This window comes from Argentina anserina, chromosome 4 (genome assembly GCF_933775445.1).
Source record: "Argentina anserina chromosome 4, drPotAnse1.1, whole genome shotgun sequence".
Taxonomy (NCBI): domain Eukaryota; kingdom Viridiplantae; phylum Streptophyta; class Magnoliopsida; order Rosales; family Rosaceae; genus Argentina; species Argentina anserina.
The window spans coordinates 23,440,863-23,547,566 of NC_065875.1; the positions used below are offsets into that span (position 1 = coordinate 23,440,863).

A 106,704-nucleotide genomic window follows, 5' to 3' on the forward strand; every position below is an offset into this window, starting at 1 on the left:
TGCCACCTGTTTAACGAAACACTAGACGGGGATGCTATGAACTGCTTCTTCGAGCAGCCGGCGAACTCTATGGATTTTTTCGCGCAGTTGACAATGACATTCCTCAATCGGTTCATCCTCATGGCCGGGGCCGCACACACAATTGACAGTATATTTCAAGTAAAGCAAGAAAGCATGGAAACATTGGGCGCCTTTGTTATGCGATGGCAGACAGTAGCATCCAAATGTCGGAACATGAACAAAAGACTCGCCTTGGCTGCATTCAAGGAAGGATTGCGGTCAGAAAACTTCATATTCCATATCAACGTGGACCTTCGAATGCGCGGCGCCACCCACGATGATATCATGACTGAGGCAGTGCGATACGCTCAAGCAGAATATGTTACATACGGAGAAAAGCGAACTCTGGTACCATCAGACAAAAGCACTGCGCCGCAAACATCCGTACACACAAATACCATCCCCTACAACGCGAGCTCTTCCCTGGCACAGAAAACTGCAGCAAAGGAAGGAAAAGAGAGTGGCATCAGTCAAACCACCATGACGCACGGAACCACTATCGGCACAGAGGCCGGGATAAGAACAAGAGACTCGGCGGCGAGCGTCGCGACAACATAGATCCCCGCCAAGTTAACGCGATGGGTTGCCGCAGTTATCATACACCACTGAGGGAGGAAACCCTAGAAGACTTATTTCACAAACATCAGGGGACATTGAAGAAGCCTGCAAGGCCACTACAACCGCAAACCAAAGCGGAAACTGGTAAGCGGTGCAGGTTTCATGAAAATGGAAGCCACAACACGAATAATTGCCGAACCCTCTGCACACTAAGAGCCAATGGCGACACAGGGGTCCGAGCAGCGCAGCTAAGGGCGCAGCAGAACGTGGTTGCCGTAGTAGAAAACCTGTGCCACATCAATGTAATTGAGGGCGGATCCCCAATGACAAACATGTCCAACCGTGCCAAAAAGCGCTTCAGCCGCAGCAATTACCCAAGGCAAGTGTACGCTATCACAGGAAATGCCAAGAGGCAGAAGGAAGGATGGAAGCAGATCACCTTCACTGAGGAGGAGGAAATCGACATTTCCTTACCCAATAACGACGCCTTCCTCATTGACGCAGTCTTGGGTGGACAGTGGGACGTAGGAAAAATGATGATCGATACGGGATCCGCAGTCAACGTCTTATTAAAGGGATGATACGAGAAGATGGAGCGTAGTGGGAAAAAGTTAGTGCAGGACCACGAACCGTTGATTAGGTTCTCTGGCGACGTATCCCAACCTTTAGGCTCAGACTACATGACGCCTACAATTCCTACAATGGGATCATCGGTCGGCCTATCCTCAACCGGATGCGAACCTTCATTGTCGAATACATGATGCTCATCAAATTTCCAACTCCAAACGGGACAGGATAGGTTCGGGTTCATAGTCCGTAGCAAAAGATTGCTAAACACGGGCGGTTAGGCGCCCGCGCAACTGACACGAAATCTTGGCGATACATGCTGCAACAAACTTGACCGACAAGGTTGTCGACGCGCGAGACAGCGAAGTACCAAAAAGTAAGAACAAGCAAAAGGCTACGTCTTACGAAGCCAAAACTCCGGCGAGTCCCGAATCTTCCTTGAAAAGCATCACACCGTTCCCGCATCACCCGGAGTGAAAGATCAAGGTCGGCGCAACTCTTAGCCCCATAGTTGAGAGGACTTAACAAGCTTCTTAGGAGACAACATGGAAATCTTTGCATGGTCCTACGAGGATATGCCCGGAATTTCGCCTGACATCATCATGCACGAGTTGCACATCAAACCTTCTGCATACCCATTTAAATAAAAGCGTTGGAGTTTCGACGATGAAAAAAGCACAGCAATACGCCAGGAAGTCAACAAATTGAAAGGCATGAAGTTCATTAGGGAAGTCCAGTACCTGAGTGGATTTCAAACTGCGTCATGGTCCGTAAAGCCAATGGCAAATGGCGGATGTGTGTGGATTACAAGAAGGTAAATAAGGCATACCCTAGATATAGTTTCCCTTTACCCAGAATTGACCAATTAATCGACGCAACAGCAGGTCATGAGTTGCTAAGCATCATGGATGCCTACTCCGGGTACAATCAGAAATGCATGAACCCTGCGGATCAGGAAGCTACAACCTTCATTACTAACAGAGGCTTTTACCGTTATAATGTCATGCCTTTCGGGTTAAAAAATGCAAGGGCTACGTATGTGCGTAGTTTCACCCAAATGTTTGATAAACACATCGGTCACGAGATTGAGGTATACGTGGATGACATGTTGGCCAAGAGTGTCAAGGTCGAAGACCATGTAGCCAATCTCCGAACCATCTTCAATGTGCTAAAAAAATACAAGATGCGATTTAACCCGGATTTTTTTTTTCGGCGTGACAACAAGTAAGTTCTTGGGCTACATCGTCAATCAACGTGACATAAAGGCAAACCCAGAAAAAGTACAAGCCATTCTGGACATGGCGCAGCCGGTACATAAGTAGGATGTGGAAGCCCTTGAAGGCAGACTTGTGGCATTATCTCGATTTATCTCAAGGCTGACCGACAAATGTGAACCATTCTTCAAACTGTTAAGATGTTTCAAGAGAAAGCTGATCGAATGGACACCTGACTGCCAAGAAGCCTTTCAGGGGTTTAAAGATTACCTAGCCGCGGTGCCATTATTGTCAACTCCACAGCCAGGAGAACCCTTGTACCTTTACCTCGAAGTATCTACAACTGCAGTTAGCAATGCTTTAGTTCGCCGAGATGAAACTAAGGAATTGCCGCTCTTCTACGCGCGCAGAGCCATGAACAGTCCGGAAACAAGATACCCAATATTGGAACAGTTAGCCCTTGCGCTTATCGTGGTAGCCAGACGACTACGCCACTACTTTCAAGCCCACAGTATCCACGTACTTACAAACCAACCCTTAAAATAAGTATTGCAGAATCCAAAACACTCTGGGAGACTCAGTAAGTGGGCTATCGAACTGACAGAATTTGACATCGAATAAAAGCCACGACCCACGATAAAGGGCCAGGCCGTAGCTGATTTTATTGCATAAATGATTCCCCGGGATACGGCGGAACTAGCCCCAAACGATGTCACAACCCCCACCACAATTTCCCCATGGAACTTACATGTAGATGGTTCTAGATGCGCTAAGTCTAGTTGCGTGGGCATCATCTTGAGCGGACCGGGGGGACACGAACTGGAGTACGCTCTCAAATTCAACTTTGCTGCCACCAACAATGTGGCGGAGTACGAAGCATTACTTGCAGGACTACAGTTGGCCCTTAGCACTGGCGCAACTAGTATCAATGACTCTCAGCTAGTAGTCAATCAAGTTACCAGATCTTTCACTGCCAAAGATGAGCAATTAGCAGCCTACCTGGCATACGTCACGGCGTTGTTCAAACGATTTAAATTCTACTACATCACCCAAATCCCGATGGCCAGTAACGCACAGGCAGACTCCTTAGTAAGACTGGCACGACGCAACCACATCAATGCCATAAGTATACCAGGGTCGAAGTTCTCAACCATCCTTCCATCTCCCAGACTTTACAGCAAATATGCGAGATAGAGCGACACCAAGTCTCGTGGATGGATGAGATCATAGCACTTAAGCGTGATAGCAAGCTACCCGAAGACAAGGATACCGCAAGACAGCTAAAGAGGCGCGCGGTGAGATACCACTTGCGAAACAACACAATCTATCGCTAAGGCCTGCTGAACGCCAATTTAAGATGCGTTACAACCGAATAAGGCAAGCAGATCTTGCACGAAATCTACAGCGGCGACTACGGGAACCACTACGGCAGCCGCGCACTAGCTGGAAAAATACTGCGAAGGGGATATTATTGGCCCACACTTGCCACCGACGCACATGAGCTAGCTAGATCTTGCCATAAATGTCAAATACACGGGCCTATACCACGCCAACCCTCAGAACCACTATCATACATAGTCAGCCCATGGATCAACTTCCTCTGGGAATGGATACGATAGGCCCGCTTTCCGTCGGGAATTGCCAATTTAAGTGGATCATCGTGTGCATCGATTATCACTCCAAATGGATCGAAGTCGCGCCCCTGACCGCCATAACAACCGAGATTTTCTAAAACTTTCTACAGCGCAACATCTTCTACCGCCACGGTACGCCAGAGTCTATCATCACAGACAATGACACACAATTCAATAACGACCACCTCATCACATGGTGTAAAGCAAGAGGAACGGACCATATAAAGTCGTCGAGATCGTGGCACCAAACACGTACTGCCTGGAGGACAAGTACGGAGAGAGACTAGCTCACCCTTGGAACATGGAACAACTTAAGTACTACTACAAGTAAAGGTTCGCGTGTAGCGCAACACAGGGACTTAGACTGTTTTAAGTACTTACAGCACACTGCCAAAGCTATCTTTGTACAAAACGGCTACGACCATGCTATCAATGAAATGAGGAATTTTTCAAACCATTGATCCTTACTACGCCAGTACACTAGCGTACCATGGCAATTAATTTCCTTCGACAGACTATTTCATTGTGCGCGCAACAAAGATAGTATTAAGCATGTAGCCAAAAGTATAAAACAACAATCACATAATGTTGCTACGACAATAACATAGAAGACATTACTTGAAAGGCCTAAAGGGCTTCAGTTCATTAAAGATAACTAGTACGACACAATGGCCATTACAAACAAAAAAGTAAACCGGAAAAATACAACAAACTGAAAAGAAAAAGATGATAAAGCACTTCGGGGACGATGGATTCTCTTCAAAATACGCCAAGTCTTTATAACCCCCATCCTACTCCTCTCCCGCAGCTTACTACGCAGGCATCGCTCAGGCCGAATCAATGGTTCGCGCAACATCTAAGTCCGTCGCTTGCCCCGGTTCGCCTTGTGGCAGTTGTGCATTCTGATGCTCTGTTAAGGAGGAGTAGGAGAAGGAGTCTCCGGATTAGAATCATACATGTCATTATGATAAGATAAACCAGAAGAAGAAGAGTCAGAAATTTTCTTACCATCTTCTCCCTGCACTTCGGCCTCCGCAACATAAGAGGGTTGCGAGAAAGGCGGGAACACCTCATACGGCATTGGCAGCGCTTCTAAGCCATTGTCCCTTAGCCGAATTTCGTAGCTCCTGGAACTGTGCGATCATATCACCCACGGCTGTGACATAGTACCCTTCTAGGTACTCAGTCATCTCCGAGAATGCTTTAAATGCAGCCACTGCGCTGGCCACAGCCTCCTCCGCCACGCGTGCCTTCTCCACTTGTACTTCCTCTTCCGCCTATCTAGCAAGCTCCTCGGCCTCAACAAGGGCTGACTGCGCCACATCTCTCTCCGTAACCATTTGCTTCGCCAACGACTCAGCCACCTCCCGACGGGCGACCTCTTGACAGAGATCTTCCTGCAAGTTCACCGCGTTCTCTAACTTGGCCTTGGCGTTTCCCAAGTCATTTTCCAGAAGCAACACCTTTGTGGCGTAGTTGCTATCCCGCTCAGTCACTTCAGCGAGAACATGCCGCTCTTCTAGGGCATCCCGCTCCGCGTCGAGCAGGTTGAAAACCATCTTGGATGCTCTTGTCGCAGCTAGACCAAGCGGGCTACGCAATTCAAGGCCGGACCCCTCAGGCCATCGCAGTCCCCCGAGCCCGGCACACTGGCTTAGCAAGCACAGTTTCTCCAACTCTGCGGCTCCCAGCTGGCACAATGGACCACGGTCCGGGGCTGACAGATCTTCATAAACCCGGGAGTCGGTGAACGTGATGGGCCCCTTTCTGCGTAGTCTTCTGCCTTTTGGGAAGCGAAGCTTCGACATGAGCGGCATAGGACTTCGCTTATCGCGACGAGGTACCCGTTTTTTGCACCTTCTTCCTCTTCCCGGCCTCTAGGGACTTCGCAGGAGTAGCCAACCGCGGATCGGCATCGATACGACCTACACCTTCTGCATCACTCCGACGAGACAAACCCTGCTCATTCGGCAAGCTTGTGTGGGAGGGTACGGGCATATCCACGACCTGCGCCGAATCCTCAACCCGCCTCGTGGTCGCATTCACCGTCTTAGTGGACGCCGCCACCTTCTTTGTCAATACACGCTGCATCATGGTTACAACTAGACCTTTGGTGTCCGGAGTTACGTCAGGGTCTTCTTGCTGCAAGAACCTCGCGTAGCAGACACGCTCCGATTTCTCGAAGTTCCTGTTCACCGAGAGTGTCGTAGCTACACATGCAATCACATATCAGTACGCTATAAAAGAGAATAAAGACGAAAAATGAGAGCGTAGCGCTGTCACTCACAATGACGGCACAATAGTCCTTGCTCGAATAGAAGATACGGGTTCGTCAACACCTTCAAATCGTGGACTAAATCTTCACCTTGACACCTCCAAAGGTACGTTACACGATTGACATGATCAATCTGCTGCTCCGACAGCACCAATCTCTTTCTCACTAGGCAACAAAAGAACAAAGTCAGCAAGCAATTATTCCGCAACAAATCTTTGGTAAGACATTAAGACCTACAGTTAATGGCTTGAAATCGCGAGGGGATACGCTTCTCCGGGAGATACTCTTCCCCGTTAATACGCCCGTATTCCCACCCCCTCTCTACAATGAAGCTATTCTTCCTCCAGTTAGCTTCTGAGGATGGCCAATTCTCCAAGACTTGGAACTCACTACGTTTATTTCGCCTAACGAACCGCGCAGTTCCTCTGTTGCCATTATGTTGGTCATAGTCTATTTTGAAGAAATGGAGTACGTCTGCCGCAGTGGGAAACCAACATCCCGACAGGTGGAAGAGCGAGCAGAGGCTGAGAATAACTCACCACATGTTGTAGCTGACTTGACCAAAGGTCAAGCCAAACTCCGCCACCAAACATTGCAGACGCGGATCCAATAGCAATTCCACCCCGAGCCGTAATATGGAGGGACTGACCAACACGTATCCCTCGGGTAATATTGAACCATACTCATCCAGCTCAATTGGCCGGGCAACGATCGTAGTAGGCAGCTTGAACTCCTCCACATAACCAAGCACTGCGGCGGGGTCCGCTCCCTGCGGTTCCTCCACCTCCGACCTTTGCACTCCGCCATTTAACCAGCGCCTCACTGGCACTAACTCAGTGTCGGGCCCGAGGTGTTAGTCCCCGAAGCGCTCGCAATACGCTCGCGCACGCCTTGGTCTTGGCTCGGAGCAGGACTCATCTCACTTTCTCCAACCTCCTCGTGCCTTGACTCCATGGTGCCTGATGATTCGCTCCTCTCCCAATTCGCTAGCACCCTCGCAAAGACAGATACGCGATCTTCACAACGCGAGTCATTACCAATGCTTCGCCGCACCAAATTGAAGTAGTTGACCTCCAATTCACTCGTCCACGACTCAGAGGATGATGATGCGAACCAACTTCCCTCTGCAGGCGCGGAATCGCTGTCAGTTAGTATATTTATCTTAGGCATTACGCCGCAGCAAGCAACACCGCAGTCAAAGACGAACAACCTAAACCTAGAAGTTAGAAAATTAATTAGATCTAGCCTAAGAACCTCGCAAGAAAGAGCTTGAAGAACATGAAGAACACGAAGAATACGAAACCCAGTTAAACCAACCAAACTCATCGACAACCGCCCGCACAAACACCCCACCTAGCAAAAAAACACTTATCCAAAGATCAAACAAACCCAAGCCCTATCACTTTTGATGGAAAAATCCAAACCCAAAACCACTGCTTTACCCTATAACCATAAAATCACCAGCAAACAACCAAAAGCAGAAAACAATATAGGAGATTCCGATCAAAACATACCTTAAAAGCCGATTCGCACAAAAAATCCCGGGAAGCTTTCGTCCAAGCTTGAAGAATATGGGAGAAAGCAAAAGAGGGAGCGAGAGAGTTTTCGGAATTCAAAATGCTTGGAACTGTCGTTAGTGACAATTCTTCTCTCTCCTTCACCCTTTTATACTAACCCCGCACTTCATCGCGCCCGTTGATCTGTTAAAGATACCTCCCAGCCATCGATACAAAAAGACGTTACTCGCATCTCAGTCGTTGACCCAAAAGACATCGCCCCAGATCCCGCCACGTGGCATGAGTTACTGAGACAACGCTTCGGTTACACACGCACTAACTGCATGCAATAACTGCCTCCTCGGATAACGTCACCTCCCACGAAATTGAACCTTCCACGACATGTCCACCCAATGTATGCACGACACGTGCTGCCCACAACGCCAATCACGTTACTCTCTGCCCACGATACGACGCTCAAAGATAGCGAGCAAAGACGTTTTATGCGTAAAAATTTACTACGCTATGACGGACGCACTACGCTCAAAGATAGCGATCAAAGACGTCCTACGCGTAAAGATTTATTACGCTATGACGGACGCACTACGCTCAAAGATAGCGTTCAGACGTCCTACGCGTAAATATTTACTACGCTATGACGGCCGCACTACGGTCAAAGATAGCGCCCAAAGATGTCTTACGCGTAAAGATCTACTACGCTATGACAGACGCACTACGCTCAAACATAGCGTCCAAAGACGTCTTACGCGTAAAGATTTACTACGCTATGACAGACGCACTACGCTCAAAGATAGCGCCCAAAGATGTCTTATGCGTAAAGATTTACTACGCTATGACAGACGCACTACGCTCAAAGATAGCGCTCAAAGACGTCTTACGTGTAAATATTTACTACGCTATGACAGACGCACTACGCTCAAAGATAGTGCTCAAAGACGTCTTACGCGTAAAGATTTACTACGCTATGACAGACGCACTACGCTCAAAGATAGCGTTCAAAGACGTCCTATGCATAAAGATGTACTACGCCATGACGGACATTAAGACCAACCAACACCCAAAGAAACTCAACACAGTCCATTACACTATCAGCAACTCGGCATTCCTTAACCAGGGAGTGGGGGGGACTCCGATGGGCTCTGTGGGACCCACCGCTGATTATGGTGAAATGCTTAATTATTAACTCCCTAGTCAAGAAATTGCCTCCCTAGACTGGGAACTTGGGGGGACTTGTTGGCATAGGCTTATGCCTGTCATAATCAGCACAACTATCAGCGCACTAAGGCTAGTAGATAGCACAGCTTCGCAATACCAACAGTGAGCCAGCCACATTAGCTGTGCAATGGGCCGCCCCGCGGCCCAAACCAACTACGGACGTGCCCTCACGCGCATCCTAAATAAGACTTCAGAGAACACCTTAATCGGACCTTGTCCCACACCGGAAGATAAGTAAATGATCTACCTCAACTCAACAATAAAAGGTCAACCCTTGACCTCATAAGGTAAGTACAATGAACCCTTTACTGTTACTTTGCATAAATTACCATCAACCTAACTTGAGCATCGGAGAGTTGAAGACCACGCCATCGTGGTCTCCACTTTGACGACTCGTGCTACTTGTGACAGGAAATGGACAAGGAGTACGGCGTACTACATTGACAAAGAGTATAGTGTGTTACATCAGTATAATTCACTACGTTAACAGATACAATTTATCGCTAGACGCACTAAGACTCTAGGGTTAATTATATTGGAAATAACCGTGGTCGCGATCGCTCGTGTATGTTGTGTTCACCTAGCTAGCTAGCTCGTAGCTCATCTTCTTTATAAGGACCTTATCGAACAGGTGGTCGTTTAAATTGATCGACCATCCTTTGACATGTGTGTTTTGCATTATGGCATCGATCCCTTCTCATTCTGATCAGCTACACGTACCTCATTATAATGATGTATGTATCCATATCTGGTACGACGGTACGTATCATTATATATAAAATAATGGCTTATAGGCTGTTCTCCACTCATAGTCATAGCTCCCGGTCCTCGATAACTTCCTCAGCTCCACACAGTAGCAGATTGTAAAATATGGTAGGGCTTGTTCGATTTTTTTTTTGCATATAATTTTACTCGTTCTTTATGACTCGTTCTTTGAGAATCATAAGGAATTTTTTTTCCAACACTTTTCACATAATTTGGCCTAAATCATATATTGGTAAACACTAATTACCAACCGAAAATCTTGGTATACTGATAAATCGGTACACGAGTTTTAGTGGCTGGTAATGGTAATAATTTACTCTTTACCGATTAGAATTAGTTGGTAGATACTATAGACAAAAACAAGTCAGTATTATACCATACCCACCCCTACCTATTGGCGGACTCATTAGGACGTTACCTTAGTCGAAGTCTAAAGATAGAGACACAAAATAGAAATGAAAAGCTAGGTCCGAGTGAGGAGATAAGGCCCGTACATCAAAATGCTTTGCCAAGTGCTTAACAACTCATGAACACACGTGCAGATCTTATCAACTCATATTTTATACATAATCATACTGAAAACAGAAATATCTTATACATAATCCTGGATTATTGATGCATTATTGTGTTTAAAATACGGAAAGCCGTCATATACAGACACATTCCTATTAAGAAATCTCAGGCAACTTCCAACCCACTCCTCCTCCCTCCAACTGGTCCCTTCAAACTTGGTTTAATTATAGACGAAAGAAACTGATAAAGCACTACCACCCCTGGTTAGTGAGATCTCAAGTCACGATGAACCAATATAGAGATTAGCCAAGAAGAGGATCAAGTCCATCATTTTAATGAATTCAAATACTTCATTATTGTCCAAGAATATGCTCCCAGTTGATTATGCTTTGCTGATGAAACCCATAAACCCTAATATACCAAGTCTTATCGAACTACATGGATTGTATGCCGGCCAGTAATTTACGGGGCAAATTATAAAAAGGTATCATTTCTTAACTTATATTATAAAAAAGTCATCACATTTAAGTGAAAATTATAAAAATGTCAATAAAATTAGAAAAAAGTTACTTTTAAAATATTTTATGGACTATTTTGTCATTTCTTACTCTTTTTCTTTTGTTTTTTCTATCTTTTTCTAATTTCGGCCATAACGTTCTCGTCCGGCGATATATTTTGACGAAATTGGTACCGTTAGAAAGATCTCGCTCCCCTCTTTCATTTGATATACTACCCATTCCGAATCAACCAACCGTACAAGGCGCAACAACCATCACAAAAGGTTGCCGCCATCAATGGCGGTGCTTTAAGCAATTCCGGCGAAATCGAAGCTCAAGGTTTCCTAATTCCTGATATTCTCTTCATTTTAAGCATACTTATACCAATCTCATTTAAATTTTTACAAAATTTCACATATTTCCACATTTCCTCTCGGCCTGTCACACTTATTGTCACAACCGCTATCACACTATCTATTTCCACCCACTATCACAACCTCTGTCACACTACCTGTCACAACCACTATCACACTACATATTACACTAACTGTCACACCTCCTATCACACCCACTGTCACAGAAGCTGTCACATTATCTATTTACACTAACAGTCACACCTACTATCATACCAATTTCATTTGAATTTTAACAAAATTTCACATATTTCCATATTTCTTCTCGACATGTCACAGACATTGTTACACCTACTGTCACAATCGCTATCACACTATCTATTTACACCCACTGTCACAACCTCTGTCACACTATTTGTCACAACCACTATCACACTATCTATTACACTAACTGTCACACCTCCTGTCACACCTCACATCACACCCACTGTCACAGAAGCTGTCACACTATCTATTTACACTAACGGTCACACCCACTGTCATACATACTGTCACAACCACTGTCACACACATTGCTCTCTCCAATCGACTCCGGCTGCTCTCTCCAAGAATCATGAGGACCTCGTCCTCCGATATTGAGCGCTTCCGATAGTGCCAGCGCCAAAGAAGTTGAGTTGTCATCGTTAATCCTGTGGAAGCAATTGCAGCGGTTCCGGCCATATTTCGTCGGTGATGGGTTTGAGATCAAGGCCTTGGGGCTCTGGGTTGTATTCGGATTAGATCGTCGATGAAGGAGACTTCCATGGTCGTCGTCGATGACTTTGTTGAAATTGAGATCGATTTGGACTCTCGACAACATCAACGAACTGCTAGGGAACAAGGCCGGAGGTATAAGAGATTGAGAACAAGGCTGAAGAAATGAATACATGCACGGGAACATGGACTTGAAAAAAATTGATGGCATTTTGTAAATATTTCAAACATCAATGGCAACGGTATAAGCTATTGAGAAAATTGATTTTTTTTATAATTTTCAAATCTTACTTGATCTTTTTATAAATACATGTATCAAAAGTGACTTTTTTATAAGCCCTAATTTATATACCCAATAAGATTAAGACGGACTCGCCTTACTCCTCTTAGACAAACGGCGTGTCTAGTGCCAGAGATAAGATAATGTTCTTAAATCTCGTCAGGGTCAGAGCCGGCCTTGAGAATTTGAAGGCTATAGGCGAAACGAAAAAAATAGGGTCTCCTTACAAAAAAATGTAGCTACAATTTTTTTCTTCTTCTAATTATCGAAATAAGCTGCAAAACATAATAGTTCATTGAAGTTATAGTTACTATACCCAATACTTTTGTAACCATGATGATGGTAGTGGGAGAAAAATAAAATTTTGCTCAAAGTAATTGCCAAATTGATGATGAACCGGATAAGAAAAGATTTCAACTAAGGAATAAGGATGATTTATACTATAACACAAGGACACAATCGACAAATCACTGATCAATCAACATCACACATACCACAAATTAAGAAAACCTAAAAACATATTTGATTCAAAAAAAATTAAAATTTGCAGACATGATCACTTACCCACAAGTTGAATTGGAATTGAGATTGTTCTCTCTATTTCCTAAATTTACTGAAAACTAAATCTAACATTTTACTCTATTACATCAAGATGAACACAATTATCTTTACATTTATAAAACCCATATTTTTTCTTTCTATTTCACCTATATATATAAATAATATTATTATATTAGAGGAACCTGTTTTTCTTTCGGGAGCCTCGTGGGTTGGGGGCTCTAGGCTGCTGGGCCTAGCCCCAGAATCTCCTTGACTTGATCGATATTTATATTTTATAGTTTGCTTTTCGGAAAAGAAAATGGTTTGGTTGTATGTTCTATACATTACAATATCTTCCGGAATCTATGCCAAGTTATCTGACTTGAGACCGGTGCTCAATTGGCCTCTGCATACAATCTTTTGACAAATGAGAAAAGGAATCCATTCGCCTGGAAATTTCGTCTTATTCCTTTTCTTCAATTGCTCTTTGCTTTCTTTTCTAGCTTAGCATTGATTCAATCACACGTTGATGATAGGCAAAATGTGGTGTATAATTTGGTATAATAGGTTTTATCTAGGACCGCAATATGTAATGGCTTCAAAACCTTGAGTTCGATCTAAAAATATCAGAAAATGTATGAACGCTGTGATCGATCATATCAATTTTTGATATCCGATTGTGCTTCTCATTTTTGATAACCAGTCAATAAGACATATATTGTTCATCTATTGTCACAATCCATTGAATGGTTGAGAAAAGAGAGCGAGAGAATCTAACACAACTTCACTAATTTATTTTCTTTCGTTCTTGTTATGTAGTTTATCTCTCAAAATAAGGCTTACAATATGAACACGACTGTCACTTGAGTCTACAAAAAGACCTAAATCATAGAAAACTTGGATCACTTTATATTAAGGTTATAAAATTGGATCGATTAAGGAACAGAAACCAAAATATTTTGTTTCTAACAGTATATCAAGTACTTCTAGTCTTCAGTCATCAATGTAAATCCGACTTACATTAAACTTATAATCAATTACATAGCTCAAGGCCATTTATAGGTTGATAAAAAAAACAGGTCCATTTATAGGTGAAATGAGCTTTCTAATTTTCACTAAATAAGATGAAGAGAAAACGTACGTGTTTAGAACACATGCGTGTTGGTGAATGGTGACCGTTGAGACGGTTGAGTCATGAGGAGAAAATGATTCAATCATTAAACAGGGAAAGGAGGTTGAAAAACACGCGCGCGACAAGAATGGCAGAGACGCGTGGCGGGCAAGTCAAAAGTACCAATTAACTAGAGAACATACTGGAAAAAGAAAAATTTACAGCCACACAGGTCGCTTACGTGGCAGAACATGTGGCTGCTTTGGGTTCCGAAATTCAAGACGATGCTGACCACGGAAATGAATCCTATCAAAAAAAAGTGATTGCCCCACTCAAATCTAAATCTGCAGCCTCCCAAAACGAATCTGATTCTACCCGTGCCATTATTCCATATTATTGTACTATATAACTCATGTATAAATAATTTTGATTCCAAAAATAAACTTTTCAAAATCATTTTCTGCTTAGAGTTTAACGAAAATTTAATCACAAATATGATGTGATCAATGTATTTTCTTCTAGAGAAGTTGGTGAGTTGCAAAAGCATGGCAACCAGCAAATGAATTGCCTTGTTAGCCTTGAGACTAGCATGAATTGGCTTACAATTTGGACGGGTCTCTAATGCATCATGTTAATCTTTATACAATTGTCAAAGCGACCACGAGTTTTGCACTCTCCCGTACAATGTCACTCATTTACAATATTTAGACAATGTTTTATTTTTCATGTTTAAATTTGAACACAATTGAGTTATTTAATTCTTATACACATATCAGCCGATAATCTACTTTTTTTGTCCTCATATTTTCTATAAATATGTAATACCAAAACTAGACTCGAAATCATTTATAGATCAATGTTTCTTCACATGTCTAAAAATGATTTCAAGTTTTATATTATAATTAAAAGTTTATACTATTCAAAATTAGGAAAATTCTGAGAGGAGGATTGAGGACCTCACATTTGAGCTCCAAGGCCAGCTACCTTTCTTTCCTGAAAATAAAAAGGTTCAGCTATTTCCCAGAAGGGCCCGAACCAACGTGGCAGCGTCATGGCCGTGTTCTCGACACCACCAGGGGCATAATCGGTAAACCACATCCTTCACCCACCCGCTTCCTCTATAAATAAAGCCTCCTTGCTATCTCCCATATCAACACAAACCTAAACACACCAGCCTCCCTCTTCTGTGCGATCGGAAAATTTCTAGGGTTTGGAATTTCCAATCTCGAATTGAAATCGGAAAACCAATTTCCCAATACAAGAGTTTTCCCGGAGGTCCAACCCCGTTGCTTTCTGGCCGTCTTTAGCCAAAATTTAACCTGTAAGTTTCATACTTCTTGGTTCCTCTAAATTGTTAAGATATGATCTTTATTGTTCAATTTTGCATGTTAATTTTGCATATTACGGTGATGATGATGATGATGTAATTATTGATTTAATTATTGAAATTTGGGGATCGGATTATGTTGGAACTTTGTGATTAGAATTGTTTAAAATTGAATCAGCAATTGAAATTAGGGTTTAATTTTTGAGTCTGAAGCTTAGAAATTGTGTCTTTAGGGTGAAATTATGTATTTGTACTGTTTTACTTGTCGAAATTGTTGTGTATGGTTTCTGATGATTGTGTTTTTTTTTGTGTGATTAGGCATAACTGAATGTACTAATGGAGTCTAAAGGTGGGAAAAAGTCTAGTAGTAGTAGTAGTAAATCCTTATTCTACGAAGCACCTCTCGGATACAGCATTGAAGACGTTCGACCTAACGGTGGCATCAAGAAGTTCAGATCTGCAGCTTACTCCAACGTAAGTCTTTGGTTTCATCTTTGTCCGTTCAGTTTTCCATTGTATTGTTCATCGCATATGTGAATTTGTTTGAGCTGTATATGATTGTTTTGTGGATTTTGAGTATTGTTCTTTTGTGCAGTGCGCTCGCAAGCCATCCTGATATTCCTCAAAGTCGAAACTTGACCACTGGACGTGGTTTGATTTAGCTTTTAGTTGATTTTTTTTTGTTTATGCTTGCTTTGGTCGACGTCTTCCTCGCTTCCTATTTTCGCGACTACAATCCTTCTCAACTGTGTTCTGTTTGCATCTTTGGTCTTTCTGGGACTGTAACCTTTCCTCTTAGCCACAATGTCGGTGGCGGGTTCGGCAATTGGATTTGAAGGGTACGAGAAGAGGCTGGAAATTGTGTTTTTTGAACCGAGTCTCTTTCGTGATCCAGAAGGAAGGGGTCTTCGAGCCCTTTCCAAAGCCCAGCTAGACGAGTTCCTTGGAAAGGCTGAGTGCACTATTGTCTCATCTCTGTCCAACAATGATGTTGACTCGTATGTTCTTTCGGAGTCGAGCCTCTTTGTCTACTCATACAAGATCATTATCAAAACTTGTGGGACGACCAAGTTGCTCCTAGCAATCCCACCTATTCTGAAGTTAGCTGAAAGCATCGGTCTCACCGTGAGATCTGTGAGGTATACTCGTGGGAGTTTCATTTTCCCAGGTGCTCAGTCATTCCCCCATCGAAGCTTCTCCGAAGAAGTTTCTACTCTTGATGCGTACTTTGGGAAGCTTGCGGGAGGCAGCAGAGCTTATATGATGGGTGGGTCAAGCGGACCTCAGAAATGGCATGTGTATTCTGCATCTGCTGAACCAGCAAACTTGGTTAATCCTGTATACACCCTGGAAATGTGCATGACTGGTTTGGACAGGGGAAAGGCTTCTGTTTTCTACAAAACCGAGTCAAGCTCAGCAACTGCAATGACCGATGATTCTGGCATCCGAAAGATCCTCCCAGATTCTGATATTTGTGATTTTGAGTTTGACCCCTGTGGTTATTCAATGAATGCTATTGAAGGAGCGGCGATATCAACCATCCATGTCACACCAGAAGATGGTTTCAGCTATGCTAGTTTTGAATCTGCAGGATATGACTTCAATGAGTTGAATCTTAACCAGTTGGCTGAGAGGGTATTGGCTTGTTTCACACCGAATGAGTTCTCAATTGCTGTGCATGCTGATGTTGCAGTCCGGTCACTCCAGAAAATTTGTTCATTGGACTTGAAGGGATACTGTCGCGAAGAGAGCAGCCAGGAGGAGCTTGGAATGGGTGGTTCCATTGTTCAGTACAGGTTCCTCAAGACTGAGGCCTGTGGTTCTCCCAGGTCAACACTTAAAGGCTGTTGGAAAGAGGAAGATGAGGACTACGAATCCTCTTGAGAGTTTAACTAAAAATTGGTTGGCATTTTACTATTTCGAGTATAAATAATTACCTGTCAGGCGTGATCTGATATTGGTAATCTAGTATGTGTAGAAGTTTTCAGTTATATGTTCCGAATCCTTTCTATTCTGAAGAGTCGCATTACCTTGTCATTTGATAGACGTTCGTTATTCAATCAAGACCGGAAAGATCTTTGTATCTTCAGTTAATACGTTCATGGTTATGTCAAATCTTGGTTCTGTTAATTCTATCCTTGGCTATGAATAAAAGAAATTCACAATTTATATTTATGGGTCATCTATTCGTCATGGAATCTCACGATCTTCAGGGTTTTTGTGCGAACACTTGATTGGATTTGTTGGGGCCAGAATGTGGATGCTAAGGCTCCTTGCCGTTTGTAACTTGACTAAGAACTCCAACCATCGCCAATTTCTCCGTTGGTATCTGCATGGATGTTGAAATGTTTGGATTTAAGCAGCTTAAAAGACCAGATATTTGATTGTTTGAAGCTTTCTATGATCAATGATATTTTTTTGGAGGGGAATTAGTTAACTTCATTAGGCATAAGTCTTTTCACGAATGTGTTCAAATATAAGAGATGACATGCAATCTCTCATACATGTTAAATTAAGAAAATAAATAATTACGCAAAACGCGCTTATTATACAAACCAAAGTCTGAAAAGAAACCGAAACAAAATTAGAAAACACTAAAGCAAAAACTAGAGCCTAGTAACTCCCTCAAGTCTAAACTAACGATGATAGACACTAACACATCGAGCCCATGTCATCAATTTGTGTACTCTCAATGGTAGTGAAATCGAAAGAAAAAACAAGGAGAAATATCTCTAGCTTTTGCTGGAATACTAAATGTAGACAAAATAAAACCTCACAATCCTAAAATTCCACAAATCGCTTCAGGTTAAGACTGCAGGTGGCTTAAGTCGTGCATAGCCCAAGAGAAGTAGAAACAACGAAAGAAAATGCCAAACTAAATGGACAAAAGCCCAATCGAATAGCCCACCTGTTAAGCCCACCCACCCACCAAGGACCAGTCGTATGGCCCAACAAGGAAATCATCCTCCAACTATCAACACCGTTGGTCGGCTTCCGGTGGTCTAACCCATACCCTCCACCATCGCAAAGAGCAATAACTAGATCAAATTGAAGCCGCCCTGAAAACCTACATCGTCGGCTTGGTTCTTAGTGGGACAGACAAAGACACGTCGTCCCCTAGAGAGGAGACTCACCGCGCCGCTACCACCGCCACTAAAGATTCCGCTGGGGAAGACGCCGCACTAGCACCTATCACCGGTACCTCGTCCCCAGATCAACACTAGCACCGCCTTCGTCCGACGATCTCTTAAAACTAGCCCTCATATCTGACAAAATGAGACTGCACCACTTTCCAAGCCGCATAACCGCTACCGAGCTCATAATAGAGGAGGAGTGCCGCCGCCCTAAACAGATCCACAAGCGACGCACTGCCAAAGCAACGCGCCGCTGCCTCCACCAAATCCTAGAAGGGCTTGGTATTTACTCCGAGAAAGAAGGAGCCTTTTTTTGGTTCTCCTCGCTTGATTACACAAGTAATTGACTCTTATGTATGATATATTATTTGTTCAACTTGTGTGTGCTATTGACAATTAACAGAGCTTGGTTCCAACTTGATCTGAGGTGTTTGTGAATATAATAACTTTATCGTTGAGAAGAACATGAATGTGGATCTATTCTGTCTATATTGTGGATTGATTATGTGAAAAATTACAACGAAATGGTTTGAGCAGCCTCAACTTTTGACTACATACATCTCTGCCTTTAAAATTTGGGAGCCTAGAAAACGAAAGGGGACTGTTGAAAGTTCATTTTCTCTCTAGGCCCATAGGGGAATTGAATGAACACCATTCTTTCCAATTTCCCTCACATACCTTGGTTATTGAATTACTCATCTGCTTACAGTTTTCAACTTTTCATCATTTCCATTTCCTAATGCTAGAGTACAGAACTACTATGATGATCAGTAGGAGTAAATTATACTTTTTTTTGTCATTTTCAGGAGTGTATATTATACTTTTTTTGGTCGAAGAAGTGTATACTATATTGTTGCTCCCATATGGCCATATTTACTTATTCTCGCTGGCAGCCTGATTTTTTTGTCTCTCTGTGTACCTTATCTGCTCTAGATAGGCAGTGGGTTCTTTAGTTTGTTAAATGGTCATTACCGCTAAGTGACATGATGAAACTACGACTAAATTTATTTTCTAGGTACAATATAGCTGGAGAATTGTTTTATTAGACATTAGGATATGTAATTGCTACTTTATCGTTAATTAAGTTACATATCTAGTGATTTATCTACCATGTCACCGATGTCCGAAAACAAATAGTCGACATTAGAGTAGTACTATTTACTAGTTGGTACTTGTTTGTAAAGATTTTTCTGATATTATTTCAAGTCTTTGTAATTAGAAGTTTATGCTTCACGTCCCTCTTGTATTCGACGGTTTCATTAATACAAGACATCGCCTCTTTGGGTATATATAGATGGTTTCTTCGTTATGCTACAATATACCCTAGTTAGATTAGTTTTTAGAAGGGTGACAAACTTTATAATAATTCAAGATTTTGGGGTTCAGTGATTGTCTAATTATTTGGTATCATAACATGAATAATTTGGATTAAACATTTGTATTCCTCATTTTGTCTAATTGTAAACGCAAACGCTTTTCGGCTCTTGATTTTTCAATAAGAGATAAGTATAATGATTTGAGGCTACTAACTAACTTCAGTCCTTAACTCTTCATTATTGCAAAGATGACATGTAATGCGTAAAAGAGTTTTGTCTGAATGTTGGCCTTCTTAATTCATCTGCATGTGGGTTAGTTCTTCATGAATCACAAATAGGGTTCTGATCGAATATGTAACTCACATAACCAATCCCATTGTTTCATATTCCGATAGAAAAACCTGTTTTCCAAAATTAAATCTATAATAACATACATCATAGGAGAGCATACATCATATGAGGGATTGAGGGTACAATACTAATTACGTCTTGTATTTTGGCAATTGCACATTTATCATAACATTGCATCTTCCTGCTCCTAGTCTCCTGAAAGGAGAAGGGGGCCAGCCAACCAGGCAAAGAAATCAACTGCTTTAGTCATATCCAAACATGGATCATATATAAAACTCTAGTTCAGCTCCTTTTCTGGCTTTTCAAAATATTTGAGATATCTCCGGGCCGAGGCTACTATTTTTACAGGCTTTAATCGGGACAAGCTGTCTGCTTCAAAAAAGAAAGAAAAAAGAAAAAAAAAGGCAATTGAAAGTTTGAAACATTGCAATGAGAGATATAGGAGGGACCAAAGGGAGAAGAATAATATTGAATTATTCTTCAAGGAAATGTCAAAAACTATAGGCATGTCTGTGAATGGTTAAAATGTCCTCCTCAATTATTGTATGAGCAAGATAACTATTGCACAAGGAGATGGATTGGCCTATATGGAATGGCTGTACAAGTCACCAGTCTCTGGAAATTCTGAATTCTTCAGGGCATCTAAAACTGTTTAATCTGTCATTTCATGATGATGCTTTTGAAGCTTTTGGCTTGTGAGGTTAGGTTGTATTTATCCCTCTTTTCCTTTACAGAAAGATGATTTACTTTTGGTTTAACATTTTCTTAGGGGGCAAAATCTTAGTTGGGATTGTTTTTAGTTGTCTAATTTCCACTTTATCTGATGCCCCTTGTCTTTATTGTAAATGATGCTGCTCCATCTTTGTGATCTTTCTGTTGAATCGAAATTATTGAGGAGTAGTGGGATTTACACACTAACTTTGGACACTTTGGTTGTATGAACCAGACAACCTTGAGTTTTGATGGCCAAACAAAGAGACACCCGGTACTTTGCATGGTTCATCTTAAGGCTTAAGAGGCAAAAGATTCTAATTCGATCGCCCCACTAAGACAATTTTGTTTAGAGGACATACTATATATGGTTTCTCAGCATCTTCATTTGAACGAGTGAGAATGAGAGGGGACTTTGATATTGATTTATTTTCTTCTAAGTTCCACCCCTTCTGGTTGCAATAAGGAATCTAGCAGGACGAGTATGAGAGGGTTTGTAAAGTAATGTGCACTATAAAGATAAAAGAAAAGAGAGAGAGAGAGAGAGAGAGAGAGAGAGAGAGAGAGAGAGAGAGAGAGAGAGAGAGAGAGAGAGAGAGAGAGAGAGAGAGAGGTATCCTAATCGATCTTTTGTTGTTTATATGCATGACACCAATTGAAACTGAATTTGTTCTATGTTTGCCATTCAAATAGAAGCTTCATGTCCTTTTGAATTTTGAACAACTATGATCAAGTGCACAACGCACGGAATTGATTCATTGAAGGTGCGTTTCATATAGACATATGCATGAATGATCGATAATTAAACAGCCTTATAACCAATGAGGGAATCATAGTACGTACAAGGTGGAACTGGAACAAAAATAGACTGATCGATATATATATTTAATGCACTGACCTTTCTGTTTTAGCCAGTTACAGACTATAGTGGGAGTGGGACTGTGTGGTACATATTCAGAAAACGAAAATAGGAAGAAGGTAGGGTTAGGCTACTCTTACAGAAATTGATCCAGAACAAAATGATGAATGTGGGGTGATATAATTGTCAAAAACAGTGGCCCTCAAACCAAGCCAACCCTAGTGGTACAAAAGAACAATAATTTCCTACTCATTTTTGGCTCCTTTTAGTACGAAGTGCATATAAATCTTGATTAGGGTTTATGGTCAGCTTCCCTTTAAACCCACTAGTTTGACTCCCTTTCCTTTGTATACAAATTGGACAAAGATTCCGCCAAGTAATAATCATGCAGGGAAGGAAAAAAATTGAGTGGTTATGTAGCAAGATGACATTGACAGGAACAGAGTTGCAGTCTTGCAGAGACAGAAGATCGATCTTTGTCCATTAAGGTCCGGCAGTAAGTGATCGATCAAACTAAGGGAGCTGCTTTCTTGCTTCCTGGTTCTGGTTTCTGTTTCAAGGACGAGCATACATGCCTCGGCTTCCTCCATCGTCACTGAAGCTTGGTTTGAGATCGGGGATGGCGTACGATTTAGCTACAAAAGGGCAGTGCGGTAGTCGACCAGCTACATGTTCCAATCACGAGGGAGATCAGATCGGAATAGACGAGTGGACGACATGAAGGGGCCACGAACTAAAGTCTATGCTTGGATTCCTCCTTGACAAGATCAGTTGGATTCATGATTGAGAATTATGTGCAAATTTTCTTTGAACATTTGAGAAATTTGAGCCATGATCATCTCCTATAAACAGTTCAGTATTCATGCATGCACGGATCCCTGTTTTGTGCATAGAACAAGATTCAACTGATATGCGTTTCATATGTTTATGCAAAATGGGACTGTAAGTTTCTGAATATTGTATTCAAACAGTGCCTAAGGGAACTTCCCAAATTGAACACAAATTTTTCTACAAAAAAACTTAATTGAATTTCGATAACCTAATAGAAAGAACGAGTAAACATCAAGTTTGTAATCGCTAGCTAACTAGCTACGTGCTCAGTTTTTCTTTTTTGTCTTTTTGGAAGTAGGCTACTTAGGTTCTTTGTGATTGGTAATTTGGCACCCTTTCGCCGTTTTGCACATCAAATGTTTCACAACGAGTTTATTTTCAGTTACTTCTCACTTGAGTGAATTATAAATGTCACTGGACTATATGATATTGAGCGTTTTCACTTATTATTAAGTAGCATACTTCATGTTTATAGTAGTATCAATAGTATGTGCCCTTCCACAGCTCAACCTCACCCTGAAGCTCATATCCTCCATCGTAATCCAAATCTAACGACACTTATTTGGTCCAGTTTTAGGTCAGAGCAACTTCTTTATTTTGTTGAATAATTATATGCCTTTAAAAAGGGGAGATTATAAAAAAGTCCATTTAGATAATGATAATTAGAAAACAGTCGATCAATGTTTGAAAATTATAAAAAAGTCAACAACCTAAATCCCTTAAACCGTAACCACTGAAGTTGATGATATTTACACGAATGTCACTGTCCAAATTACTCTCCCTAAAAAAATCAGGCCATTGGTAGAGGAAGTGGTTGTAGTCGAAGGAGGAGTTGGGGACTTCTTTGAGGCCGAAGAAGTGGCGGCCGATGAAGCCGTTGGAGGGGCCGCCGAAGGCGAAGCCGAAGCCGAAGCCGAAGAGATAATAGAAGAGGCCACCGGCGGCGGCGTTGAGGACGTTGGTGAGCATGATGTTCATGGTGTTTTTGGCGCGGACAGAGCCGGCGTAGAGCATGGCGAAGACGAGCTGCATGGAGAAGACGAAATAGGCGGAGAAGACGAGGTAAGTCGTGTCGATGGTGTACGACATAGTACAGTGGTCTCATGGTAGCGATATGGGCTTTTTTCTAATGGAGATCTTGCCGAGTAGATTTGGTTTCGACCGACGGGAGGTTGGAACTAAAGAGAAGACGACGTTGAGGACAACTTGGCTGGCTAATGCATGGCCGAGACTAGAATGGAGAAGATAATGATATGATAGATTCCCTCCCCTAGTTTCCCATATAAATCGTAGATGATCCTATACTCATTGATACCATAATGGCATGATTTATCTGTTTGTTTTCTTCCTTATCGTCGTTGCCCTACTATTGATGAGATATGGCCACCCTCAGTCAATTATACAATGAAAATATTTGTGTTTTACTCATTGTGATAGGTAGTGTGACATGGGCAATGTGTGTGACAGTGGTTGTGACAGGAGGTGTGACAGTTAGTGTAATAGGCAGTGTGATAGTGGTTGTGACAGATAGTGTGACAGAGGCTATGACAGTGTGTGTAAATTAGATAGTGTGATAGCGGTTGTGACAGTAGGTGTGACAGTGTCTGTGACAAGAGCTGTGACATGCCGAGAGGAAATGTGGAAATATGTGAAATTTTGTTAAAATTCAAATGAGATTGGTATAAGTATGCTCAGAATGAAGAGAATAGCAGGAATTAGGGAACCTTGAGCTTCGGTTTCGCCGGAATTGCTTGAAGCACCGCCATTGATGACGACAACCATTTTGTGGTGGTTGTTGCGCCTTGTACGGTTGGCCGATTAGGAGTGGGTAGTATATCAAATGAAAGAGGGGAGCGAGATTTTTCTAACGGTACCAATTTCGTCAAAATCTATCGCCGGACTAGAAAGTTATGTCCGAAATTAGAAAAAGAAGAGAAAAAAGAAGAAAAAGAATAAGAAATGATAAAATATTATATAAAATATTTTTAAAGTGATTTTTTTTCTAATTTTGTTGACATTTTTATAATTTCCACTTAAATATGATAACTTTTTTATAATTAATTTATAAACAATGATTTTTTTCTAATATAATTTAGAATATCATACATTTTTTTAATTTACCCTTAATTATAACCATTTAAGATTCCATCATTTCACGTGGCGTTATTTCTTGTAATTTATCTCTTCATTAGCTGATCGATCAAAATCATCAAATGCCAGATTTACAGTATCTCAAGATTGATCATGATCATCAGATGTCCATAGAAACATTTGAACAGCAATCAAGTCAGCGGCACTATAGGACCAGATTGCACGTGCATCTATATATGTACCACATATATCATTACTATTCGTATTATATTTTTTTTCTATAGTAGCACCAGCGTCGTGACCCCCATGATTTCCAGTCTCATATAGTTTTACTACTTTCAGGCTTTAGGCACACGTTAATTAATCACGTAATATTTTCTCTTAAGCTTCGGTATTTTACAATTTCAGAACCGAAAGACATTAAATTATAGTTACTATATGCTATATGATTCATATTATCAACTCCTCCGCTCTCAATTATTGAGTTCGACTTTGGAATTTCAAAACTCTGTCTTGAACAATACCGATACTACTTCAAACAGTTACCAGGATCCAGGGAGCTACTAATTAACTTACCAGTTATTTCTAACGAAGCCAGAGAGAAAGATAAAGTTAGCAGCTTTTACTTTAAAAAATCAATGCTTTTCATTGTTTATGTCATGGACTGTCTCTTGATTCAGGAGACGGTAATCTAGTGTATGATCACTTGAATTACTTGAATTCGAAGTTCACCGAGTCCTATTTTCGAATGTTGGACTGTTGGATGACCAACACAAATTTTATGCGTGTTTGATTTTCATATTGAAATCTTTCCACAATTCCACCATAAAGCTTATGAGTTATGACTTATGAGTAATTCTTATGACTAAATTAAGACTTGAGACTAGTTATTACGGTTCTACATAAGATCTCAAAGTTGGAACGTTCATGTTGGTTGATTTAAACATTAAGCAAAAATGGAGGATTTTTTTTGGGTTATGGAATTATGTCTAATTTATTAAACAGAATTTGACTTCTTGTGCGGTCGCAGTGACTCGAATCTAATATATTAGAGAAATATAATGGTGGGAATTCGATAAACTTCATGGAATGTTAGATTCCCAGGAGCTAGCCACTATGAAGGTCTGCAAGACTGCAATATGTACAGATCTCTCTCTCTCTCTCTCTCTCTCTCTCTCTCTCCCTCTCCCTCTCCCTCTCTAGTTATACTATTTGACCTCGCAGTATATTTTGATTGAGTTGTCCTAATTATACCTTTGGCAGTGCTTAACAGGTAATCCTTCACTTGCTTTACATATTATAATGAGGGAATAACAGTAAATAACAATAATCTTCCTAAAGCAAGTACCTTTTGTTTAACCCAATACATGATTGAAAGAATTTTCTTTTGCAATCATCTTTTGCAATTATCTATACTTGGTTATTGGTGTTGCTCATCAGCTTTTATATATTCCTCTCTATGTTGCTGCTTTTTCTTTGCTGAAACCAGTAGTGACAGAGCATGCTCGCTTCTCTTTAGTCTTTACTATCTATTTACAAATTACAACCAAACCAATATGGCAATATCTGCTTCTTTGGCTCTTGCCTCTGACACTAGGCCTTGACTATTAGCAAGTCAGTGCATTTCTGGTTTTGGATAGACCCAGTTGGATATTTCTTGTGTTGAAGCTTTTAAACTTCATAACTAAACTACCTCCCTGATCTTTATATCACATCTGGGTGCCTGTTCTTTAAGAACTTAAACTCAATGGAAGTTAGGAAGCAAGGTAAAGCTTTGTGCTTTTTGACTCTTTTGTGCTTGTGGAGTTGTGTAAGTGGCGCTCTTACCTCCAAAGGTGTCAACATGGAAGGTAATTGATCAAGTTCTGCAGACTCTGTGTGAGTTATTAAGTAGTCTTATATGACACTATTGAATAAATGTTTCAGTGTTAGCACTGGGGAGCATTAAGGACTCACTGGTTGATCCTCGCGGCGTTCTTCACAATTGGGATGGAACTTCTGTGGATCCCTGCAGCTGGAATATGGTCACGTGCTCTGATGGTGTAGTCACTGCCCTGTAAGTAGTACTGTGATTGTATTTTCAGTTTTTCCTAGTGAGAAGTTCCACAATGCACCATGCATGAAAAGCTAGTATCTTGGTTTAAGTAGCTGCAATGGTTTCTATGCAGAGGAACTCCAAGCCAGAACTTATCAGGCACCTTGTCACCAAGCATAGCCAACTTGACAAATCTCTTGCTTGTGTGAGTAAACATGATATTTTCATACCAAGTTTACTAAAAAGGGTGTTCCTGTTCTTGGTTCTTAATTTTTCTATTTCCTTTGGCAGGACATTTCAGGATAACAGTATAACAGGACCAATCCCAACTGAGATTGGGAGGCTCCAGAAGCTTAAAACACTGGATCTTTCCAACAATTTATTCAATGGACAAATTCCCACAGCTCTATCCCACCTGAAAAGCCTTCAATACTTGTGAGTATATATTTCAGAAGCTCCTGAGCTCAATTTTTTTACTGGCCATGTAGAAAAACATAGTCATAAATCTCAAGTCTGTTGCAAACAGGAGGCTAAACAATAACAGTCTTTCTGGGGAAATTCCTTCATCGTTTGCCAACATGACCCAGCTGGCCTTTCTGTAATAATCTTCAAACTTATCGCTGTGAATTATAGTTTTTCTGTTTGTTCTTTCTTACTGAGGTTGGATTTAAATAATCGTTTAGGGACATGTCTTACAATAACTTAAGTGGTCCAGTACCCAAGTTTCCTGCTAGAGCATTCAAGTGAGTCCTTTTAGTGTTCCTTTTGCCTTCAAAATTTTTTCCCTCCTTAATACAGAAGATGAAGAACTGAAAACTCATTTATCTTGTTTTTGAATTGACACAGTATCGTGGGAAACCCTCTGATTTGCACCGCTGGAATGGAGCAAGAGTGCTTTGGAACAACGCCTATGCCGCTATCTTTTTCCTTGAATAGTTCACAACGTAATGATGCTTTCCTTTCGTTTTTTCAAATTTTAAAGTTGAGTTTCAGAAGTTGTATTGTGTTTCTTTCTTAAAATATTAGAAACCTGCTTTAGTTTAGTTTCAAGTTGATGATTGATATTTGTCTGGAATTTATCCACTTTTCATGTTGTTCTCTTGAACATTATTATCTTCCCAATCATAAAACTGCTTGCAAACACCCTAAAGTTCTCTTCTTAAAATTTTCTGTAGCTTCTCAGCCTGCTGGGAAACTAAAGAACCATAAAATTGCCTTAGCCTTTGCATCAACCCTAGGCTGCATCTGCCTTCTAATCCTTGGTTTCGGTTTTCTTCTTTGGTGGAGGCACAAGTACAACCAGCAGATATTCTTAGACGTCAATGGTTAGTATTTAAAAAATAAATTTGATTAAGTCGGATGAAGATTAGGAAAAAGCTACTAACACCAATTAATATTTCAGAATCTCACCATGAAGAAGTTTCCCTTGGAAATTTGAAGTCATTTCACTTCAGAGAACTTCAGTCTGCAACACATAACTTCAGCAGCAAAAATTTGGTTGGCAAAGGTGGTTTTGGAAATGTCTACAAAGGATATCTGCATGATGGTACTGTGGTAGCTGTCAAAAGGCTCAAGGATGCAAATGCCATAGGTGGGGAAATCCAATTTCAGACAGAAGTTGAGATGATCAGCCTAGCAGTGCATCGCAACCTCCTCCGTCTTTATGGATTTTGCATGACAGCCAAAGAGAGGCTCCTGGTTTACCCCTACATGTCTAATGGAAGCGTGGCTTTGCGTCTGAAATGTAAAGACTCCTTTCTCGACCCAGTTGCGAATTTTACAGTAGTCACTACTTCTATTTTGTTATAATTCCTCTGTCCTTAGAACTAGTGAATGAACATAAATTGCTATATTTGCAGCCAAACCAGCCTTGGATTGGGGTACAAGGAAGAGGATTGCAATTGGAGCAGCAAGGGGACTGTTGTACTTGCATGAGCAGTGTGACCCCAAGATCATTCATAGGGATGTGAAAGCTGCAAATATACTGCTTGATGATGACTATGAGGCTGTGGTGGGAGATTTTGGTTTGGCAAAGCTTTTGGATCACCATGAATCACACATTACAACAGCTGTGAGGGGCACCGTGGGGCACATAGCACCGGAGTATCTCTCAACTGGTCAGTCCTCCGAGAAGACTGATGTTTTTGGATTTGGGATCCTGATACTTGAACTAATATCTGGCCAAAGAGCTTTGGAGTTTGGCAAAGCAGCAAACCAGAAAGGCGCTATACTTGACTGGGTGAGCTTATGGATTCTTGGTTTTTTTGAGAACTTTTAAGGCTACTATGCTTTGGTTGATGTACTTAGTTGACTCATGATTGTTCTTGCAGGTGAAGAAAGTTCAACAGGAAAAAAGGTTTGAAATGCTGGTTGACAAGGAACTGAAGAACGACTATGATGCTATTGAGCTTGAAGAAATGATTCAAGTGGCTCTCTTATGCACTCAAAATCTTCCTGGTCAGAGACCAAAGATGTCTGAAGTGGTAAGAATGCTGGAAGGAGATGGACTCGCAGAGAAATGGGAAGCTTCTCAGAGAGCTGAATCAAATAGGTGCAGAACCAATAATGATTTTTCGTCTTCTGACCGCTACTCTGATCTTACTGATGATTCTTCATTACTCGCACAAGCAATGGAGCTATCTGGACCAAGGTGAGAATACAAGCCTCAAAGTAGAGGAACTTCAAAAAAAAATTTATATCAACTCAAAGGCAAAGGACATAATACAAGTTGATACCATGAACATGAGTCGATCAACATTAAGTTTGTTGCATCATTGTATGATAGCCCCGTCATCATCATCATCATCACATTGAAGCTCACAAGAGTTGTGTTATATTTCGACCGTACAGTATCTGATATGAAAAATCTGACATGCCCTTTTTCGGTTTGGGGTGTTCAGATTGTAAGAATAAGAGAAAAGCATACATGGATTCAGGAACAATACTATCTTTTCAATGCACATTGTAACGCAAATAAGTATAGAATTGTTTCGAGTTATGAAGCCTACATCTGTTTCATACAATGCTCAACTTCTAATACAGAATGAAGAATCCTCAACATTACCTAGTAGTCTCTATCTCAGAGGCATCAACATTTCAACACACATCATCAAACTATGAACAAACTCTACAAACATCTCCATACAAGTTTACAAAGGACACTCTAAAACCAAAAGCCTAAATCATTATGCAAATGATTTAAGAGCAAAAGGTATATACCCCAAGATTATGAAGGCCTGTAAACAAAGAAGCGCCTGTGTGAAACGGCATCATCATCCTCGGTCATGTTAGCAAACAGCTCCGAATCGCCGCCATCGAATTCCTCCGAATAATCGCCGCTGTCAAATTCCGACGAAGAAGGCACCTTGATTACTTGATCTGCACCGGAGCTGCTGTTACCAACTGCCTCAGAGTCAGGTGAAGCAGCCACCACTACTTGCTCCGGTAGACTCTCAAGAACCTCACTGATTCCGTGAACCACAAGCCACTCGTTGCGATACATCTCCGGCAAGATCACCGGGACACCATTGAGCACCAAAACGCCGTCCGACCGGCTCACCTTGACCGTAAAACCTCTTAGAATAGTCCTCAACTCAGCTCCGCCGTCGAGGCTCACCAAGAAAGCCTGCAGGGCGCCACGTGGCGGCGGAGGATCGACGAGAACTGGCTCAGGTCTCCGGTTCGGTTCGCCATGGCTTGGTCAACGGGAGGAAGACGGTCAACATCGCCGGGAACGTTTGAAAGCCACGGAATTGCATTTCAAGAAGCGAAGCCATAACAGAGCAGCCGTTCAGTCTCATCGCTCTGCTCGCTTCGCCGAACGCCGTTCCGCCACCGCTAGGGTTTCGTGGCGGCGCCGAGCAGCCGAGAATCTCGGGGCTGCGGCTCCGAGTCGGGCCGGAGATCCAGAAATCGAGGCCGAAGAAGGCGTTGGTCCCGAAGATGACCAACGACGAGCCGTCGTCGAAGATCGGGGACGCCGTGACGGTGACGTTGTTGAGGGAGACGAGGCCGCCGTCGACGGCGGGGAGAGTGGTGACGGTGAGGTACTGGCCGGCGAGGAGAGTGGCGATCTTGGCGCCGAAGGGGAGGGACTTGAGGGAGCGGAGAGGGAAGGCGGCAGGGAGGAGGTGGAGGCGGAGGAGGTCGAGAGTGGGGTCGCCGGAGTCGGAGGAGGTGAAGGCGTCGTCGGGGGGAGCGAAGACGGTAAGAGACGGCGGAGGGGAGGGGAGGGAGTGGGAGACGAGGTCGAGGGAGAAGGATATGGAGTTGTAGCCGGCGTCGGAGAGGATCGCGGCGGCTTTGGTGGTGGTTTGGGCGGAGGAGAAGGAGAGGAGAGAGAAAAGGAGGAGGAGAGAGAAGAAGAGGAGTGAGGTTAGAGAAGAAGAAGCCATTTTTGGTTTTCTTCGAATTCTTGGAGAGATTGTGAGGCTGTACAGTTATAGTTTAGTAAAGGCTTTGCGGTTATTTTGGCGGGAAGATAAGAGACGTGGAATCTTCGCATTGGTGCGGTTTGGGGTGAGACCCGATGTTGGGCCGGCCTGTTAGCCTGGAACAGTGTGAATAGCTGAAACCCTTTTCAAACCCATTTGGCGATCTCATATCTATATTATGTCTTACTGGTTTTCATACAAATTGAAAATAATAAAAACATTGATAAATGTGATTAATTTACGAATTTGAACGGATCATGTTTAACGGATTTTCTTTGTCGATTGATGTTAACTAAAATGTGATTGAAAATTTTGTAGGATTGATTAAATCATGTCGACCTAAAATGTGAACCATATAATGCTAATATGTGATGGAAAATTGCGCCTCATTAACCATTAATCAAAGAGTCTTCAGCTAATCATTGGCTTAATAGTCCTCGTTGGACAGACTCCCAAGAATATGACATGAGAGATCTGATATGTGAATTTGGGTGTGATACATGTCCGTTTCAATTATTCTCAGTGAGAAACACAAAAAGTATTCAAAGACTTGCCAGTTTGGGGGCTTGTAGCCTTGTAGAAGTAGTGTTCTCCTTTTGAAGTACAAAAAAAAAAAAACCAAAATCAATGGCATTTGTTGAATATTCAAGAGGTTTATTGTTTAGATATCAATGGCATAACAAAACTAAGGAACTTTCATATATTCTTCTGTTCTTGGGTATACATGTCAACCAGTAGAACAGTACGAAACTGTTTGCCAAGGGCCTAATCTTTAACTATCATTGAACCTGTGATTGTGTAAACCATATCAAACATTGTCATTTCTCACAAGATGTTATATTGAACAGACACAACAGAAGCCTAGCTCTGACAAACATTATCAACCAGTCTTAATCTTGGATGAAAACAATTCCAGCTTTAGGAGAGGCTCTTGTAAAACTCAGCAACTCGGTGACTATTATTAAACGCGCCTCCATAGTAACAAAAACACAAGGCATTATACTCATTACTTCAAGCACTGGTGATTTTCTCAACAAAAATTTGATAAATTCCATCTCATGCGGCAGTCCAGATATATCAGTCATCTTCACGACTTTCAATTTGTGGAATGTGCAATCTGAAGGGCCTTCTTTCTCCCAGAAATCCAAATCGGGTGATTCTGTTGACGTTAGAGACGATCCCTATATTTGGCAGTAATCTTTACTATTAAATGAGGGGTAAAGCTGAAGTTCCTTACCGAGAGTAAAGCAGATAAAGAAACAGAAAACACATTCAATATCTTACCGAGAGTTGAAGTTCCTTCAAATTAGGAGAGTTTGTAATCAAGCGAAGAACAACTAGTATCTCTTTCATATCTTCAAAACTCACTTGATATAATTCAATGATCTTCAGATGGTTATATGTAATTGGAAGGACGCCCGGGTCTTTACCTATACTCAAATACTAGAAAGAAAAAAAGAACAGTATCAGTGTTGTGAAACATAAATACAGGTTATACAGCTATGGTGCCACACTGGATTATGAAATGCAAGTGAGAATAAATAAACAAAAGCATCAATTTTACCTTAGTAAAGTAGATATGCCCAATAAGCTTCTCAAGGCGTGGTAAGCTGCCAAGAAACTTGATAAACTTGCAATTTGAACTATGCTCGGGGTACTCAGCATTTTCATCAGTCATGTACAAAGCAACAGATAAATCAACCAAAAGAGGAGTATTTTCTAGAGTTATGTCCTTAAATTCACCTTCGAGACACAAGTACTTGAGATTCGGAGCACGGATAGTTAAAGCTAGGCTATCAAAGTATGACAGAGATAGACTCTCAAGTAGCGGGCAACTAGAAATAAGACTTTCAATTGCCTCAGGAGCAACCAAAACTTGATGAAGATTGAGGCTCTTCAAGTTCAAGAATCCTTTAAAGCTAGGAGGTGGATCCAACTCGCAGCGAAATAGGTCCAGACGGGTCAGCTTTTCACAATAAAAAAGACACCAAGGCACCCTAAACCACTCGCCATCTTCTCCCAATTCAAGAAGCAATTCTTTGATGCCATTCCTTGAAAGGAAAAGTATCCATTGATCTATATCCGGGCAGCTCTGCAAGTACGAAGTAGAGACCTGGAACTTGTGAATAGGGCCTTGGTGAAGAAAGAGCGCTCGAGTTATAAAATTGACAAGGCTTTTCTCCACAACTACTTGATCGCCAGATAGAGCAACACATTTTTCGTCGAACACAAGATGAGTGAGTGTAGTCCATTTGTATCTCCATTTCCTTGACAAGCAGCTCGTTCTTATAGCATCTCCTATCGGCAAACACGTGAGAATGCTCTCTATAATGCTCTGAGGCAGATTGCTTATCAAATCAAGATCCGGTTTATCGCCCATTAGCATAAACTGCCACAAAGAAAACAATCAGTTTTGGATTCTTTCTTCAATAAACTAAAGTGCTCACAAACTTTGAGGATGAATATGAATTCCCAAATTGTACATTTTTCACCCTCAGAATCTGAAACAAAAAGTAACAGAGCTCAGTGCTCTGACTTCAATCTAAAATCTTTACTCTTAAGTTTCACCAATAACCTTGTTTCCGTATCTCTCTTTACATTGAACCATGGCGCATCAATCAAAAACCCGTATGAAATTCCATTGAATCGAAGCAAACCCAAGTCATTATATATCAGATCTTCAAGAAATTAAAGAATGGAAGCAACAGAATCAAAATAAAATATACTAACAGCAGTTTAAACCAGATGGATAGACAAACAGAGATCTCAGAATTGCTGTCTTCTCCAAAATGCAATCTTTACCTTAATACTGTCGACTCAAGAGGTGTTCGCAGCGATCGGAGGTTCGGTGCGGCGGTGTGATCAGATAAAACTCAGTTTAACACCTTCTATGACGGTCCCGTCCGGTCGGGTCATTTTTTACGTGCGATGTACGAGGTTCGAGGATGACACCGTAGACACTTATTGACATCTCCAACCGTATAACGGTATAAGTTATTTTCGTAGCGAGAATTAATTATAATTAGCTTATTAATGAGTTATAATCTAACATACACTCATATTTAAATTGAGTTATAAATGTAACATTAAAAAATTTAAAGAAATACTAACTAAATTTCAGATTTTTTTTGAAATAGCTAGTCTCTTGGAGATGCCATTTTGCCCAACATACCTATTTTTTTATAAAGGAAAACTCTTACTAACTCGACCATACTAGCAGTGTTATGTGACTCTTACCAACTCGGCCAAAGCACGCTGATCGTGTAGTGTTTTGCCCAACATATTTGTCAAGCAAGTTTTAACGCATTTTTTTTAAGGAAAACTCTTACCAACTCAACCATACTAATAGTGTTATGTGACTCTTACCAACTCGGCCACCTCTAGTAGTGTTATGTGAGTAGCCACACTAACTTGGTGTTACTAAAAGCACACCGATCGTATGCTTAATCTCGTAAAAACCAAAAAAGGTTGTGATCCATCTTGATCTTAAGTTTGGCAAATTAACTGAAAAAGAGATGAGGTTGGCTCAAGAGAGATGACTGTAATTCTGAAATTCATATTCTTTTTGTTAAAACTAGCAATTCAATGGAAATGCCATGAAATAATGCAAGTATCCCACAAAATTTCAAAATTGCTACGGTTCCCTTCTTGTAACAAACTCTCAAAGAAGCTCTCTGGCTCCTATCGTTGCTTTGGCTATCTCTATCTGTTAACTGTGTTTTCCGGGAAGAAGGGCAGGGTAGTACTGCATTACAACTCAGGTGCGAAAAGTCTATTAGTTTGTTAAGTTCTCAAGTCAAATCAGCTTCGATTTAAGATGGCCTTGTATATGACGACTCCTATAATGCCAACAGCAAGCGTTACTGCAAGAGGACCTGTCATGCGTTCAGAACGAGCATCTGTTCCTTTACTGCTGTTAGTTCTTGCTGGTCGATTTTTCTCTCCCATGCTTTCTCGGAGAAGATTATTGAGATTGTCCAATTGATGCATGATTTGCCTTTGTCCCCTTGTAATATTTGATATCTGATAGAAAGGATTAACAAACCAGTCAAGAAGTAAACAAGTTTTTACTCCACATTTGCTACTACTTGGTAGTATTTTATGTTCTGCAAATTTTGATGAGGTATAAGTGTATAACTGAGGTAGATCAACTACAGTACCTCTTCCAGTGCTGGAGAATCCTTAGCCAGCTGGGCAGAAGACGAGGAGTTTGGCATTATAGATCCAGTTAAGGACCCATTGCCTAAGCCAGAGATGAAATAAGAAGTGGGAGCGGAGCCATTGCAGGTTTCAGCTTGAAGAGCCAGGTTTTGTTGGCTAGAACTTTTCTTCACAGTCAACTTGGAATTCAACTCTTCAATTCGATTCGTAAACTCATCCATTCTCTCATTCAATGACGAAATATGTTCTGAAAGCTGAGTAATGACTCCCTGCCACATAAGAAAAAAGAGGAGCAAGAGAGAGAAAAAGAAGAAAATCGGTAAGTGATCAATTAACCAGAAGTGTCTCCAATACCAAAAGCACACATAATGATTATCAAGCCCCACTATAGTACCTGGCTTGCTAGTGTTGCTTGTGATTCTGAATTTCTGTCATCAAACCCTTGACCATTGGAATATCCAGTGAGCCTGGATGTACTTTTGTCCCTTTGGTTTGTATATGACTGCGACATACCACTGTCCATAATAGACTCAGGTCACAGTTTTGCGCAGAAAATGAAAAAAGAAAATACGGTGAAAGTTGAGTATAGAAGAGAGCCAATGCTTGCTACAACAGTGGAGATCATTGTTTTCATGACAGGAAGAACACCGAGTTTTTAGATATGTTGAGAGTGGAAAGAACCAAAAATTCCTTAAAGACATGGCAATGCATCCATCTCATGTGAAGCAAATAAAACTGAAATTATAGTTAACACATTGACAAACTATCACTTTCAAGATGATGGACCAACGCTCATGTTGGCCCCTCAGTTACTGAGACAATGTCCACTGACCATAAAAAGTACAATGCAGTCTAACCAGATAGATAAAGTTCTAGAAACACCCACAACCCACCCCTAAATTCAAATTTACAAAAAAAAAAAAAACCGGTGAATTTAAAATCAAACCTCTTGAGATGCTTATTTCTCATGACAGCTGCAGAGACTCTAGAAAGTGCGTCTCTGGGGCTCAAAACAACATCCTCATCTAGGCTAAGCCTTGTCTTCAAATCATCTGGCAAGGCCTGAAAGTTTATTGGAAGGGGAAAAACAGAAAAATAAGGCAAGCTATGCTTTTGGATCACCATCACATCATCCTAGATCCCCAAAAATACACGGAATTCTTACCATGACCTCATTCACCAGCTTTTCCAGTTGAATTTGTTCAATGTAGGTTCGAGAGATGTATGAACCTTCCAAGCCAAGCTGCTCTGCCACACATCTTACTACTACTCGATCCTTTCCTTGCACCTTTAACCAAATCAGTAGAAATTTCAAGTTACCATGATATGCATAAGAAACAATTAAATGAAATTAGAAAATTAAATACCACCATAAGGTTTATGATTTATTAAAGCCATAGGATGAGGGGCCTATCCATAGAGGCGACCTCTTATTCCAGTCCCACTAGAATCACAACCCTTAAACCTAGTCTAATCTAAAATTCAATCAAGCAAACATAGACAGTTAGAGCATATTGAATGTTACAAAAGATCTCGGTTAAAAATTCTATAAACATGCATTCTTGATTCATGTTAGAACTTTCTATACTTGTTTATGTAGAAGAAATTATCTGTATAGCTATTGAAAGTAAATTGGAACTTATCAAAAGGGATTTAGTAATCCCCTCATTAGGAACTATGTCAGTTTTGGTTTTTTGATTCTCATATATCTCCCCCATATGCTTTTCCCCCTAATTAAAATTAACTGTCCCTAGTTACGTAAATTAAGAGAAATAGTACAAGCAAGTATACAGCATCCAACCATTATGTGGTATCCAAATATTAGAGCATAATAACAGCAAACCTGAATATATCCACGATTTAGTTGCTCTAACCAATCAATTTTCACACAGACACCATCATTGGAGAACACATGACTGCTTCTTTTAAGGATAGTTGCAATTGTGTATCCCAGAGCCATTAGTCCACCAAGAAGACGCACACTGACCTCAAAAGTTATTCTTGGTGATATAACAAATGGATTATCGGTCACCCACTCCTGAAATATGAAGTACACTGTCTAATCATGTATATGCAAATAGAATCATTTTTGGCGATGTCATTGAAGCTATATATAGATATTGACCTAGGTAAGTCCTCCACAACCTATCCTATCTCACACGAAATACAGAAACAAAGTTTTGAAAAGCAAACCTCAAACATGAGACTATATTTCCCATCTTTATCCCGCATTCTCAGATATGATTGACAAGATTCTGGATCTTCACCAGGTGGTAAAAGATATATATCATAAGTCTCTTCCTTGGCTTCTGTATGCTCTTCAGTAAAGACTGCCTTTATTTGATCCACCGACAAGGGCTTCGCTGACTAAAATATATGGTGCACGCAAAATTCAGTAACGACGCAGGTGTAAGAACTTCAGGTTAGCAATCAACATCAACACAAAGCACATTTACTACAAGGAATGGAGATTAACCTTTAAAATGTAAGTGGGACTTTGAAATCCAGTAAATGGATTGAACTTGTTCACAATTTTTATATGAGCAGTTTGAAGATCTGGCTCGATAAAGGCCTTGTACATTGGGTATACCTGTACATGTGAAGAAGTTCAGAGCTTCTGGAAAAGCAACAACTTGTCAAGTGCTTAATGGTAAGGAGGGGAGAAGAAAGATACTGTTTCCGATATTTGATGAATTATTTCTTCTGGTTGTTGGCCAGCTCGCTGTATGTCCCGTAAAACCCTTTTAACAAGGTCAAAGTGAACACCACCTGTGACAGATACTCGTAGATCCAGTAAAGGCCGCAACTTTTCACTCAAAGCATAGATGCCTTCAATGATCACGATACGGGAGCTTGGGACTTCAACTGTCCTGTCACCAGCAAATTCTTTCGCATAAGAGTTTGACCAAATCAGATCATACAAAAGTTGAAGAGAAAGACAATCTCAATCAATACAAACAGTAATAATCTCTGTCATTAGACATCCTATAACATGATATTTAAGCTGGAAGCATTCTCGTAAGTAAAAAAAATAACCATCACCAGAGAGAGTGGAATAACTTTGAGATAAAAGGTGAGCATTAAAGTTCTCTGGGGTGGTTAATCCTTCGATGACAAAAGACAGTTAAAATTTCGCTATAATTCAAGCTCACTGTATTTATTATTCACTACATTCAATTTTATTAAGAAGTTAGAATTCAAATTTAAGGTTCCTAGGGATATAATAAGCTTTCTCAACCTGTATCCTGTGCGGGAACTGGACTTGAAGTCATAAACTGGCACCTCAACCGCTTTCCCTGCTCTTAAGTCACTAACATTTTGGAGCAATGTATCATAGTCTGTCAGACGTGGATCTGCACAGAAAAGATTTAAAAGAATTACTGTATTGTCTCAATACATGAAAATGCCTCACCTCATGGACAGGACACAAACCTGAAACAAATATATAGGTTCTGCAGCAAAATTACATACTGAAGGGTTTAAAAGAATTTTGCATCATCTTCAATTACAAGGTACATGAACAATGATCAGAGAGAATCATTTACTTTTTAGGCCAACGTATATATATCGTACTCATTCGTACAGAATAATTACCTCATAACGAACTAGATTATCCATCCTGGCATGCAAATGCAAATCTTACATTTTTCTAATATGATTGCATGACATAGAGCAGAACTTATCTCCCTAGGAAATTTATGCAAGAACATCTCTTTTATTTTACTTCCTGATTAAAGAGAGAAACGAATGTACATAGCTTCATAACCTGAGAAGTAGCGAAGCTACTGAACTTACCATCAAAGTTGCCATCAACAATTCGACTGGCGTCATTATAGTTGTCCATGGATATGACCGCAACACTCGGCATGAAGTTGAGTATTTTTTCAGTAAACACAGACTTTCCAGCCCCAGAAGGACCCGCCACTCCTACCACTATTATTCCATCATTTTTTTGGGCTAGCAACTGACATGCACGGATTACAATAAAGAAACCCTTCTCAAATGACAGAGAACTTTGGATTGGTGCAATCTCATAATAATTGGAATCCTTCCTCTTAACTAATCGGACTTGATCTTTTAAAAGGCCTGGCCGTTTTTTATGTGAATCAGAACCAGACATATTTTGAGCCATTAATACTCCTGACTTCTCTGAGGAGAAATTAAAAAAAAAACAAAAAAAATGGAGTGAGACAGGAGTACACATGAAAGCTCACAATGCAAAGGAGGGCAAAGATCAAATGGTGCTTACAAATTACAATAAATGCAAATGGAATAATTTTAGCTACTCAGATACATTTAACATCCATGTCTGCTTGCACATAAAAGACACATAACCCCACCCTTCACCACACACATAAATAATGCTGCTTCTGTTTCAATTGATGAAAGTTTAAGAAAAAGACAGCATCAAAATTTAAGCAACTACCATTTTAAGTATTGCCAATGCATGACTGTTTAATCAACGGACTTTTTGCCACAAATAGGCACAGCACTGCTGAGAGCTACTCTGGTTAATAGCTTTAAGAATAGCAAAAATTGCCAATCAGCTTCTGAAAGGATTCAAATTATGAAACGCCTCAGATGCTTAGAGCGTTGGATGGCACAGGCAAATCACTGCTTCCTACTAACTAAATACACAAGAAAATCATCACTGTGCTATGAATCTATGATCATAGTCAATGCTACTGCAGTTCGTGTCCACATCAAATATGACAATTCTTCTACTTGCAGAAGAATTGTAGCATATAACTAAAACCACGTCGTAAAAAGAAAAGAAAACTCCCCATAGCAACTATAGTTCTGTAGATAGAATTCATATTAGTCCCCTAATACTCAGATACACCCAAATGCCATAACTAACTTGTACCAAACAAAACTAACACATTCTTGCTAGCTCCAATTGTATAACCAAAAGCTTGCCAAAGAAGCTGTACACTGCAATGAAAAAAGTTATTGCCTTTTAATCTCTACATTCCATAAAGATCAAAGCAAACACCTTTCTGCACTCCCTTAATAACCAGAACAAATTCTTGATGCAAAGCAAAGTTCTTTATCACAAAAGCTTGAATCAATCACCACTCAGATAGCAAAACCACAATTAAAACACACCCAAGAAACCAAAATCAATACCAGAACACAAACACTAAAACCAAATTCCACACACAAAACTCAAAAGCTCTGTTCTTGGATCTAAAAATGGCTGCTTTACCAGACCGCCTCCACAAAAACAGGAATCACATAAAAGAGAAAAGTAGAGATTACCCAGAAAACAAAATACGAAAACAAGCCAATACCCAAGTGGGCAGAGTAACGAATTGTGAAGGTGAAAAACAAACCAATGTGTGTGGTTGTGAGGAGTGAAGGGACACACTTGTGTTATGCGGCAATGAGTCGAAGTGAGAGTTCAGCAACAATGATGAGTCAGAAGCTTTGGCATCATGTTAAGGTTAGTGTTCCCAATACAACCAAACTATTAAATGGTTTCCCTTCTTACAGGGTCCGCTTTTTTTTCTTTTTCTTTTTCTTTGGGGAAGATTTTATGGGAAGTGGGAATTCTAGAGAATCTGCGAGAGAGAGAGAGAGAGAGAGAGAGAGAGAGCGGTCTGAGAAGTGAGCGAGAGAAGAAGAAGAGGGGAGGTATTAAATACTAGAATTCGTTTTTATCGTAGAACAATAATTACAATTTAATTCTGAGATTTTCTACAATATTGACTTTGTTGTTCAAGAGTTCAACTTCCTCGAAATCTGTTAGGTGAAAACTAGTGTTTTAGGTAAGGGGAATCAGTGTGTCATGGTAAGAAAAAAACTTGTATAGTACATTCCAATTTTATATTAATGAGTTGTCAATTGTATTTATCAATTAAAGACTACCGATCTAATCACGTTAAACTCGCAATATAGTCTTTATTTTAGTATGTAAGAGTGAACAATGAATTTTTCATTATGTAAATATTGATATTTGCAGGTTAAGAAAAAAAGTCGATTTAAGTTTTTTTTTCTTCAGTCTTTTTAAATCTCGGTTATTAGTCAAATCATAAGTCGGAAATAATAATGAGGATTGTATAGTTGTTGAATAACTAAAGTATGTGTTAGTGTTTCTCAATTGTGGTATGTATGGAACCACAAAAGGCTTAAATCAACAGTTGGGTACTTCCCATTTCACAAACTAGAAGCACATTCATTGTTCATGTTTTTTCCAATTGTGGTATCCATGAGGGGGATGCATGCCGATCTAATAACAACACATTCTCAAATAATATGGAAATTGCACTGTATTTGGTTGTTCATGTTTTTGCCAATTTTGGTGTATTTGCCTTGCAAGCTCCATGAAACAAGTATGAATGGGAATAAGAACATGTTAAACATATTGAAAGAAAGAGCTTTTATGTGCTGCAATAGTGAAACCTTGGCAGAAAAAAGTACCAAAAACAACAACCACATTGATAATTAGCAGAATTTATCTTTGGTTCAACATTGGTGGTTTTAGAACTTTAAAGTCATTAATAAATGATTATACAATCTCAAATTTCCATACTTTACTGTATTTGATCACACTCAGAATCCCAGATAAGCATCATTGATACCTCAAGATAACCCCTATAGTTTTGTGAAATTGACAATAATAAAAAACAATGACTCAAACAGAAAATGACAGAAAAATTGACTAGGTTCAATCCAGAAGACCTCTTATGACTTGCTTCAATTATTTTTTTTTAATAAATTTTGTTCTTGGTACCAATCATTCAATCACCGTCCTCATATCTCTTTTCTTTTCACTCACTAGTCACTACCCTACACACACATAAATATCAATTCATTTCGGCAAGGAAAACCAATAAGATCACAAAGACAAGGGATGTCCTCTATGATTGAACTTCTATAGATTTGGTAAGAATCTTAGTCAACCACAAAATGACCCAGAAAAGTGACTGTATAATGTTTATTCTCATTACTTTCTGTATTTGAAGATTGAGATTCGACACACTTGGATACATCTTTTCACTTTTCTGGCATGAACCAACCACTATTGGTGACTTGAGATAGTCATGAAATCATAATCAACAAGGAATGGAATACCCTTTTTCAGGTGAAATGATGGAGTAATATTTATTATTATCAGTTAGAGTTCCTATTTGGGGATCAACTTGGCCGGTAGAGTAGATTTGATCCGGTATAGAAATCTATCAATCAATCAATCACTACTAATATTTTTGGAGGTAAATTTAACTCATATTCCATCGTGCCCATCTCATTTCCACCGTCCGTAATAAAATGTGTAAGTGTAATCACTACCCAAGTGTTTTTTAAGTAAATGTTAAGTTATAAATTTGTTAAAAAAAATGACACTTGATATTTACTTAAAGTGGTGAACATGAGGTATGCATGATAAAGATGTGCGACAATTTTGTTTCTAATATTTTTGTTCAATAATTCACAAGCAGTAGGGCAAGATACGAATGCTTGTGATCACTGTGATGAATATGATCCCAAAATTTTAGTAAGGTTTTCCTTCCTCCGCAATCTTGATTTAGTGTTATTGACCAATGATGTTCAAATTTGAGCTCAATCACTAGACCAGGCAGGAAAGTTAAAATTTGTCTCAAAACTGAATATAAAAGATAAAAACTAGTGTGGTCTCATACATAACAATTCATGTATCACTTCTTGGTAAAAGTAGGACAATAACAATATGGTTTGTAACTTTGTATAGTGAACTTGTTCTTGGGGACTAATTGCAGAAGCTCATCATGTGTTCACAAATCTGCAATTCTTCCTGACCTCTCCGGTAGTAAAGCTGTCCTCATTAGTAATGTTCCCCATTTTCACCATTGAATCTGAGAATTGCTGGAAGAAAGCAACGGCGTCTTCTGCATACTTCTGAACAAGTTTCTTTGTTTCGATGCTTAACAAGCTAGAATAGAGTCCCTGGTCTGAGTTGAGTAGTCCCTGCCCTTTCAAGAGTAAATGATAGAAGGAATTGTCAAATAGTTCAGGAGTGACATAGTCCATTGCTGTTACGTTATTATCATCTCCACCTACAGGGCAAGTCGACTTCAAGCTGCTGAGGTATGACTCTGAAAGAGGGTCGATCCCTGAGGTTGATTCATAGTCACTGTATATCCTTGATCGAACATTCGCACACCGCGCCATGCCAATTGTATGAGCTCCTGAATGAGATTATTGAACAAAAAATGGTCATTAACAAATCAGGGATGCATCACTTAGAAACAAACCTTTATGCAATTCAGAAGAAGCTGCATCGTTGGAGGGACGTTACATGCAAGAATATATCTGCTTTACTTATCATACGAAGCCTTGAAATTATGCTATGAATATAAATTCACTATAATCAAGTACCTGAAAGAGCTACCACGTCTGTGACAGAAAGGCCTTGGTAAAGAAACTTGGAAATGATAGACAGAAGGCTTTCATCTGCAGTAGGAAGGTTGGCTTCTGCAAGTTCAGGACTAGCAGTTATAGAGTCCTTTCTTCCTAGAGGAACATCCCAATAAGGTCCACCAACCTGAAAATTGAGATCAATTAACAACTCTTCACATGAAAAATAGACTTACATTGTGGTACTGATTAAGAAGATACTAGAGTTCTACCAGAATCACAGCATCTCTTGCTGCAATGGTGAGGATATCGGCGCAAGAGACAATTCCGGGACACTCTGATTCAAGCTTGTTCTTTATCCTGTCAATGATCGAGAAACCTTTTAGAGAGTTTATGTTTGTAGAGGCCTTCTTCTCTCCTTTTAGTGAGATCGTATCGTCTAGTAGAACTGAACCATCACATCCCTGCTTCCCAAAGTTCATGAATTACACTAGTAAGTAATCTGTCGAATACAGAAATGCATGCACAGTACTGTAGAAAAGTAACTAGCTAACCTGAACAAAACAGTCATGGAAGTGTAACCGGACTATCAAGGCGGCATTACGAGGATCTTCTTGAACTTCACACTCCATTTCTTTCTTTACAATCTCGAACAGAGTGGGACATTTGGATGCGTAGTAGTCCAACGTTAATGGAGGGTCACTTGCAAGTAAACTTGTGTTTAAGATGGCGAAAAGTAAAAGCATGAAATGGAGTCTGAAGGGTCCAAAACAAAGGGAAGCTGCCATTTTTGCTGTTATGGTTTTTCTTGAACATCAAAAATACAGAGTGGGAAGAGATGGTTGGGACTGTGAGGCTTATATAAGTGAAGAAGTAAGATGGGGTTTTACTTGGTACATGGAGTACTGGAAATAAATAAGTCTGATGGTCAATAGAAGATGCAACTACTACTGCTGCCCTGGTTGATACGATTTTCCAAACAAGTGTAGAGAGAGCTAAAACGACGCGTGCTTTGTCAATTCGAGTGGTGTAATACTAATAGAAGACCAAGTCAGCCACCAAACAAAAGCTAATAATAACAACTAATGTGCAACCCTTTAACCTTTAGAAGCTTCATTTCCTTCTCTCTCTATCTTCAGCAGTAAATCAAAACCAGTTCCCGGAAGATACGATCAAGGAGCAAACGACATGATCTAACGTGTACGAGAAGTTAAATTTGTAATGCTTACTCCTTTGTCTCATTGTTATCTGGCTTATTGATTAGTTAGATGGTCGTCCCATCTGATTTGGAAGGTGATCTTGATGTCAGATTTCTTGTGATGGAAGTTTTTGGGTGAGAAAATTGAATCCTAGGCTTCGTCTGCCCCAGAATGCATGTCATCATCTTCACTTTTTCTTCACATACAAGAATGCTGCATTCTTGATTCCTTCTCCATACGAAAGAACCAGAATCCACTGAAATGAGTTCATATTGATGGCTTCAACAAGCATAATGCAGCTCCAATCTAACCATCTGCAAGCTAATATCTGCTGTCAAATAGCTCAAGTCGCCATGAACATCGCATTAGCCCATCCTACACCATATCAGTTTCTGCTCGGCGCAGACACCCAAGGGTCCATAGCTGCGCATCTGCACTCCCTGAACTCCCTGATCACTACATTTCTCTGCAGAACAGTGGTGCTAGTTTCTGGTTTTCATTGTGGTTCCCAGTGGCGGATCTCTTTGGAGGCCAGAGAGGGCCACGGCCCCTCCGGCGAAAATTAATTCTCCCCTTAATTAGGTAACAAATTAGATTATTTTTCAGGTTCCGCCACTGGTACGTATTTTTTGCGAATCTAACTATTGACAACAACAATGCAGCAGCAAATTCAGCTTAAAACGCAAACTAGAAATGCAGCAATTTAACTATTCAGACGAACAAAAGTCAGCAAAATTTCCAAGCATTCCAATAAATTCAAGCTCGAAAAAGCTTGCCTTATACAATTCAGGTGTACAAATCAGAATCAAAAGGATCCTTATCTTGTTTCAGACCTCCATAATCATCCCCAGCATCAGCATTGAAGCTCAGCCCCAAATCCAGAGCAGGCAAAACCCTAGACTTGATCAGCTCCACCACATCACCACCGAACTCCGGCCACGCCACACAAAGCACCGCCTTGATCTTGCTCATCTCACACCTCGCCAACACCGCCGCGCCCAGCCCATCCACCACGCTCGCCGACGGCAAGTACTCCAAGCTCGAATCTCCGAGCACCGACTTCGATCTCCTCTCCGCCGTCGTCTCGAGCTTGAACGCCGCCGCCTCGTCCCTGGAGAGCTTCCCGCGGAAGTTCCGGTTCTGAACCGAGTCCAGAATCAGAACTCTCTCCGGGAGGATCTGGCCGGCGACCAGGAGCTTCGCGACGGCGTGGCAGCGATCGGCGGCGACGGGGAGCTGGACGGAGACGAGGAGAGTCTGGTTCTTGCCGCCGTCGAGGGAGTAGACGTGGCAGGAGGTGTCCTTGAGAGAGGGAAGGACTGTGTTTCCGGCGAAGGAGGTCTCCGGGAGGATTAGGGCTCCGATGAGGGTTTTGGAGGCGGCGGTGTGGAAGAGGTGGAGGGAAGGGGAGGAGATGGCGATGATGAGGAGGGAGGGGCGGAGGTCGGCGGCAGTGGTTGGGAAAACGAGGAAAGGAGAGGGGATCGGCGGTGACGGAGGCGTGAAGTTGTTCAGATCTTCCTGGAAGAACCGTGACGGCGGCGGAATCTCCGTTAAAACGTCTTCCATTTTTTTCAGTCAGAATTTGCAGAGAAAACCCTAATAACTTAAGGAAGAAGACAAATAGCTCTATAACAATGGAGTGTGTGGAAACGTGAGAACGACGTCGTTTTGATTTGTTTTGGAGAAGAAAAGATCCAACGGATCAAGTTCCTCCTTGTGAGCACTAAAAGCCGTCAGATTACCTCATAACCATGCTTCTGAGTTGCATGAACGAATTAGAAGGGCTCGCTTTAAAGATTGAAACTTCTCTGCTCCAAATCACAAGAGGCAGTTAGAAATCTTCTCTCTTTTTCACTTTTCACTATCAAAATGATACAATCAAATGTTGTAAAATGAAAGATGTTCCTGGTCTGCAGGATTCAAATCTCATGAAACAGCTCGTTCATCAGTCTATCTAACAAAGGGGAAAACAGTGAAAAGAAATGAATTTGAGGACGCAGCGTTTACTGCGGCCGCAATGATTATGGTACAAGAATAATAGGATCTTCGCGACTCCAGCTGAAACCACAACGTGTGAGCTGTGACCATTGTTTAGAAAGTACAAGCGAAATTGTGGTTTCTTTCTTGGGGAAATACAATGAATGCTCCAATGTTGGAGAGAGGGTGACACTGCAGTGGCTCTAAAGTCCTATTTCCTGGTCAATCTTCGTGATCATCGTCTTCAGCTTCAGAATCTACAGAGGAAGTGATACAGCAAGATATCAAGCTAAAGAAAATAAGAGGATGCATAATTGAATACACGACCACACCAATTGGATTAAAGCAGCTATGTTATGTTCAAATGATCCTCCTAGCCTATAAACAAATCTGTAGAACTATGAATGCATTTGCTGGTTTGTCACACGCTAAAATCCATTCGACAACCAGGTTCAGTATCAACGCTGCAACAATAACTCAACAAGTGAATCAAGTGATGGTGCAGAAACATTTCTAAATCGGTAAACAAACTATGGACTAGTACCCCCTCACATATATTACCAAAAATAATCCAGGTGTCATTACTACATTTATATCCATAAACATTTCTTAAATTCTTTTGATCCCCATATTATTTTGCCACTGGAAGTCAACTGTCATTTCAGAATCTATTGATGATGCAAGTGTCTGTGTTTGTGAAGTTAAAGCAGGATCACGAGACAAGTCCCTTACCTGATCGAACATCATTGCTAAGCTGGCCTCTTTGTTGAATTTGTTTTACAAGCATACGGTAAATTAATACCCACCAGAAAATGTGAAGAACAAGCAAGCAATATAGAAGAGTATTGAATACGTAGTAATATATAGGTCCCTCTACAGCGTGCTTTTCCTTGTCCAATGTCAGGATAATTTCATAGCTGCCAGAAAAGGGAAACAAAAGAATATCTTAATACACACATACAGATTTTCTTATATGAATTGATATGCATTCTATATAAAGGAATATGCAACTGCTTATGACATATAATTCTGTCACCCTTTATAATTTCTTCTATACGCAAACAACTTCAAAACACTATCGTTCCTTTGACCCATAAAACATTTGGAAGAATTAAATCTACCATCACTGGGCATGCATTGAAAGGTTGTAATGCAACATTACAGGAGCTTGATAGCTCTTCCCAAAACAACATGACTAGACACCAGTACTTCATTGTAGGTAATAATATTAATCATATTATGGTGATCTTTCAATAAGAATTTAAGAGATGAAAGTGTCTTTTATATCACTCGCCAGCTGATATATGTCACTTGTGAAAACTAAAAAAGTGCACTGTAAGTTAATAACAAGACAAACCTTGTGCTCCAAAGGATCCAGAATGGATAGTATATGAGACGCAGTATGATCCAAGACATTACAAAAAGAATAAATGAAAAGCTAGCAATCCCCTCAGCACCGCCGTATTTTGACATCTTCCCTACCTCCAGAAATACGTCACTCGCATCATGAAGAGCTAAAACCACTGAACCTACACGGGTAAACCTGCAAGACAATGATACTAATCTTGATCAAAACCCAATTAACCAACCAACAAAACTACTTGTTACAAATAACATCTTGTTGTTGCATCGAAACATATAAATGTTGACTAATCTGACTAACATTGAACTTGGTAAAATGAAATGGTTGAATAATTGAAAAATGAGATTATTCAGGAATAAACATTGAATGCTAAGATTACGCATTGAATTTCTGGTAGTAGATCCATAATCAAAAAAGTGTTTGTGATTGTTCCAGAAGAAATGAAACAAAAGATACAGTAGAGCTAGGATAGTTATTGTCTGAGGTCTACCCAATGCTAGATGTATTAGCAGACGATATATATATATATATATATATATATATATATCCACGATGCATTGCCATTTGAAATCAAGATATTGGAATTGGACTTGTCAATCGATTCATAACCTTTCTGACACAGCCAATACCTATTTGAACCCCCTTTACTCGTAAGAGTACATCTTGGATCTGCCGATTATGTTATGGCCAGAGCAGGTAATAGATGCAGTGAGTCGATGAAACACCTAATAAATTAAATACTTCAATATAAGCCCTCCAGCATACCTTTGGTACATATATTCTTGCTGGATTGGATTTGTGACAAAAAGAACATGTGAAGGCTACAAACTAACTCCATCAGAACATACCTGAAAATGTAAGACAGCAGAAGGAGAATGACAGTTGCTACATGATGGCCCATTGAAACTCCAAAGTCGGAACGCCTTGTTTCCCAGAAAATCAAAGCAAATATGGAGTATGTGTAAAATCCAGCACAATACATGTACACTCCCTTCAATTTCAACCTGAAATTCATAATAAGTATTTATAGACTTTTGATTGACCTCAGAATTCAAAATAATAGTCAAACGATGATTCAATTATATAGTATCACTTGCATCAGATGTGAATGCCTGAAGTAAACAAACAAAGATGTACACCCAAAATCTTACTTTGTTTTCTGGTCAGGCCAAACCTGATCTCCTGGTCCGATCCAAAAGTACTTTGTATTAGTAAACCAAGGCTCGTTATAAGTTACAGAGAGAGCTAGAAGCTCTGCAGAAAGATAGTAGATGCACTTCCATGCTGATTCCTTGAATTTTCTAATCTTCCTCTTTTGGTCATCAGTTTGAACATCCGGTAGTCGATGCCCCTTTCCAAATATTATCCGTCTCCCCAATTTCTGCAGCATACACCTCAATTTAGACCAAACTAACAAGTACCTCAAGAAAGAGAACATCATTCAGAATAAGATTTCTAGTCTAAGAATAAAAAACTCAGTATAAAATTATGAGCAGAAACAAATGAAATTTTCCAATGAAAACAAAGGATAATGAGGCTAGCTGTCCCAAAATTTTAACATTCCCTAGACCAAAAGGTTTGATCTCTACTTATTTCCCCTCATCTTGACTCACAAGCAGTTCTACACTTCCAGAAGTGCTAGCATTCATCCAAATAGACAATGCTGCATCAGTCAAGAACTGTGTGACACTGAAGCTATCTTGCTAGATTTAAATCTTAAAAAGAACCAAGCCTACTGCACAACTAAAATCGAAATTCTGATTGGACATTGCAGCCTAGCTTCTTAATAAAAACTCTTCATTCTTAACAAGTCCTTCCTGGTCATTCATTAGTTCTTAAGAAACTTCAGGCTTAAGATCTAACAATCAATGCACCTGAAAAGTCTCTATGTCAATAAAAGCATCAACCCAACTACAGATGGACCATTACAAACCTCAGCAGAACAAATTTACTTTTCAGAAAAGCTTTTACCTTTATCTTTTTTTTTTCTGGTAAAAATAAATTAATTAAAAAAAGGACTTTTACTTCTGTACTAGTCTAAGCTCTTCATTTATTGATCTCATACCAGTCAAGCAACTTCTATTCATATAAAGTTGACTACTTTGATTAGGACATATCAGGATTATCAGCTACTACACTCCCATCAGAAACCCATAAGAACACATTTCTCTTCTTTTTTTTTTGAGAAAAATATGAACACATTTCCCATTTCATCAATGAACACAAACCCACTACGATCTATACAATCTCAAGTTACAAACTTTAACTAAAAAAATTAAAAGAAGCTAGTAAAGTACCTCAAAGACAAAAGTGTCAAGAAAAAGTCTGACGATGGGGAAGAACAGAACGAAGAAAGGAAGAACAGCGAAGTCTTGGTAATGTGGGTAAGCTTCTTGCTCCCAATCGACTGAACTCAAGTACTGACTCAAACCCATCTCTGCTTTTCACTTGAAACCAATCAAAGTCGGAAGCTTTGTATCAGATTCAGACACCGCCAAATACATTCAGCTCGATTTCGTTTCTGTTCATCAGCTGAAGAACACACAGAGACCAAAGACACAGCCTCCTCTGATTTGATGATGCAACCTTAATTTTTATATTAACAATGCAAGAGAGTTTGTCTTTGATTGACGAAACTGCCCTTTGTTTGACTGGGGCTGTGGACTAGGATGGTTCCCTATGTGAGTCGAACATATTTACTTGGAGAGACGCCACGTGGTGGTGAGCAAGATTGAGTTTTGCTGGGATTTTATTATGAACTGTATTTCACTTGGGGGGGATTTTGTGATTGTGAAAGCTTTGGTTTTGTGATGTGCATATCTGTGGAGGAAAAAAAGGAGGTTCAATAATTTAGTGCCCGAACTTATTGTGGTCTTGACTTGACAATCTTTTTGATTTGGGAGTTTTCGAGCAAAAAACTTGTGACGAGCAAACAAGAATCTAAATTATCAGAGTACAGAGAAAGTGGTAACATTTCTCCGTGTCGGATTGTATGTAAGAAATACTTATGAGTTGATAAATGGTAATTGATGCTCACCTAGAACGTGTGAATCCTTCCTATGAATCCTTTCCCAAGCACAGCATGTTGCCAAAAATGGAGACATGCCCTTGAAACCAACATTAAATTGTCAAGATTGGTACAAGTTATAATGTAGGCATATGTAATGTATATCATGTATATGATAGGTAAAGGTTGATAGAAAAGACAAATGCAAGACTTGGTTGTTGGGCAAATTAAAACCAGCAATTGCAAGAACAAAACAGAAGCAGAAATTTATGACCTTTTCACCCACTTCATCCTGTCCGTTCTGTTGGAATTAAATCCAAGAGAAAAAAAAACAATGCAATGAAAAAGACTGCACTTTCTTGATGATGAACACTGGAAACCAGTTTTCTCCCCCATTTGTGTTATGAACTATGCAGAGAAGTAAAACTTGTTATTTTGCTGGTAAAACGGGACGAGTTCGGAAGATAAGTTATATCATACATTAGGTATATATTATACGGATTTGTCTTTGGTGGAGAACTTCACCGTATATGGAGCTCAAAATCTTCACCATTTAAATCTAAATTCTCAAAATCTAATAATCATCATTACATTTTAAGATCAATTTTTTAATTAACTTTTTTTTTATACTGACATTATTTAGTGTCTCTGGAACACTCCGTAGTAGAATTTTCCTATATTATACTCCAACCATATTTATACAAGGTAGCTAGAATCTTTTTTTTACCACTAGAAGGTAATTTGTCCTGTTCTGATTCAAGTCAGTTCAACAATGAAGATTATGGTGATAGGTTTGCCAGGTGGTGGCTTTCATGCATCTTGGACCTCCTGGCAATTCAATTATGATGGCTTTCAAATCGACCTGCAACTCAGATGGGCTCCTTTGTCCTTTTCATGAAGAAACAGATATAAATGCATTTCCATCCTAGTTTTTAAGAGAATTTGCATTTACAGCGTTAGAGCTTTTGCCTTTTAAGTTGGATACATAGTTTGTTGACTTTGTTCTCACTTGGAGCTACAACAATGGAGTTTTCCCATGTTGTTGGTGCTCAGAAGTTGAGTGGCAGTGGTGAGTCTGGGTGGACAATGTACCTTGCCTCCCCTACTCATGGTGAAAGAGATGGTGTTGATTCCAGTAGTTATGATACAACGAAAGGAAATAACGCGAGCATTGAGCACCAGAACGACGTCGACGACGGTGAAGAGAGTGATGATTCCATGGCTTCAGATGCCTCCTCCGGCCCAAGTCACCCTGACAAAAGTAGTCACGGAGCAACTCGTCAAAGGCGTCCAAAAACCGAAGGGAATGTCAAGAAACACAGCACAAACAAGTTGAAGAAGACGAGCAAGAATGAAAGTACAATTATCAAAGGAGAGAAAGCTGAGGAGGAAATATTGCAGCACAAGGCAGATAGCGCTGCTAGTCGCATTTGAACAAGTTCGAGTGCAGCCAAGGTAAGATCAGGAGCTTCAACATGCTATGTTTCTGTCGAAAATTCTTGGCTCTAAGCAACTGAAAATCCATAACGATGGTAGGTAGTTGGTTGCATAGGTTTTGCAATTAACAGTGTTAATGTTGGTTATGTCAAATATAATTAGCTGGTTTGGATGTTTCATATGTTAGAGGTAGTACAGTACTCTCTAATTTGTTTTGGCTTGCCAGTGCCAGCTTTGATCACAAGGGAATGAGTACTATGCTAGCCTATAGGTGTTTCTATATTTGATTCGCATAATACGTTGTTATCTTTTAAGGGCCATACAGGCCATCATGGTACTTCTGTCTTCATACCACATAAGTTAGATAGAAAAACAAAAGGCATAAATGTCAATTTGCACCCTAAATTTGGCTGAAATTATCAATTTGCACCCCGAACTTGCATTTGAGTCAATTTACCTCCTAAACTTGGTAAAAATTGCCGATTTACACCCCGAACTTGTATTTGAGTCAATTTACCTCTTAAACTTCTTGGTAAAAATTGCCGATTTGCATCCAATCCGTTAAATTTAACTGTTTCTATCCAATTTTGCGTCACATGTCATGCATTTAAGGGGTAGTATTGTCATTATATATTTATTCATATTGAATAATGAAATAAATTAATAAAATTACTTAAGAGGAACACTTGCTACAATGTTTGTTTTTTCGAAACATGTTATTGATTTATGTATTTATTATTTTATGTGATATGATATGTTAAAAGATATTAGAAAAAATATAAATAAATAAATACATTGAAAATTAAAAATAAATGTGTGTTCCGAGAGAATTACTATTCTACCATTGTGTGTGTCTTAGCTTTATTAGGTTTTCTGTTAGAGATAGATTCGCATCTCTGTAATAGATTAGGACTCCGAATCCTACGAGATTGTGGTTATGTAATGCCTATATATTGGCCTCATTATCAATCAATATTACGTTATGTTCTATTACGTCGTTATTATTCTCGTTTTGTTCATCCTCCAACAATGTGTACATATAAAAATATATTTATACACAACACACTATATTTGAATGGGTGGGTATATTGAATATATAATTCAAAGTAGGGTTAAGTAGGTAGAAAAAAAGATGTAAATAAATAATTTGATTAACAAAATAATCCTCATTTTAAAGAATATTTTTATTTGTTTTTAAGAAAAATATAAATATATAATGATAATATTACCCCTTAAATGCATGACATGTGACGCAAAATTGGATAGAAACAGTTAAATTTAACGGATGGGGTGCAAATCAGCAATTTTTACCAAGTTTAGGAGGTAAATTGACTCAAATACAAGTTCGGGGTGCAAATTGACAATTTCAGCTAAGTTTGAGGTGCAAATAGGCATTTATGCCAAAACAAAATGATGTACGAACTTAGAGCTTGAAATTTCTAAAAACAAAGTCATATCCCAGTTGCATCATTCGCCTCTTTGCCCAATATCAGAAAACAAAGTCATATAAAGTTGCAAACCAATCTCGACAAGTAAATAGACCTCAGTTTCATTAGTTGAACGAGTTGGTAAGAATTTAGATTTGAAACTGTCATACATAAGATAGATTCACGAACTCACATAAAGTTACAAACCATTTCTAACGAGTAAGTGATTCTCAATTTCATAATTTAGACGAGCTGGTAAGAATTTAGGTTTAAAACTATTATATATTAGTATAAATATGACTAGAGCTAATGGGAGTTAAATCTCAATCAATTTTCACTGAGTAATCTTTCTAGTTATAAAATCTTATAAAAGTATCGATAAACCTTGCAATTTAAAAAAAAATGTTCCGGGAGAATTATTATTCTACCCTTGTGTGTGTCTTAGCCTATTTAGATTTCTTTATTGGAGTAAATTATGCTTTAATGTAATAGATATTAATCCATGATTCGTCGAGATACTTTGTATGTAATGTCTATATATAAACCTCACTATCAATCAATAAAGTATTTGGTTATGTTCTTTTACATCGTTATTATTCTTCTCTCTATCATACTCGATCACGTTATCAGCACTTTGTTCTAAAGTGTCTGAGCGACGAGGTCACCACCACTAGAAAAAAAATTTCACCGGAAAAATATGTCAGCAGCCCGACAAATTGATTGTCGGCAAAAGTAGAGAAAATTGTCTTTTTCTCAAGGCACCCCATCTTCTTCCCCGTCTCCCCACCGGCACATTGTCGTTGCTCCCGCCTGTCGTCGCCGTCCCATCTACCATTGATGGCCCTAGACGCCTAGCATCAATGCAACCCAAATTTATTCGAGCAACCTTATTCTGGCACCCTTCCTCCGGTCAATGTCGACTCGTGTTTGGCGATGCTCGACGTGATGACCCAGCTGCACTACTCATCCTCGGTGCCTCCATAGCCTCGAGCCGCCGCTCTTTTTTCCAGGTTGTCAACCCCGACTCGATCACGAGCTCCAGATTTCATCCGCGCTGTTCTCGACCCTCATCGAGCCTCCCCGACACTAAGACTAGATCGTCGACAACTCATGGATTCTTTCACGAGCCTAGGTGGCAACCCATCGCCGACGCCTTGCGCTTTTAACGTCGATCGTGCGTTTCCCAAAGCCGCTGATGCGTTACTTAAACCCAATTTGTCGAGCTCGATTTGTAGTTGCAAACTCAACCCAATTTCGGAGAAGGACAAAGACGGATTGCATATATTGAGGGGTAAATTAGTAATCTACCTCTCCAGGTAAAAGGTGTTTTACCGTGGTAATATTTACTTCTGGTAAAACAGTTATTTTTTAGTAGTAAAACCCAAGTATGCTTTTCTTAAAGTTGTTATTTTTGAACATATATATTATCGGGCGCTATTAGCTTTCTTCATATCTCTTTTCCGACCCTTCTTACAACGCCGATAAGACCAAAGAGATATATGATTCCCTTCTTGGTCGACGTTTTTCATGTGACGGTTATGTGGGAGTCACGTTATTATTTAAAGGGAAGTTAATCAATTTTGTGTGGTCGCCTGAGTGTACTGTTGTTTTGGGTACATACTTGAATAGTTTCGTTCATTCAAAACATATACAACCCTCGTTTCTTGTGGATGCGTTGTCATCGCGACACATTTGTATTTTTTAAGTTCCTTTAACTCATGTCTATAGATGACAATCCCAAAGTCTTTTTACTTACTCATTTATTTGAGTTGAAATTCATAATACTCTGAAGTGGCAATATTTGTCAATAAAAGATCTCAAAATTCTATGGGACACACTTAAAGTAATTCAATAACCGTATACGATGTTGTTTTACCAGAGTTGACCTTGATGCATACTCCACATCCAAGAAAAACATGTCATTTTTGACACTTGTATCTATATCTATTGAAAGAACATTTGAGATGGAAACAAAACATTCTTCCAATTTCCAGATAACAGATTTTGAGCCTCAGGCTAAGGCTCCGCCCCACATACGCAAGATTTTTTTGTTATGAATTTTTGATTAGTCAATCTATTTTGACTATGTTTTCTTTCTGCTTAATATTTTTCAAATATGACGTTGGCATTGCATGTTTCTTACTCGACTTTAGCTTAAGTCGTCTATTGGAATTAGAAGTTTGTTTTTTGATGTATTAAAGATTAGCATATCCAATAAAATTTCTCGTATTCCTTGTTCACAAGTTGATCTTTTGAGAATTTTATTTGCCTTAAACTTAGCATAAATGGTCAATGTTTACAACTCGTTGTGGTTCTTAAATTGGCCGTTTTGGGTTACATGAGACCCCAATAGCACTACATTATGAATTTGGCACTTCACATTTGGAAAACAAACCTCAGAACGTCAAAATTTGACGTCATTATGATCTTTGGCGTTTCCAGAACGTTTTTCCGGCATTTTGCTGAAGTTTTTGACCGTTTTGGCAGCCTTTCGGCCCATTTCAGGCACCACGACCCGGTTTTTGCCGGCGCTTCCTGTCAAATATGATGTCCGGCCTCTTAACCTGCCAGATTCCAGCCGTCGGCGGCCGATTTTCTGGTCACCGGCCCCACCGGTTTTCCGGCAATTTTTCGCCGTTTTCTCATTGTTTTTCCGACATATTTGCAATATTCTTTGTTGAAGTGTTTTCCCACCAAAGTTTCATTCGGTTTTGTGTTATTTGGACATGATTTTCCGGTTATCTTTTCTGGTTTTCTTCAAGTCATTTCATAGATCAAACGATTTTATTATTGGTGACCACCCACACCAATTGGATGGTTTTACCACCCTAATTGTGTGGTATTCAACTACTCCAATACCATGTTTTTCCTACTCTTAAGTTGAAGAATGTAGTCATATTGCATGTGATACACGTGATGGATTGTCCTTTCGTTTCGATCCCCGTTCTTGCAATATCTTACGGCCTATTGTTTAGAAATGTTATGACGTTGACTCTCTTAATTTTATCATGGTGAAGTCTCCTGGCAATGTCAAGTGTCTTGCTAATTGCGAAACCACCCACATTGTTCTACGGTGCAGATAGTTGTTTTACGAATCTCGTGCGGAGATTGTGTTTTATATCTTTGCACATTGCTAAGTTTTAAAATGTCATACATGCACTAGGGCAAAAATCAGGTTAACAATGGTTTTTGCCCATTGTCTGATATATGGGTGTACCATTGTCTATTGAACAATTCTCTGTTACATAGTTTAGACAATACACATAAAGCATTGTCTTGACTCTAGACAATGGACATGGTTAAAATAGTCATTGTCTAAACATCATAAAGAGACAATGTTTTTTGATAAAAGAGCATTGTAATTATTATCAGGGAATGCTTTGATATTAATGTCGACAATAGCTTTTCTCATTTTGACTATTGTGTGTAGTTCATCAGACAATAGTTTTATTTTCATTTGGATTATCATTTGGTCCACGGAACAATGTTTTTTAGTTTTCTCATTTGTGAATACTATTGTTTATCTTTCATACATAGACAATGGTTCTGGTTCATATATATTCACAATAAAGCTGTCTAATTAAAAGTGGAAAGACAAAAGTCAATTGGTTTCTAATAATCAAACCAATTCAATTCAATTGCATTATCATAATCAACTAATTCAATTACATCATCTCTTTTGTATCAGTTTCACAATAAGCCAATTGGCAGGGAAATCCCAACCTTTGATATTGTCTAATTGAGGAGAAAAAAAGTCTAAGAGTAATAAGTAAGCTGGGCAACTAACACTAGTAAACTACCCAAAATCACTACGCTCTAACGGATAGAAGACCTTCATATCAATATCTATGTTCTGCTTTTTTCCCAACAACTCTTGAATCTCCTGCAAAATCCGAGTCAGAGTAACATAAATGAGTCAAGTATAGATGTCCGCGAACTATATAATATGGAATAGACATGCATCCTACCATGGTTCTAGAGTTTAGGAATTACAATCTTCTATATAAATCATTACATATATAATCAAGGATATAAGACCAAAGTTATTAACAATCCAGTTGCTGAATTATAGAAATAAACTATCTCACAAAGATAATGCAAGTAGAAGATACATGTGCATAGATTGATAGGCACACTCAATTTATAATTAAACCTTACAATGCTAACCCACGTTAAGTATGGACTAGACCATTTAGAGAAACATAAGACGAAAAAAAGAAAAGAAAAACTAATATCATAGCATTGAAACATATGGTCTGAGTTGGTTACATACATGTAAAGTCTTGAGCACATGTCTGGAAGCTATAAATTGTTCTTTTCTCCTCTTTGCTACAAATTTCATTAGATGGATGAAATGAGATTTATTAACTCTGCAAATGCACAAAAGAAGTACTAAATCAGTTTAATCACACAAAACATTTGTCACCTACGTCTAAAGAAATGGAGAAAATTAAGGCTAAATGAACTATCAAGACTAACATTATATCGTGCTGTAGTGAGGCAAGTCAGAAAGAATGTTAAGATCATATAGGACAATTATACATGTAGAGAGAATGAGCTTTCATATTGTATTGATTGTTACCTTCTCTATCTACGTGAATGCTTCCACCTTTAAGAATCATAGAATGTGGAAACCTTGGAATCTTCTCAGTTGCCAGGATCTGCAGATTATAAGTGTTAGGAAAATATTAGTATCTCATAAACACAAATTAAGCAAATATCTTATAAATCAAAATAAGATATGTTAGCTCTTTTTACCTTCCGTGCCACAAGGAGGTTAAAACTCCAGTCAGGATGACAATCATTATCAATTCCTATAAATACCATGAAATCATAATAAACATTTTATGGAATTATGCAATCCTCGAAACACCCAAGTTCCTACATATATGCGTGCATGCTTGTATTAAATATGCATGTCGATGATGAATTGTGAGTACTCTGAGTAGTTATTCATGCATGCATGCCATGTTAAGTTGTTGTTAACAACATGAATACAATATGTAGTTGCAATGTTGCATATACATTATGAGCCTTGTACATATATCTATCATATTTTATCTACAAGATAATAGCTAACTACGTATGAAACCGTTTATCTGAAATATATTCTAACTACTTATGCCTTGTTATAAATTAACTATCAACATATCTATTACTCAGCATGATATGCGTAATGTACTTAGCTTCCTTTTTACAACACTTCAGTTGAATTATTTGGGATCAATGTATCCATCACATTTAATTGAGTAGCATTCCATACTCTTGGTGAAGTTTATAAGGTCACCAACAATATACTTATATTAAGGAGCAACTTAATTAGAAACCAATCTTCATTAATATAACGTACTTATGCTAGATTTCTCATATTACACTCAAAGAAACATGACTAATTTATTTAGTACGTCCACGTACGTACACTACCCGAAACTTATTAAAGAGTTAGATTACCAATGATAATTTTCAGTTTTCACAATGCAACAGTAACATGTTTTTTTTATAGAAAGTTACCGTAATCTTAAACTAGCTCCGTATGTATAGCTAACATCAAATAATGTTTGAATTAATTAAGAGTTCGAAGCATACGCACACAGCTCCTTATTGGTTTCAATCACAACCATGTCATCTTCCTTGAAACTCAAGATTGCTTCAATGCCTTCACGAATTAAAATAAGATTTATTAGCTCTTCTTACCTTTCGTGCCACAAGCAGGTCAAAACTCCAGTCAGGATAACAACCTACAAATACCATGAAATCAGAATAAATAATTTATGGAATTATGCAATCCTTGAAGCACCCAAGTTCTAACACTACGATGCACTAACCACGTACATACTTTACTATTCTATTGATTAAAAGGTTGAGCATAAAATGGGATTAACCGACAACTCTACATCTCTAGTATAGTCTATGCATTGTAACCTACCTTCCCAATTGTTAAATCTCCAATCAATCCAGCAACCTTTGGCTCTGGGCTATTTCCAATGACAGCGAGAATAATAATAATCCAAAAGAGGTTTCAAAGATCAACAATAGGATCATAGTATCCTGCTATTCAATCAGAATTTCCAAAAATGACTCAAAGAAGAAGCTTGCCGTTAGGCCTGTGTCGTGGAGCTAAGAATCATTCAAACTCATCTCAATAACCCTGACATGGTCACAATTAGTCAAAAATACAGTATGATTATCCATTTCCATACGAATCAAAAGCTCCAAAATAAGGAGGAATGAGAAATTACCTGACAGAAACAAGTTCTGTAAACCCTAGCCACCGTGGGTGGCGGAGTTACGGCGACACTGCTCTGAAACTGAGGTCGGGAATAAGGGTTTTGGTACCCGAGAGACGCCGACTCTGATTCTGGTGGTTGCGAGGCCGAAATATTACCAGAAGATGAAGGTCGAAGAACACAGAGCTTGCAGCTCCGTCACCGGTGCTCTTGACGCCGGATTCTGGAAAGAACCCAATCCCCTAACTTGTTCTAACCCAGAAGGAGGAGATGATGAGCCGAAGAGTTGATTGGAGATCGAAATTTCGATCAAGGGAATACGGTGGCTACTGTGGTGGTTGATAGAAGAAGAAACGATGTCGTTTGTCTTCAACTCGAGGTATTTTGATAATAGGGAAGAGAGGCTAAGTCGATAGGTAGTGGTGGCAAGCTCGATCAGTGGTTGGGGACGGCGCTGCCGACGCTGGCAGGGAAAGGAAGAAAGAGAGCTCTGGGAAGAGAGAGAGAGAGAGATAGAGAGGTGTGGCCGAGATGGAGAGGAAGAAAAAATGAAAGTTGAAGGGTTTCATCTCTTCGCTATTTATATGACCAAAAGTGAAAAGACAAAATTACCCTTGCGACTAATTTCATAATAACCTTCTAATTTTATCAATTATGGGCAAATGGGTCTAAACTTATTATTTTGACTATTTTCTCCCATTCGAAAACTTCAAGTCGACGAACTCACTTCGATTTGCTTTGATGAATTCTTCATGGTCGGGCAAATGGCCTATTGTTAGGGTTGGATAAAATGAGGGGGAAAAAATTAAAGTGGGTCATGAATTCCCTCTAATAGCTAGGGTTTTTTCTACAATGGATTTGGTTTCAAAAACCATTATTAGTTATCATTTGAGACAATGGGTAAAGATATCTCAAACAATCATTGGAAAAAATGAGAGGGAAAAAAACTAAAATGAGCCACAAATTCCCCCCAATAAGTAGGGTTTCTGTAATATCTCACATCGGCTAACAAAGAGTGGGTGATATTCCTTATATGTACATGTACACCTCTATCTAACACGAGGCCTTTTGGAGGCTCAATAGCTTCGGAGGAGATGTGAACTCCGAAGTTAAGCTTGCTCGGGCTAGAGCAATCCCAAGATGGGTGACATATTGGGAAGTTGCTCATGAACTCCCAAAAATAAAATCGTGAGGGCTATACCCAAAGCGGACAATATCGTGTTACGGCGGAGCGATCCTGGGATGTGACAGTCGGGATGTGACAGTTTCCTCCGCAATTGATTTGTTTTCTAAAACCATTGTTAGTTAGCCCAATGAGACAAGGTATAAATATCTCCCAAAAATCCATTGTAACATGTATTGTTTGAAAAAGGTTTATACAATGTTTCCCAAAATAAATAAAACCAATGTCCAGAATGCATGTACAAACAATAGGCAGTTTAAAACCATTGTCTAAAGTGCAATTCTGGAAAATGTGATTTATGGTAAAATATAAACCATTGTCTTATAAACATCTGACAATGCCAACAAAAAAAACATTGTCCAGACCAAAACTTAAGGCAATACTTATTTTGAAACTATTGTCTAAAATCTTAGACAATAGCTTTTTTGCCCTGCATTGTCTATCCACTATTGTCTATGCACTATTTTAGCCTAGTAATGCCAAAAATACATTTTCATTTGGATACTTAGGTTGAGAATGGAGATGAATAAATATGTCAGATTTTGTTAATAGTAGCTGTTTGAAGCTTCGACAGTAGCTTTGTTAGCTTGCAGACGTAGCTTTGCTTGCCTGCAACAATAACTTTATGTAACCCGAGATTCTTTGAAACATGAGTTTGATTTTGCTGCCTTATTGATTTTGACATGATCACTTGGGTGATTTAGAACGATATATGATGATCTGAATTTTAGGAATTCATATGGACATCAGTTCTTTCCTAGAGAGAACAAGAAATTGGGACCGGTCAATTGCATGAGAACGCGACAACGTCTGTGCTAATACAAATGACCAACGGTATTTTCATCACCTATTCCATTATGGTTATGAACATTATGATCAAACAAAATTTCCAAGGACATAGTCATGCATGGCATGACATATTTGTCCATTAAGGTTTGATTATTGAAAGGCCAATACGTGCCTTTACTCTCCCAAATTATCCGTAGCATCTTGATCACCAATGATTATGTTGATTTTTGATAATCATGATCAAAGTAAGTATTGTCCTATTACTTTATTAACTTGGACGTGATCATGATGGTATAGATCAAGTTAATTCTCAATTAACTTGTCTACCTATTACAAGGCTTGTCCGTGACTTTATTGTTTTGATTATCAAAACACTTGCTTGATTTTTGCAAAGCCACGAAATAGTCCATCATGCATATGAACTTGACCAAGGATCTCACTCCAAGAATTGGAGGCTCCGATCCTAAGACGTCAACTAAACAAAACAAAACAAAAAATTTGTGACGCACCAGCCTTCCTATGAAGCTTCATTGGCCGTTTCCAACGCCAATCACTCGTTCTATAAAGCCTATTCATTTAGCTAAATAGGAAAAAAATCCTCCTACGCTAAAGATGTATCAGAAAATATTTCATTCTTCCAACGTATCAAAGATGACATTTGTGGACCTATTCAACCAATTGGTTGAAGCATCGACTCATTGGTCACACGTTGATTTGCTATCCACATGGAGTGCTGCATTTGTTAAGTTTTTAGCTATGATTATCATATTAAGGGCTCACCACCCTCACCATCCTCTCACATCTATTTGATTGGATAACGCCTGAGATTTTACCTCCAAGGCCTTTGATGATATTGCATGTTTACTGGGATCGTCGTTGAACATATTGTTCCTCATGTTCATTCACATAACGATCTAGCAGAGGCTCAGGCTTGGTTATGGGTACTAACATGTCGGCCTTCGCATGGAGATATGCAATGTTGTATGCAGCGACACTTCTTCGTTTCAGACTCACAGCTAACCAAGCGTTTAGTGTGTACCAGATGGTTATTGAATACAATCTCAATGTTCTTTTCGCCAACGCCTACTTGGTTAAGTTGCTTATGTACCTCAATTTTAGCATCTCAGATGGGTCTACATGAGACGATTAAGTATTTTCGTTGGTTATGAATCACCAACACTTATCCGCTATTTCCAATCTACAACCGTGGATCTCGATTCTGCGATATCTGCAGACGGTCACTTTGATGAGACATACTTCCCGTCATTAGGGGGAGATATGCAATGCTCTCATTCCGATTTTAATGCCAGGAATTGACGTGGTGTGGCACTATGTCTCACTAAGATCCCACACTGCTCTGACTAAGCAAGAAGTGCAACACATTATCGACCTCCAGAAAGTCAAAAATTTGATGCTCAATGACTTTATATATATTGCGAAAGTGACGAGATCACACATAAATGTTGTGATGTACTAGTAAGGTTAGAACTCCCGAAATATGGGAGAATTTGATATGACCTGGTCCTTGGGCACCATCCCTGACAGTGGGAAGGAAGCCAGCGATGGCACCATTATACACTGTAGTGTTGTCAGCGCCCGTGGTATTGCACCACAAAACAAGGGCGACAAACGCAAGGATTGACTAGTAAGGGTCATAGCTTCGGTCTTGGCTCATACCCGGAAGAGGGAGAAACCATTATTCTCTGGAATCAAAAACTAAAAAGAAGCAAGGTGCGTAGACACAAGTATTTCGCCCATCATCAAGAGATATTCTCTAAACATGTCTATCAACTAAGTTTATGTGGGACGCTACAAACTCCTTTTGTTGATGTTAGAGAACAAAAGAAATCTATCAATTGATCGTATAAATGGATTGATTTCCCATGATTGATGATGTATTCGCTTATGTTCTTATTATGTTGTCGAATACCAACGATGAGCAACTTGGCCAAAGTGGAAAGAATCAATACATGATGAACTAGACTTGTTATGTCAGTCTTTGTTCATAAGTGTAATAAGAATGATGAAGTCATGCAATATTTGCAAGACTTATGGCGTAAATATTGTCTCATTATCTTAGTATTGACTACGATGAGTTATATTCTCTCGTAATGGACATAATTGCTTTCGGCTACTTGATCAGTAGTAATGTCCATGAAAACTAATTTGCAGCATATGATAGTGGTCATAACATAGTTGTAAAAGGATCTTGACATATATATGAAAGTTCATAAGGGACCTTAATTGCTTAATTAAATGCCTCCAAACCACAGAGAGATTGTGTAGTCAGATTACGATGTTCGAGAGAACGTAATACAATCGGTTGCAAGAAATCATACTCATACGTGTTCATATGAAAACCAATTTTGGACTATACTCCGTCTAAGTAAAGATGATGAAGAGATTCAATGAGATATAGATTCATATATGTAAGTGTTGTTGGGACACTTGCTTTCATTATGATGTGATTAACTATGCGCCTATGTATCGTCATTAGACTTGAATTGTTCTTTTGACATGAGTTTAGTTCTACACTTGGTGAACCAACACAATTCATATCGACACCAACGCCGCCAGCAGCTCTAGTAATATCAACGTACGCCTTGGTGTAGCAGTTGACACTAGCAGCATAGAGGATGCGTACGGTTCCGTCTCAAACCAAAATTAGTCATTCATTGGTCCATTCTCCCATTCCATTATGAAAAACACATTGAAAGTGATAAATCATAATTTGTCCAGTTTCGTAGGTCAACTTCAACGAGACCTATATGACAGCTCACTCAATGAAATATGGTGAATTTGGTACGTTGGAAAGGTCTATGTGTCTACTTTCTAGGGACACCAACCATTAGGTTATATCTTCGTATTGAGTGAGTTATGACCATTTTAGAAAAGTATGACAGTTATGTCCGGAAATTTGCAAGTTAACTTCGACATAGCTCTGTGAACTGCTCCAGTCGAATTAGATTGTGAACTTTATGTCATTGGAAAACCACATGTGTCTACTTTCCAAAACATTTTACGGTTCACTCATACCTATTAAAGCGAAGAAGTTATGGTCGTTTAAGTGCGTGAAGTTCATTCCATGTGGGAATTTGATTTTCATTGCATTCTTGTTTTGAGTTGTTATGCAATCTTGTTTCCTAAGATCTAAGTTTGGCTATGTATAGCATCTATGATCTAATGATGTATGGCTAGATTAATGATTAATCATTAGCCAAATACTACTTTTGAGAAGCATGTAATGAACGTTATATACGTTGTTCTTCGCACACCATGATTATAGCACTAATCAAATAGAGTTGTTTCGTAGATATTAGGGAGAGTCTACCTCTCATAATGCTATCAAATATAGATGGTATGTTGTACTTTTTTTCTCCTTCGATCAAGAGATATTATTTTGTTTGACAAAGTTTTTACCGAGACAACGTTATGTGCATTATGCAACCTAAGCATACGACACAAGGGAGTGTTCCGAGAAAATTATTATTATATCATTATGTGTATTTTAGCCTATTTAAGTTTCCATATTATAGTATATTATGTTTTAATGTAATAGATATGAATCCCTAATTCATCGGGATACTATGTATGTAATATCTATATATATGTTCCATTACTAATCAATAATCGTATTCAAAGAAATTATTAACGAGTTCGTTTCGTAAACGACGTCGTAATAATGGCGCGCTAAAATTATAGACGAGTTCGTTATCTTCCCACCGGTCCCTAACAACCACACCTCCCTCACCCTCACCCTCACTCTCACTCTCACTCCATTTCATTTCCTCATCGCTCTTCTCTCCTCGCGAAAATGCTGCTACGTGGCACGATCTCCGCCCCTCTCCCTTCCCTCCGCCGCCACACAGCCACCGCCGCCGCTCCCCCTCAAAACGTCGCCATCTCCCGCCACTCCCTGATCACATCCAATTACAAATACTCCATCACCGACGAGGACCTCGATTCCCGCGGCTTCCTCCTCCACCGCACCGCCGCCGACCTCAACCTCGACCACCTCAACAAGGTCTTCGTCGCCGTCGGGTTCCCCAAGCGCGACCCGGCCAAGATCCGCGTCGCGCTCGACCACACCGACGCCCTGCTCTGGCTCGAGTACGCCAAGACCAGCCGCCCCGTCGCCTTCGCACGCGCCACCGGCGACGGCGTCTTCAACGCCATCATCTGGGACGTCGTCGTCGACCCCTCCTACCAGGGCCTCGGCCTCGGCCGCGCCGTCATGGAGCGCCTCATCGACGAGCTCGTCGGGAAGGGCATCGGGAATATCGCTTTGTATTCGGAGCCCCGGGTTCTCGGGTTTTATCGCCCCTTGGGCTTTGTCGCCGACCCGGATGGGATCCGGGGCATGGTGTATTCCAGAAAGCCCAAGAAGCAAAAGTGATGAACTAATTGCAGAGAGTACATCTTTTTTTGTTTTATAGTAAAGATTGAGATTGCACAATTGAGATTTGGGATGCTTAACACTCATTTATAAATTATAACACTAACTGAGAATTGTTCATTCATTTCTAGCTAATCAAGTGTAGAAGAAAGGGTAAGTTTTTATTGAATTATAGGAAAATTACCCTGTAAACTAGCGGTAAATGTTATGGAATTTATGGATACATTGATACAACACGAACAGAGCCCATCTTCAAAGCCAGTTTGAGCTTATTGCCAAACCATGTCAGCCTGCAGGTTCTGTATTATAGTTAAAATGTTTCAAACTTTGCCTGAATAGGATTAAATACAGTTGAAACTAGTGAATCATGTAGATATGAATGAAGGGTTGACCTTTTTGAATTTCATGGATCAAACAAAAGGTTTGATCTTGATGTGTAATTGAAGGAAACTCAAAGAGGTCTGGAATCAAGATGGTTAAATCTGATCTTCTGAATTAGGGGAATTTACCTTGATGGGAATATGGATCAAGAAGCAGCCTTGGCGCTGTACAAGAAGGCAGCAGAACAAAGAACAGAAGCAATGAAGGCAAAGACGCTGAGACCGATCATGAGAGAAATACCAGCCACTACCAAATCCAATATGCCCTGGATGCTCAAACCCATTATCCACATCGTGTTCAACATTTAGTTTTGGGAGCCTAATCTAAGCTGAAATGGGGTTTTCTAATCGAAGCTTGCAGGAGAAGGAAATGGAGCTTTGGTGTGTTTATACATCTATACAGGGATGACAAGAGAAGGGAAAGAAGAAACAAAAGGAAGAAACATTTTGGGGTTCGGGAAGAGAGGCTTTCTCACTTTTTGGTGAGTGTGCTTTATGCTTCTCTTGCCACGTGTCTTCCTGCCCTGCAACTATGGGTGTGAGTCACACTTTCTGAGCTCTTTGGTGTGTATTGCATTTGGGCAATACTGGAAATTTGTTATGGAGAAGAGTGGATTGTGATGATGGCATGAGGTCGCACAGTTTCTTGAGAGGAGACCCCTTGGTGTTCATCTTCTTGGGGCATGTATCAAGGGTTTGGATACATACGATAAATGAGCATCATATGGGAAGGTATGAGAGATTTTACTGTGATAAGAAATAGTTCTGTTACATATCTGATTTTATCCCTCAGATAGTTACATTGTGGACAATAAGAAATCCTATGATCTTGACAGTGGGCAAATACTTTTTTGTTGCTGCATCAGAGTAATAGCTTTGATCTTTCTTTCTCCAAATGCAGACTTTAGTTGATGTGGTTTTGAAACCAATGCGCTTGATCTGAAGGTGCTGAATTGTATGCGTTTCATGACTGCCCCCTTCCACTTTGGTCAGGGAGAATAGAAGCCGAGTTTGTTGAATCAATCCGGGCTGAATCATTAGTCATTGAGTTTCATCTGCCATACTTGGAACCAAATGCCCGAGCACCTGAATGATCAAGAGATTTTGAATTCCAGATCCATGATCCATCACTTCAACAATCACAATGTATCAAAGAGCAGCAGGGAAATAAGAGACTTACTACCTGAGGTTGGCATGGACATTGGTGGCATTGACGGCATGGATGATATTGGCGGCATTTGTGGCATTTGTGGCGTTTGTGGCATTTGGGGCATAGGGGGGAGTGGTGGCTTTCGCCTTCGCCTTTGCATTCTTGTTGGGATGGGATTCGATTCCTTTATCTCGACTACTACAGCATCAGACAACAGAAAAGTTTTCGCGACTGATGCTGCATGCTCCAAACAACATCTAACTACCTGAACAAGTTTTCATAGCCGCTTTAACATGCATGAACATAACTAGTGTACTAGTACTTTGAGACTATTAGTCAGAAAAAAAAAAAACCTTTGTTGGATCCATAATCCCAGCTTTCATTAGGTCCTCATAACAGTCTGTTGCAGCATTATATCCATAACCCAATTCAGCATTTGATAGAACCTGCAAAACTCGCTAGTCTCAAAACAGGGCAGATAATTTGATTTTTACGATATCTAAATTTAAAGCGTAAACTGAATTTAAAGTACAATTACATTTTAAGAAGATCATTAACATGCAGAGACCTTCTCTACTACAACACTGCCATTTACACCTGCATTTTTAGCTATCATTTTTGCAGGATAGCTTAGAGCTTTCTTGAAGATTTCTGCTCCAATCTGCACAAGGGTAGTTAAATTATCACAATGGCTGTGAGAACTAGTAGACACAAGTAGACCATGCTTATGCAAACTGAGGTGATATAAAATTAGAATTCCGCCATGACATATGCACATGTTTTTTCTGACTTTGAGGCACTAAAATAAACATATCCAAAATATGGGAGAGGAATGGTACCTTCTGTTCTTCATTATCCAAAAGTTCTTTGATGGCAGCCACCTTCTTAGAGAGCCTCAAAAGGCAGCAGCCACCACCAACTACAACACCTTCCTCAATTGCTGCCTTTATTACATGCCAAGTTAGAACCGACTAATATTGATTCACATTCAAATTCATATAAACAGAAGAACAGGAAGAAATTACCTTGGTTGCATTCAGAGCATCTTCAATTCTTAGTTGTTTATCCTTCAACTCAACTTGTGTTTGTGCACCTACCTATAATTTGATTAGTAGAGCCAAATAGCATCAGCTTCAAATGAATTCAGTCCCTTGACATACAGTTTATATGCCGAGTGCATTAACCTTATGGTTACCTGCAGAATAGCAATCCCCCCTGATAATCTTCCTATTCTTTCATTTAATATCTTCTTTTGAAATGCTTCTTCAGTGTTCTGAACAAAAGAAAGAAAGAGTTAGTTATGTTGCATACTCATGACAATAGGTACAGTTCCTTATGAGAGAACAGTAACAATAGGTACAGTTCGTTCTACTCATGACAAATACTAAAGAGGAACAATGGATGTTCAATGTACCTCAACAAGCCTTTGTATCTGAGAAACCCTCTTGTCGACAGATTCTCGAGTGCTTCCATCGGTAACTATTAGTGTAGAGTCCTTAGTTATCACAACCTTAGTAGCAGTTCCCAATACCTCGGGTCCAGTCTTATGTAAGATCATTCCCATCTCATCTCTTACTACTGTTGCTGAAAATTACAATAAACACAAATGAGAAGATTATAAATAAATGTATTAATGTAATGGACAGGTATTAGGTCCAAACGATATACTATAAAAATTTGATTTTCTGTTTACGTACTACCTCCAGTTAAAATGGCAATGTCATCTAAGTAGTGGCTTTTGCGCTCACCAAAGGCAGGTGCTTTAATGGCAACTGCCTTCAGTGCACCTCTGAGCTTGTTTCTTATTATTGGTGTTAAAGCTTCCTGCTCAATCCCCTCAGCAACTATCACAACTGGATACTTTTCTTTCACCGCATTGTCCAATATCTTAAACAGCTCCTCCGGGTGTGTAATTTTTTTGTCAACCAAAAGCAACTGCAACCAAAAAAATTCAAGGCCTCTAGTTACTTCATAGGTAAACATGTCAGCATATATAACCACAGTTATTACCTTACACTCTTGAAACTCCACTATCATTTTTTGTCGATCAGTGACAAAGTAAGGCGATAAGTATCCACGATCAAACTGCATGCCTTCAACAATTTGAAGATTGTTCTCCGTAGACTTCCCTTTTTCAATTGAAACTACGCCTTTCTTTCCAACTTGACAAATAGCATTGTAAATCATGTTCCCCACTGTATAATCATTTCCTGCACTAACTGCAGCAATATCTGCGAGTTCGTGATCCTCAATCTGCATAATGAAATATGTGGGAGGCTGGTAGCTGAATTTTTCTTTTCTATCAGTACTAAATACTAATAAAGTGATACAATGGCCTTTGCATTTTTTAAAGATTAGAAGAGAAAAAAAAAGTGTACCTCTCTAGACATCAATTTGAGTTCAGACACGAGGGCCACTGCAGTCTTTTCTATCCCACGAGCAATTTGAATGGGATTCATGCCAGCTGCAGTAACCTAGAAGAAAGTTCACGTATTATACCAAAGAATTTCAAATGCATTGTAGAATGCTGATGAACTCACAATAAAGCAGGAGACATTTTGAACGATGAATAAAACCATTCATAGTATTATAATATGAAAATTAAGGTTGACAAAAACAAAAAATGGGAGCATTTTCACAGAATTTACATGATAAGTCTGTGTGTGCTTATAGACTTAAAGCTTAATCAATACAAAATAACTGATCAGGTGTAACAGGAGTCAAAAGACTAAGTTGTAATATTGGAAGCCTGCCCACATGTTATAACATATACTGTAGAGTGTACATGTTCCTATAAAATCTGGTAGAAACAAGCTATAGAGGGCAAATATCACACGAAATTACGCATACCTTCACACCTTCAGTAATCAAACCATGAGCAAGAATTACAGCGGTAGTGGAACCATCTCCGGCCAGGTCATTTGTTTTTGCACCAGCTTGCCTCACCAGTTTAACTCCGACATTCTCCACAGAGTCCTCCAATTCGATCTTATGAAGGACAAAAAAATAAAAAAGATAAGTGAAAATATAGTCTTCTCTTACTATTGCTTACTGATAATTTCTCAATGTGTGACTTGTACAATGTCTGACTGATTAGTCATATACCCATATTAAGCTACTGAGGAATAAACCAACAGATACTACTTAGGCATAAGGAGCAGACATAGAAGACAATGCAATTCTGATGACCAATTAATAAGAAACCAGCAACTGTTAAATATATATTACAAAAAAATAACTGCAATTTATAAAGTTGATACCTCTTTGAGGACAGTTTCACCATCATTAACAATTTTGGGAGGTCCATACTTATTCTGCAGCACCACATTCCTTCCCTTTGGTCCCAATGTAACCCCAACCAGCTCTGCCACCATGCTCACCCCTGCCTGCATGAACCGCCAAATCAAATGAACTATCCCAATCAATATATATATATATATATATATAATGTCAAACAAAACCCAGCAAAGAGCTTAAGATTAACAACTTACCAGAAGCTTCTTTGTGGCTGAACTGTCATGGTTAAAGAAGAGTTCTTTGGGAATGCCTTTTGGCTTTGCAGTGGTGAAAGGTGAAGAAGGTCTTTTGGGCAGTGTTGGGTTGGTGGAAGAAAGTGCAGAGATGGGAGTTGGGCAAGATGCCATCGTAATTCAGTTCAATATGTGAACATGAGTTCTAATTATGCAGGATTTGCAATTGTCCACTGAAGCTTGGAGTTGGAGATAACAATTTGAAGATAGTTGTGAAGTTCTGGAGGATAAGAGAGCAAAAAAATCTTGGAAGTTATTTTGGCGCTATTATACCCCAAAGGCTGCATAAATCCACCAAGTATGGGAGTTTCATGAATCGTAAGAGGGTGAGGTGAGAATCGTGAAAATGCATGGACAAAAATTACGTGAAAATTGATTTAAAAAAATGCTTCAAGCGGATTAGGATGGTGAAAATACTCATACTGCTATATATATATATATCCAGATTGAAGGTTCAATCTGAAGTTTCAGAGTGAAGTTCCAATTTTAGCACACTTTTCGGTTAAATTTTTTCACCATAAGTGATTTAATATTTAGATATGCTATTCAAAATCATCTCTATAAAGTTTCATCCAATTTAACAATGATTTGAGCTTTCAAAATTGAGATTTACACGAATGGTTCACGATGAACAGTTTTAATTCATTCATTGATTTAATCTAATTTCAATACCTTAACGATGTCCGAATTAGATGAAATTTTATAGAGATGATCTTGAATAGCATACCTAAATATTGAATCGCTTATGGTGAAAACAATTGACCGAAAAGTGTGCCAAAATTGGAACTTCACTCTGAAACTTCAGAGTGAACCTTCACTCTGGATAGGGACTGTATATATATATATATAGCTAAAACTAGTTAAACGTAGCATTTAGATACTTAATATCATCATTATACTTCAACAGTGATAACTATTCTTAAGCTAATTTAATTTTTAACATATAAACATAGTTTAGCTAGAGTTATTTTCTCTCTCCTCTTTAGCTATATTTAACTAGAGTTTTTAGCTAAAACTAAGTCTAACTTTTAAATAGCTAGTCTAATATAGGTAAAAATTATGAGAAAATTAGATATAAGCCCAATATTGAATCCCCCTCTTTAAAATACATCCACACCCAATTTTTCTTTCAATCTATACCAAAAATCTTTTATTATCAATATTTATTCCTTTTTTAAATGTCTGATCTACCCTGTTGATATAACTTATTAAATTATTTCCTTACTTTTAGGTTTTTACATCCATTTGAATATAGAATTAATGAATTTTATCCATAATTGTTTCATTGTTTTAAATTCATATTACTAACTTCAATATATATATATATACTCATCACTGAGCTATTCAGTTTTGCAAGTTTTTCGTATCTCTTTGTTGTTCTTCTTCCATCAATTTATCCAATTTTGTAAAGTTTACACAATTATTGTTTTTAAGCAATAGGAGCTAGTGAAACGAAGATTATATAAGAAATTATTATCGTGAGGTACGTACACATCTTTGTTCTTGAATGACATTTATACACTACAAAATCTAATAAAGAGGTACATTAAAATTATATATATGCATGTTTTCCTCGATAAGAGGTCTAACATAAAATTTTCATATGTCAAGAAAATGATCTTAATCTTTAGGTTGAAATTAAAAGAGATACCTATTAACTAGGTTGTCTCGTACCTATTAACCAGGTTAACAATGTTAATCTCTACCTTTATGTTAGGTTATAAAAAGATGAATGAATATAGAAAAATTAGTGTTGCAAATAATAACCTACCAATTTTCAAGTTTCATCTTTAAAAATTTACCTTTAAGATAGATAATTTAAATTACCAAAACATAAGTATTACATTCATTATCTACCTTATTAAAATTAAAATTGCAAACATAATTTCTATAATTTTAACAAGAATAATGAGTCACAAGCAATCTACAATTAGGTATTTAAAAGAGATTTTAATTCACTATAGTTGACTAATCAGATTTAAATAGTGGCAACCTATGTCATTTTTGTTAAAACGAAAGACAATTTATAAGCTTAATTAACAATATTTAAGAGAAAATTAGAATTAAATAATATGTGAGTTTATTTTAAAAGTATGTGTAAAAAATAGGTGTAAAAATAAATACCCCAAAAATTATCATAAATTTTTTTTAAAAACTAATTTTTTTTTTTTCAAAATAGGTAGTCTCTTGGAGATGCCCTAAACGGACTGAATCAGTATTAGGAATTTTCCCAATCCCAGTTTAATTGTCCGTGTACAAAGGGAGCAAGGTTTGTATGCATGATTCATACACACTACATGATGCTCCAAGATCGGATATAAGTGTTTTGAATTTAGTTAATTAGTTACAATTTTAAGCTCATGTCATATATAAACACATTGTAGAATTCTCCTTTAATTTGTTATATTGTCCTCGAGAAATTTTAAACTACATCTAGCATCTTTTTTTATTAATTTGGTGCATCATGAAGAAGTTTCTTAAGTCCACGATCAAGATTCAATGGGGCAAAGGGAATCCTAAGAGGCCGAACTAATTTCTAATTAAGAATCAAAATCACGAACATATATATACAGTCAACCAGCATCGGTAGCATAATCTCTGTAGTCTGTCAAGTAAACAAAGGTGACGCACGAGTGCACGACCTCCAAATTATGACTTAATTCGTAGTTTAATTAAATTAACATGTAGAAGAGGCTTCATGTTTCCCGCAAGAGCTCTTTGATTCATGTCGTTTAAATGCTAGATTTAAATATAGGTTTTCTCTTATGGGATTCCTCATCTTGTTAATGCTACCCTTTCCATGTATTAATTGTTCTTGTTCATGGAGCGGCTCTAAAGAGAAATGGTTGAAGACCTAGCTTGAATTCTTCAGAATTTTGTATTGGCTGTTTGCGATCAAATGCATTCTTCAACGTGGTTTATAATTAGTTTTATGTTCGATCAGGCAGTAATGTTGGACCAGAATAGATTCTAATTGCATCATTTGTAGACATAGTGCATGGCTAGTTTGGTCCGTGGACAGTAAGCATTAGGAAATGGACGTTAATTTCCTGCGCTCCAGCGTTTGAGTATGACTGAGGAGTCCAAACAGCACTAGTTCTCCACGACATGCACATGTGACTGCAGATCTTATGTACACTTGCTCAGTTGTTCTGCTTAATTTGTACCAGTACAGCTAGCTGCCTTCTCACAGACAACAACACTAAAGAAAGAAGAAGATGATGCAAGAAAGAATCAAACAAAAACGCTTCTCAATGATGTCTTCAAAATGGTGATTCTACCTAGGATGAAATTAAAAGGGGCCGGGATGAGCATTGACCCTTTAATCGGTAACGGCAACATTGTTGACTTTCTTCACAATAATTTCAATGCTAGCTAGCAAGCTCCTTCTCTCTTCTTCCGAAGTCCAGAGGGATCAGAATCATTTACTTCATCCATTGACCCATGCCATACTTAGTGGTGGTCTATTCTAATATAATAATGCAGACGCTGAGCTTCTAAAATCATATTAAACTTGAGATTCGAGAGTTGAGACCAAACCAATGGCAAATATTGGCCTTAGTTTCTTCCTTCTGGTTCTACTTCTACTATCAAAGGTGGAAGCCAGACCAATGCCTGCAACCCCCATTTCGCCTCTATTTGATCCAAACCTGCCATCTTCTTCCATTTCGATAACGTCATCGTCATCTGTAAGTCCATTTTTTCCGTTCTTCTTTACTTCCCCTCTTACTTATATTTATTACTTTACGATTATAGTAATTTATTAGTTCGTTATAATGTCTGTTCTAAAATTTGTAGAGTGGAGCAAGCTTGAGTGATATTGAAGATGATGGTGATTCTTGCAAGGGTTTAAACAGAGAGGAGTGTTTGATGAGAAGGTCAATGGTTGCTCACACAGATTATATCTACACGCAGGATATCAGCACTAGTACTGAGCCGTAAGACTAGCAAGCTCATATTTTGGTCTTTACTTTCTTTTGTAACTTGCGAAATCATATTGATGACGGAAAGTGAAGGTACTTCTATCTAATTTGATATATGAAACCGTGGAATTGAGATGTAATGACATGAAGTACGTTCGATGCTTAGTAATAATCCAGGCTTATCCAGTCACTCTTCCTTGTTCATCAGCAACAAAGAACAAGTCAAATTTCCTGACAATGAGTAAGTCAAAATGATAATAAAAACTTCAGTTCTTCTAACTACTAGCACCATTAAGTTGTTTAACGTAAGGTAAAACGTTTCAGTGGTATGAAATAGTAAAGATAAAATAGTACTATAGTTTGGTCTTTTGAACGCAAGATGAACTATGAAAAAAGTACGTGCAGTCTCGTCTTTAGAACGCATGATCAATATGATCGAGGATTACTACAATTCATGGTTCGGTTAAGTTCCATATGCTTGCGATTTACAGCACAAACACATGACTTTTGGCCAGTCAGAAAGGGGATGCAATACTAGCATGCAGATATATAAAAAAAAAAATATATATATATATATATATATATATGATCGAGAGCGGACGTCCGCACTACAGCAAGAGAGAGAACGTCTGTACTACACTAAAAGTGCGGATGTCGGCGATTCCGGCGACGCCTAACAACGGTGTGAATGGTGCCGGCCGTGCTCCCCTTTCCAGCGCTCCTGTCTGTGCCAGCCGGAGCTCTATCATCTGCTGGAATCTGCAAATTTCCAGAAATTTTTGTGAGAAATTTGCAGATTTAAACCGACAATGGAGCTCCGCCCGGTACAGACAGAAGCGCCGGGAGAAGAGAACATAGCCGGCACCATCTGTATCGTTGTTATGAGTCGCCGGTCGCTGGAACGGGCGAATCCGCACCTTGCGGACATCTGCTCCATAACCGGCCTATATATATATATCTGCTTAATGCGCTAGCTACGTACCAGCTCGTATCTTAATTATAGACAAGGAGGGTTTTGTTAATTTGCCATAAGCTTTGCCATCCACATATATATCAACACGATGAAATCTCAGGTCCTCCATCATCAAAATTTAGGTTGATGTCTCTCAGCTGAATGTCATGGCTGTAATAACCCGAATTTTTCGGAACTAATAATCGAGTATTTTCAATTTATTAAATTTGTGAAATTAATTCAAAACGACAATTGGTGGTTCGCGACATTTCAAAACGAAAACAGAAACGTTCTCGGATCGTTTAATTAGAAAAACGTTACGTTTCCGCAACGAATATATCGACTTTTATTCAGTCGCTCGGTTACGAAAACTTCCTTCACGAAAGTTGTAGAACTCGTCGATACGAGTTCGTGGACACGTCACGCGTTTGAATCGGACGTCGTACGTAAAAGTTATTAACGATGGAAGTTAGTTTCCGATTTAGAAAGGGGTATAAAAGGAAACTAATCAGAAGTAGGGTTTCCATTTTCGGAAACCCTCTTCTCTCTCCAAACCCGCGCCTCCCTCTCGTCTCTCTCTCTTCCCTTGAGCTCTCTCTCCCTCCGAACGACCCTCCGCCGGCGATATCGCCCTTTAGCCCTCCGTGGCTTGCACTGCCTAGCTCAGAAGGATCGCGCGACCCTCCTCTCCAAACCCCGAGCTCGCGACACTCCGTCTCCCCGCCGAGAGCCTTCCCTCTCTCCCCAAGCCTCCCTCTGCATCGCAACCGGATCTCCGCCTCCAAGCCGCCGTGTCCCTCACCGCCGTTCTTGGAGCATCGCGTGACCCTCCGCTGCCACCCTCTAGCTCGTTGTGCCTCGCCTCGCCGCCAAGGAGCCGCATCGTCGAGTGGAGTTCTTGCGAGAAGCTCGCCGACGATTCAATCACTTCCGACACATTTTGAGCTCCGATCTAGGTAAGGATGCATTCAATTCATGGTTGTGTGATGTTTTTGGACGGATTGGGAGGATTTTGGAGGAGGATCGGAGGTGTAGGTGGAGAGTTGAGCACTACCGCCTTAGGCGGCGCGTGGGAGTGCGTGAGGTGGTCTAGAGATGACATTGGGCCGTGCAGGGGCGGAGGAGAAGGAAAAAGGGAGAAATCGGGCGGCGGTGGCGTGCTACGAGCCAACCGTAGGCTCGGCGCGTGTGCCCCACGTGCTGCCACAGTGAGTGGTGCGTGAGCACCTTGCGCGGCCTGCCGGAGGTGCTGTGTGTACCCCACGCGCCGCCACGTGCAACGGCGCTTGAACAGTGTTTCTGAAGGGTAAAATTGTAATTTATTTTTACGTGCGGTAAATGTAAAAGTGATTTACGTACGGTAAATGTAAATTTATTTTACATACGGTCAATATAAATATAAATTACTTTCATTAAATGTAAAAAGTAATTTCAGAAGGGTAAATCAATAATTAATATTTACTGAGACAGTATTTACATTTGAATAGTATTCGTAGGTACAGAAATACGTAAACAGTATTACACATACAGGAATACGTAATTGATGTGTATTTGTACAGAAATATGTGAATAGTAAATACATGAACAGTAAATACGTGAACAATAAATACGTGAACATTAAATTCGTAAACCCATAAATTTCTGAACAGTAACATATTATTACTGTTTTGGCATTTAAAGGTTTACGAAACGATTCTAAATTCTTTTCTTATCTTTTCAAGGTGATCGATAAATCAAGGAAATGAATTACCTTCGGAAATTTTGGAATTACGCTCGAGTTGATAAGGTGAGTAAAATCTCACATATTTATGAATCTACCCTTGTGGAGATTCAAGATTATGCAGAATTTTAAATAATGAAATATGACATGTATATGATATAGTGGAATATATATATTTGTATAAATGGTAAATAGGTACATATTTATAGTTTGCTATATTATATACTGTTATGATTTCGTTGTGAATATGTCATTTTGATGATGAGATTTACATATCGAGCATGTGATTTGTTTTGTACAATATGACATGATGATTATTGTACGTGGTTTTAACATGGAGATTTTTAAAATGTTTTTGTCTTCGGACGTGATTTTGTCTACGGACGTGTGATGTCTTCGGACGAGTTTTGTCTTCGGACGTGATTTATGTCTTCGGACGAGTTTTGTCTTCGGACGAGTTTTGTCTTCGGACGTGATTGATGTCTTCGGACGAGTTTTTGTCTTCGGACTAGTCTTCAGACGTGTTTGGCATGTCGGAACCTAGCCTTTGGCCGGGCGAAATTTACGATACAGTTAGAGCTCTAGTCTGTCTGCCGGAGTACTGCATGTGAGGTAACAGATGGGTTATCGGCTCATGAGTACTCATATTTTTGGATGTTGGGTAGCAGGAGGTTGCCCAATATCGGCGGTGTACTACGTGAGGGGTAACAATGGTGTACCAGCGTTCATTAGTACCTGTATTATAAATGTATTTGGGTAAACAGATGAGTTGCCCAATTTCTCATGAGCACTTTCACTTTCATATTTTTGGGACAACCAGATTGGCCGTCCATTGACTCATGAGTGCATTTATATTTGTTGATTTGTGGATTTTCATATATATTGATATGCGAGTTATATTTACATTTTACTCATACGAGCTGTAAAGCTTATCGGGTTTGTGTTACAATCCCGGTGCACCAATTCAATGGTGTAGGGGATAATTCCGTAGGTGTTGGTTAGTAGAAATCGAATGACAACTCTGAAGACTCGAAGTCGTTCATTATCCTGCTTGTGATGAGGTTTTTATTGTGGATTTGTGTGAGAACTTATGAGGATTTATTTGTGGGATTGTTGTGAGAGATTGTGAGGATTATTACATTTCCATTTTTATGTAATGTTGAATTATAAATTTGGTTTGTAATAATTGGTTTGTCTGAGTTGTATTGTGAACTCAGTAATGATCCGATTTGACATTTAAAATGATTTCGATTCATTGAGATTGTTTTAGTGTTTCACGACTTCGAAATTTGATTTTTTATGCTCGAAATTTCATGATCGTTACAATGGCAACGTTTGCTTTGCCTGCAGTTGAAAGTAACTGCATTTTTTGTGCTTGAAGTTCCCCAAATGATATTAAAGTTAATGTTGTTGAACAGAATTTGCGAGGATTCCGGTCTGCAGGCAACAAATCAGATTACTACTGCATTTTTAAGCATGCATTGATGCATAGCATTTGTCTATAAACTTACATTTTTAGTCTGTACCTTTTCGCTACATTTTCGTTAAGGGCAATAATTTTGATCAATAACGATGGGGTTTCCAACCTTATAAAATTTTAGTGTCCTCAAATGTGACATATGCAACACTGCCTGGCTGAGATGGATAAGCCTTCGTCTTGATTGTCGATCACTCCATTCTGAGAGCCAACTAAGCTGCTGTGTCTTATGTTCAAATAGTAACAGTGCCACTAGAAATGCTTCCGATGCTAGATCCAGGTCCAAGTCCACAGTGACTCTAGTTACACTGATGTTTGAATTGGGAAGGAAGGATATGTAGTCGTACCAAACGGATATTAGTGATTGAATCCGAGATTTCGGTGTTGTTGAAAATACTTGCTTTGATTTCGTCAGTGTTGGTGTTACCGGGAGCCGATATGTTGATGTTGCTAATTATCACGTACATCATTGCACGTGAAAATCTTGATGTGGGTGTTCTTGCTGTTGAGAAATGATGTCATGTGGTGGGGGCTTACATGAGAAACTAATTCGAACCTCAATGTCTGAAAGGAACATAAAGAGAAACTCAAGATGGTCACCAAGCACAATATATGTTGAAAGCTTTCCCTGTAAGAACCCGGAAATAGCCAAAGTCCCAGAACAGTGAACACAAGTTGGCCATAGCCATGCAAATAGCTAGATTGTACTTCTACGCACGTGCGTTCGTACCTTGCCGTTGTCAAATCTTCCTTCTGCAACGGCGCCGTGTTCCAGTACATTGTAGAGCTTGAACTTTGTTAATGGTCACAAGCAATAGCACGAAGCAAACACTTTGGATAGCCAAGCTCGACGACACCAGCCATTTATTGTTACCGGTGAGCTCTTTCAATTTGTTAATTAAGTGTACAATATTATTGTACGTTGTTATATATGGTCTTGGAATTCTTATACAACGTTGTTTGTTTAGATGGAAAATGCGTAGCTTTATGACTTGCGCGAAATAAAATTATAAATTTTAATTACATATTGAAATGGTGTATCTGACAACGTGTTATTTCACTTAATTGAAATGTAGCTAGGGCGACCTAACCTTCCCTGAGAAAATCAAAAGGACTTTTATAGTGGACAGTTTTGTTAAAGTTTATAATTGGAATCAAAGACTACCCTTAAAAGGTTAAATTAAGATTATGGGACATGCATCTGACTAGCTTGAAAAGCCTACACATGTATTATAAAATGAAAGGATAACATTTATGATTTATCAACTGAACTACTGGAGTTCTTAATTTGCACATACAAATCAACGATAGTTGGGATAACATATACAAGTGGAGTTCATTCGCTTTATATGATAAAAGATTGCACGCATTCGTTGTACCATTTTATTTTCCTAGCTAGCTAGGTATTGCTGATCAGTACGTATCACTCTTGCACGTAACTATAGGTCTATACTCTATAGTATTTGATAATTCATTTGTTTTGGTTATCACCCGTTAGGATAAAGAGATTATTTTCTGTGTAGATTGCCGACAAACGTCATAGCTTCATTTTAATTGGATATTTTTTCTTTAAGGAAAAGTTTAATCTTTCTAACGATAGGATACATTGTGATATTATGGTTTGTGTTATTGTGTATATACGCATCAAATGCACGTGTCTCATGATTGTGCTCTTCCACTTGAAAATTTCGTCTACCTCGTCTCACTCTTATCCCATTCTCGAAGTTTTTCCTCTCTTACTATAATTTCTCCATTGATCTATGCCGCTCTGTGGTAGCTGTTTTTCTCACGATTTGGGGCACACACGGATATGTATGCATATGGTGTGAATCTATTAGACTAGCATGGCTATTAGTTAAATTGACTCTTAAAGAAGAAAATGAAGATAACCGATGAATGAGCTCCCTGACCCTTTTGATTCAGAATTCCCAGTTAATTAGGTTATTAGGCCATCAATAATAACATACCACGTACAGTACTTGTTTGACATTTTTGTGGTATTCGGTTGAAATTAAAATACTAATTGAAAACTATATATATATATATATATATATATATATATATATAAAATGCTGGGCAGAGCTAATGTGCAGCCGTGCAGGAGACCAATATAGGTGGCTGTAGATCAACAATATAATGAAGATGTCAAATATGCCTCATCTATTACAGTTCTTAGATAGAAATAACATACATCCTTGCCTATGAAGCATGGATACGTCAAAATTTGGGTATGTCCGTATCGTACCCATGTCGGATACATGTATGGTATGGATACGCCATATACACATATCTATAGATGAAAAAACGTATCCTAACTATGGAGTGCAAAGTCAACTCAGTGAATACGGTCCAGATACGATTTGGATATGTTTAAGGGTAAAATTATCATTGACAAAACTTAATATATACCTCTTTTTACTTCAGCCGTTTCGTTGCTTCGAAGGAAAGCTCTGACCAAAGTGAGCAACTTAAAGATCGGGAGCTCATGGATCTCCAAGAGAGCCAAGGAAGAGTTGTCTAACATCACTAGTACACATATATACATCCATGGCGTTTGAAAAACGCCATCCAAAATCTTTCATGACGTTTTTCGACACCATCGTCAAACGTTGTAGAAACCGACGTCATGCTTTCACAAATGGTTTCACGGCGTTTGAAAAATGTCATCGAATATATTTTCACGGCGTTTAAAAAACGCCATTGAATACTTTTTATGGTGTTTTTCAAACACCGTGAATTCAATGGCATTAGACAAACGCCATAAAAAAATTCAATGGCGTTTCAAAAATGCCATGGATATATTTTCACTTTTTAAAAAAATATTAATTTTCTGATTAAATACAGAAAATCAAATATCCAATAGGCAAGAAATTACATGAATCAAAATGACAATGTTTCATTACTCTGTACCCAATAGACTATATCAATCAAAGTAATCTTTTGAACTCTACAGATTTACAAATATGCAACCTAAATTGATATGCCTTTGCAGGATCTAATTTACCAACACCGTATTTCTCCATACTATCCATAGCTACATCTCTCATACTTGCTAAATTTCCAGGTGACTGTACTGGGTATTAACTCAGGGTCATACTTTTTAGTTCCTGGAGCATTTGGAACAAGCCTCCCCAATATCCCAATAGGTCATGCCACGCATACCTGTGAAGTTCAACAAAAAAAGTGAAGTAACACTGATACAAGATTTACCTTCTGGGGCACATAGGACGCAACATCATATCAAGAAAATACTGATCATTTATAGAGACAACGTATTATTTGAAGATATATTGGTGCATTATTTCTGATTCAAACTGCAGCTTAAGTTTATCTCATTGGTGTAGTAATCATTGCATAACAGAATTCAAATTAGTTCTCGCATTAATATTCTAATGCACTGCATATCTGCAAACTAATTTGGTGACCATAACCAACAAATTGTAATATAAAACAACTGGGCCACATTTGAATCACAAAGAAACCTTGGGACAGGAATTTTAGAGTTGAATGGTGCTAGCTGATTACCTCTGTCCTGTAAACAACTTCCTCATTTAGTGCAGAAAACTTGACTTCAGTATCAGTTGCATGTACAGACACTGTGATAATGTATAAGAGTCTAGTGAGTAACTGATCGAGTAGAAAACATATGATTGCATGTGAATGGTGCAAAGCAGCATTTAAACAAGAAAGCAAAAGATTCTGATACAACACACTGAAATTACTAATATTTGATCAGCATAAATGTTGATGTATAGGTTAGAGTGGTCAATCATATTTGATCTGTAATAAGCATTTCAAGATAGTTCAAACTGGCATGTATCATATTTCTCAAAAAGAAATAAAAAAAGTGGCATGTACCATAGTTTCTTTTGGTCACTCTAAACCTAACATATCAGGCATCATACTCCTATCCAATAAGGCATAGGCTAATAGCGTGCATTGTTATACACAACACAACCAAGCTCATCACAGTATAATACAAGCTACAGATTCAATTTAGAAACCACAACATACCTACACTCGAGACGGCCACCAAGAACTAAGAAGACAGAAAATGAACCTTAAGAGATATAAAACCATAAAGGCAAAAGGAAGCAGAAGAAAGTAAACTGCAAGCACAAGCACTACTCACAGAGGTCTTCCGTTTATGGTTACTCAGATTGTTTTGGTTGCTGTTGAATAAGATGTAGTAAGATGCAATGGTCAGAAACTACATATTCATCAAAACTGAACAAAGTAGTGCTGACAAAAGAAGGAAACCAAGTATTACGTTGATATTTACAAGTGGAATTACAAAAGTAGTGCTGCCAAAACCCTTTGGTCCCCTTCCTTGCAACACGAGGCACACAAGTGGAATTGCAATCAGGCATAATTTAATATCATTACTAAAAGCCTAAACAACACCGGCCAAAATTCAGTAGGATAAATTCCTCATATGGTATCTGATGTTTGGCTATTTGGACAATTTGGTACCTGATGTATGAAAGCGGACAATTTGGTACCTAAAGTTTTCAAATTTAGGACATTTTGGTACCTCTATCAATTTTGACCATATTTTCAGGGTTATTTATGTCATTCTAGTCCTAAACTCATTAAATTCACATTTTCTTCATTTCTTCATATAATTGCCTCTCTTTGGAGATAATTAAATTGATATATCTACTCCACTTAGCATCTACTTCGCATATATCGAAAATAAATTTTTTTCTTAATATACTTATTGTATCCTAATTATTTTCTGCAAATGAAATAAATTGCCTTTATGCAATTGTAATTTTTATCAAAAAAATTTTAATTACTTATAATTAAGATTAATTTAGATTGATAGCTACATTATGAAAACTTATATACGTAAATCATCACAGATACTAAGTGGATGAGTTATCAAATTTTTAGTGATAACTTAGAGGCAATTTGGAGGTATTATAAAAAAATGAAGTAAAGTTGAGATAAGATGACGGAAATAACCCTGAAAATATGGTCAAAATTGACATAAGTACCAAAATGGCCTAAGTTTGAGAACTTTAGGTACCAAATTGTCCGCTTTCATACATCAGGTACCAAATTGTCCAAGTAGCCAAACATCAGGTACCATAGGAGAAATTTACTCAATTCAACACTCCAAACTTGAAATCAATTCATCACAGACTAACAGAATCAAAGCGAATATCCAAAATACACCAAGATTCAACATCCGAAAACCACAACGAAATCCAAATCAATTCATCACAGCTAAGTAGGGTTGTGAAGCGAGAGATATAGAAATAGAAAGGCTTGGAAACTAGATTTTGTGTGCAGAGACCGAAACCCAGCAAGAAACCAACCGATGATCTGGGCTTGTCTTTCTATGCAGTAACAAAAACCCAGAAATTCCAGAAATTCCAGAGGCATAAGAACAAGGAAAGGTCGTGTGAAGGTCGGTAGCCTCGTTGCCATCAGTAGGCTTTGGCAGTGAAGCTGCAAATGGACAGGAGCTGAGAATGTGAAGGTCGTGTGGGGTTTGGAGCTAAGATCGGGAGCTTTCAATTTAGGGTTCTTTTGGAGCGGCGCTAGAATGAAATGAATTTTTTTTTTTGTCTGAGAATGAAATGAAATAGCATCCCACGTTTTTTAGCCTTCGGGCACTAGAGTGAAAAAAAATGACATGCTCTAGGCATGGCGTTCCAAACGCCAACACCATCAAAGATACCTATAATAGCGTTTCAGTAAGTATCATGGAATTTCTTGGTGTTTTTTAAACGCGATTAACTTTCCGGATATTTTTTGGCGTTTTACAAACGCCATCTTTCAATAACGTTTTTCAAAAAACGCCATGCTTTAAATGCCATTGATGTGCATATGTGTAGTAGTGCATCAGTTTTTGTGTATTCTGCCACCCTTTATGATTTTATGTTTGGCCCTGATTTCTATTTTGCTTTAGATGATTGTTTTTGGTCATGATTTGTATAGTGTGTGGGTTCAAATGAGTGTACTCGGTTCATGCCGATCTTTCTTTCCTCATTTTTGATCATGGGTAGATGAGATTTGATTGAATTTGGATTAGAAAGAGTGAAATGGGAAGTGGGTTTTGATTGTGAATGAGGATTGAGCAATGAGATTGTAACGACCCCAAAATTTCGAGCTTAAAAACTCAAAATTCTAAAGTCGTTAAACCCAAAACAATTTCAATAAAATCGAAATCATTAAAGTGTCACAGCGGATCAATTCTGAGTTCTCAATACAACTCAGACGAACCAATTATTACAACCCAAATTCGAATCCATACATAAAATGGAAATGTAATAATCCTCACAAATCACTCACAAATCTCACAAATAAAATCACACCAGTTCTCACACACAAATCCACGCTAAAACCTCACCACAAGTAGGATACGAACGACTTCGAGCCTCCGGATTCGTCGCTCAATCTCCACTAATCAGCACCTGCAGAATTATCCCCTACACCATCGGATTGGTGCACCGGGATTGTAAACACAAACCCGGTAAGCTTTACAGCTCGTATGAGTAAAATGAAAATAAAACTCGCATATTAATGCATATGCGAAAATCCACAAATCAAACAAATATAAATGCACTCATGAGTCAATGGACGGCCCATCTGGTTGTCCCAAAGAAATATGAAAAGAAGTTCTCATGAGAAATTAAGTAACCCTTCTGGTTACCCAAATGCATTTATAATACGGGTACCAAGAACGCTGGTACACATCTGTTACCCCTCTCGTAATACACCGCCGATATTGGGTAGCCACCCGCTACCCAACATCCAAAACAATCTGAGTACCCATGAGCAGATAACCACCCGTTACCTCACATGCAGTACTAAGGCAGACAGACTAGAGCTCTAACTGTATCGTAACTTTCGCCCGGCCAAAGGCTAGGTTCCGACTTGCCAAACACGTACAATAATCTCACATCATATTGTACCAATCACGTCCGAAGACGAATCAACATTTTAACAATCTCAATGTTAAAAATCACGTACAATAATCTCACATCATATTGTATAATTCAAATCACATGCTCAATATATTCACAATAAAATCATAATAGTATATTATATAGCAAACTATATATATTCGTACATATTTACCATTTATACAATATATATATAGTCCAATATATCTTATACATGTCATATTTCACAACACATGCTCAATACACAATCTTCCGTCATCAAAATGATCATTTCTAATGAATTAATAACAATATATAATATAATGAACTATACATATATGCACTTATTACCATTATACAGTATATATATATAATCCACTAAATTGTATACATGATGTAATTCATTATTAAATACTCTTGCAAAATCTTGAATCACCGCGAGGGTAAATTCATAAATATGTGAGATTTTACTCACCTTATTGACTTGAGCGTAATTCCACAATTCCCGAAGATAATTCATTTCCTCGATTTAACGATCACCTTGAAAAGATAAGAAAAGAATTTAGAATCGTTTCGTAAACCTTTAAATGCCGAAACAGTAATAATCGGTTACTGTTCAGCAATTTTCGGTTTTACGAAGTTACTGTTCAGTGTTACTGTTCACTGTTACTATTCACGGTTACTGTACAAATATTCAATTAATACGTATTTCTGTACGTATAAGTACTATATACGTATTTCTGTATGTATAAGTACTATATACATATTTTCTGTACATATAAATACTATATACGTATTTTCTGTACGTATAAATACTATATACGTATTTATGTACGTCTACGTACTGTTTAACTGTAAATACAATCTCAGTAAATAGAATTTACTAAATTACCCTTTTACAAATTACTTTTTACATTTACTGAAAGTAATTTATATTTACATTTACCGTAGGTAAAATTCAATTACATTTACCGTACGTAAATAAAATTTACATTTACATTTACCATAACTTAAGTAAATTACCAAAATACCCTTCTCGGAATCACTGTTCACGCCGCCGCACGTGGCGGCGCGTGGGGTACACGCGCCACCCGCCGGCAGCCGCGCGTGGGGCACACGCGCCGAGCCTAGGGCCGGCGCGTAGCACGCCACCGCCGCTTCCAAAACCTCCCCCTTCCTTCCCTCTTCTTTCTCACGGCCTCACGCCACCCCTAACCTCCCCCATGACACCACACGCGCCGCCTAAGGCGGCGGCATCTTCCCCGAAACCCTCCTCCTCTGATCTCCTCCAATACGAATCCAACAACCACAAAAATCACAACAAAGCATCACAACAGACAACCTAAGCTAACCCTCACCTCAATCCAGCTTTTGGATCGTCGGATCGTCGCCGGAGAGCTCGCGAAGCTATCGGTGGAATCGCAGAACCTAGGTGACGTTGGTGGAGCTCCGGCACTGCATGCTTGGGTGCGTCGACCTCGGGGTCGACCAAGGAGGGTTGTGCGGTGCTTTCTGGGCAGGCGGTGCGTGACACGCAGGGCCGGAGATCGAGATCGCCGGTGAGAAGTGAGATCGGGAAGGGAGAGAAGAAAAAAAGAGAGAGAGAGGCACGCGGCTGAAGAGGGAGAGAAAGTGAAGGGGTTTCCAATTTTGGAAACCCTAAACTGATAAGTTTCCTTTATATACCCCTTTCTAAATCGGAAACTAACTCCTATCGTTAATAACTTTTACGTACGACGTCCGATTCGAACGCGTCACATACTTACGAACTCGTATCGACGAGCTCTACAACTTTCGTGAAGGAAGTTTTCGCAAACGATCGACAGAATACAAGTCGATATAAACGTTACGGAAATGTAATGTTTTTCGAATTAAACGTTCCGAGAACGTTTCCGTTTCTCGTTTAATAACATCGCAACCAAACACATTCATTCTAATTAAAATTCGAAATTTTATAGAATTCAAATCAAACTAATATTGTTTGAAATTTAGGGTTATTACAATCTACCCCCCTTAAAGGAATTTCGTCCCGAAATTCAAGCTCACTCAACAAATAACTGTGGATATCTGGTCATCATGTCTGACTCTAGCTCCCAAGATGCATCACCCTCATCATGGTGACTCCACAGCACCTTGACTAGCTCAACTTCTCTCCTCCGAAGCTTCCTTGTGGATCTATCCAGAATACGAACCTGCTCGACAACAAATGTGGCATTTTCCTTCACTTCAATAGTGCTATGATCGATCACATGTGACTCATCTGGTACATACTTCCTCAGCATGGAAATGTGGAAGACGTTGTGAACGCCCGACATGCTAGTAGGCAAGGCTAGTCGATATGCTAGTTCGCCCACCTTCTCAAGTATCTCAAAGGGCCCAACGTACCTCGGTGCCAATTTTCCCTTCTTGCCAAATCTCACCACACCCCTCATAGGTGAAACTTTCAAGAACACATGATCGCCGATCTCAAACTCTACATGTCTCCTCTTTAGGTCCGCATAGCTCTTCTGTCTACTCTGTGCGGTCCGGATTCTATCCCGAATGATCGAGATCTTCTCAGTGGTTTCCTGAACCACCTCTGGACCCATCAGTGCCTCATCACCAATTTTGGCCCAACATATCGGTGATCGACATGGTCTACCATAAAGTGCCTCATAAGGTGCCATGCCAATGCTAGAATGGTAACTGTTGTTGTAGGCAAACTCAATCAATCTCAAATGATCTTCCCAGCTACCCCTGAAATCCAACACACATGCTCTCAACATGTCTTCCATCACCTGATTCACCCTCTCTGTCTGTCCATCCGTCTGAGGGTGAAAAGCTGTACTCATATCCAAGGTAGTGCCTATCGCCTTCTGTAAACCACCCCAGAACTTCGAAGTGAAACGTGCATCTCGATCAGAAACAATAGAAACTGGGGCACCATGAAGTCTCACTACCTCATCCACATATAGTTTCCCAAGCACGTCCACTGAGTACTTCATCGACACTGGGAGAAAATGAGCCGACTTCGTCAACCGATCGATAATCACCCATATGGCATCGTGACCCTTCTTCGATCTAGGCAATCCGGTCACGAAATCCATAGATATCTGCTCCCACTTCCAAAGAGGAATAGTTAGTGGTTTCAACATGCCAGCTGGTCGTTGATGTTCTGCTTTCACTTGCTGACATGTAAGGCACTTCGATACAAACTCTACTACATCTTTCTTCATACCGTTCCACCAGAATTGCCTGCAAAGGTCCTTGTACATCTTGTTGTTCCCTGGATGAACGGTATAACGTGATCGATGTGCCGTACGAAGGACCTCCTCCCGGAGATCATCACAATCTGGGACACACAATCTTGCCCCAAACCTCAACCCTTCATCAGGTGCAACTCTCCACTCAGAAGGGCACTCATCAAGCGTATCAACTACAAGATCTGCCAACTTAACTTGTGAGAGTCTATCCTGCGCCTGACCCTGTATGATCCTCGTGATCAATGTGGGTTGCACCGTGACACTACCAAGGAAGACCCTTGGTTCTCCTCCCGATGGTACTAAATCAAACTTCGATGCAGTTTCGAGCATGAACCATTCCTGGACCATAAGTGAGGCCACCACGCCTCTCGGTTTCCTGCTCAAGGCATCGGCCACCACATTTGGCTTCCCCGGGTGGTACTCTAATGTGAAGTCATAGTCCTTGAGGAGTTCCATCCATCTCCTCTACCTCATGTTCAGCTCCTTCTGAGAAAACAAGTACTTCAAACTCTTATGATCTGAAAAGAGTTGAAATTTCTCTCCATACAAGTAATGTCTCCAAATCTTCAGGGCAAACACAACTGCCGCAAGCTCTAGGTCGTGTGTCGGATAATTCTTCTCATGAATCTTCAACTGTCTCGAGCCATAAGCGACAACTCCTCCATGCTGCATCAACACACAACCCAAACCTTGGAGCGAAGCATCACTGTAAATGACATAGCCACCACCACTAGAAGGAATCGTCAACACTGGAGCTGTGGTCAGTCTAGTCTTTAGTTTGCTGAATGCTTCCTCACATGCATCCGTCCACACGAACGGAGTATCTTTCTTGGTCAACTTGGTCAATGAAGATGCAATACTCGAAAACCCCTCGATAAACCTCCTGTAGTATCCTGCCAAACCGAGGAAACTACGTATCTCTGTAGGGTTCTTTGGACGACTCCAATTCTTTACTGCCTCTACCTTTGACGGGTCCACTAGTACTCCATCTTTTGAGACAACATGACCAAGGAATTTGACATCTTCTTTCCAGAACTCACACTTCTCTAGCTTGGCATACAGTCTCACCTCCTTCAAGGTCTGCAACACTGTTCTCAGATGCACCACATGTTCTTCTTGTGTCTTGGAGTATATCAGAAGGTCATCCACAAACACCACAACAAACTCATCCAAGTACGGGCTAAATACTTGGTTCATCAAACTCATAAAGACAGCTGGTGCATTCGTTAGACCAAATGGCATGACGACAAACTCATAATGTCCATACCGGGTCCTGAAGGCTGTCTTCGATATATCTTCTTCCTTCACTCTGAGTTGATGATAACCGGATCTCAAATCAATCTTAGAGAACACCGTAGCAACTTTGAGCTGATCGAACAAGTCATCAATCCTAGGTAAGGGATACCTATTCTTGATGGTCACCTTGTTCAGCTCTCTGTAGTCCACACATAACCGCAGAGAACCATCTTTCTTCTTCACGAACAAAACAGGTGCTCCCCAAGGTGAAACGCTAGGTCTAATGAACCCTTGGTCTCATCGATCTGCACCTTCAGCTCCTTAAGTTCATTATGCCCCATTCTATATGGCGCCTTTGACACAGGTGCTGTACCGGGTACTACATCAATGCAGAAATCTACCACTCTTCGAGGAGGTAGCCCCGGTATCTCTTGGAACACTTCACCAAACTCAGATACTACCACAATGTCTGCGATAGTTACTTTCTGATCCACTGACTCCACATGTGCCAAAACTCCTGATCTCATGGCGTTATCGGACTTGAGGCAACGATAACGAAACACTGGCTCTCCGGGTTTATGAAAGGACACCACCATGTCAAAACAATCAATCACAGCATGCTGTGGTCTCAACCAATCAATCCCCAAGATCACATCATAGGTGTGGTCCGGAATCACAATCAACGAAGCAGAGAACTCTCTACTTCCAATCAAAATAGGACAAGCTTTGCAGATTGTCTCTAACTCAAGTGACACTCCAAAGGGTGAAGTGACACATAAGGCGTCCCCAAGTGGTGTAGGAATCAATCCTAGCATCTCTACCACCGAACTAGCAATGAATGAATGCGATGCTCCCGTATCAAACAATACTCTAGCAAGGTAGTCAAACAGTGATAATGTACCTTCCACTCCTATGTCTCGCTGACCCACTGCGAACACTCTAGCTTGGCCCGCTGGTAGCTGTCTCTGCGGTCGTTCCTGCCTACCCTGAAGTGGTCGGGTACAATCTCGAGCTATGTGTCCCACTAGCCCGCACCGGTGGCATCCTGCTCTCTTCGGTTTCGGGCATGCTGAGGCGTAATATCCCATCTCGTTGCAGCCGTAACACCTCACCGCTGCCAATGGTCTGAATGGTGCAACCCTGTTAGCTAGGGGTGCCGCCCTTGCCGAAACCTGATAGTGGGGTCTTGGCCTCTTCCATGACCTACCCGTCGGTCCTGAGTGCTCGTTACCTGTACAAATCGCCTTGCCCTTTCCCTTTATGTCTCTGCTTCCCGCATCTTCTGCTTGAGTCTTATTTGCTTGCTCCAAGTTCATGGCACTCTCAAATATCAACTCCCTAGTAGTCAGGCAAATGACTGATATCATGGTCTTGTACTCTTGTTTCAGCCCTCGTAGATACTTCTGAGCTAAAGCGGTCGTACCCATAGGCCTGACATACCGATACAGCTGTAAGAATCGAGCATCATACTCTCTAATGGTCATGTCTCCCTGCACCAGTGCCAGAAACTCCAACTCTAAGTCCTCCTGTACTGAGGCTGGAAAATACTTCTCTCGGAATATGGTGGTGAAACCTCCCCATGTGAATGTAGACACATCCACAGTCTGTCTCATGCTCTTTCACCAGTCTAGAGCATCACCCTTGAGAAAGAATGTAGCTATCTTTCTCTTCTCAATCTCTGTGCACTCTATCATCTCAAAATAAGTCTCCATACCCTCAATCCAATGGTCAGCTACCATATGATCTAGTCCCCCATGAAATGTAGGCGCTGACAGTGCACTAATATCCTTGATCAGCTTCAACACTCGACCGTCATCTCTAACCGCAGGAGCTGGCTCAACCTGCTCCTCCTGTGGAGCAGCCTCCTCATACAGGTTCTCCACGTTGCGGACTCGGCCCGCGGCCCTACCTCGACCTCTCGCCCGTCCTCGGCCCTGTCCTCGGCCCTTATCAGCGTTCATCACCTTCAAACAACGAAACACTTAGTCAATACTTGTGAAATCTCGAATTCAACTGAAACAGATTCAATAGGTATTAACATGAAATTTCAGGATAAGATGAATCATCGAAGTATCATCACGATACTCCCTAGAGGACCAAACCGTGAGGTATGGCTCCTAAAACACTCTCGCGTACCCGACGACATATCAATACCGAGGAGCATGTGATGGGTGCCCGCCTGCAGTCGGATCGTTGCTCCCGGATGATATTGCTAATCGCCAAATACGCACTTAGGCTCTGATACCAACTGTAACGACCCCAAAATTTCGAGCTTAAAAACTCAAAATTCTAAAGTCGTTAAACCCAAAATAATCTCAATAAAATTGAAATCATTAAAGTGTCACAGCGGATCAATTCTGAGTTCTCAATACAACTCAGACGAACCAATTATTACAACCCAAATTCTAATCCATACATAAAATGGAAATGTAATAATCCTCACAAATCTCACAAATAAAATCACACCAGTTCTCACACACAAATCCACGCTAAAACCTCACCACAAGTAGGATACGAACGACTTCGACCTTCCGGATTCGTCGCTCAATCTCCACTAATCAGCACCTGCAGAATTATCCCTTACACCATCGGATTGGTGCACCGGGATTGTAAACACAAACCCGGTAAGCTTTACAGCTCGTATGAGTAAAATGAAAATAAAACTCGCATATTAATGCATATGCGAAAATCCACAAATCAAACAAATATAAATGCACTCATGAGTCAATGGACGGCCCATCTGGTTGTCCCAAAGAAATATGAAAAGAAGTTCTCATGAGAAATTAAGTAACCCTTCTGGTTACCCAAATGCATTTATAATACGGGTACCAAGAACGCTGGTACACATCTGTTACCCCTCTCGTAATACACCGCCGATATTGGGTAGCCACCCGCTACCCAACATCCAAAACAATATGAGTACCCATGAGCAGATAACTACCCGTTACCTCACATGCAGTACTAAGGCAGACAGACTAGAGCTCTAACTGTATCGTAACTTTCGCCCGGCCAAAGGCTAGGTTCCGACTTGCCAAACACGTACAATAATCTCACATCATATTGTACCAATCACGTCCGAAGACAAATCAACATTTTAACAATCTCAATGTTAAAAATCACGTACAATAATCTCACATCATATTGTACAATTCAAATCACATGCTCAATATATTCACAATAAAATCATAACAGTATATTATATAGCAAACTATATATATTCGTACATATTTACCATTTATACAATATATATATAGTCCAATATATCTTATACATGTCATATTTCACAACACATGCTCAATACACAATCTTCCGTCATCAAAATGATCATTTCTAATGAATTAATAACAATATATAATATAATGAACTATACATATATGCACTTATTACCATTATACAGTATATATATATAATCCACTAAATTGTATACATGATGTAATTCATTATTAAATACTCTTGCAAAATCTTGAATCACCGCGAGGGTAAATTCATAAATATGTGAGATTTTACTCACCTTATTGACTTGAGCGTAATTCCACAATTCCCGAAGATAATTCATTTCCTCGATTTAACGATCACCTTGAAAAGATAAGAAAAGAATTTAGAATCGTTTCGTAAAAATACGTGAAGGAAGTTTTCGAAAACGATCGACAGAATACAAGTCGATATAAACGTTACGGAAATGTAACGTTTTTCGAATTAAACGTTCCGAGAACGTTTCCGTTTCTCGTTTAATAACATCGCAACCAAACACATTCATTCTAATTAAAATTCGAAATTTTATAGAATTCAAATCAAACTAATATTGTTTGAAATTTAGGGTTATTACAGAGATTTTAGATCCTTAATTTGGCATATGCTTGAATGTAGGGGTGGGCACGGGACGGGGCTCATCCAACGTCTGGTCCCACTCTTTTGAATCGGGACGGGATCGGGACGGGACGAGGGTTTTTAAGAATGCATCCCACTCGAGATTAATCCCGGTTGGGACGGGACGGGACAAATCCCAACTCTCTATGAAGTTAAATAAAAACCTATATTTTTACTTTTTCATTAACAAAGTAACATTTAATAATGAAATTTTAACAAAAATGCATATTATGTTCAAAATACTATAATTTAGCATTATTATTTGAGTTGAAATAATTTTGGAGTTATTAAGAACATAAATTAGTTTCATTTTAATACAAATATATAAGAATTTTTAAGTTTTCATTAAAGGTGGGACGGGACGGGACGAAGCGGGATATAAATTATTCGTCCCACGTCCCATCTCACTATTATGAAACGGGACGGGATCGGGACGGGACGAACGTTTTTAGACTTCCGTCCCGTCCCGTCCCGTCCCTATGAATTTCGGGACGGGATCGAGACGGGATCGGGATTTCCGTTTTTTATGCCCACCCCTACTTGAATGTGTGTTTGATTCTGTTGTTGTGTGTGTGTGTCAGTGTAATAAGGGTTTTACATGTTCAGTTGATCGATTTGTCTCAGAGTTTCTACTTTTGATGATTCATGATTTAGCATTTTCCTTTTTGTCTGATCGATTCATTATCATTGGCATCTATGGAATGTATTTACTTCAAACCAAGAGTTACTTGGTAATCAGGAAGCAATGTAAAAAGGGTAAAGTTTGTTGACAACAATAAAAAGATTTTGTTCATTCTTCATTATATCGTTTGTTGTTGGCTTGTTGCAGACTTTCTCAAGTACTGTCGAGCAGAAGGCAAAATGGATTTTTGACAAGCTAAAAGGTCTAAAAGGATAGATGATGAACTGAGTATATATCATTGTCTATTACATTCTAGAATTTATTATTATTATTATATATTAAATATTATTTTATAAAACGTATTCAAAACGCTACATACTAGAAAAAACGTATTCAAAAAGCTACATACTAGAAAAAATGTATTCAAAACGCTACATACTAGAAAAAACGTATCCTCGTATCATGTCGTACCTGTATCCGTGTTCCGTACCCGTACTGGTGCATCATAGATCCTTGCCTTTAGGAATAAAAATCTATTCGTAGTCTTTTTTTTTCCTACGCCAATGCTCCGACTCTTGCGGAGTACCCTAGCAATACGAAACCACAATTTACTTACGTTGGCGGCGCCCAATGCTTTGCCAACCTAGCAACAAAGAGATGGCATCGCCATGGTCACAGAGAAGTGCTTTCTCAGGCTGTGGTGGTGTGGGTAAACCCTCTTGGGTGGTCAATTCCAAATCGGGTTACGCCAATTTGGAATTCATGGTGATGGCAGCTGCTCTGTTGTCCAAAACAAAGATCAAACAAGAGGTGGTAGTTAGGCTGATGGGCAATAAGAGGAGGATGACAACATCTCGTGATGGCTGGAGTTCGGTGTCGGTGGTGACATATGCTAGGATGCCGATGGGAAGGTTTGCTCAAATTTGGGCTTGGGCCAAGGTCTTGGGTCTAGGTCTGAGTCTAGATTTAGGGAAAATAAAGTTTGGGCTTGGATTTTCAGACCTCGGGTCAAAATGAAGATGGCTGCTGCAGATTTAGTTAGCCTTAACAAGGCAAGGAGATCGCTTAGATCTCAGTGTCCCTCACCTAAGCTATGCAGGGGTGAATCTTGTTTTTTTATATTTTGGATACTATTTGTTGCACACCAATTGAGGTCATAAGTGACAGTAGTAGCTACTATATGGGTTTAATAAGCTATTCGGTTCATCATTTGTAGTTTAGATTTATTTGTGCGTAATCTATAGTGATGATTACCTGTTATATGTTGTTAATTGTACCAGGTGGCTCTATTACTATATTTTTTATTTAGATTCAGATCAACTTATAATGTACGTGTCTTTTAACTGGTTAATAAAATTATCATTTAAAAAAATATATATTCAAAAGTTTCGGTTCAAGAAATTGCTACATGGTAATGGCACTAGATGCATTAGGTGGCATATGTGAACAGAAGTACTACGTACACAAAAGGTGAAGACACTGTTCAAGCAACACCTGAAGCGTAGTCAATTTCTTGGCCTGCTGTTTCATATTCATGACAACAATGGCAGAAACAATGTTAGACAGAGCGTATTGATGCGATCACTATTGTTTCAAGGGTGAAAAAATATTCCTGGGTGTTTTAGGCTAGTGGATATCGCCTTTTTATGTTTCGCATGTATACATGACCAGTCACCACTAGCTATACCACCAGCACATCCACCACATTTTGTCCTCTTGGTCTCGGCAAAACTTCACCTTTCAGTGTACCAAGCTCCCCACAAGGCCACCTACTACACATACAAACAGACCTTTGATTGTTCTATAGCTTCTCCAGAATTAAGTACGTTAGCCAAAGTCTGTATCTATACAGATATACAGATTTTCTCGGAAGTCCGTTTCCATTTTTGCACCACTTTTTGATCGAAATTTTTCATCTCCACCGTTTAGTATGTAAATAATACTGTGTAGATTATCTTTACAAAATTTCAACCAATTTAGTAATCGTTAAGGCCCTCAAACTCGAAAAATATATAGACGAACTGAATTTTGTTAAACTTTGAATCGTTCATGTTTATAAAAAAACGCAATTTTGAGGGCCTTAACGATTACCAAATTGGCTGAAATTTTGCAGAGATGATCTACACAATATTATCTAGATACTAGACGGTATAGATGATAAAATTCAATCAAAAAGTTGTGCAAAAATAGAAATCCGCACCAAAATTATTGGTGCAGATCTCCGCAGCCAAGAATGCTTATACATATATATCGAGCGGGTATATATGAGATTCTGTATTGTCTACGTATTTTCGGATATTCAGAGCCCTCTTTCGTGTTCCCTATGATAGTTTCCAAGTCGTTGGTACGTAGGGTTTCATGATCAAATGCGAAAGAAAAAAAACAAGACAAGCGTACGTACGTGTTTGAGCGTTTGATATATGCATGAATTGTGCAAGTACATATATAAGCGTGCATTAGATACTTATGCGGCGAGAGGTGATTATAAACAGTACTTAACTGCTAAAGATGAAGTACTGAATTATTGATATAATTCAAATGCTAAATATGGTGATTTATTATAGCCAAGTTCTGCAGATAAGATGCATGGTATCATCGCTTGTTAAGTGCGTTCCTGCACGGCTTTTGTTTTTTACTCTACCATACAATAAAGCGATGAAAGGAAAAACAGACAATTAGCAATTATATAATAAACAAAAGGAACGCAAGTACGTAGCTGCTAATTATAATGGAGAGCTTAGCTAGAACAGTGATATTAGTGATCTCATCTCAATGGAGCAAGTCAGTGCCTGAAGTTGTGCTGCAGGGCAACTCTACTTCCAGCTCTGTCGACGTTAAGGTGCTAATCTGGATCTCGGTGAGCATCTGACGAAGATCTGAAGTTTCTTCCTTGAGCTTGGCATTCTCCTCAACAACCCTGTCATGGCTCTCGGACAAATGATTCAACCTGTTTATCAGGTTCTGGTTTTCGGTTCTGAGCCGAAGCACCTGTGACCAGAGCTCATCCAAGTGCTTCTGTTTCCGCATCCGTGATCTGCGAGCTGATTCTCTGTTTGATATCATTCTTCTCTGCTTCCTTTGATCAATGATGTTGCTCAGCTGCTGCACTTGTTCTTCAGCTTCATCGGAGGTACTAGAGTTGTTGCTGAGACTCGAGGATTGCACTGGAGTAGCGAACAACTGATCATGTCCCGGAGCAGGGACTTGTGTGTGATATAAGTTGCTGAAGAGGGATGCGCCATTGAATTGGAAGGAGGAAGGTACGTTATCCTGCATGATAATATTACCAAAATTTGCAGGATTCGGAATCTGGTATTCAGGTGTAGTCAGGTAGTGGAATCCTGAAATCTCACTGGAAAGCATGGCTCTGAGTTTTTAAAGCTAGGAGCTATAGCAGGCTATAAATCCGATTCAGTACTTGAAGGATATGTTGTACTGATGCAAATGTCGTTTGGAGGCCATATGGGATGACAGCTTGAAGAAGTAGAAGAGTTTTTATAGGAGGAGAAGGGGGAGAGATAGTGGGCCAAAATTAGCAACAATTAGAGTAACAGTTCAGGGGCTTACATAAGCAAAACAATTATTGAAATGACAACTACAAGTGTGAGTAATGTAGCAATGTAGAGGAAGATATATGCATATATAATTGCACATAGCATATGGACCCTAAATACTATTTCATCATTTTAATTGTGGTGGTAATAGCTAGCTGGGAGTGAGATTGATCTTATATTTGACTTGGTTGGTGAAGTTTATAATGACAGTGTGTTTGTATCTATGACTATATGTGATCGACTGGGCATGCATGATCATGCAGTTATGAATGTATGAGATATTTGGATAAACCATATAGAGATACAATGATGGCTTTGATGAGAAAAGGGTCGGTGCATGTTGTGGGGGGTAGTGTAATAATGTTTATAAGGAATGATTTGGTTTTGGAAGAAGAGGTATTATGACTTAGGAGAACTGGAGTTGAAGTCAAATAAACCTAATAAGTGATCTTCCTTTTCTTCTTCTTCTTTAATCCGAGCCAATTTCATACGCAAATTACAAGTGCAGAGCTCACTTTCTCTAACACCTTGACCCGTGACGCAATGAGAGCCAGTTTAAAAGGCTAGGAAAACTGTTTGTGATGGATTATGTTAATTAATGGGGGAAAAAATCGATGACTCACTGAGCACTTGTAGTCTTCAACCCTTGAGTGATCGCTTTATCTAAATTGTTTGCATCAAATACCTAAACCCCCGTTACATATTCATATCTCTTTCAAAAGAACTTATTAGTTTATTTGATCATGCATATTCCTGAAACAATTAAGGCCCTTGCCAACACGGTAATAGGCTTTGTAGCCTGATTCTCATTCTTTAATTAGCTCATTGTATATTATGTGTAAGCAAAGTTGCAATTTGCGGGAGAAAGATCCATGATCTATAGATTTTGATCATACGATTCTCGTCTATTGATTTGAGATATATCAAACCAGTTGTAGACCAAATTAGTGCAAACGTCTTAATCCAGTGAACAAAATCAAATCGATCGGATCATTCTCTATAGACGTAATTGTATACCAAAGTCACTACTGTAGGATCAAAAACAGATCAATGGATTGGATGTAATTAACATTTCACTGTGGTGTCAATCTCGTCCCAATTTTTCTATTAATTTTTTTTTGTTTCTTATTTACCAGTTAAGCATTGGAAAGTTGTTGTGATGATTTGAAGGAAACTAGATGGCACCATTCCAAAGGGCCAGTGATACCATATAAACAACTATTGAATGTGATATGTTGTATAAAAAAACACTATTGAATGTGATATGAGACCTTGTGTGCATGGGTTCTTGGATATAAAAGCCATTAATCATGGTTAACTTAAGTTTTCGCCACTATCAATATGTGAATCGTATGATTTAGTGCCTCTTCTAAAGTCATATACATATCTATATCATTACTCTTTCATGACGTAACAGATTCTGGCTTAAACATGATGAAACAACTGTTCGAAATCTAATTACGTATCGATCTCTATTTTTATACATGATCAGTCCTCTCTATATAAGCAAAATATAAGTGGTAGCTAGCCAGTCACTGCTACAAAAAGAGTAAATTATTGTTGTTTATTTCCAATCTTCAGGTTTTGTGGCTAACTTTTTTCTTGTTGCAACCTACTTGCAATTTTTTAAGAAAACGGGATGAATGCCTGAAGAAGATTAGATCGACTTAAAAAGTGTTTGCCAAATCTCAGAGCCAGACAGCTACTTCCAGACGCAATTCTTTCTTTTTGTATCATATATTTTAAAACAGTTCTAAAATTTATCCCCGACTCCCCTAGTTAGCTATCTTTATATGAACAATGCATGGTTTAGGTGCGTCTCCACTGAACACTTGTATTCCTCTTCTAAGTTTTAAAGCAAACTCAGGATAAGATCGATCAGCGAGGGTGCATGCACGGTTGATCTCTAAAGAGCAATTAAACATCTTTAGACAAAGCCATGCAAAATATATAACGATCGAGCTTTCGTCCTTCTTTGTTTTTACTTTAGTGGGTGAGCAAGCAAAGTGAAAGTTCTGTATTTCTGGTTGATAAAAACAAAAATAACAGGTAAAAGTTAATGAAAACCAAGCGACCTAAACTATGCCAAACAATTGCCTTACTATGGCAAACAAGCATGCAAAATGCAATTGCAAATTGTATTTGTAATTAATATCTAATTATTCAAAAAAAAATCCATTGAGAGTGCAAAGTTGGGAATTCAGGGACCTACCCATTAGAGGAAAACACCAAAGGAATAAAGAGGAAATAAAAGATATGAACACGATCCAGCCATGGCTGCAATGTGTCCAGTCTAATATATAGTTGTTTCAGGGTTGTAGTAATGAAGATAATATAAGCAGACACATGAGAGAGGAGAGTGGTGCGTACGGAGGGGACTAGATTTAACAGCTGCCCATTTTGTTTAACATTTATTTATGTAATTACACCATATTTAGGAATTTAGAAGGCAACCAACTTGAAACGTATGAAATGATTATGCACATTTGCTTCTACAAGCTCTCGCTCAGTCGCTGGCGTGGGGTGCCCGGTGGACCAACCCACTCAGGGAGCCGGCCAGCACTGCCGCATTTGCCATGGCTTGTCAAATCAAACTCAGTCGCCCTAACAAAGTAAGAAACGACCCCTACGGCCCTACCCACTTCTCTTCCTCGGAGTTGTCTTCTGCCTTTGTTCACCGATTCACGTACAGTTATTACATATATAGCCGGAGCTGCTTTGACTGATCAATGTGATCGATCATGGATCAATATAGGAGTTAAATCATGTGTCTACGGCATTCTGTACGTATGTGAGCTTAGCTCCAATGGTTCGACTACGTACACAGATATGCACATTGATCGATCGGTTCAGGGTCTGGAGATTTACACATGCAAATATGCATTCTATAACTTATATCTTATATAATCCCCTTTCAGCGTCGCCTGAGCTGAACTCTAGAGTATCTAGCTACATGCACTGATCGATGCACATTGTTCTGTTATGGTGGAGAGAATTTACAAGCACCGTCACATCTGTTGTGAAGATAAGATCAACATGGTTTTCACTTTTCACTTTGATCATTGCATGTTGCCATGTTGGTGCATGCAGTACAAAGAAGGTTATTGAGATTAATGTTAAAGATAACTGTAGTACGTAGACGTCGAAACGTATTGGTGGTGCCCCAGGTTTGGGATTAGTTGTATCGCGGATTTTGGAGTCCGAGTCGTCTGATACTCTGTATCTGATCTCATGAACTGGGTAACTGCTGGTATTCGTCTCTTTTTGAAACAGCAGTAGCCTGGTGCTAGGCAGCAATTCAATGGCGATGGTGTGGTCTTTCTTCTTGTTGCATACATGAAGCATTATATAAATTAAGGATTCCTTGTTTTTCCTTTTGGGTTCATGTTAAAACAGCATTATAGTTTGTTTATTGTGACTTGTGTTCGGATGAGTGTATTGCCTACTTCTGACCAACTTGTGTTCGGTTGAGAACGATATAACATTATATACAGCATTCTAACGCAGAAGTGCAGAACACAATATGAACAATATAAGGATGAATTTTAACAATTATATTTATCCAAATCCTAGATCGAAGATAAGGAAATTATTGACATTTTCCGTTGGGGTTTTACCATCATCACATATTTGATATCAAATATTTTCTCAATTTTGATTTTTAGTACCGACAAATTACCATATTGATGCCACTGTCTCCACTTTCCCCCCACTCGATCCACTAGACCTTTCCCTTCAATTCCCTACCAGCTGCTTCGCTCATCACACTTGACGCTTTCTACTGATTGGCCTATATAGGATAAGCTCATCATCATCAATCCTCTTCTTCTTCATCACCTTTTACCTTCTGATGAATTTTATATACGATTCCATGGTTCTATTCCAAACCCCATTAGAAATTCTAGTAGATTTGTTATTCTTCAAATCCTTTGTGGCATTGTTGTTTATGAAGTATAATTTGTCCTGTACTATTTACGGTGGGGGATATTAGCGCATTACGCTAGAATAAAAGTGAGCCATGCTTGTCGTGTGCTTACGCAACTTAATTGGGTTCATAATCCACTAATAACGTGGATACTAAAGTAGTTTAGGTGTTTCAAGGCAATTAGGTTTTGTTTAAACTCTAGTTTAGTTCCTCTTCAGTTGATCGAAAAGACGTATCATTAACATGGTAGGCTAGATTTAGTAATTGGCAGCCCCACGTATCGAGCCGTTTGACAAGCTATAAGGTTATTCTTTGTTAATTGATAGTAAAAAAATTCAAACTAATGACAACTGATCTCGCTCACTTCCGTTATATGAGATGCCTCTAAATCCAAAATCTATTTCGGAATACATATATGAAGCTAATTAACCAGTCGATCTTTAAAACTACTTTTGATTAAAAAAATTGGCATATTTACGGTTCACTTTAAAAAAACCGGCCCTATAAGTAGATCATATCTCGAACATATTTCAGCCAAATTGATTATTGTTTGAGTATTCATAATTGTGATTTATTAAATATGAAATACGTTTAGGTTCGTGTTGAACAATTTTAGTGTATCTATAATTCGGTATCCGGCCAAGCGATAATATGATCAACAGATCCGGCTATAAGGCTATAGTGCTCGATATATAAGAATCCTCATGGAATATAGCGCTAGGATATATATCAACGGAAAAATGTACATGCCGTGCGTATGCCGCCAGTCTAGAGAATCGATCACCAATCACCATATTAAGCTTCCTAGGACAATCTCAAAGGCCACAGTCACTCTGTTGTGCCAAACTTGGAAAAGTGCCACAGTAATATCAATCTATATCCGATCCTCTTTGAATAGCCAGGTAGCTAGTAATCAATGACGAACATCCACATCTTAATTTAGTATGTACATTAACCTAGTTATCTAACTCTGTATATTGGTTGGTTACGTACCGTCGTACCCTACTATAAAAGTAAGCCCAGAAATAAAATTAAGCCAATAATGTGGCAATCTGATTGCTGGGATTCTTGATTTTTAATTTTTTGGATTCTTAATTCGTGGATTAAATTCTCTAAGTATCGAGGGCCACAAACTTGCATTTGTTTGTCCTACACTCCCACCACAATATTTAGAGTAGCAACTAATCTGGTAATGACAGCAAATCCTGAGCATGATATACTCGACATTGACATTATGTGGAATAAAATGCCCAATTAATTTTGTTATGCGGCAAGGATTCCCTTTAAACCTAACTGGAGGTACTAATTGCGTATGATCGATCTTGTCAACTTCAGGGCTTTTGGTGTCTCCATTTAGATGAATAATCCCACTCGAGTTTCATCCCTTTTTTTTTTTGTGTGTGAATAACAGCCACTGAACGGTGTTGGTTAAGTTAATTGAACCATACATGGTTATTAAGTGGCTTGCATTTCTTCTTCTTCTCTAAATATTTATCACTATTTCCTTTTTCGCAGATAATGTTTAGCAAAGATGTAACTTAAGGTAAGTAATTACTGTTTTTTTAATAGAAATTATTATACATACCCGTCACATATCCTACGTGGCATACCTCCTTAATATTATTGGTATATTTATAGACAGATGAAATTTCGTGAAGTAAATTATATTCGTTAAATGATTAAATCGACTAAGAGCCCGACAAAATTACACACGTGGTCCAAAAGTCAACAAAGTCGGTGCGGACCCGAATAAAATTCGTGTCAGCACATAAACGGATGATCGTAACCAAAGCTACGTGATTCCGACTTAAATCGGAAAATTGAATGTCATTAACGATTCAAAATGTTAATCGGACATTTGATTAAATTAATAAATTCCTTAACGGATATAATTAAGTCAATTATTTTTTGTTTAATTTAGTTATGAGAATAACTAATTTTAAATTAATCGAAAAATACATATTGATTTAATTATACAATTAAGGAATTTATTATTTTAGTGTCATTAAAATATTCTACAAAATAGAAACTTTGACACTATAAATACCCCCTTCAACATAAGGAATGGGAGGATTTTGAGACTTGGAGAAGAAGGAGAAAAAATTACTTGAGCAAGATCACTCTCGACAAATCCCGGAGTTTCTCAAGTCCACGAAGATCATCAAATCCACGAAGAATCATCAAGCGGCCAAATCGCTCGTTCTTCATCAAATTAAAATCCAAACTCAAGTCTACGAAGATCATCAAATCCACGAAGAATCGTCAAGCCACCAAATCGCTCGTTCTTCATCAAATCTAAATCCAAACTCAAGTCCACGAAGAATCATTAAGCGGCCAAATCGCTCGTTCTTCATCAAATCCAAATCAAAATCAAACTCAAATTCTCAAGATCAAGTGCACGTCACCCTTGAGCCAAGTCATATACGGAGATAGAATCAGAGGAGTTCACAAAAATTGTAACCCCGCGCTTGATATTCAATAAATCACATTTTATTTGTACAAGTATCTGCATTCTTGCTTGTTTTCAGATTCGCGTTCTACAATATTTTATTATTGTGTTCATTTCTAATTAATTATTTATATGTAAATAAATTTTTGTCATTTTCACCGTGTACATGTTAATTATTGGTTGGGTACACCACGTGGTGTAACGGGTACACAAAATAATAGCTCTTTTTTTAATAAGATGAAAACATAGCATGCATGATGTAAACGATGGAATTTTTTTTAGCAAAGCCAATGACTGTTACAACCGAAGCTTTTAGAAAAGGGTCTTGAGAGGAATGAGTATCCTTTTGATCTGCGTCGATATTATTGAGAGACAGTTGAGGCTACTACTGTCTTCTCCGGCCAATCTTGAAAGTGGGATAATAAAAACACAGGACAAACTATATATAACCACGATCTGTGACATCTGTCGATCATTCTGTCAAGTAGATTTAATTGTCATCTTAATCATAAATGTTTTTTTTTCTCGCTTTCTGGCCGGCACTCTTAGCATGATGTGTGGTCAATTTTGTGTATACTTGGCTCCTCTTCATCCTCGAAGACAATAGATTGAATGAAAATCTTGGATACGATACGTAGCAAATGTGTTTGATTTTCTTTTAGACTTCAAGACATGGGGGATTGCACTATTTCGTAGGTTTGCAGGAGTCTATAGTTACTTCACTACGTACCCTTGAATGTCTGATCTGTTTATGTAGATAATTATAGTTAGACGTTGTATATACAACGTACTCATACAAGGTGATAGTATAGTCGGACTCTTATCTTTAACATAGTTTTTTCTGATATGTTAGAGTTTCAATCCTGGTGTAATCGTAGTCTTTCACAATTGTACATGTTATCTGCTAGATGATAGAAGCATTTTGTGCGGCGTTCTTAACATGTTTTTACCTCAAGTTGTACTTTGCTTAGTCCTTATTATTGTATTATTGAGTCATTGAGTCGTAGTAAGAGTCTTGGGCGGTATTAGATGCATTTTTGTGCTTACATGAGTTAAAAACGCAAAATTTGTCTAGAGTCCTAGTTTGAGTAGGAATCCTTGTAGGACTAGGAAACCTAGTTGGATTATGAGTCTTCATCTTTCTAAGTTTTGGTCGCATTGGCAATATTTTAAGAGTCCTTCTTGCATTAGGAATCCTTTTGAGACTAGAAAATATACTATTTAGGAAAGTCATACTTAAACTGAAACGCTTTTTCCGTAACTTTCATAATCTTACTCTCATATTCTAGTAACTTACTTGATCTTTTTATATGAATTATCTTGTCTTTATTCTTT

General features: G+C 39.2%; 13 protein-coding genes and 1 pseudogene across 18 annotated transcripts; 5 read left to right on the plus strand and 9 right to left on the minus strand.

The window, feature by feature from the left end:
• Positions 1-15,801: 15,801 nt before the first annotated feature.
• LOC126791581 (S-adenosylmethionine decarboxylase proenzyme) lies at positions 15,802-17,281 on the plus strand. The gene has a single exon (XM_050518053.1). It carries the CDS (start codon positions 15,984-15,986, stop codon positions 17,061-17,063), a length of 1,080 nt encoding a protein of 359 aa, XP_050374010.1. The 5' UTR covers positions 15,802-15,983; the 3' UTR covers positions 17,064-17,281.
• Positions 17,282-26,014: 8,733 nt separating this feature from the next.
• Positions 26,015-29,514, plus strand: LOC126791577 (protein NSP-INTERACTING KINASE 2). The gene is made up of 11 exons (XM_050518051.1): positions 26,015-26,322; positions 26,399-26,528; positions 26,641-26,712; positions 26,799-26,942; positions 27,034-27,105; positions 27,191-27,250; positions 27,354-27,451; positions 27,683-27,832; positions 27,910-28,251; positions 28,367-28,746; positions 28,838-29,514. Exons 1-11 carry the CDS (start codon positions 26,220-26,222, stop codon positions 29,159-29,161), a joined length of 1,875 nt encoding a protein of 624 aa, XP_050374008.1. The 5' UTR covers positions 26,015-26,219; the 3' UTR covers positions 29,162-29,514.
• A 146-nt stretch (positions 29,515-29,660) lies between these two features.
• Positions 29,661-30,977, minus strand: LOC126791580 (putative fasciclin-like arabinogalactan protein 20; annotated as a pseudogene).
• A 650-nt stretch (positions 30,978-31,627) lies between these two features.
• Positions 31,628-33,864, minus strand: LOC126791579 (F-box/FBD/LRR-repeat protein At1g13570). The gene is made up of 4 exons (XM_050518052.1): positions 33,743-33,864; positions 32,505-33,329; positions 32,225-32,383; positions 31,628-32,121 (listed from the first exon to the last, which is right to left on the minus strand). Exons 2-4 carry the CDS (start codon positions 33,324-33,326, stop codon positions 31,831-31,833), a joined length of 1,272 nt encoding a protein of 423 aa, XP_050374009.1. The 5' UTR covers positions 33,327-33,329; positions 33,743-33,864; the 3' UTR covers positions 31,628-31,830.
• Positions 33,865-34,462: 598 nt separating this feature from the next.
• LOC126791576 (inorganic pyrophosphatase TTM2) lies at positions 34,463-40,688 on the minus strand. Of its 2 annotated transcripts, none has more exons than XM_050518049.1 (12): positions 40,473-40,688; positions 38,897-39,250; positions 38,340-38,454; positions 37,776-37,971; positions 37,578-37,691; positions 37,295-37,468; positions 36,945-37,139; positions 36,267-36,389; positions 36,048-36,163; positions 35,496-35,616; positions 35,101-35,370; positions 34,463-34,963 (listed from the first exon to the last, which is right to left on the minus strand). In XM_050518049.1, the coding sequence occupies exons 2-12, from the start codon at positions 39,231-39,233 to the stop codon at positions 34,742-34,744; spliced, it is 1,983 nt and encodes a 660-aa protein (XP_050374006.1). In that variant the 5' UTR covers positions 39,234-39,250; positions 40,473-40,688; the 3' UTR covers positions 34,463-34,741. The 2 variants fall into 2 exon arrangements, with proteins under 2 accessions (XP_050374006.1, XP_050374007.1); XM_050518050.1 differs by having other exon boundaries at positions 40,438-40,688.
• Positions 40,689-42,692: 2,004 nt separating this feature from the next.
• On the minus strand, positions 42,693-44,873 carry LOC126791583 (peroxidase 11). Its single transcript, XM_050518057.1, has 4 exons — positions 43,993-44,873; positions 43,711-43,902; positions 43,460-43,625; positions 42,693-43,269 (listed from the first exon to the last, which is right to left on the minus strand). Exons 1-4 carry the CDS (start codon positions 44,224-44,226, stop codon positions 42,848-42,850), a joined length of 1,014 nt encoding a protein of 337 aa, XP_050374014.1. The 5' UTR covers positions 44,227-44,873; the 3' UTR covers positions 42,693-42,847.
• A 493-nt stretch (positions 44,874-45,366) lies between these two features.
• Positions 45,367-46,235, minus strand: LOC126791585 (uncharacterized). The gene has a single exon (XM_050518059.1). It carries the CDS (start codon positions 46,204-46,206, stop codon positions 45,424-45,426), a length of 783 nt encoding a protein of 260 aa, XP_050374016.1. The 5' UTR covers positions 46,207-46,235; the 3' UTR covers positions 45,367-45,423.
• A 235-nt stretch (positions 46,236-46,470) lies between these two features.
• LOC126791584 (ceramide synthase 1 LOH3-like) lies at positions 46,471-50,554 on the minus strand. The gene is made up of 6 exons (XM_050518058.1): positions 50,278-50,554; positions 49,132-49,361; positions 48,829-48,984; positions 47,975-48,160; positions 47,350-47,534; positions 46,471-46,874 (listed from the first exon to the last, which is right to left on the minus strand). The coding sequence occupies exons 1-6, from the start codon at positions 50,413-50,415 to the stop codon at positions 46,840-46,842; spliced, it is 930 nt and encodes a 309-aa protein (XP_050374015.1). The 5' UTR covers positions 50,416-50,554; the 3' UTR covers positions 46,471-46,839.
• Positions 50,555-52,010: 1,456 nt separating this feature from the next.
• On the plus strand, positions 52,011-52,421 carry LOC126792431 (protein SOB FIVE-LIKE 3). Its single transcript, XM_050518849.1, has one exon. The coding sequence runs from the start codon at positions 52,011-52,013 to the stop codon at positions 52,419-52,421; it is 411 nt and encodes a 136-aa protein (XP_050374806.1).
• Positions 52,422-65,864: 13,443 nt separating this feature from the next.
• Positions 65,865-66,461, plus strand: LOC126791790 (serotonin N-acetyltransferase 2, chloroplastic). The gene has a single exon (XM_050518269.1). The coding sequence runs from the start codon at positions 65,865-65,867 to the stop codon at positions 66,444-66,446; it is 582 nt and encodes a 193-aa protein (XP_050374226.1). The 3' UTR covers positions 66,447-66,461.
• Positions 66,462-66,588: 127 nt separating this feature from the next.
• On the minus strand, positions 66,589-67,252 carry LOC126791896 (uncharacterized). 2 transcript variants are annotated; one of them, XM_050518391.1, is made up of 2 exons: positions 66,956-67,252; positions 66,589-66,736 (listed from the first exon to the last, which is right to left on the minus strand). In XM_050518391.1, the coding sequence occupies exon 1, from the start codon at positions 67,129-67,131 to the stop codon at positions 66,973-66,975; it is 159 nt and encodes a 52-aa protein (XP_050374348.1). In that variant the 5' UTR covers positions 67,132-67,252; the 3' UTR covers positions 66,589-66,736; positions 66,956-66,972. The 2 variants fall into 2 exon arrangements, with proteins under 2 accessions (XP_050374348.1, XP_050374350.1); XM_050518393.1 differs by having other exon boundaries at positions 66,656-66,745.
• Positions 67,253-67,549: 297 nt separating this feature from the next.
• Positions 67,550-71,746, minus strand: LOC126790473 (ruBisCO large subunit-binding protein subunit beta, chloroplastic). 4 transcript variants are annotated; one of them, XM_050516714.1, is made up of 14 exons: positions 71,468-71,746; positions 71,237-71,362; positions 70,827-70,964; positions 70,355-70,450; positions 69,987-70,229; positions 69,677-69,911; positions 69,391-69,560; positions 69,172-69,249; positions 69,002-69,073; positions 68,816-68,920; positions 68,545-68,637; positions 68,330-68,422; positions 68,007-68,241; positions 67,550-67,912 (listed from the first exon to the last, which is right to left on the minus strand). In XM_050516714.1, exons 1-14 carry the CDS (start codon positions 71,618-71,620, stop codon positions 67,878-67,880), a joined length of 1,872 nt encoding a protein of 623 aa, XP_050372671.1. In that variant the 5' UTR covers positions 71,621-71,746; the 3' UTR covers positions 67,550-67,877. The 4 variants fall into 4 exon arrangements, 3 of the variants coding, with proteins under 3 accessions (XP_050372671.1, XP_050372669.1, XP_050372668.1); XM_050516712.1 differs by having other exon boundaries at positions 68,010-68,241; positions 69,677-70,229; XM_050516711.1 differs by having other exon boundaries at positions 69,677-70,229.
• A 3,302-nt stretch (positions 71,747-75,048) lies between these two features.
• On the plus strand, positions 75,049-75,448 carry LOC126792207 (phytosulfokines 3-like). The gene is made up of 2 exons (XM_050518673.1): positions 75,049-75,195; positions 75,305-75,448. The coding sequence occupies exons 1-2, from the start codon at positions 75,049-75,051 to the stop codon at positions 75,446-75,448; spliced, it is 291 nt and encodes a 96-aa protein (XP_050374630.1).
• Positions 75,449-98,004: 22,556 nt separating this feature from the next.
• Positions 98,005-98,886, minus strand: LOC126791507 (basic leucine zipper 8). The gene has a single exon (XM_050517964.1). The coding sequence runs from the start codon at positions 98,802-98,804 to the stop codon at positions 98,211-98,213; it is 594 nt and encodes a 197-aa protein (XP_050373921.1). The 5' UTR covers positions 98,805-98,886; the 3' UTR covers positions 98,005-98,210.
• Between the last annotated feature and the right edge of the window lie 7,818 nt (positions 98,887-106,704).

What these genes read in the sequence shown, in the direction of transcription:
- LOC126791585 (XM_050518059.1), bottom strand. Translation starts at nt 46,206, where the DNA reads ATGGAAGACGTTTTAACGGAGATTCCGCCGCCGTCACGGTTCTTCCAG.
- LOC126791577 (XM_050518051.1), top strand. Translation starts at nt 26,220, where the DNA reads ATGGAAGTTAGGAAGCAAGGTAAAGCTTTGTGCTTTTTGACTCTTTTG. An exon ending in GATGGTGTAGTCACTGCCCT is followed by an intron (nt 26,529 to 26,640) that starts GTAAGTAGTACT and finishes GTTTCTATGCAG; the next exon opens with AGGAACTCCAAGCCAGAACT. An exon ending in CTGAAAAGCCTTCAATACTT is followed by an intron (nt 26,943 to 27,033) that starts GTGAGTATATAT and finishes TGTTGCAAACAG; the next exon opens with GAGGCTAAACAATAACAGTC.
- LOC126791507 (XM_050517964.1), bottom strand. Translation starts at nt 98,804, where the DNA reads ATGCTTTCCAGTGAGATTTCAGGATTCCACTACCTGACTACACCTGAA.
- LOC126791583 (XM_050518057.1), bottom strand. Translation starts at nt 44,226, where the DNA reads ATGGCAGCTTCCCTTTGTTTTGGACCCTTCAGACTCCATTTCATGCTT. An exon ending in TCCATGACTGTTTTGTTCAG is followed by an intron (nt 43,903 to 43,992) that starts GTTAGCTAGTTA and finishes TTTGGGAAGCAG; the next exon opens with GGATGTGATGGTTCAGTTCT. An exon ending in CAAGAGATGCTGTGATTCTG is followed by an intron (nt 43,626 to 43,710) that starts GTAGAACTCTAG and finishes CTCAATTTTCAG; the next exon opens with GTTGGTGGACCTTATTGGGA.
- LOC126791576 (XM_050518049.1), bottom strand. Translation starts at nt 39,233, where the DNA reads ATGGCTCAAAATATGTCTGGTTCTGATTCACATAAAAAACGGCCAGGC. An exon ending in AGCTGGTGAATGAGGTCATG is followed by an intron (nt 36,164 to 36,266) that starts GTAAGAATTCCG and finishes ATAAACTTTCAG; the next exon opens with GCCTTGCCAGATGATTTGAA. An exon ending in AAGCAACACTAGCAAGCCAG is followed by an intron (nt 35,371 to 35,495) that starts GTACTATAGTGG and finishes CTTATGTGGCAG; the next exon opens with GGAGTCATTACTCAGCTTTC.
- LOC126790473 (XM_050516711.1), bottom strand. Translation starts at nt 71,620, where the DNA reads ATGGCATCTTGCCCAACTCCCATCTCTGCACTTTCTTCCACCAACCCA. An exon ending in CATTGCCATTTTAACTGGAG is followed by an intron (nt 69,561 to 69,676) that starts GTAGTACGTAAA and finishes TGTAATTTTCAG; the next exon opens with CAACAGTAGTAAGAGATGAG. An exon ending in GGATTATGGATCCAACAAAG is followed by an intron (nt 68,242 to 68,329) that starts GTTTTTTTTTTT and finishes AAACTTGTTCAG; the next exon opens with GTAGTTAGATGTTGTTTGGA.
- LOC126791581 (XM_050518053.1), top strand. Translation starts at nt 15,984, where the DNA reads ATGTCGGTGGCGGGTTCGGCAATTGGATTTGAAGGGTACGAGAAGAGG.
- LOC126791896 (XM_050518391.1), bottom strand. Translation starts at nt 67,131, where the DNA reads ATGTTGAACACGATGTGGATAATGGGTTTGAGCATCCAGGGCATATTG.
- LOC126791579 (XM_050518052.1), bottom strand. Translation starts at nt 33,326, where the DNA reads ATGCTAATGGGCGATAAACCGGATCTTGATTTGATAAGCAATCTGCCT. An exon ending in GGCATATCTACTTTACTAAG is followed by an intron (nt 32,384 to 32,504) that starts GTAAAATTGATG and finishes TTTTCTTTCTAG; the next exon opens with TATTTGAGTATAGGTAAAGA. An exon ending in TGAAGGAACTTCAACTCTCG is followed by an intron (nt 32,122 to 32,224) that starts GTAAGATATTGA and finishes TGCCAAATATAG; the next exon opens with GGATCGTCTCTAACGTCAAC.
- LOC126791584 (XM_050518058.1), bottom strand. Translation starts at nt 50,415, where the DNA reads ATGGGTTTGAGTCAGTACTTGAGTTCAGTCGATTGGGAGCAAGAAGCT. An exon ending in TGGCCTGACCAGAAAACAAA is followed by an intron (nt 48,985 to 49,131) that starts GTAAGATTTTGG and finishes TATGAATTTCAG; the next exon opens with GTTGAAATTGAAGGGAGTGT. An exon ending in TAGCAATGATGTTCGATCAG is followed by an intron (nt 46,875 to 47,349) that starts GTAAGGGACTTG and finishes CTTCCTCTGTAG; the next exon opens with ATTCTGAAGCTGAAGACGAT.
- LOC126791790 (XM_050518269.1), top strand. Translation starts at nt 65,865, where the DNA reads ATGCTGCTACGTGGCACGATCTCCGCCCCTCTCCCTTCCCTCCGCCGC.
- LOC126792431 (XM_050518849.1), top strand. Translation starts at nt 52,011, where the DNA reads ATGGAGTTTTCCCATGTTGTTGGTGCTCAGAAGTTGAGTGGCAGTGGT.
- LOC126792207 (XM_050518673.1), top strand. Translation starts at nt 75,049, where the DNA reads ATGGCAAATATTGGCCTTAGTTTCTTCCTTCTGGTTCTACTTCTACTA. An exon ending in CGATAACGTCATCGTCATCT is followed by an intron (nt 75,196 to 75,304) that starts GTAAGTCCATTT and finishes TAAAATTTGTAG; the next exon opens with AGTGGAGCAAGCTTGAGTGA.